We start from the raw sequence: 144,179 nt of genomic DNA on the forward strand, positions 1-144,179 counted from the left end.
TACAGGGGCAAAATAATTTTTGACAAAGGAACGAAAAACATACACTGGAGAAAAGAAAGCCTCTTCAATAAATGGTGCTGGGAAGATTGGAAAGCCACATGTCAAAGAATACAACTAGACTACCATTTGTCCCCATACACAAAAATTAACTCAAAATAGGTATGATTTTTTTTTTAGTTTAGAATTTCTGTATCTTCTTGTTGATTTTGTTCCTTATCACTCTTTAGTGTGCTTTTTCTAATGCAGTCATATCTCAGTACTTGTCAGCTTCAGAACCCGTCAAACGCTGTGCTCATCCCATTTGACAAGAAAAAAAAATGCTTCAGCACTGGACATTTGCTCTGGACTCGTCACACCTGCTAGGACTTGTATGAATCACGACGCCGACCTGCAAGAGAAAATGCTTCATCGCTCATTGCTTGTTGGTACTTGTCGTTTCAGCACTCATTACAAGTTCTGGAATGAATTAACAACAAGTACTGAAGTACCACTGTATATACATTTTAAATTTTACTTAAAGACGATTTTGTCAGATATGTTACAGCTATACCAGCTTTCTTTTAGTTAGCATTTTTCTGGAATGATTTTTCCATCCTCTTAGTTTCAGCTTTTTGTGTGTCATGTTTTAAATGTGTCTCTTATAAGCAGTAGAGCTGATTTTTTAAAAAATCCACTCTAATTCTCTTTAAATTTTAACTAGTGAATTTAGTTTATTTACATTTATTGCTATTATTTAAATATATGAATTGATTTCTGCCACTTTATGCGTTCTATCTGGCATTGTTTGTCTTTCTTCCTCTTTTAAAGGATTTTACTTAATTGATAGTTCTCTTTTTTTAATTAAAATATTTTATTTATTTATTTTTAGAGAGAGGGAAAGGGAGAGAAAAAGAGAGGGGGAGAAACATCAATGTGTAGTTGTCTCCTGCAGGCCCCCAACTGGGGACCTGGCCCATAACCCAGGCATATGTCCTGACTAGGAATTGAACTGGTGACCCTTCGGTCCACAGGTTGGCACTCAATCTACTGAGCCACACCAGCCAGGGCTAATTGATAGTTTTCTTTATCCATTTTTGTCCCTTTCTTTAATGCTCTCTTTAAACTTTTAACATGAATTCTTGATGTAACAGTGTCTAAACTCAATCAAGATTTTATTTTCTCCTGAAAATTGAAAGGATCTTAGAATTCTTTAATTCTAAACTTGATTTTTCTTTATATCCTATAGTTTTCTAGTATTTTATCTTATTTTCAAATCCTCAAATTTGTCACTCTTGTCATTGCTAATGCTTAGCTATATCCATACATTTATGAATATAACTGCTCATCACTGTTTCTTTTATCCACTCCTTCATCAATTCAATTTCCTTCTGTATGAATAACATACACCATTTACTAATTCTTTTCAGTAATGATCTTTGAGTGATTAAAGTTTCTAGTTCTTTGCTTGAAACAGATTCTTTTTTTAAGTATATTTATTGATTATGCTATTGCAGTTATCCCAATTTTTTTCCCTTTGCCCCCCTCTGCTCTGGTACCTCTCTTCCCTCCAGCAATCACCCCCTCCCTTAGTTCATGTCCATGGGTCATGCATATAGGTTCTTTGGCATCCCTATCTATTTTGTACCTAACAGTTACGCTTTTTGATCTCTGAACCTTTTCCCCCACTTTCCCCCTCCCCACCGCTGATAACCCTTCATATGCTCTCTGTATTATGGTTCTGTTCCTTTTATAGTTGTTTACTTAGTTTGTTTTGTGTTTTTAGATTCATTTGTTGATAGTTGTGAGTTTGTTGTCATTTTACAGTTCATAGTTTTGATCTTCTTTTTCTTAAATAAGTCCTTTTGACATTTTCTTAAATAACAATTTGGCCAAGTATACAAATCTAGGTTGATAATTATTTTCCCTCAGCACTTGGAATATATTATTCTACACTTTTCTGGTCTTTTTTTTTTGTGTGTGTGTTATTGACAAGTGTTGTTTTTTAAACCTAATTGTTGGACTTTGTTGAGTGTCTTTTATTTGTGTTGTTTCTATTATTTTAGGTTCCATAGCTTCACTGTGATGTACTTCTATGTAGATTTCTTTTTATTTATCATCCTTGGAAATCATGTGGTTCTTGATTCTATGGATTTATGTATTTCATCATCTCTGGAAACTTTCACAGCCTTTCAAGAGAGCTTCTCCCCATTTTTTTTTCCTATTCTATCCACCTGTACTCTTATCAGGGGTATGGTGACCTTCTAATTCTACGTTCCATTTTACTTAAATCTTAATATGCTTTCATTTCTTAATTTTCCAGTGTTGCATTATACCTAATATCCTCAGGTAGATTTTCTAGTTCACCAGTCTTTAAACATCTAATCTATTGTTCATTCATCAATTAAAAATTATTATTTTCTTTGTCTTTTTTTTTTTCTAATATGCCTTGTTTTTAAATAAATGTTCTCATTCCTTCTTAAGGGTTCAATTCTTTCATGTCTTATTTTAAACATAATTTGTATTCTGCTTCAGACATTCATTCTATTATCTCAACTTTTGAGGTAATAATTCTGCTGTTTTTGCTCATTCTCACTCATAGTGAATATGTTCTTTGTGTGGAATGTAATTTTTTTTTTTCATCGTGAGCTCTCTTCTTGAGCGTAACCTTTTTTTCCTATGAGAACCTCATATGACCTGCATTGTGAGAATGTCCCTGTAGACTGCTTCATGTTTGGCAGGCATGCACAGTATTTTTGGCTTAGGGCCAATTTTTGTGTTAATTCTTCAACCTGGGGTTGAGGGTTTAACCCATTTGGTAAGCTAAGTTCAAACCCTAAGTCTATTTGAAACACAGTTCTCTGGTTTTAACTTATCAGAAATAACTGTTTTGTTCTGATTTGTCTGCCCAGAACCCAGGCAGAAACATATATAAATGTATGAGTTGTCTCTCTTTGGCAGGAAACAAATTTACTCTGGGTTTGTCCTTTCACCGAAGGTGCAATCCTTTTAGGGCATCAGCTTTATGTGGGGAAATAGTTACAAGTTTCTTCCTTATTTGGGGCTGTGTATTAGCCTGCCTGAGCTGCTATAACAAAATACCATAAACTCTGTGGCTTAAACAACAGAAATGCATTTTCTCACAAATGGGGAGACTGGAAGTATGATATCAGAGTGTCAGTATGGTCAGGTTCTGGTGTGGGCTCCCTTCTTGGTTTTCAGGTGGCCACTTTCTCACTATGTCCTCATATGGCTGAAAGAGAGGTTTGGCGGGGGCAGGAGTGGGAGTGCTCTAGTATCTCTTTTTATAAGGGCACTAATCCCATTAAATCAAGGCCCTTCCCTCATGATGTCATCTAACCATATGTAACTCCAAATGACCAGGCCCTGTATACCATCATAGTGGAGATTAAGGTTTTAACATATAAATTTGGGCAGGGGGTGGGGAGGACACATTCAGTCCATAATTGGCCCAAACCTTTGTCTACTGCCCCCTTGTGGATAACAAAGCCAGACTTCTAGTCTACCAAGAACAAGGCCCTCACTCACCTGATACCCTGTTTTTAAATCCACTCACACTCTTATTGTTCTGGTCTCCTGTTTCAACTACTTCTGGAATAGAGGAACTTTATTTGCTTTCTTTGAATCAATTGTTCATCACGTCTAGGGTCTTTCAGGTCTTCTAGTGTTACTTTACTGGCAGAACAAGAAGACCCCCACACTCAGATTCTGTCTTTCCTTTGTGTGACCTGAACAGGTCTGCTGAATTTCCCTTCCTTTCCTATTAAAAAGAATGATGTACACAACTACAATTCTCATTCATTTCATACGTAATTCTGAGAATGAGTGATTAGAGATAGCAATGTGTTGCAAATTAAAAAATGTTAAATATAGAAAAAGCAAATAGAGTTTCTCTAATAATGCATTTTAATTATAATGCATTGATATAACACTTTTTATCTGAGGATACCAAAGTGTATAAGAACTATATCATAATTTCTTGAAGAGATCATGAATGTTTCCAACCTAGCAACTGTAGAACAATAAAAGGCCATTTGAGATTTGATTGTAAATTAAGTATTACTGACTCTCTTTTTAAAGATTATAAGTACAATTTCTAGAATGTTATACTATTGGTGCAGTGAAGGGCATTTTGCTCAGGACATGAGTTGAATAATTACAGTGGGATTATTTCAAAGATGAATCCTACAGGGTGAACAGTTCTGTGAAAAGTCAGAAGTTACATACACAAATAATCTTGGTTAGAGACAGTATAAATATTGAGGTTGGGGGGCTCATGAGTCTCCTTATTGCCTTGTTATATCCCAATGGCTCTGGGACAGATTATGTTCTCTTTGTGCTTTCCTTTTTACTCCAGAAATAAAGAAAAACAAGATTGATTGAAAAGATTATTTGATATTAACCATGAGGTCAAATCTAGTGTGGTTAGTACTTGAAGAAGAAGGTGCGTGCGGAAACTGAGCTGGACTTCATAATTTACAAAGACACAGTCTGTTTGGAAATTTATATTTACAGTAAGAATAATTCTTCAAAGAATAGGGCTAATAGTCATGGACTCAAACTGACTTCCTATGGTGTCCTCCAGAACCAGAGTTAGTTCCCATTCAAGCCAGACCTCCCTTTAGAAGTAAGGCTCAACATTAAGGATTAATTCACAAAAGTCAGTCCAGGGAAGAAGTTGATACCAAATATTAGAGCCAGCTTATACAATCTCTTAGACATTCATTTGCTGGAACTTAAGACATTTGCCCCCATTCCAAATACCTAAGGATGCTATTCAGCCAACTATACAGCCCTATCAGTTGCTAAAATATGGAAAGACTTCTATACCAGTTGGTAAAAAGCAACTGCCCAGTGTATCTAAGCTGCCCTGGCTATTGACTCCCTCTATAATTTCTCTGCACCCTTTGAACCACATTTCTCCACAAGGAAGATGAACTAGGGTAGCAACTGGAGAAGCTTCTCTCAGCACTGGAGCCAGAGTCTGTTCTAATAGGACAGTGCTGTGGCATTGATTAAGTACTGTGCATGTTGTCCTAGTCTGTGCCATCAGGCCTGCCTTGAACCAAAGCCTCCAGGTTCCACCCTTCAGTGTTTTTCTTGTGTCATAATAATCTGATTTTATGGAGGGTTCCAGACTTTGACTAAAAGTACTTACTATGACTTTCTGTCTTCCTGACTACCATTGCTTGTTCTCAATACCAGTAGATCCTAGCATTTTAGTTTGTAGATTAAATAAACAAATAGGAATTCTGGCCAGGATGGAGACCTAGACAAACACACTGCATCTCCCTCCACAACTAAGAAGGAATACAACTACCTCAAAACTAGAGATAATCAGAATTTCCAGAAGATTGAGCTGCGTGGAAGTCCAACAAAAAAAAGATATAAAGAAGAAATACTCATCCAGACAGGTAGGAGGGGCAGAGCCGGGGTAGAGAGGACCCAGTGTGGTGGCATCAGTAGCAGTGGCAGCGGCAGGCCAGCGGAGCGCAGTCATACATTTTAAAAATAGGGAGGGACACATGGGGAGCACTCTCAGCACCAGACCAGATCTCACAACTCACAGTTCCAGCACCAGGGAAAATAAAGCCTCATTGCTTCTGACTGTGAAAACCAGTGGGGGTTGGAGCAGAAGAGGAGATTGCCACTCTCCCAGCAGAGTCTGCTTGTTTAAAGGGCCCCCATGGTCCTAGAACGTCCACAGATCCACCCACTCTGGGAGCAATGGCCAGGGCAATGGCTAGAGAGGCACCAGTGTCATATGGAAGTGGGAGAAGTGCCTGGAAAAGTGGTGAGTGCTGAGCAAGTGGCATTGTTTTCTCTCAGACCCCTCCCCCACACACAGCGCCATAATGTAGTAAAATGGGTTGCCTGTACTGACAAATACCTAAGTCTCCACCCTTACAATGTCACAGGTGCGACAGCTCTACCTAAGACACAGAGGCAAACAAACACAGGAGCCCATCAAGATGAGGAGACAGAGAAGTATGGCCCACAGAGGGAACAGATCAAGGTTTCAGTGGGAGAACTAAGCAACAAGGAAATAGCCAACCTAACAGATGAAGATTTCCAAACAGTGGTCATAAAGATGCTCAGAGGCTTGACAGATATGCTTAAGTATGGCAAGTGCGTAAGGGAAAAAGTGAAGGCTGTGCTAAATAAAATGAGGGAAAATCCACACAAAACCAATGGTAAAGGGAAGTAAATCGGGGTTCAAATCAATGATTTGGAACTCAAGGAAGAAAAAAATAGTCAACCAGTACAGAATGAGGAAACAAGAATTGTAAAAAATGAGGAGAGGCTTAGGAACCTCTGGGATAACTTTAAACATGCCAACATCTGAATAATAGGGGTGCCAGGAGGAGAAGAGAAAGAGCAAGAAACAGAAAGCTTATGTGAAAAAATAATGAAGGGAAACTTCCCTAATTTGGTGAAGGAAATAGACATACAAGTCCAGGAAGCACAGAGAGTCCCAAACAAGCTAGACCCAAAAAAGGACCACATGAAGACACATCATAATTAAAATACCAAAGGTTCAAGATAAAGAGAGAATCTTAAAAGCAGCCAGAGAAAAGCAGAGCGTTACCTACAAAGGGGTGCCTATAAGACTATCAGCTGATTTCTCAAAAGAAACTTTGCAGGCAAGAATGGACTGGCAAGAAGTATTCAATGTGATGAAAAGCAAGGACCTACAACCAAGATTACTCTATTCAGCAAAACTATCATTTAGAATGGAAGGACACATAAAGTGTTTCCCAGACAAGGTAAAGCTAAAGGAGTTCATCATCACCAAGTCATTATTATATGAAATGTTAAAGGGACTTATTTAAGAGGAAGAAGATAAAAACTATGAATATTAAAATCACAACAAACTCACAACTATCAACAACTAAATCTGAAAAATAAAAATGAAATTCAACTAAGCAAACCAGAATAGGAACAGAATCATAGGAATGAGGATCATTTGGAGGATTATCAGCTGGGAGGGGGAAGAGGGAGAAATGAGGAAATGGTGCAGGGATTAAGAAGCATAACTGGTTGGTACAAAATAGAGAGGGGGAAGTTAAGAATAATATATGAAAGGGTGAAGCCAAAGAACTTATATGGATGATGCATGAACATGAACTAAGGCGGGGTGGGATTGCTGGAGGGAAAGGGAGTATTGGGTGGAAGGGAGCAAAGGAAAAGAAAATTGGGACTACTGCAACAGCATAATCAAAAAATATACTTTTAAATAGATAGCTAAACAAATAAATCACTGTTTAAACATTTTTCAAGTTGACATAATCTTACCAACTTTTTATCCTGCCAAGTAAAGAACATTATTTTTTAAAAAATAAATTTCTGCCACTTTTATGCTACATAAGAAAGAAAAGAAGGACACAGATTCAGGATAAAACTCCCTAAAGAATTTATCCTATGAAAAACTAATCATACTGTCTTTTTCTTTTTATTTCACCAAAGACTAGTGAGAAATTAACCCTGGACTGGTAGTGACTGAGGATATTTGCAAGCCTGCACTGTACTCCCTACATTCATCAGTTTCCAAGTTGAGCCCTAGTGAAGCGCAGTTGCTTCTTTTGCTTTGTACTTTGGTTTGATGTTCCAGACCCTGGGCACACCCAGACTCTAACATATACAATGAAGACAGTCTCAGTATTGGTTCTGTCCTTTTACTTCCTCCCACACTACTGGCGATACATAGGAGCCCTGAAAGTCTGACATTTACATCTGGTTCTCTGTCCTGAGGCTGACATATTATGGCCAGGCCTTTTCTCTTTTCCATACAACACGTTGGCATTGTACATTTATTTATATGCTTATTATCCAATAATATCAGAATTTTCCTGGTAACACGAATTGCTCCGCTAACAAGATGCAAATATGTAGCCAGGCCTTGATACTAGGCACAATAGACCATACCTTTCTTATAGAAAATAGTTCTCTGGGTTTGAATAAAAAGCACCTACCCTTGAGGACCTTTCATCTCTATCCTCAACTACATCAAAGAATAAGTGCTCCTAATGCATATTATAAAAGTGCAGGAAAAGGATTTTATCTGACATTTGATAATTTGCCAAACTATGTGTGGAGAAGAGAAAAGGCTTCAGTAAGCGAAACAGAAAGGCATAATTGATTACGCTATTAGGAAGCCATTATAACACAAAACAAATATCACAAGATTGTAAGAAGACTCAGCTAATAATGTTTTTCTGACATCGATAAAATTAGTTGTTTTTCATCTGTGTTGTGAAATTTCTGATTTGTTTTAGCCTCGCATATTATTCTATTATGACATGGTGATTTTCATTATGCTTCCCTAAACCCTATCAAAAGATAAAGTCTAGACTGTAATTATCTTTATATTTAGTCAAATAGTCAGGCTTCATCTATTTCCAGAACAGTTAATGTATTTGGCTCATTAGTCTGAAAACACTGAGTATAATTTAGCTCACTAAAAATGCATCCGGCATTAGCTTGTGTAAGGAGCACAATGGTCTACCGTGTGATGATTTTATTCTTTTCCTATGTCAGGGAGTCAGGAAGTAATAACTATTATTTTTGATCACATACTAGGTAGCAGACAGCATATTCAACTTTTACATGCATTATTCATTTAGTTCTCACAACAACAAATTCTTATTCACATTGCACATATTTCGAAGCTTACCTAGAGTCATTTACCTAGCCGCAGACTCAGGATGGCCTGATTTCAAAGCTTGAGGTCTTAACCACTATGTTATAAGAAATGCTTGATTCCATATACTCAAACTTTATTATGTCTGATGTTTGTACAGACCACATGCAGTTATGTCTTCAAAGAAACGGAACCTAGTGCTTCCACCTTGACAAGAGGCCAGTTTGAATGTAAAGAGAACATTAATTTTGTTTCTCCAAAAGGGTTATTCTGCTGGTTCACATCCTTAAATATATTTCCATTGCTCTTGGATAAAAACTCCTGAAAGTCTGTGAGTTCCTGAGCACTGGGATTGCCCTTCATTTTATGCTTCTTCACTTACTTGATTCAGCCACTCATGCCTTCTACCGTTTCCCCATCATTCCACACCACTTCCTTCCTCAGGGCATTCTCCCCACTCTTTCCTCTGACTGGAACATTCTCTCTGCTCCTTATTCACATTACCCATCTGGTTAAACATCATTTCCAAAGAGGCCTTTTTTTGACTCTCTAGCCCAAACCAAGTCCCCCTGAACTCTTTATAGCCCTTATCACAGGTTATAAGTACATATTTAATTTTGTGATTATTTCTTAAATGTCTCCCTCTCTCACTAAAATGTAAAATTTGATAATAGCAGGGATTGTGCTGGTCTTGCTCACCATTGAACATTCCTGAATCCCCACCCCCCATACTTGTTGATGGAGATTATGCTAGGGATTACTGAATGAATGAACGAATAAACAAATGACTGAGTAGTAATAGATTTGTGTATTTCCATTGTCTTTACAAGCAGATGCCAGCTAAGGTTAGGCTGTATCCATGGAAGTGAGCAAAGCTGTATGATCACATAGGTTTGAGTCTATGCTCTTGGCTCTGACACTAGACTGAATGTTTTAGTTTGTTCCTGAGCTGTTTCCCCTGAAACCGCTATTGAAGAAAACAAAATTAAGCATAGGACTAACTATTCTCAGGGAGTTGCTATAGTGCTTAGAACATGATGGAAGAAGAGAGAGGGGAGACTTGCCTTATATTTTTGGAGCTGTAAACTGGAAATGTCACATTCATTCACAATTGTTAAAGAAAGTATATAAAAAGTCTGTTAAGATGGCGGTGAAGAAGATAGTTTTTAAAAAATTCTTAGACTAATATCTTTATCATTGCAAATAGCCAAAATAAAAGATGTTTACATAGGATTTAATAAATATATAGAATTATAGAATCAACAGCATTTTTGTAAAATCTGACAGGAACAAAAAGGTATTGGTGGCTTTGAGATCATTAATTCTTTTTTATTTATTTATTTATTTTTTTTTTTGAGAGAAGGGAAGGGAGGGAGAGAGGGAAAGAAACATCAGTGTGTGGTTGCCTCTTGTGTGCCCCCAACTGGGGACCTGGTCTACAACCCAGGCATGCACCCTGACTGGGAATCGAAGCAGCAGCCCTTTGGTTCACAGGCCGGTGCTCAATCCACATCAGCCAAGGTGAGATCATTAATTCTTAATGCTGACGTCTACAGAATAGTTTTACAGTCCTAACCCTAACCTCCTGTACTACACCTATTCCTCCCTCCTCGTCTCCTCACCACCCCTCAGCTCTGGCAATAGCTGATAATTTATTGTTGCTATATTTTGCCTTTTTCTAGATAATATTTCAGACTTGCTTCTTTCATTTTAATGGTATGCATTTAAGGTTCTTTTGTGTCTTTTCATAGCTTAATAACTTATTTGCTCTTAACACTGAATAATATCCCATTGCATGGAAGTAGCAGTTTACATCTGTTCACCTACTGAAGAACATCTTGGTTGCTTCCAATTTGGGGATGCTCCACACCCTCACCAGCATTAGTGTTGTTAGTGCTTCGGGTTTTTGCCATTTTAATAGGTGTGTAGTGGTATCTCTAATGGCATTTCCCTAATGACATATGATGTAGAGCATCTTTTCACATGCTTATTACTTGCCATCTGTATATCTTCTTTGGTAAGGTTTCTGCAGATCTTTTGCCCATTTTTTAATTGTATTTTTTGTTTTCTTATGGTTGAGTTTTAAGTTTGTCCATTTAGTTGTTAATAATTATTATAATTTCTAGTTCTAAAAGTTATATTTCATTTTTTTAAAAATCTGCTATGCTAATTTTTATAGTTACCTATCCCCTGCAGGTATTTGTAAGCTTTTCCTTTATTTATTTAAAGTTATCAAGCATAATATTATAAAATATTTGCTGGTAGTGCTCATCCATTGTCTTATGACTCTGTCTCTGTTATTGTTCTGCTTGTTCTCACACCTAATGCCTTGTTTTCTTATATGCTTTATGATTTTAGACTGCAGGCTGCATATTGTCCTTGAAGCATTATATGTGAAGAATTTTTGAGGCCTTGAATAAACGTACTTTCAGAAAACAGCTTTATTTATATTTTTGTCAGGAACCTGGAGGCATTACTAGTCTAAGACCAATTTGGATTAAAATTAAACTGAAATCATGGGGATATTTTTTGAATTACTTAGATGATGTGAATGCTGACTGTGAATCTACACAAGCACTGTGTAAACAGCTTCTAGGGGAAAGGTTTTATTTCCCCTCTGCTCTGCTCAGCATCAGCACAGACACCAGGGGTTCTTTCGGCTGGTGCCAGGGAATGAATGAGTTTACCTCTTGTCATCTCTAACACAGTGCTGCAGCCCTCTGGAATCTCAGTTTAGTGTGGACAGGGATCCTATTAGGCTCTCTCTATTGAGCGGACATTGAAGATGTGACGTCAAAATCAAAGTTCAGCTTTGCAGAAATTGGCAGAGTCCCTGAGGGCAACAGCTCTGAGACTCTGGGCTCCCATTTTCTTCCTAGGCCTTATAATCCTTAATCTCTTATCAGCTCTTTGATGCTTGTATTGCCCATCTGTGTATCTTCTGTACCATTTTATATCTTTAAGATTTTATTACTTGATCCAGAATTTTTAGTTGGGGGGGGGGGTTATATTTGATACAGAATACACAGGTTAGTGAAGGCTTGGTCCCAACAAACTGGTCTGACTTAGTCCCAGAAATGGGTATCCTCCTCATGTCTTCTGTATCCTCTATGTTCTAGAATTGTCTTCTTACTATATTTGCCTTGAAGTCTGATCATGCTAGGCCAAATTCTAAATGTCACTACCTCCAAAAAAAATCTTTTCTCTTCACCCTAGCCTTTTTTTTCCCTAATATTCAAAGCATCTCATATGTCAGACTGAACCCTATGAGACTGAAAATTTTATAGGTCAAAGTCGTTATATATTGGCAATTTTATGAGTCAGCCTAAAACCTAGTTCAGTGCTTTGCAAAAAATTAACATGTACCTAATATTCACCTAAATGAGGGAACAAACATTTTAACAAAAATAAGCAACACAGCATTGTCCTGGTACACCAAGGTTATGGGTTTGATCCCTGGTCAGGGCACATACAAGAAGCAACCAATGAATGCATAAATAAGTGGAACAACAAATCGATATTTCTCTCCCCCCCAAAAATCATTACATCATCATCATCATCATCATCATCATCATCATCATCATAATAGTAATGAGCAATACATCCCAACAATGAAAGAAGATAAGTCATGTTTAATAGTTTCAGAGTAAGGAGAATTAAAATTTCATCCTTCTAAATGTATGAATTGTTGGTGTATATATAAATATAGATATACACACAGTAAATGAAGTTGCCCAAGGAAATTAGAAATCACCTTGGCTAGAATTCAGAAAAGAATAGGGACAGTGAAAGTAGCAGAGTTATCAAAATTTGCAGCTCACAGTCATTTCATAGGGCTGGATGGAAACAGATAACCTGCATGTACCCCAATCTACTTTGAACTAACAGAACGCAAGGGATCCTTTAAGAACAAAGTATTGTTATTGCAAAAATACTATTGAAAACATCATGTGGTAATTGAGAAATAAAGTCAGGAATTGCAATTTAAAATAAGTTAATTTAAGAGCTCTGTTAGCAAAAAGAGCTCTTGTTTCTAAAAACCTACTTTTAAAAAACCAAATTAACCAAATTGTCCATTAACATTGATCGCATTTGCTAAGTAATTGCTCAATCTCCATCCTACGCTTTGTAAATGCAGCATAACATGAAAGGAAGGACAAGATATCTTGAGGTGTAACATACCCTTTCCATATACATTTCTTTTAAAATTCTTTAAAACAATCTTCTTTGCTATGTGCCTACTGTTGGTTAGAACTGCTTTATATTATTATATAAGCATGGAACAGAGCCATTAGGGGGGACTTTTTGGATGTCATAAAACCAGTGCCTTTTGCTTTGCCTTCTCATGTAACAAAGGACAGAGTTCACTGATAAATGTTACTGGGACTCTGCCAAGATGGCCTTTGCAGCACCTGTAATAAAGACTCTGAACTGGAAGGCACAATCCCTCTCACTTTGCTGAACTGGCTACGTCAATTGACAGGCTAAGGCTTTTTATCACCAGGGAAACAAAGAATGTACTTTGAGTTCAGTGCAAATCTTCTGCAATGCTCCCTCTTAAAATGAGTACATTTTGTACCACCTGCAGAACAAGAATTATTAAACAGTAACTGAAAAACATGATTACACCTATGAACTTTATTCAATGAACTGATATACATCTAACTTGACAATGAGGAACCTTGCTTTCTTAACAAAATAATTATGGTGATGTTTTTATTTTTTGTGTGATATGTTCTTTTAATTTGATCAGGATGGTACCATTGTTGGAGAAACTCTAGAATCTCTTCTATTTCAAATTGAAGAACTTTCGAATGTATTGTTCATGGCCATCGAGGATATTTGCAGTGATGTGTAAGCTTTTAGAGCACGTTTCCTGGAGAAAAAGAAAACCAAAATCACTGAATCAAGGCCTAAGTTTGATTCATTACTAATGAGATATATAATACTGAGCAAGCTTTTAACCTATTGTTAACCTTATCTCCTTCTATAAAATTAAAATGAGACTATGCCCTTTCCATTTTATTAAAATATTTAGGGATTAAAGTATATTTTATACAACTTTTTAGAAGATGCAATATGGTGTTCATAGATAAGGTATTGCTGTTATTAATTTGTCGTATAGAATGTTAAAACTGTAAGGAGAACAAGGAAGACTTTGGGAACAATCAGTGTTATGCATCACTTAATAACAGGTTGGTTTTATTTTCCAAATTACTTTCTTTTGCTGTTCTGCTACTACATTATTCAGACCATTAAGGGAAGATGGAGCATCCTGTGAACAGAATTACACATGGCTTATTTTGTAATGCAAGAGAGAGTTCTGTCCTCTGATTGAGGCATTATAATCTCCCATTATAGCATGCCCTCTAAATCATCCTGCAGACTGAAGACAGGGCTGGACTCTCAGGTAATCTGTGAACAGTGACACTCTTTATAACCAGGTTACACCACTCTGTCCTCAGTGTAATGGGGAGGGGGTGTCACCAGCCTACATGGTACTACATTTCCATTACACAGATAGAATAATCAATAAAAGAAGTCTATTTCTATTCTGTGGGGCAGCTTCTATTATAAATGGGGCACAATGAGGAAGACACAGCTAACAAAATAGCAGTCTGAGAGACACAGATGACACCAATCAAACTAATAATTTTTAAAAATGATCTCTTTCATTACTTGAGGAAAACTTAGAGTTTTTTTATTTTTGTTTTTTTTTAATAGAGAAGGATCTCTTCAATTAGAGGCCTGACCACTTTGGGAAACAATGTTTTGAGAGTGTTAAATAGGAGAAAAATCAGTGAATGAAAATAATATAATCCATAACTCTGGGACTCCTAAACTAAACTAGGATGGGTGCGACAGGTTTTTGTCATTGTTGTTTTTAAATTCATCTCTGCTCTTTCCACACCTGGCATGGGATAAGTGCTTGGTAATTGCTTGCTGATGCTTGGTCAGGTGAATGGATAAATTAAAGATGACACATTCTAGGTGTAAACTTCCTTTAGAAACTGCATGTTAAATTTCTTTTGCACCTTTCAGCCCCAAAATTGGCCCTGTAGGCCAACCTTGGGCAAAATTGTTAAAAATTAGCATTCTTTTTCACTATAGCTTTAGTTCACCTTCCCGACTCTTTGACTCACACAAAAGCACTAAGGAAGATGGTAGCATTTATTAATTACAGTACAATTTTATCTAACATCCTTATGACATATGCAGGGCAGACATTACAATCAATACTCACTCAAACATTGCAAAACTAATGCTCAAGAGAAAATAGTGCAGCCAAGAATGTGGTCTAAGACATCTGAATACAATCCTGTATCTTTCCTATGAGAAACTTTGCGATTGCATGGTCTTAGAATCCAGCTGTCAGCGACCTATCAATCTGCTGGTAATTATACGATAACTAATGATCAAAGTTTAGATTCAATGTTTTGAAGACACACCTTAAAATATGGAAAGTGATAAAGGTAAAAAAAAAATCAATATATGAAAGAATGAAATTACAAAGGTCAAAGGACAAATGAGAGGGGTTAACCTGTTTTGGCCAGGGAACCCTGCCCAATGCCCTCTTAGTCACACTTTCAAAAGTAATTTAGTGGTTAGTTTCTGTATTCATACATTAGAAAGATGAAAGACAAAACAAAAACAAAAACATAATTTTATTTATCTGTTACTGTCACATGGAATTTCTAATCCTGCCCTTTCAGAGATATCCTTCACATTGTTTTCAATAATAAACTTCATTTTCAGAAGATCTTAATACACCAAAATTAAATTTCTTCAGTCAATTTGCTTGCTTGTTTGTAAGTGTATTCTAATTTGAATTAAGTTTTTGCCTCAAAAACATGATCTATTCCAAATTTCAGCATTTTCTGTGTTTTTTGGATACTGTCCATAAAGGTGACTGGGAAAACGTTTGAACTTATTTTCTTTTTAATTTTGTTTCTTGCCTACTAGCCTTACCATTGTTCTTTTCCTCAAGGCAAGGCCACCCTGACTTTAAACCTGAATTTGGATTATAAAATCTTCAGGCAACACTAGGTATTATACTAGTTAATAAATAATATTTACTCAGTGCAGAAGTTGCACAAAAATAAAGGGGTAAGAAATTAGAAGTGATTTGAAAAGTGTATTTTGACCAGTAATATGACATGTTTACAGATAATTTTCTAGATTTACATTAATATATTATACCACTATAAATAATGTTTTTAATATTTTAATAGTTGTATTTTAACACAAGTTGTGTGTTTTTGTACTCCAATGTATTTTGCTTTATGCATTTGAATATATTTTTTCTAATTAGGTGTCTGCCTAATACTGCTAAAGACACCATGGCACAAAATAGATTAATAACTCTTGTTCCATGTGCTGGGGTACTATAGGTCAAACAGAAGAAAATAGACCTAAGGGAAAATACTTATCCATGAAATAAGAACAAGTTGCTTTAAGAAGTATTCAAGGTGATGAAAAGCAAGGACTTACAACCGAGATTACTCTATCCCGCAAAGCTATCATTGAGAATGGAAGGGCAGATGAAGTGTTTCCCAGACAAGGTAAAGCTAAAGGAGTTCATTACCACCAAGCTATTATTATATGAAATGTCAAGGGGACTTACTAAGAAAAAAAAGATCAAAACTATGAACACTAAAATGACAACAAACTCACAACTATCAACAACTGAATCTAAAAAAAAAAAAAAAAAAAATCCAACTAAGCAAACTGGAATAGGAACAGAATCATAAGTATAGGGATCATTTGGAGGGTTATCAGCTGGGAGGGGGAAGGGGGAGAAATGGGGAAATGATGCAGGGATTAAGGACCATAATTGTTTGGTACAAAATAGACAGGGGGGAGTTAAGAATAATATAGGAAAGGGTGAAGCCAAAGAACTTACATGCATGACCCATGGGCATGAACTGAGGGGGGTGGGATTGCTGGATGGAAGGGGGTTACAGGCAGAGGGGAGAAGGGGGTTACAGGCAGAGGGGAGCAAAGGAAAGAAAAAATTGGGACTACCGTAACACCATAATCAATAAAATATACTTAAAAAATAAAAAATACATCAAAATTTAAAAAAATAGAACAAGTTGCTTTAAAAAGGAATACTCAACAAACGAAGAATCCATGAAGATTCCAAAGAGATGGAGAGACAGAAAGTTTTAAAAAATGCAATTGAAGTTTTGGAGGTTAAAGATGAGGATGTCTACTACAAAACTGATTTGAAAAGATGAAAGGGTGAAAATAGAGAGAAAAGGAAACTAGAGAATCAGTTCACAAGGTCCAAACTTCAGTTACCAGGAATTTTATGACAGAAAAAGAAAAAAAAGGAAAAGAAAACACTATGAAAACAATAATGGAAAAAAAATTAAAGCTAAAGGACATGATTTGGCGTATTGGAAGGACTCATCTTGCACAATGGATCAAAGAAGTTCCATATTCAGACACAGTTTCCTGAAATTTTAAAACACTGGTTAAACAGAATATTCTCCAAACCAACAGAGAGGAAACCAAGGATGAAAAAAACTTAAGACCCAAGAAAGAGCGGAACTGCACACTGGAGAAAGATGAAGGAAAATTTCAGGACAGTTGTAAAGGTGGCAATTGATCCACATTGGAAAAAGACGGTGAGAGGCTTCATGGGGACATCTCAAAAAGATAATAAATAAAAATAAAAAAGAACTTGCAGAGCAGCTGATATGTTTGTCATATTTAGGAGAGTTTTAAAGTTCTGTCATAGAAAATTTGTGACTGAATTAATAATAAGTTCATATAAAATGAAGCAAAGTTTTAAAAAGACAATTATTAACCCCAGGGAAACAAAACAGAGAAAGGAAAAGTAAAAACACTATAGCATGTGGTTCAGTTGTCACAATATTTATATATGTGTTAAAATGTAAATATTGAACAACGATCTAACCAAAATTAAAACACAAACAAAGTAGGAAGAGGGGGAAATGAAGAGGGAGGACACATCACAGCACTATTCACAATAGCCAAGATGTGGAAACAACCTAAGGGTCTGTTGACAGATTAATGGATAAAGCAAATGTGGTTTATATGTACAATGGCACAATATTCAGCCTTAAAAAAAAAAAGAAGAAGGAAATACTGCCACACGCAACAACATGGATGGACCTGGAGACCATTATGCTAAGTGAAATAAGCCAGTCACAAAAAGACAAATATTAGATGCCTCCAATTATCAGAGGATCTCATAGAAGCAGAGACTAGAATGGTGATTGATAGACTTTCGGGGTGGGGGACACAGGAAGTTGCTGTTCAACAGGTGTAAGGGTTCAGTCACTCAAGATGAGTAAGTTCTAGAGATCTGATGTATAGCCACGTGCCTAGAGTTACTATAGTGCATGCTTAAACATTTGTTTAATATGTAGATCTTAGGTCTTCTATTCTCACAACGATTACAATAACAACAACAATAATAACAGCCTTTGAAAATAAGTTGATTATTAAGAATGGACCAAATGCCTTATCTTGTACTTGTCCTGTGTAAACCAGTAATTTAGGTGACTGGCCTATATGCCTCTGGTAAATGAGGAAGTCTGAGCTTGCTTCTGTTTGTGCATTTGCCTTGAAGTTACCTCAAAGATGGGCTGAGGAGACTTTGGGCAGATCAGCAGCCCCTGAAGAGAAATCCCAGAAGATAAAAGCTGCAGAGAGAAAGGAAAGAGTTTGATTAGAATGATTTTAACAAATGTGAAAATGTCATATCTGGCTATGAATCAACATATAAATTAAAGTGAAAAAAGAAAGAAAAAGAAGAGAGGAGTAACAAAGGCAATTTCTCATTTTCATTATCTGGAAGTCAGTAGAAACCTGAAATTGAACAATAAAAAGTGGCAATATAGGAGTGCTTTTTAATAAATATGATATATTATAAATGGATAAAGGAATAAAATTGGGTAAACATTATATAGAAAGATTTTTCTTTCAATAAAAAGCATAGAGAATGGCCTCATGGAGATGTCTTTGTTAAATTTCTTTTGGTTGTAAGAAACAGAACCTCACCTGAATTTGAAAACAAAAAAAAGTGGGGGAGGACTTTTACCATAGGATACAAGGGTGTTCTGAAACTTAAATGTGGGGAGCAGAGCAGAGCCTCATAAAAAAGTGGAACCAGGAAACTGGTGCCAAATGAAAGAAAGGTGACTGTCTTTCCCTTCAGAGTCATGAGGCCTATGTTCCTTGTTTTTCTCTGGGCCTCTGCCTTTACTTCTATTTATGGAATGGCTTTCTCTGCTTCTGAGCATGGCTAATGAAGAATGATATCCTCAGTCCCAAAGCCTACATCATCTAGGTCCAAGAGGGATCCTTTGAGACTGACTAAAACTCTGAATCCCAGTTCCAGGTTATCAGAAGAGAGGATCCGAGTGTCTCAGCTTTGGTCAGGTGTCAACTCTGGTCAAAGTAACTATGATAAGGGTAGAGGGGTCATGTGTAACAAACCAAGCAACAGAAACCACTACTGTGGACAGAGAATAAAAGGAGTGGCATAGGCTAGGCAGAAACCCTAACAAGTGTCCCTCACATATTTTTAGGATAGATATGTTTTGCGCGAAAAAGATACAAGAAAAAAATTCCAGGCAGAGGAAAGAACTGGAACAAAGCGAGCAAGTGTGTGTCCTGTCTGGATACCAGTATGTATATGATTCCATTTAGCTTGCAGGACAAAGGAGAGGAAGTGCAATGCAAAATAAGGTTGGACATGGAGATTCAATGACCTTCAGATCAGATCCCAGTTTTCATCTTTGCCACCTGGTGGAGGCAGCCAGGGTTCTGTTTGTCCTTTTCTGATGTGTTCTGTACTGGGAAGTTGCTTAGAGGATTTGAGAATCAACCTGTTCAGACCTGTTTGCAAAAGATTAAGGAAGTGAATTAGTGAAAGGTTTGTATGAGCATCCAAGCTCTCTCCTACGTAAGACTGTACAAGGGAACATTTCATATCTTAAATCCTCAGTTAAACTAGTTTCATAATTATTTTTCCAAATTTATACTTAGAAGCATGTAAAGTACTTGTGAGAGAAAAGGTGATTTTTCAAGTGACCAGTTTAATATCAAATCCTGAATGCCATTGCCTGAGAGAGGAAATGATTTTATAAGAGGGTAGAAAAATTTCCTGGAAAAATATCAGAGTAAAAATAATCAAGATTCTCTGACAAAACAAAAACAAACAAACATCTCTGAAGATAATTACTTGAAAAAACTAATAAACAATATTAGGAATAAAAAAGATGATTGAAAAATTAAAAAGGCAGTGAGTAGGAATTATAAATAACTTTATGGGATGCATTGAAAATTCAGATGAAATAGATAAAACTCTAGGAAAAAATATGACTAAAATATGCCTGAAAGTTAGGAATAAGTGGGAAATATAAACAGTTGTATAACTATAAGAGAAATTAAATCATAAGTTTAAAATCTTCCTACAAAAAAAACTGGGTCCTAAAGAGTCTTTCCAAAAAATAGTCAAGGAAGAAGTCTGCATACATAGAAGGAAAAATAATTTCAGTTTTATACAACCTATCTCAGTGTGTAAAAGAATGAGACTATCCCTATCTCACTTTGTGAGGTGAATATAACTTTGATACAAAATCCAATGTAGCATGAGAACAAAACTACATATCAATCTTGCTCATGAACAGAGATGCAAAAATTAGAATATTAACAACTACAATCCAGAAGTGTGTGTGTGTGTGTGTGTGTGTGTGTGTGTGTGTTATGGTACTACATCATTTGGTTGATCCCAGGAGTGCAAGTTTCATTTTACATAACCTAAAAAATAAAAATTTGTTTCAAAAAATAAATTTCAGCAAATGTTTCACAGATATTTATAACATCAAAATTATAAAATATATAGAAATAACTACAAAAATTATTCAAGAAATTTATGAAAAATATTATAAAACTTTTTTGAAAGAGAAAGAAAACCTACATATATATCATATACATGGATAAAAAGGCTTACTACCATAGGAATGCCAATTCTTCCCAAACTGATTGGTAATTTTAATGATATTCTTACCTAAATCCCAGCAGGAGTTTGTGGTACTTAACAAGCTGATTTAAAAATTTACATGGAAGAGCAAAGACCAAGAAGAAGAAGAAAAGGGGTTACTTACTGTATCATATACTTAAAATTACTATAAAAGCATAATGAAGATGGGGGGTCTTGTCAAATGAAACAGAATAGAAAGTTCAAAAACAGACCTACTCATATGTGCATCTTTGCTATATGACAGCAGGTGTACAGCAAGTCATTAAAGAAAAAATATACTTTTCAATAAATTACAATGGGACACTTGGATATCCACAAGGGAAAAAAAAAATCTCTATCACACATGACATTTAAAAACCACGAAAGTCTTAGATGAGAAAGACAAAGCTAATGGCATGTGACTTCTCATAAAGAAAAAGTTAAATTCTGTAATTTCATTCAAAAGATTTAAAAATAATCAGAAGAAAACACATAAAATGAGAAAAGACATTTTAACACAAAAAACTAAAAAAGATTAATACACAATATATCTTTAAATCAAAACAATTAAAAAGAAAAAATAAAGCAATTCAATAATAAAGGGCAAAATCCTGAAAATAAACTTCACAGATGAATGATCATTAGTGGAAATATATATAAGAAAAGATACTCAACTTCACTACAAATGTTGAAGTGTAAATTCCAAGTACATGAAGTAATATCACACCCACAATGGAAATTAAAGTTTAGCAACATTTCATGTTGGTAAGGATGTGGGAAAGGATGGATTTTATACTGCTAACGGGAATATCAAATAGCTGTTACAACCATTTAAAAAACAATTTGTCTTTTTCTACTAAAATTGAAAAGGTGTATACACCATGACCCAGAAGTTCACTCCTGGAAATCCATGCACATGTGCAACAAGAAATATACCCAAGAATGTGCAAAGCAGCATTATTTATTATCTCAACAAATTCTGAACAACCCAGATGCCCATCGGCAATAGGATAGATAGATAACTTGTGTGTTACTGCAGTGGATTACTATTTACTAGTAAAAATTCGATGAATTTCAACCATACAGAACAACATGAACTTTTCAAATTTTCCATAAAATATATCTTTGACATGATCTCATTTATATAAAGCTAATATGTTTAGAGGTTCAAGAAAAAGGTAATGTTATGATAAGAAAATGAAATTATAAACACAAAATGCTGATTCATAGTTATTTGAGAAAGGAAATAGGGTATGGTGAGAAAGGGACTCACAAGAAACTTTAATATTCTTGGCAATGTTCTGTTTCTGGTCTTAAGAGTGGGTATTCACTGTATTTATCCTTTATAACTTATACATATTCCATACATATTTTCATATTTACTGAGCTTCTCATTTTAAGAACTCTTAAAAATTGTTTAAGTATATCGAACACAATAACAACTTTTCCACACTCTATAGTAACACCGTTTGAGAGAGTCTGTGCCTTGTCCAAGGACTCAACCAGCCAAGGCCCCTGGCAGCAAAACCCCAAATGCAAAAATCAATGCACCAAACTAGTGTAGCCTGTCATACTCAGTCACCTTATCCAATTTCCCTGGTTTCAAATCTTCTTTTGCCAACCCATCTCCCAATTATAAATTTAACATCCCACGTAGATTTGCCCATAGGGAGAGAAAGTACCGATCAAAAACATGAGTCACCGGAGAGCTTGATAATTCCATTCCTCACTGTAATTTAAAGGTGACATTCTGGCTGATATTTCAAGTTCCACAAGCACCCTCAGGGGACAATCTATGCCAGCTGATGGAAAGATGAATCATTCCAAGAACAAGAGGAGGGGGAAGCTGAGAAGCAGGCAGAGAAGCAGAAGGGAAGAAGTGTCATCCAAAGCCAAAATTCAGATGTCATAACATAAAACTTTATTATTAAAGGGCACTTAAACTGATTGCAGGCTGAAATTTGAGTGTTTACAAAGCAAGTATTCAATTTATGAAGTATAAACTAGCAATCATACTTTGTATTTTACAATGCAAATATTCAACTTATAAAGTAGTAAGTATCATCATGGAAGGCAGCATCTTGTAGTGGAAAAAGCAAGTATTTTCAGAGTCAAATCTGACTCAAATTTTGGCTTCCTCACTGACAAGGAAGTCTAAGTCTCAGTATATATACATGTAATAATACTGGTGATTAAAAATAATATACTGGACCTCTTCTCAAAGGGAAGCAATTTGGTAAAATGGAGGAGCTTGGGTTTTGATGCCAGACCCCACCTTGATACCAACTCCACCACCCTGGGTATATGGTCTCCAAGACTCATTTTTCTTATATATAAAATGTGGTAATGAGACCTATCTTGGGGATGTTGTGAGACTTAGAGGTAATAAGTCCAACAGTGATACCTAGGAAACATTCAACAAAAGTTACATAATATTGTATTATTGTTACTGGATGTTGATTCTCTATTAAAAAAACAAGATCAGAGATGGCTAAGACATGAAGCTAGAGAGACTCTAGGGACAAGAAGGTATAGTTATAGCAAAAGGCCATTGGCTTGAGCTGAGGCAGATGGGCAGAGAGAAGGAACAGCACTCAATAGCCACATGGGACTGGCTGTGGTGAAGTAATGAAGAAGTGCCAAGCAGGAAGAACACTGCCTTAGGATTAGCCAGGTCAAAGGTATCAGTGAATCAGACATGGGGACTTCCACTCAAGGGCAGACCTCTATTCACTGGAAAGGAGGGCAGGAAGAAGCAGTACAGCCAGTCCATTCCAGAGAAACTTAGGTAGAAATGGGTAATCAGAATAAGGACTCTGACTCAGATGTAGCTGAGGGACTGGCAAGATGGGGATTTAGATGGTGGAACTGGGGCATAAGTCATAGTATAATATTTATCACAATTTAAAGCAAGAGGCCACCAGATCACAGCAAGACTGACAATGAAAAGCTGTGTTTCAGTATGATGTTACAATTGCTATGTCGTCAATAGGTGATAAGAATTTGCCAGCTCCATTATAATCTTATGGGACCCCTGTCGTATATGCAGTCTGTTGCCCTTACATGTTATTATGCAGTGCATGATTGTAATTGTTCTCTCCTCTGACAAAGGAATGTTCAGGAGCTCTGTTTTGACCTGGGGCACAGTATCTGGGGAACTCATGCTGGCAAGGGGATGAATCTGCTCAACCTGGGGCTACAGTATATAGAGCAGAGGAAAAAGTCCCCTGAGGCAGCATGTTGGACAAAAGCTAAACAATGACCAGCCACACCGTCCAGAACAGGGCCAGGCAGAATCCTAGGCATTAGGATTAAAAGAAGGTTTGAAACTCAGGGTAATTAATACCTGTGCTGGCAAAGATTTCTACAGATAGCATTTTATAGAATTTGGAGCAGAGGGCTTGAGAAATAATAGGAGAATGGGAATAATCCAAGTTACAGAATTTGTTTGACATTACAATGTAGGTGCCCACAAGTCTGTCGCAAATTGAGGGAGCTTTATCTGCAAGGAGCCAAACACGTCCCACTTCAGAATGGCAGAGATAAGCAATAAAGGCTCACAGTGGAGTTGATGCCTGTAGCGTGCTCCAATCCCAAACCTAGACTCCTTAGCATGAGCCCATTCTCTACTAGCTCTTAGGAATGACAGTGCAAAATTCTATTGATGAAGATGTCTGCCAATGAGTTCCTGGCTATGCTGGATGGAAGTGTGCTGTTTGAAGAATAAAAATCAATTTCCTGAAAGAACTCTGTACAAAAGAGCATGTCATTTCAAAGTATTATTAAGACTTCTAAGAGTATTATTGACTTGGAAAATCATTTTGAAGGAAATACAATTGTATTTCTTGAATAGGAAACTAATCCAATTTCAGAATAACTCTTTCAAGAACATTTTCTTCCTAGCTTACCTCTCACTGAGGACCTCAGAAATGTCCTAACATGGTAAATATTTGCTTTCAGCTGCTTAGGTTTACTTCTTAACTTTAATTAATTTCAACACATGCATTATAGTTTGGAATATACTTTGTTGCTTGGCTTAAACATGACTCCCTACTCAAGACACCAAAGAGTGATTTAATGTTACATTTGATAAGGACAGATAGTTATTTCCTATTTCACTCATAGCCTCTTTTATTAATCATAAGCATTGTTCAGAAAATCATCTTGATGCTTTTGAGCAAATAACAAGGCTCTGTTTTTTCCAATTGCCCTCTAATTTAAAAAAAACCTAAATCCCTTTAAATTACCTCCCGCATAAGGGGTGTGGGGCTTATTCCATCTCAAGTTAGAGTGGAGAGCAAACTCTTGGGCAAATAACAGAACTTTCTAATCCCAGTGTAAAAGGTTAGATCTCTGAGTTCACAACTCGAGACTTTAACAGTACTGTTTGTGGTTCTTCGATTCACTCACTCTTTTACCTGGTCAAATATTCAATTAAGTCTAAAATGTGTACTTACTTCACTGCACATAACATCTCTATGTCATAAAACTAATCAGTAAAGTCATCATATTTGTACTTTCTGGTACTTGATTCTCTTCAGTAATCTTGGGGGATAGGGAGATAGAAGTCCTTATGTCCTTCTGTTCTAGCTCAGAGCTGAGTTTAAATATTCTTCCACCAGCCTCAGCCTCTGTGGCCATCCAAAATCCTGATATTTCTGTGGAATATTCCTTAGGCTTCAAACTAGCTCTTAGCCTATTTTGAAGGATTGGACTTTTGTTTATATATAAGAAAAATAAAATTGCCCCCCCCCTTTTTAAGTAGATACATCAGAGCTCTGCTCTGAATGAGTAGCAGGAATTATCAGGTTTTTTTGGAAGATTTGTTTTGGGGTCTTATTGTTATTCTGCTAAGGAATTGCCTGTGGACTGGTCTGGAAGAAAGAGATGGAGGAAAAAGCAGGAGCTAAACTGTTGCATAATGAAGTTACAAGAATTTTTGAATTGTCTTAGAAATGTGAGGAGCCCCACATTTAGAGACCCAAGGAAATGTGAGGAAGTGGGACGGTGGGAAATTGCAGAGCTCAGCAATAGAGCCATTTGCGACTGAAGAAAAAATGGCCCCTAATGGAATCCCCTGTGTAAGGATGAAGTCAGCCATCCAGCTAGTGTTTTCATCTGTGTTAGATCCTTTTATCATCCCTGGAATTTTATTAAAATCCTATGGCAAATAGCAACTTTGTGGAGGGAAAGGTGGTTTAGGTACATTCGGGGCGAAGATGAAGAAAGAGAGATCAGGTAGCAAGAGTGGTGGCAAAACATGCACGGTGACAGAGGCAGGGCCAGGAGCAGGAATCCTGAGGGACAGATGTCACACAGCAACCAGAAGACTGTACACTGCCCCCAACCCAGGAGCCTCACGAGTATTAGAAAAGGAACTACATGGCATGGGGTGTAGTGGTTATAGGACATGTACTCAGAGTACGAGAAGACTGAGAGATCTATGAATTCTGCATAATGTACAAATGTCTTTTTTCTTCTTTAAAAAGTCAGTATCCTTTCACCTTCTGATGCCATTTGTGTGGAAAATACTCATTTACTCTCTTCGATCCAAACAAACCCATCCAAAGGAATTAGTCATCCTCTGCCAATCCGACTCATGGGAGACACCAACAGAAGAACTTTGTTCAGTTCTGCTTCTTATAGTAGTAGCTAAACTTCCCTTTGACGGAGAGCATTTAGAGCTAAGTCAAGCTGATTTCTGGACATTTCATTAGCCATAATCCTCCTTAACTCGATTCCTTTCAAAGACGGAAGCCAGGACAAAGTTATGACCTCCTATATCCAGATGACATAAAACGAGGATAAAGTTTTTAAAATGCCACAGCTCCCTCCTCACACATATTGGGTTCTTTGCTGATAAGCCCAGAATCAGCTTCTGGATTCTTCTCAATGCCAGACTCCCAGCAGCCATTAGGAGCCAGTTAGAATGCACATGAGACATAGTGGACCCTCCTGTGCCCTGTGCCTTCCTCTCGGTTCACTTTTTACTGCAGACATTGCCACAGTCAGCGCCCCTGTCCACAGGTGCGTCTTGACAGCACCTCACATGAGCTTCACCACCTAGCTCGTACTTGCTGGCCACGCCTTGGAAGACTCTGAGAATCTGTCACATTGCTTCACATGTGCAGCCTGGAAGCACAAGGGAGTTAATACCCATAGGGCAATTCTTGACCAGTGGGAGATGGGAGCCAGTGGATAATTGCCAAGTGCCCCTCCTTTTCCATGCCCTGGGTGGTTCACTCTGCGGCACAGGCTACTCTGCTTGTTCGAGAATCCCAGTTGCCCACAGCAGTGACCAACTCAAGAATGCACCTTGCACTGGTTTTCCCTGCTTCCCTCCTTCCGTCTCCACTGCCCTCTGCTCCAGTTTCCTGGGTGGGACCACGTCCCCAAATGAACTACCTGCATCCACGCCCTCACTTTTTGAGAGGAAAATCAGGCTAAGCAAACTATACTTTACCTAGTGAAACAACAGTCAGCTTTATAAATAAAATAATTTGATTTTTATTTTGTTAAGCTGCTTTTAGAGTATTTCCCTTGAGAAATCCAGAAAGGATTTAAACATATGGTATGACAAATTGTCCTTTACACCTCTTCATTGCCTAACATATAACACTATCATGTAGATTAATTTAATCTCTAATTAATTTGATTCATGTTTGCATTTTCAAAAATAAGTGCAATATTTGCACTTGGTTTTGTTGCTGACAATTTAAAGTAAATAGAACTTTCCACTTATCTTTTAATTTTACTTTAGATCTGGCTTTACATTTATTTTTATTTAGTATGTTCACTCATTTTTACACTTGACACTGGTTTTTACGGGTTATCTGAGACGGTTTCAATAGAAACTGATGTTTAGTTTTCTGGCATTGCTCCCACCCTCTTAGACATTCTGGCTGTTAATCCATGTCTGGTTCTTGTTATGCTTTAAATCAAAAAGAAAGATCTGAGATGCCTCAGAACAGTAAGACTTGGTTTGTTCTCTGCTTGCTGCCTAGTTTCTGGGAGTCCCTATAAATGGGAGTTAGAGAATCAAAGGTAAATAATTATGATACAACCTCAGTAGCTAATTGTGATGAGGACAATGTAACTTGCCCTCCTGTAAAATGTAATTGTATAGGATGTAAAATTACATGTAAAATTGTCATGTAAATGTGAAATTTAATATCAGTGTAAAACTAATATCTATAACACTCCAGTTACAAGTCTTAATATTAAAATATTGCCCCTTCCTGTCTGGCCAGTGAAGGAAAGAATTCCAATGACTTCAAGTATATATTGGGATTTTATACATACACTGAAGGTCCAGGGATCCTCAAGAGTCCGAAGCACAGCACTCTGCCGGTTCCCTAAGTCCCTTCCCTCCTACTCTTTCCTTTCTTTCTCCTCTTGAGGTTTTCTTTGCCCACGTTCCTTCTTGAACCACACCATGCCCTCAGCAGCAATGCCAATTCTTCCTCTCAGTTCATATATAGCATGGATTGAAGTGTATGAGATATTTCCACAAGTAAACACAATGCTTTCCCAATGAACTTGTTTCTATTCCATTATACATTAACCATGAGTAACTTATCCTCTCTAAAGGAATACAGTGAAAATCTCCCTCTAAGGTGAATTTTAATATAAATAACATGGTTGGAAATGGCTTCCATCCTCTGACAAGACCCTTCTCAATCAGAAGAAGTAGAGCTTAGTTGGATAAAAGGTGAATAAGGAAATAGCAGACAATCTCAAACCATTTGGGGAGAGAAGAGAGAGAAAAAAGGACCCCTGAGTCCTGGATGTTCTTCTGGCCTAAAAGGGACAATTAACTTGGAAATTTCAATATTTCAAAGTTCAGTAGGTCCTGGGCAGATATGAATGGCAAACTCAGACCCTGGAACTTCCTGCATTTCATTTAATAAAAGAGATTTTGTTTATTTATTTTTAGAGAGAGGGGAAAGGAGGAAGAAAGAGAGGAAGAGAAAGAAACATAGATGTGCCATTGACTCTCACATGTCCTCAACAGGGGACCTGGCCTACAACGCAGGCATGTGACCTGACTGGGAATTGAACCAGTGACCTTTCAGTTTGCAGGACTACGCTCAACCCACTGATCCACAGCAGAGCAGCATTTCATTAATCATTCAATAAAATGACTCTATAGTTTACACAACTAAATTTTCAGGCCTTACGTACCTTATGGTGGGGGTTTATATGAATACGGAATTAGTTTTAACATCCTTTAATACATCATCTGTTGGGACTCTCAAAATAACCACCCCATTTACCAGTGAAAAAGAAACACAGACACTTCTGGAGAAAGTAAGGGACTTAACAAATTATTAACGAGAGTTGGAACTCCTACCAGTTCTTCTGATGGCAACTATACTGATTTTTCCTGGACAGCGTGCTTCCTTCCCCAGGATACATCATCAAGACTAGATAAAAGAAACTTGTTTTTCCTCCAAAACACTTACTTGGACTGACACTCTGTTAATTATCTCATTTCACCTGGCTTGTGTTCACATGTTTCAGAAACTATGTGGGCCTACGCCTTCCTATTGGTGGCCTCCAACTGCAAACTGGGTCTAAAGAAAACTTGGCAGTTTGGTAAATTCAAGCAAGCAGTCATTTCAGTTAAATATATAGAATTTGCAATGACATTAACATTGAAAGTGGATAAAAAATGGTTCTGTAGGAATTTATTGGCTAAGATATGTAATAATAGTAATAACAGTAGCAGGGCTTCCATTTATTGAGTGCTTACTGTGTTCCAGGTATGGGGATAAACATATTGTATAATTTAATCTCAATTAGAAAAAGTTTTATGAATTTATTTTTGTCTTTTTCACTATAAATGAATAATTTTGCATTGATGATAAAATAGCTAACTTAAAAAAACTCTAGGCTTTGAGGCTTACTACCTGTTATAATGAGTACATATGAACCATTATGACTAAAACTTTGTATTACTGTCAGGTAGAAAACAAGAACCACAGAAATGATTGTGATATTTGATTTATTATTAGCTTCTTAAACAAACATTACAACATTTGTTTTCTCCATCTGTCTACCCCAGTGATTTTCAACCAGTGTGCTACAAGAATTTTTAAAACATTCAATACCTGACTATTTAGCCAGGGGCACGGACCTCTTTTCCCTTAGATTGTCAAATAAAAAAATGATGACAGCCAACACAGTAACCAGCCAGTGTGAATGTCCTGTCTTGAACCATAAATATATAGGACATATGATAGAGTTGCATCTTATTGGTCACATTGCATAATATGCTTGTGTCTGATTGGTTAATTATTGGTACCAGAAATCCTTATATGAAAGTATAGACTCCCGATTTTTAAAAAAAATTATCACCTGAGAAAATGTTTTTATTGAGAGAGAGGAAGGGGGTGAGGGAAGTGGAAAGAGACATCAACTGGTTGCCTCCAGTGCACACTTGGACCAGGGATCGAACCTACAACCTTAGGTATGTGCGTGGACAGAGATTGAAACTTCAACCTGCTGGTGTGCTGAACAGCACTCCAACCAACTGAGCCACTGGTCAGGGTGGCACCTGACTTTTTATTTTTAAATCACTTGGAGTGTCCCTGGCTAGGTAGCTCTGTTGGTTACAGCATTGTCCCAATGCACCAAGGTTGTGAATTTGATCCCAGGTCAGACACATACAGGAATCAACCAATGAATGAATAAATAAGTGGAATAACAAATCGATATTTCTCACTGTCTCTCCAAATTCAGTAAGCTTTTTAAAAAAGTCAGTTTGGAGCAAAAAGAATAGGTAATTTCCATTACTATTTTTAAATCAGATTGGCAAAAAATATAATGTGTTTTTTGGTATGCCACAGAATTCTAGCAGCTTATGTGCCATAAGATGATAAAGGTAGAAAATTGCTAGTCCGTTTGTTACTTGTTACTTCCATGCCTTACAGGAAGCACCCGTTCATAGCTAGAGCAAGTTTCACTATGATAATCCAGTGTGATTTGCCTATCTGTACATTGCTTTCTCTGTCCTCCCGAGTAACTTTAATCTGTCTTCTAGATAAGTAAGAATATTGGAGAGGTTTGGGTCTTAACATAGCATTATTCTTTGATGAGGACTTTTATATTCAATCCTATTTAGTCAATTGGTATGATCAAAAGGGGGCTTTGAGGCACAGAGCAAAAAAAGTGGCCATCAAATGATAGATTGCATGTTGGCATTTTAACAATAGGCAGCCTGGGTTTGAATCTCCCTTCTCACATTTATTAACTGTGTGACCTTAAATGTTTTACCTGTCTTCTCTAACCTTTAATTTTCTCATCTTTAAAATGAAGATAAGAACAGTGTCTATCTCATAGGGTTAGTGTTACGGTTTGGGGAGATAAAGCACATGGGTGTGTTAGCATAGTGCCTGGCATGTAATAGGAGCATGATAAATACTGGTTATTAAGATAGAAATGCCTCCTTCTGCCACTTCTTGGATGTGTAACTTTGGCCAAGTCATTTAGCCTCTCTAACTCTGTGTCTATAAGGAAATAGACTAGACTAGATGTTCTCCAAAATCTTGTGTCAGTTCTAATTCTCTATGAATCAAAATTATTCTTTATGTTTAAGGCAGAGGTAGTTAGTACTCACCAAATACTCTACATGCTCTTGTACATTTCTAAGGATTTTAGTTAAGTGGAGACATCACAACTAGTGCTGGCCAAAGGAAATGTGACGTAAATGATGAGCTTCTCCGGGGTTTCAGGCAGTTAGTTATGAGCCACTATGAATTCTCCACATTCTCCTCTCTCTGTCTCTCTCTGTCACTCTCCTGTGGAACTAGAAACCAAAAATTCAAAGCACTGTTGCAATATGGAAGCTGCCTGTATCTCTGCCGTAGCATTGGAGAAAATCTGCCTGTCCTGCATTTAACTGTAACAAGAGTAAGAAATAATTATTTGTTGTATTAAGCGAACAATATTTTGAAGTTTGGCTGGTAAAGCAGCTAGAAGTTACCCTGACATATAAGTAATACGCAAACTTTTCCACATCCTATATCTCACAATTTTTATGTAGGTAAATTTCTTGAAAATAAAGCACACTGTTTGTTGGGGTGGGAGGTGGAAGGGGGGAAAGAGATGTAATTAAAGATCAACATGTGGCCCAAGAGGCATGCATGAAAACATGGAAGAAGTCAAGAAGCCACATATGGCATTGTTTTCTGCATGACCCCAGGCATTTTTTGGGGGGGTGGGAGTGGCATTTACTAGATGCCACTCTCTTTCCCATTAGCCTGGTTTGGGTCTTATTTCATTGTACTCACGGGATGGCTCTGCCTCTTAAGTCAGAAATGCCTCAATTTGTTTTTACAACACCTTACCATTTTTTCTGCTATTGCACTGGGTGTTGTAAAATTCTTGAAGCATAATTAATTTTATTCTAATTACAGTAATTATAAGAAGGAGAAGGTTTCACATCAGAGGTAAAATGGAAAGGCACACAATATCTGACTGCTCTATCTCACCAGACTGCTGTGGAGACCAGATACCAGAAGTTGAAAATTGTGGAGTGCTATGCAGTAAGGTGAGGGGGATTCTGGGGTGACAAAATGAGAAGTAGATAGCAAAGGCTCTCCGACTCATGAAAAAGTCTCAATATCTGATATAGGAAGCCTGTATATTTAAAGTCTAAATACAAAGCATGGTTAGAGATCCACACAGGAACTTAAATAAGTGGAGTTTAGCCTCATTATACAGAGTAGACATAATTTCCCTAACTATTCTTTTCTTTTCCATGTATTGATAGATTTTAGAGACAGAGAGAGAAAGTGAAAGGAAGGGAAAGAGAAACATTGATTTGTTTTTCCACTTATTGATGCATTCATTAGTTGCTTCTTGTTTGTGCCTTGACCAGGACGAAGCTGCAACCTTGGAGCATCAGGATGATGCTCTAGCCAACAGAGCTAGTCTTGGCCAGGACCTATTCTCTTTCTTTTAGAAAAAAAGTTACTAAACTTAGGCCCCAGACTGCCTATCTCCCACCAATGCCTAGAGGTCACCATGCGTCACTCCACTCCTACATGGCAAACACGTCCAGCTCTACAGAGACTGAGCAGTGCGGTGAGTCTCTGAATGCTGCTTTCCAGAGGTATGCTGGAAGGGACAGTGACAGCTATACACTCTTCAAAACTAAGTTTCTGACACTCGTGAATACAAAACTGGCTGCCTTCTCAAAGAACCAGAAGGAACCCAGTCTCCTTGACCACATGATGAACAAATTGGACATCAACTGTGATGGGCAGCTAGATTTCCAAGAATTTCTTAATTTTTTGGCAGCATGGCATTCACTTGCCACGAACCCTTTAGCAGTTTCCCAAAGTATATCTGGACCCACCCCTTTCCTGCCAGCTTCCCTGTCTTCATCGTCTCCTCACAGACCACACACACCCTGAGCTGAGCTACCTACCACCCCATGCAGGCCCCTCCTGCTGGGAGTAAAAAAACATATATTTTTTTAAAACACAGACACAAAATTAAAATTAAAATTAAAAAGTTACTAAATAATATATCAAAAATGAAACAATAATACCTTTTTTAGAAACTCTAAGAACAGTGAGAATGGTCTTTCTAAGCAACCACATCTCTGGATTATTTAGGAAAACTGAAATTCTTTAAGAGTTTGCATCCATATTTTCTTTTTTAAAAAAATTATAATTGATATACAACATTTTATGAGTTTCAGGTATACAACATAGTTATTCAACATTTATATATTGCATCCATATTTTCTTAACTAAGAAAATAATGTTGGTAGGCATTATGTCAATGCCATTTTATTAATAATGATTGACTTAAGTGTGAATTTCAAAGCAAATAAATACCAGTGATTCAGCTTTCCACGTCATTTATCAAGATGGACTGTTCCAAGACATTTATGATTCAGATGGAATGTTGGAACAGAGACCACTGTACCGTAACAAAAAAGATGAAAATATCAGAGGATGACTGTCGACCTAATCCAAACAAAATATCTTCTGGTTCCACAGGCTGTTGCTAAGTCACAGTAGAGGGCTAAGGGTAAATATAGCACAGAAGTAGAAAGGAGTCTGCTTGTCTTTCTGTTTGTGACTGTTCAAGCGGATGAATGATAAAACTCTCCTCTGATCTCCGCCAACTACACGGAAGCCATCAAATCACTGACGTCAATGCTCAGAATAGGGTATGCCATGGAAGCAGTCGTCCCCCGCAAGATAGAAGGAAAAAGTAAACAGTGTGACCCCAGGAAGAGAATTAGGCTTGATTGAGGCAATGAGTCAGGCCATTGAGGCAGAAATAACACTTAACTATATCAACAATCACCCTCCAGAAAGGCTTTCCTTGGACGCCTGTGAAGTAAGTTTTCATGAAATGAAATTGCATGGAAACTTGGTGGTCGAAGTGAAAAGGCACTAAGTAGTCTCATATTCCTATAAGAAGAGCAATGACCCATGTATTCTCTGACCTTTTGAGGGAGGTACATTGTGTAGTTTATAAGAGACCTGTTCCTCCAAAGTCTGGTCAACAATTGGCCATTCTATCTAATATTCAAGCTATAAATTGAACATATATGATTTTTTAAGGCAAAAATCCATGTTTAATAGTTGTCAGTGACTCTAGATTAGATGTAACCAACTGCCACAGGTTCCACAACATTAATATATCTAATGGCTTTTTTGCTCTTCAGTCAGGTTCTACTAATCTAGAAATAGAGAACAGGGAATGGGGATGAGAAGAGTGAAGTGTAAGACCTGGAGAATGCAGGGAGGAGGCAAAGTAATTTTAAGATGATTCATTGCTAGTGTACAGAAATACAAGTGCTTCTTGTGTATTGATTTTGTATCCTGCAATCTTGTTGAACTTATTAATTCTAACAGTTTTTTAGCAGATTTCTTAAGATTTTCTAGGAACATTGATTAATTTTGATATTGACATAAATGGAATCATAGAATACGTACACCTGGGGGCTTAACGTTTTTTCAAAATGCCTCTTTTTGTCAATTAGATATAGTTTAGGGGGAGATTCCTGGCTGGTTTGGCTCAGTGGATTGAGCGTCGGCCTGCGAGCTAAGTGTCGCTGGTTCGATCTTCCAGTCAGGGCACATCAGAGAAGGAAAACTCTGACTCCAAAAATCCTCCGCTGCCTTGCGGCATACCTCTTCAGGGGAAAGGCTAAGGGAGTAAACCCCGACAGAAAATCCGGAGCCGGAGTCCCTAAGGCGGTTTGACGTTGTAGTCATCACCGGCAACTCCTGCGGTGCACCTGAAGCCAAGCTGTATTGACTCCGTCTTTCCCTTGGACCCTTCAGCTGCGAAGAGAGGGGGGGTCTGCTGCATGGGCAACAGCGGGCCCTCCATATCACCCTGCCCAGGCTCTGTAGCTTCAGCTTCTCTGGAGAGGACACTCCAGCGTCATCGCAAGATGTCGATTCAACACGGGAGGAGACAGATACCGTGTCGCTCCCGAGTCGGACTGCACAACCATTCTCGGCGGTGCAGATAGACTCTTAAGAAGCTACACCATCGTCTCTCGAGACGGACGGCTGCCGACGACGAGGGGGAGATTGAAGAAGCAGAATTGTCCCAGTTTTTATCTATACTATAAGCACAAATTACTTTCATATAACATTATTTTTTGCCACATGCATTTACACAGATGCACATTTTAGTCTCACAAAACTCAGTGAAGTAAGTATTCCTGTGTCATCGTTACCCTCAGTCTTTGAGGTGAGAAAACAGAGGTACAGGGAGATTAGGCAAGTTGCCCATAGTCTTTCAATTAATTGTGGGTGGAGGCAGAATAGGGTTCTAGGCTCCCACCTCTGAGTTTAGATCTTTTACCACCATGCACAGCTCCTGTCCTCTCACATATAAGAATACAGCCTGACCCACTATGGCATAGTGTAGTACACTAAAAATTCCCCTTTTGATTTAAAAATCCCAATCTGCCTATATTGCTAAGGGGGAGAACAACTTGTGGAATTTCTCTTGACCTGTATTGAACAAAGAAAAGAAAAGTTTGGCTAAACTTAGCTTCTGGGTATGTGTGTTCCTGGCCTGTTCTTGCCCAGGGAGTACAGAGCACAAAACATATCAAAATCTCTGCCCTTATCTTCCCTCTTTTTCTTCCTTCCTTCTTTCTTTCCTTCCTTCCTTCCTTCCACCAAATGCTTATTCAAAGTGTACCATGCACCATCCACTATTCTGGTACTTACTCTACCGCAGTAAATAAAACAGACATGGTCCCAGTCTACTTGAAACTTACGTACTAGCAAACTATGGTCATTTATCAACAAAAAATCCCAAGAATAATAAACATTAAACTCTTATGCAGTGAACCTGACTGAAATTAAGATGTAAATGTTTGATCAATAAATCAATGTTTGAACGAATAAACAAATGAAGAGATGGATTGACTGACCTTCACAATTTTATAACTCTGAAATTCTTACCATAGCAGGATAATTAAAATTTTTTTCTAATTCCCATTTTCTACTACTATCTTGCTGTGAGTGAAAAATGCTCAGGAAGAAATAAGCTAAATCTGTCAGTCAAAAAACTTCATAAGAAAATCAATTAAGTAGCTAAAATCATTTCTGTACTTTGAGAAAAAAAAGAAAGCAACTGCCTGATGATAATTTTAATTGAATTCAGAAGCCATTACCTATGAGAACCTTTAATTTATTCTTACCCAGTCAATCGAAAACAATTCAAGTAAAGCAAAATCTGTTTTCTTCTAAGTTGCAACTGAGCTGAGAGCTGTCATGCCAAGTTTCACCCAGTGTGAATTTCAGCAGCTGAATGATAAACACCAGGAGAAGAAACTCTTTCCTAGAATCCCAGCACTACTAGGCAACAATCTAACGAAACCAATATTCTGCTGCTAATTGCCTATCTAAAAGGCTAGAGAGGAAATTACAGAAAGATTCAATCTTTTTAATAACTCCCCCTATTTCCCCACCCTGAATTATCTTTTACCTATGAAACGGTAAACAGACAGACGTTTCAGAGAATCTCACTTCTCATTAAAGTGGGGAAAGAAAGATTGCCTCCCTAAAGCACAGATCTTAGGGATGTTATGCAAATGACTTACCTCCCACCCCTGCCCCATATAGTAATTTACAAATGCAAAGGGTGAACATGACAGAGAGGGAAGGTGCTGAAGAAGTTGTGGGAGCCTCAAACCCCAAATTGATGTTATTACCTGTCAGCCGCATTGCAGCCTCACCTCCAACGGGCTCATCCATGCATCCATCATAAGTAAACAAGACAGAAAAGCTTAGTCTAATGTGGGTCCTAGGAGAAACAGGTACACAAGTAAGCAAGATCATCAAAGATAATTGTGCTTTGAAGAACATGTCAAACATGGTGGTAGAGAGTAACTTGAGAAGCCTTATTTAATAAGGGGGTTAAGAAAGGCCTTTCAGAGTATTTTTCTGGCATAGGTTTTACATGTTACAAATGTTCTCTGTGTTCTTTTTAAATCCGGCCTAACCATGCTCCTGTCACATCAGCTGATGTAGACTCCCAACAATTGGAAGCTTACTCTTTTCCAGCCAACTCATGACGAGTCTGTGGAAAGGAAGGGGATGAGCCAACACAAGAATACAAAAAGAAAGCTCACGGCTTCCTTTATGACTATGGGGTGGCAAAAATTCCTTAGGCTAGAAAAGCAGGAATATTAAAGAAAAAAATTGAAAACTATAATTTCATCAGAAATTATATATATATCTAAAATATTATGTGTGCATATCCAAAGATGTGTATATGTAGGCACACATATAATATATAGAATATATGTGTTTATTGTGTCATATATATCTGAAAAAGACTCAAATAGAACATAGAACTCATAGATATCAATAATAAGACAAACAAGCCAATTTTAAAATAGACAAAGATTTGAATAAGAATGTTATAAAAAATGATAACTAAAATGGCCAATAGAAAATGAAACCATGTTCAATACCATTAGTCATCAGAGAAGTACAAATTAAAACCACAGTGAGAGAGCCCTTCATATGCACTAAAATCGCTAAGATGAAAACGAGTAACCATACTAAGTGTTGGTGAGAATGTAGAAAAACTGGAACTCTCATACACTGCTAGTGTGCACACAAAGTTGTATGTAATGTTCATAAAGGTTTTATTTATAATAGCTGAAAACTTAGAAAGAGTCCTACAGCCCATCACAAATGAGTAAACAAGTTGTGTTGTATCCATAAAGTGGAATACTACTAATCAATAAAATAAATGTACTACTACGTAAAACAACATGTAGATGAATCTCAAAAACATGCCGAGTGATCTAAGCCAGGCACAAAAATATATGCTGTGTGATAACCTCTATATGAGGTTTTAGGGGGGAAAATAGGAAATCTAATATATAGAGATAAAAAGCAGATCAGTGATTGACTGCAAAAGGGCATGAGGACAGTTTTGGGTGATGGAAATGTTCTATAACTTAACTGTGGTGGTGATTGCACAGATATATGCATTTGTGAAAACTAAATATGCACACTTAAAAGGATTGCATTTTGTTGCATGCAAATAATAATAAAGTTGATTTTAATTCAACATTGATTTTTAAAAACTGGCTTCTTTCAAATAGTGCTCTTAATGTTTGGTAAGAGCACTAGTGTAGGTTTATCATTTATCAAATCAATTCAAAAATTTTGAGATTGGAAAGCTAGGCAGACATGGAGCCAATATCAGAACCATAGTCCCAAAATATTCACTGACATGGTTTTACTAAATTTATTATACCTGTCTTGAAAGATGCTCTGTGAAACTCTGTGGTTCAGGAAATTGTAGAAAGACTGAATAGTCTATCTATTGACATTATACATTACCATAAATATGGTCCTGATAGACCTATGGTAATTAAATATTTATTTATGCCACCCTTTCTTAAGTTATTTGATCAAGGAATACCTAGCAGAACACAGTTTGGGAAATGCTTAATTAGTTTATCAATATCACTATGAAGGGAGGTTTCTTAGAGATTTTAATCATCGATATTTATTTTAAGTCTCAAAAAGCATAATTTAGTATGTAGCATTTTCCACAGGTTTTAGAGCCTGGTACTATTTTTTTTCAACTGCTTGCAAAATTGGTATTATATTTCATTCCCCAAAATAGTTTTTTAGGGTTCTTCCAAAGAGCTGGGTCCTTGATTCTATTCCAACAAACAACTTGGCCAAGTGGCAAAAAAAAAAAAAAAAAAAGGATTGTCAATTTTTCAGATGACACAAACCAGTTTTTTTTTTTTTTTTTTAAATAGATAGACAATGCTATTGAATTTGAACTCACAAAGATCTGGATACAAAAGTTTAATGAGATTGAAAGGATTCCATTTTGAAACAAACACAGGAGCCTGTCAAGATGAGGAGACTGAGAAATATGGCCCAAAAGGGGGAATGGATCAAGGTTCCAGTGGAAGAACTAAGTGACGAGGAGACAGCCAACCTAACAGATGCAGATTTCCAAATAGTGGTCATAAAGATGCTCACAGGCTTGACAGATATGCTTAAGTATGGCAAATGCATAAGGGAAAAAGTGAAGGTTATGCTAAGTGCAATGAAGGAAAATCTACACAAAACCAATGGTGAAAGGAAGGAAACCAGGGTTCAAATCAATGATTTGGAACATAAGTAAGAAAAAAACAGTCAACCAGTACAGAATGAGGAAACGGGAACTGAAGAAAACCAAGGCGGCTTAGGAACATCTGGAACTTTAAGCCTGCCAACACCCAAACCATAGGGGTGCCAGAAGGAGACGAGGAAGAGCAAGAAATTGAAAGCTTATGTGAAAAAATAATGAAGGAAAACACCCCAAGTTTGGTGAAGAAAATAGACATACAAGTTCAGGAAGCACAGAGAGTCCCAAACAAGCTAGACTCAAAGAGGACCACATGAAGACACATCATAATTAAAATACCAAAGGTTCAAGATAAAGAGCAAGAGAAAAGCAGAGAGTTACCTACAAAGGGGTGCCTATAAGATTGTCAGCTGATTTCTCAAAAGAAACTTTGCAGGCAAGAATGGACTGGCAAGAAGTATTCAAGGTGATGAAAAGCAAGGACTTACAACCAAGATTACTCTACCCAACAAAACTACCATTTAGAATGGAAAGGCAAATGAAGTGCTTCCCAGACAAGGCAAAGCTAAAAGAGTTTGTTATCACCAAGCCATTATTATATGAAATGTTAAAGGGACTTATTTAAGAAGATCAAAACTATGAACACTAAAATGACAACAAACTCACAACTATCAACAACTGAATCTAAAAAATAAAAACAAAATCCAACTAAGCAAACCAGAATAGGAACAGAATCAGAGGTATGGGGATCATTTGGAGGGTTATCAGCTGGGAGGGGGAAGGGGGAGAAATGGGGAAATGGTGCAGGGACTAAGGAGCATAACTGGTTGGTACAAAATAGACAGGGGGAAGTTAAGAATAGTATAGGAAAGGGTGAAGCCAAAGAACTTATATGCATGACCCATGGACATGAACTAAGGGGGGGTGGGATTGCTGGAAGGAAGTGGTGTACTGGGCAGAGGGGAGCAAAGGGGAAAAAAGGGGACAACTGTAACAACATAACCAATAAAATATACTTTAAAAAAAGGATCCCATTTTGTTTGAAAATTCAATTAGGTAAGTGTATATGTTTTGTGGGGGACAGAGGAGAGCAGGATTAGGAGTTTTAGTTGACAATAAATGCAACCAAAGATAAAAGGTTGCAGCATCAAAAGGCAATTCAACTCTAGTCTACACTATTAATAAAATGGTGTCAAGAACAGTGAGAAGTAAGAGAAACTTTAAGTACCACTGTAAATTTACAAGATGGTGAGAAGTCTGGGAATGGCAAAGGAAGAACATTGGAAATCTGGGGAAAAGCATACACAGGCATAATGGCATATGTCTCCGAATATGTGGGGAAATTTCATGGTATGTCATTCACGCACCTTGATTGCCAGCTTCTAGGTCTGTTTTAAAAAGCTCTGATGGTGCTAAAGCAGAATCTTAATCTGAATAAAAATTTGATCACAAAAACCCACAGGACATGGGAGGATCAAGGTTCAGAAAGGATGGAGGGAGCTCTCTGAGACAGAACAGCCAGAAGCCCAGCAGGGGTCGCACACAGGAAACATCTGCCACTGTCAGTCATGATAAGTGACCAGCACCTGCTCCTATGTTCTCGTTATTAAAGTACTTACTCAAAATTCAAAACCCCATTTGAGAACATTCAATGAGTTGGACCAAAATCTTGTGCCTAGCCTAGGCTGGATTTATTTTGAGTTCTTCCAGAGATCAGAACTAGTAGCAATGAGATGACTGTTGGTCCAAGACGTTATAAGGATGTCCTTGCTTGGAGAAGCTTATACTAAATGAACTCTTCCAAAGATTCTTTCTCAATGTGGGAAAGGCAATAATTACTCACACTCATTCAGTGAGAACCTTAAAATCAATAATGGGCAAACAAGGAGATGTTAGAAGTGGAATGAACCTTTCAGGTCATCTACAACAGCAATTAATCTGTATTGACATAGAAATGGACCCAGAAAGAGCAAGTGATTTTTTTTTTTCAGGACCTGTCAATGAGTGAGTATCAGAAGAAGCAACCCAAGGTCTCCATACCTTCCACCCAACCTTCTCTTACAAAATACTGGGTTCCTTTTTCAACCAAGCAATCTCACTTAGTGGTAGAAATATAAAATTTACTGAGATCCCCAAATCACATTAATGTGAACACAGAACAGTTTGATCATGTGTAGGAGGGGAGGAAGTTGAGGGGGGAGGTAGAGACAAGATGAAAAATCCATGTAAACCAAAATGAATTTATTTTTCTGATGTGATGTCTAATTTACCAACCTGAACTTGGTTTTGATGCTAACCTTTTCTGGTAATTAAAATTGGAGTGTTTAAGGAAAAACAATGCCTTTGACTACTCAATACCTTAGGAAAATGTCACTGGGAAGGCAAATTATTTTTCATCTGCTTAGTAAACTTTTTGACTGATGAAAAATCAATACTCCACCAATTCTTTCTGCAGGTGTTGTTTGTTTGGTATGTCTCCTATGTCATCTGGAAACAACAGTTTAAACACTACTTTAATGAGAAAAATTGCCTGTGGCTGTTCTGGTACTCCCTTCAATGGATTTGTAGCTGACACATGACTGATAAGATCTTTGCTTGAAACATTTTTTGAAGGACGAATTCATTATTTGTTGCCACTTTTTCTGAGGTCCATAGAGAAATTAGCTTTAATTATTCCTGTGGTTGCCGAAACAAAGCAAGTCCTCCTTTCTTGAGAAATAAGGATAAACACTAGCAGTCACTGAAAGCAATTCTTTCATAAATCAAAATATTAAAATGAGTACATTAAACCATTAAGTGTCTTTCTCTAAAGGAAAGAGTATATTATCTTAATCTTTCTTCCTCATTGTAGGGGCAGAAGAAAAATAAGAATTTCCTTAAATATTGTGTCAAGATGTCAAGATAAAACGAGAAAACCCCAGTCATTCTGAGACTCATACACAGGGGTGGGCAAAAGTCAGTTAATAATAATAAATACAATAATTAATTAATAAATAATAACACAAAAATAAACTGCGTTTTTGCATACTCACAACTGTAAAACTCCTTTTGCCCTCCTCTGTATGTCTAATAATTCAGTGACCTCCCACTTCCTTTCAAATTGATATAGGGTATGGATTCTCTAAATGAGTTCATCCAGTTTTCAAGTGGAGCTCACACTGGGCAAGATTCTGTCTAAGCTTGTAACATCCAACTTCTTTCTCATCTGAATTTTACCATTAATTCACCTTGGGATGTTTGTTGGTCGTGACCACCCTTTACAGCCCTGATGTTTCAAGAGGAAATGCTCCTACTGAACTGATTCTGGGAGGAATGTGCACAGCATATTATTTTGAAATAATATGGCAGGCTTCCCAGTTCACAGCCACAACAACATCCTGTGGAATCGGCAAAACTGCTTACAATGCCAACAACTGTTTTGAATTAGAACAATTTTGTGGGGGTTCAGGAAAGCAAAACTTTTATTCCTAGAATCTAGAATAGTGCTCCTCTTATATCGTAATTCAGATAGACCTGAAGCAAAAGTCTGACCCATTCAAAAAAATCTCACTCGTCACTAGCATGCTTTTTTCCCCTATTCTATTTCACTTTAATGGTGTCTGTGACCTATTAAACTGATTTCATGACCAACTAATTGTCCAGGACCCACAATCTACATAAAGGACACTATGTTTCAGAATGAGAGCTACCAATAAGAAAACTGGCAAGTTCCTTTATTGCAATATACTTTAAAAAATAATCTCCTTGTAAAGTTTTATATCATACAAATTTGCCAGTAAATAGCTTGTTTATCATTTTGCCACATTCAGTACAGGATGATCTTTAAAGTACTTTATAATATCTTGTTTTTCCACTTGAGCAGCAGAACTACTAAAGGCCCAGAAGCCCTCAGGCTTGGCCTCTTGTCTTAAACACAACCTCAGTTATTGTAGAGCTGGATTATTATAGTGTCGCCTCTGGTCTGTGTGACCTTTCCCCTAGTAAGCTTTGTTTCCATGAACAGAAACTAGATGTCTGAGAGGTGACGTGAGGAAAAGTGGCATAGCAGTGATCCTTCACCTACTAAACTTCCCTGCGTTGACTCCACCTCCAGGCGGTACAGCCCAGGCTGTGGGTGTGGGACTGACCTTTCACCCACTTTTCCCGGCCAGGCCCAGCGTCTCTTTAGTTTCTACAACACAGGCTAAGTTTCTTCCCTCCAACACAAGGTTGATGAAAACTGTGTGCAGGATTTAATTGTTATTCTTAAACAAGAAGGGAACCTGTGAATGTGTGCCATAGCAAAGGAAAACAACTTTTTGTTTCTATACACAGTGTATTTTGAGGTGCCTGTTTGTGGAAAATAGAGGTGGGAGAACCCACTGTGAAAGAGGTGAGGAAAGAACACAAAAGGGAGCCCCACACCTTTCCTCTCTGGACTCAGCACCACCTTCTGCAGATAGGCAGCCGGGCCCTTTTCTTCAGCGGAGAACAGAAACATGTCACCCACCAAGCACTGTCAGATCTTTGAGTTTACTTTCAACATGGAAGGACTACATGGGGAAAGGATTGTGTGTTTGCGTTATCCCTGTTCAAGCCAAAGACAGTCTAGTTTTCTCTCTAACTGTTGTCCTACATATGAGGGGAACCCCCAAAAATCAGCATCCTCGAAAAAAGAAGCTGTTGAATTTGAAACATCTTTTTGGTTTGTTTTCAAACTCAGATTCACATAGTTGCCTGGTTTGGCCAAGAGGACAAACAGGTATTCTTAGTTCTAAAGTATCAAAAAGGCTAAGGCAAAAAAGAAAAAAAAAGAAGAAAAAAGAAAAAAAAACAAACAAACCAGGATTCCCAAGCCTCAGAAGAGTGTGCTTTCTGTTTAATCTGAAAAAGTAGCTATGTGATTTAGGTGACTTAATGTTCTGCCTCAGTTTTCCCTCTGCAAGTGCAAGCGTTGGATTAAATGAATGACTTTCAAATTTGCTGTTAAGAATCTAAGGGCAGGTTTTTCCAATGGAAACGGGGGAGAGGTAGAGACAGGCGGTGACAGGGGCCTGGAGCCTGTGCAGGCCAGAATGTGGCAGCTGATTGACACTCAGGCCAAGAAAAACAAAAGGCTGCATCTCCCAAACCTGACTCACTGACTCACTGATCTCCAAAGTGCTATGGTGAGAAGAATCATGTGGTGAAACCAGACCAAACAGGAAAGGACATTATCATCTCTTGTTGGTGGTGCCAGCCACAGTTAAAGAGAAACTAGCCATTTGCACAACATGGACTTGCTGAAATTAGTGTTTTCAAACAAACAGAATACTTCAGTGTACACCTGGTTATCTGTCCTTTTATTGCTAAGCATATAGACATATTGTGCTTTGCACATATTAATAAGCCAGTATACGTGCAAGATTGAATTCACCGGATACTAAGAAATGTTTGCATAACTGACTAAATCTTCCCATTTTTAAGCAGGTGTTCAGTGGGATGGTGATACAGTTTTGACCAGCTCCTGCACTGGGTAAGCAAAGAAATCACAAAAGGAAGTGACCTCTAAAATTGTCTTCCGGATGACCTGGTGCTTGACTGTGTTTATTATCTGGAACACCAACAAAAGTTGTCTAAGGCCATCAGTCAGTGCTATAGGAATCCAGGTTGGACTTCAGCAAAACTCAGAGTTTTCAAAGTAAAAGATTTCTATTTGGAGTGTGTGTATGCACACATGCGGCACGGTGCAGCCAGGAGAAGAAATGTCTTGTTTGGTGATACTCTCAGGAAATTTAGGCAGTGATCAGCAATCAGAGACAAGGTACAAGCCGCAAACTGGAGGCAAAGTTTCAGCTGACAGTAGTCCAATGTCATTCTACAGAAGACAAAGGCAGGAGTGATAAGGGAGAGAAAAACTTGATTGCGGGCTCCTCCGGTTTGGAGTCTCCAAGATTCTTGGTATGCCCGGGGGCTTAGAAATAGAAGGCAGGAGAGCAACTGACCCAATTCCCTGTCCTGATTCTGCCTTCCAATTCGGTCAAAAGCCTGTTTTGAACAGACATCTGCCAAATTCTTCTGCCTGTTCTTTTGCTACATCTATTTTCATTTCAACTCTTGAAATAACATTTATTTTCCTTATAATTAAGAAGTAACACATGTTTCATTCTTTAACATTTGGAAAAGCACGCAAAAAAGCAAATGTAAATGCTGATAAATTCTACCACCCAAAAATCACCACTATGGACATTCTGAGTGTTTTCTTTATACATATGTTATGCATATGTTTGTGTACATAATATTCAAAGTATTACCCATATATGTTTTCTGCCAACATTTATTATAAACTCATGACTCCCTCTCTTCCTGGGCAGCTGGATTAGGACTCACAGAAGAAGTCAAAAATATTTCTTCAAGTTTGGGAAATCTAAGGAATTGAGATATAGGTTGTCTTTTTCCTCAGATCCATGAAATCTGTGTACAGTTTCTATGATCCATACACTAACCCCCTCTGAGGGTTCATTTCAGCTGATGTCAATTCTCCTTCAACTCTTATTCTCTCCCACACCCCTTGAGCCAGAAAAATCTCTTCTAGTTTGAGAGGTAATAGCAGCAAACTTGATGTGATTTATTGCATATTTACTGTGCTTCAAATCCCTTCCAGACCTGGGCCTTTGAAACTCACTTTCTGCACCAAAACCATAGGAACATAGCAAGAGTAGAAGTGGCTACATGGAGGATGGGGCAGACAGGTCAGAATAGTGTTTCAGAGTTTCCTGTAGCCCAATGTGGTACAGGTACAATAGAGGAGCACTGAAGTGGATGGAAACGAGACTATGGTCCAGTATATTTCAGGAACAGCAGAATGAAATGCTGTCCATGTCCCCAAGGGCAGGAAGCAGCCACAGAGAGAGAGAGGGAACCAGGCCCAAACAGGTCTTTTGGATAGGACTAAGGGGTACTAGAGGAGCAATTTGTATTAACAAACAATCTAGGACCAGATTTCATGAGAAACAGCTCAATGGGCGCTAGCATGGCTAGACCACACCAAGCACTGGATGTCCACCTGCCCTGATACTTTGGACCTGTATGAGTTCCTGGGAACATGGATGAAGAAAGAATGGTAAAACCTCACATTAACTTTAGAATAGACATTAAATGAATTTATAGGAAAGCAAAAGAAAAGAAAATGTCAACACTTGCCCATTTGGCATATATGGACTGAATTTTGTACCCACTCTATCTACTTTGAATGGCTCAACTAGGATTGGTTGGCCAGGTAAGTAGAACAGAGAGAGAGTGTGTGAAGAGTTTTTCCAAGTGCATAATTATGGTGTTGGGCCATGAAGTCCACACAGGATAAGAGGAGAAGAGAAGAAGGTATCAGAGGGCTGATGGAAGGCAAATGGGAGTTGAGTCAAAAACTCTAGGAACAGGCAGTGCGCCCTAGCGGGGAGGCGGCGGCGACGCGCGGGAGGAAAGATGGAAGACTACCAGGCAGCGGAAGAGGCTGCTTTTGTCGTCGAGGAAGTGAGCAACATTGTGAAAGAGGCGATAGAAAGTGCCATCGGCGGCAACGCCTACCAGCACAGCAAAGTGAACCAGTGGACCACCAACGTCGTGGAGCAGACTTTAAGCCAACTCACCAAGCTGGGGAAACCATTTAAATACATTGTGACCTGTGTAATTATGCAGAAGAACGGAGCAGGATTACACACAGCAAGTTCTTGCTTCTGGGACAGCTCTAGTGACGGGAGCTGCACCGTGCGGTGGGAGAACAAGACCATGTACTGCATCGTCAGCGCCTTCGGGCTGTCCATCTGACCTCCTCGCCCGCTCCTCCTCCTCCTCCTGTCCCGGCGTCTCTCGTCCTCCTCTGTTCACCATCAGCGTGGATTCCACGGCCACCTTTCCTGTCCTTCGATTTTTTGGCGGCACTCTCAGAACGTAGACAAAGAACCAGATGGCTGCCCTGCTCCACGACCAGCACACCCTCACCCAGAGGCCTTGCGCTCAGGCGGCCGCTGTCGGCTCTGCCTCTCTCTGTTCCAAGGTGCTAAAACCGCAAGTCTGCTGGCCGGTAACTTTCTCTACTCCGAAGTCATTCAAACACACTGATTTCCCACACTTTGTACTTCTGTTGGAATAAATTAATCCAACTTAAAAAAAAAAAAAAACTCTAGGAACAGGGTAAGAGTTACCAGGGAATGGGATGCTTATATTTGATATTTTGGATGTGCTGGTATTATTTTTGGAGACAAGTTCTAGGGTATGATCATGGGGATGAGTAGTTAAGGTGGATTGTAGATAGATACTGATAAGGTGAAGAGAGTGATAAATTGAGGGGTGAAAGTGGAAATGGATCATTCACAGTAGTGCTGGAATCAGTGAGAATGATGACAGACATCATAATAGCAAGGAAGTAGCCAGGTACTCCATAAAGTGCAGTGATAAAAATGTAGTTGATGGTATTGTATCATGCCTGTCTTCAAGGTCCTGAATTTTAAAGGAGAATGAAAGAGTGATGTTTTGAATGCAGAGCAGTCACAAATAGGGTGAAAAGTGAAGGATAACCCTGGCACTTTCAGCCCATGAAATACTTTGAGTTGAGAAGAAAAGCCCCCTACACTTAAGAGGTTGACTGGGACATGGTATCCACAAGTTGTGGCAAGAATATAAAGTGGATATACACAGAGAAGAAATTGGGGATGCAGGAAGTATGAAGACAAATGTTGGGTTCCAGAAAGCAAAATGGAAGTGTTTGGAAAAAAGGCAAAGAGAATGAGAGACTATGTACAATTGAGGGAATCCATCAAACAAGTTGGAGAAGACACTAGCCAAGGATGGATGAACTGAGGGAAATAAATGTCAGGTGGTACCAGAGTTAAATCAGAACTTGAGGCATGATAGGAGTGGTCCAGGCAGACAATGAGGACTAATAGTACAACACAGAGTCCACAGAGCCATCTAGCTGAACTATGTGAAAACAAATGGCCACTGTTCACTGATGCCCCTAGATGTGTTATGACGGCCTGGGGGTGAGGGATCCTACCAGGAACACAAAGCTTAGGAAAAAGCCTGGATGCTTGTTATCTCCTGCAGTGCTATGATGTGATAAACAGGGGGATGAAATCTTACAGGGAAAATAAAGCTGCCTGTTCATTTATTAGTAAAACAGAAGCGGCAGAAGAACAAGATGCAGATAAAATCGAGAATGAAAGAAGTAATGAATCAGGAGATCTCAGGTGGGTAGGGAATAAATGGGAAGCAGAGGAGTGACATATCATTAGCAAAGGGGACGGTAAGGGTAGAAGATTTTCATGAATGTCACAACAGGACTAGAGAGAGTGCGGGAATAGGCCAAATGGAAAAAGGGGACAGTGTGTCAGGCTCAAGAAGAAGGGAATCACTGGCCTTCATATTTTCAGAGGTGAAGTGGTCCTGACTGATAATCAGACATGTGAAGAGGTTAAGGAAATGGGTAACAGAAATGTAGTAGGTGTTAAAGTCCCTGAGAGTAAAGAATTCAAGGAACTATAAGGACAGAAAGTTAAATAATTCATCCACCTGACCTTTGAAATTGCCTAGGATTATACTGCTTTCCAGGACCCCAAATCTACCTTTCTAATTAATGACAGTAGCTGGACCATCATCATTCACTGATTGTATGGCATTTCTTTCTAGAAACACTCTCTCTCCCTTACACTCCTAAATCTTTGCACGCAGACAAGACATAGTCATACAAGACCACCAGACTAGAGTAACATAGTTAGCCAGGCCAGTGGTCTGGTTCCTGGATGCCTCCTCCCACTGTTGCTTCATCCCATAATTACATGGGAGAAATTAAACATAAGGGGAGGGTCAACAGTTTGAATTCCAACAGGGCACATGCCTGGGTTGTGGGCCAGGTTCCCAATTTGGGGCGTGTAAGAGGCAACCACACATTAATGTTTCTTTCCTTCTCTTTCTCCCTCTCTTACCCTCTCTCTGAAATTAAATAAATAAAATATATTTTTAAAAAATCCAGAATGGTAAGTAAGTGCTGGAGAACAACCTTTCCAAGAGCAGTGTATTTTATACACTTTTATTGGTCAAGAATTATTCCTGGTTTTGGTATGTAAAGCACTGAGACCTGCACCGTGGAGAATGTGATATGTAGGTATAAAGTAAGAAGTGAGAGTTTCTTGTCCAACACACCTCCAATATCATGATCGAGAGTGTGGCAAGGTTTCTTCCCAGACTCTTCACATGCATACATCAACCCATACTCACATATACAGTTCTTTTCCCTTTCTTTTCCTTCTCTTCCCTTTCCTTTCCTTTCTTCTCTCTTCATTCAATAAAAATTATACCATAGTACATACATGGTGATATGTGACATGCTTTTTAGGATGATCTTCTAATATAGAGGAAGTCAGTCTAGATTCTCTGGTAAGCAGATGCTGAGCTTGGAGTACAAGGGGGTTTAGGGTTTTTTCTTGTTTGTTCGTTTGGTAGAAACAAAAGCATACATTCGCCCAGTCTATGGCTGTATACCATGTCTCTGGGACCATATTAATCTGCTCTAGCAAAAATACCATGTCCAACACAGCAGTTACCATCAGGGCTACTAGTCCATTGGTTGATAGTAGTTTACAGTCATTGTCAAGGAACAACCAAGTCTCCACAAATAAATTCAGTGGAGACACGATGAACCACCATTCTTGAGATACTTTTAAGAATGGAACTAATCTCTATCATTACTACTAGGGTACCATATTGTTTTTGTATTTGCCATCTTAGTCCGGGGAAGTTTCAGAGGCTTATAGTTGGTCTTTGCCACCATAACAGCTAATGTGGGATTATTTCAAATGCCAATTGCCAGGCATATAAATCCCAGGTACCATAGAAATGACTTCTGTCTCTGACCAATGTAGGACTAATGGGAAATGTTTGCTCCAGAGTTCCCAGCTGGTTTGGCTGAGGGATGGCCCATGAAAGGCTTAATAGCCTCTGCATTCTCATCTTCCCTTCACTAGTAATGACAGCCATTACTGTTTGCCCAGTGGTTTCTCACTAACCCAAAGTGTCCCCAAACAAACTCATCATTTGTGTTCTCCCCTTCTTAGTCAAACTGTCTGTTCCTCCTGATCCTTTGACTTCCATGCTTCTATAATGAAATCACCTCTTCCCAGTAGTATAGACTTTGAATATCAAACATCAGAGAACATTTTTTTTTTTAGGTTTTTCCTTCTCAGATTTGACAAAGGCTAGAGATCCTACAACAAAGTGATTCTTTTCATTCTCTCTTCCCATTGCCCCAACATCTTTCCTCTTCATCTGCTTTTGAACTTCTATAACTCAAGATGACATGTCACCTCCCCCATAGAAGTCTTCCCTGACTGCTTGACCTTCCCCACCCCTCAACACATACTTTATATACATTACACTGTTTTGTTTGTTTGTTTCTTTCTTTTTAAGATCCTTTCCATGTCTGTCTGGACATGGCAATGTGCTCCTTGCCTTAACAAGCTTCATTAGTTCCATGTTGCCTACTCCAGGATTCTCAAAGTCCTCATACCAGCATTTAAGACTTTCATGATATAACCCTAATTTCCCATTTTCTCCTGCCTACAGTTACTCTAGATAGCAGCAAGACTAAACTAGTCATCTTTTTTCTCCTGTATTCCCTAGCTCCCACATCATTGCTTTTGTTCAGGCTTAGACATCCTTCTCCACTGTCTACCAATAATTTGCCAAATCTTGCTCATCCTTCTAAGATCATCACAAAAACCAGTTCTCAGAGGATGCATTCCTTGATTCCCAACAAAGCTCCTCCTCCAAACACCTGAGTGCCTAACATCACCACCATCCAGTACCATTGCTATTGCCATTGACATGACACATTGATCAAATCTCTTTTATGAACTGTTTTTTTAATGCATTTAATTGTGAGTTTTTTGCCCTGAGAATTCAATGAAAGTCCCATAAATGAAAAAAAAAAAAAAAGTTGGCCATTGCTTTCCATCACCTACTAGTATTAGCCTGTGACACTTGAGAGAAGATGTTTTGCACTCACCAAGGCATCTAGTCCAGTTCCTGGCACCTAGCACCCTCTAAAACAACAATGATAAGAAACATTGGAGACCAAATAGTGATTTAGGACTGGCTATCCCCAATCTCTTCACCAATATGCTTCCACCAATATTCCCTTCTCATTCCCCAATAGAAGGATGCACCATCTCCCATAATTGTCACTTTCTCAGAGAGACTATCCTTGCCCTCCAAATTGTAGTTGGTTCCATCCAGCCCCTTGTAGTCTTCCTATGCTTATTCTTCACAATCCTTATCCTAATTTAATGTGTGTGCTTATCACCCATTGCTTTTGTAACATCTCTTTCCCCTATAAGTCTAAAACTCCATGAGGAAACAGACCATGACAATTTTGTACCCTGCTGAAATAATAATTTCTTAAATAATCATTGTCTGTTGCATACACATTTTATAAATATTTTCTCAAAGTTTGCTGATCATTTTTAAATTTAAAATAGTTTATAGACAAATCTGTTTATCTTTCCATCATGGCTCTTGGAGTTTCTGTTAATGTAATTTTTTTTAAAAAATTGGCTTTATGCATATTTTTATTTTTAACTTTTATTAGTTTTCTTTCATTTAATTTTTTGTATATTTTATTGATTACTCTATTACAGTTTTCCCATTTTTTCCCTTTGCCCCCCTCTGCCTGGTATTCTCCTTCTTTCCAGCAATTGCTCTCCCCTTAGTTCATGTCCATGGATTATGCACGTAAGTTCTTCAGCTTCTCCATTTCCTTTACTATTCTTAACATCCCAATTGTCTATATTGTACCTAACAATTATGCTTCTTAATCCCTGTGTCTTTTCCCCCATTTTCCCCTTCCCCCTCCCTGCTGATAACCCTCCACCTGTTCTCCATATCCATGATTCTGTTCCTGTTCTAGCTGTTTGCTTAGTTTGTTTTTGCTTATGTTTTTTAATTCCATTGTTGATCATTGTGAATTTGTTGACATTTTTCTGTTCATAGTTTTGATCTTCTTTTTCTTAAATAAGCCCCTTTAACATTTCATATATTAAGGGCTTAGAGATGATGAATTCCTTTAGCTTTAACTTGTCTGGGAAGCACTTTATCTGCCCTTCCATTCTAAATGATAGCTTTGCTGGATAGAGTAATCTTGGTTGTAGGTCCTTGCTTTTCATCACTTTGAATACTTCTTGTCAGTCCCTTCTTGCCTACAAAGTTTCTTTTGAGAAATCAGCTGGTAGTCTTATGGGAATTCCTTTGTAGGTAACTCTCTCCTTTTCTCTTGCTTCTTTTAAGATTCTCTCTTTATTTTAATAATGATGTGTCTTGGTGTAGTCCTCTTTGGGTCTTAATGTAATTTTAATTGCTTCCCTGGAATATATTCCTACAGGTGGGAAAGTTGAATAGGTATCTCCTTAAGGGTCTTAATGCATTTTATCTAATTGAATATGCCCAGACCCCTGGCAAAAATGTGACTTGCATTCTTGAGGCTCTACAACTGGCCCTATGTTACTAGTTCTTGTGAGGCAAGTTGGAAAGAATTCATTTAATGGTGGGTAAACGTGCCCTGAAAATTTCAGGAGTTGAGTGCCTCAAGCAGAGATGCTGAGCTCAGCACTCTGACCATTACCTCCAAATTACTTAGAGTCCTCTCATGGTTTACTTTTACTCGATGAATGCACAGATTTGTCCATACCCATTGTCCACAAATAATTCCCTTGTGCTTTATTTCTGTAGCAACTGTATCACCTCAAAACCTGTGGTCAGCCTAAAAGTATGTCACTCTCTTTCCATGGTACAGGTTTTCCCTGCTACCCAAAAGTAGAGTGTTTCTATAATACCTTCGTAAGCTGAAGTGGCATTAAGCAAAGAAGCAATTACCATTAATTTATATGAAAAAATCTTTGAGTGTTCCCATACTCCAAAGTAACCTACCAAATCATGCCAAAACTGCTTAATTACATACAGTTTTATGCTAAGTGTAGTACCCTTGTAAGTTCTTTTAGGCTTTTCTGATACCTTAGGATACATCTTGCTAACAGATGCACAAAATAAACTGAGATGAAGCACAGATGCTCACAGGCACAGTTCAAAGCCATGAGGGCTTGAGGCTGAGATGCTGAGTGTATTTTCTGAGGAAGAAGCTTGGTGGTGCTATCAAGTTGTTCTGGGTACATGCTGCCTCTGTAGAGCTTGCTGGGAAACAAACACCAAATGCTATTTTTGTTTTTCCTCTTTTTACCTTTTTGGATTTCTTTCAGTTAGAGAAGACAGGTACAGGTATTCCATAAAAACAAAGTGGTATAACACAAACTTTCAGAAAGCAAGGGTCACATATAATACATAGTCTTAGCCAACTGGGTAAACAACTTGACCTAGCTATTCCAGTCCAGCTACCATAAATGTTGCCAATTATAACAACAGTTCCCGTCAGAGAAGTGACATTAAAGAATGTAAATCACTGTGACAGTAACCTGATAAATATTATTGGCTGGGATGGCATGCAGACAAAAGTTTGGTGACCTCAGTTTACATTTAGCCCTTAGCCATCTCTGTGACCATCATAAGACTTCACCTGACCTTTAATTATCAGACAACACAAGGGATACTGGGTAAGGCCAAGCACTCAGTGGGATTTTCCTAAATTAGAACTGCCTGTAATGTATCCTTTCCACTGCCTTTCCTCTGCAGTTTAAAGGGTATAATTCTTTTCAATATATATTTTTGCCTATCCCAGATCCCACATATATGGGAAGAAAGTAAATGCATACTTTTCTATTATGTTCTTAGGATGTAATCCAGGAAAAAGAAGAGATCTTTATCGTAAATTTACTTGCTCCATCAGAGAGAGTTTATTTAATATTTTGGTTTCTGAAACACTTTCATTTTTATTTTATTTTATTTTGCTTTATGAAGCTACGCAAAGTTGTAACGAAGGATTCGAAGTACAAAAAAATAAATCACAATAGTATCAAGAACCATCTCCAAAGGGAGATGCAATTTGGAATTTCCCCCATGTTTCCTCAGCTTTAGTAGCAACTAAACAGTGTAGAAATCACAAAGGCGCATCTGGCATAGACCCAACCCTGATGTCTTTCAAGGCACGGAGGGGGACCAAGGAGGGACAATATAAGATCATAAGTAGCTACAATATAATGTCCTAAGTGACAAAGGCCATATTTGGAAGGGCAGAGAGAGAAGCAATCAGAAAAGATCTCTTGTAGCACCTAGTTTGTGCTGGGCATTTAAAGCTAAAAGAGAATGTCTTAGGCAAAGATTTGGATTAAGGGAATTTTATACAGGGGAACAGTGCCAGCAAATTCTTGACAGAAGAAAAAAAAGGTGGGTCAAACTGACAAACTGATCCTTTTCTAATTTTGTTTTTAATTAACAGTTAAATCTAATGGAGAGAAGCAAATTGGTGGCCTTTTATTGTCACAAGAAAAAATTAATATATTTTGGGCACCTCTTCAAGTCTCAGCAAAAAGTACTTCCAGTTCCTGATGCGTGCTGTTTTCTTGCCGGAAGAACTCTTCAGGCTGCTTATTCCTTTCCCTGTCCAATGGCAGAGAAAGCCATACTTTTGAATGCAGACGATTGGCTACTGTAAAAGCCCGCTCTGAGCAAGGACCAATGAGTTCCCAGAGCCCAGATTCTTGAAAATAGTTTCTGACCAGGAACGTGTGACATTGAGACAGCCTCGAACTTGAACTTGTAAACAAGGACAAGTCTGGGCTGGCCCCCTGCCCACGCGACCCCGCTCCCAGTCCCAGGTGACTGATCTCGAGCCCACCTACTTCCAGATGCCGACTTCGCTTCTTCCTGCATTCTTAGCCCTCACAGCCTCGGGCACCTGCACCGGGCCACTCTGCACTGACTGCCACCGGGGGAGCTGGCCCAACGTTCATTCTCTGAGTGGATTGGCCTGGTCCCAAGCTCGGCTCAGGAAGCGTCTCCAACTCCCAGTGACTCCTCCCCGTTGAAGTTGGGGTGGGGGGGTGGGGCGTGCGGTGAAACAAATATAACTGCAGGAGACGGCCGGTGGTGGCAAGAAGAGCACTGGAGTCGCAAGATACTTACTGCTCCTCTGACTCACTGTTCCTCTGAGTCGCTGCCGGACCCCTCTGCTCCGAAACACCCCTGAACCTTAGCCCAGATCTAGGTGCACCAGCCCACCAGCACAGCTGCGCTGCTCGCCCGGACGCGTCCCGCCCCTCCTCGGTCCGGTCCCAGGCTCTGCTCCTTTCAGCCTTCGCCCGCAAGCCAGCCCCAGCCTCTGCCAAGTCCGGTGGGCACCAAGATGAAGGCGGCCCGTTTCGTGATGCGCAGCGCGCGCTCGCTGAGCGGCGCTAGCCTGGTCCCACGCGAGGTCGAGCATTTCTCGCGCTACAGCCCATCCCCACTGTCCATGAAGCAGCTGCTGGACTTCGGTGAGCCAGGACGTAGGGTCCGGGCGGGGGCATTGGGGTTGGGGAGCTGCCTTAACTTTAAGTCCCGGTACAGGGAGGGGTGGCCTCATTGTTTAAAAAGACTGGGGTCCCCCTTCCTGCGGAACCCTGGAGCCTCGACCACCAGACAGACACCTTGCCTTCTCCTATATCCGCTTTCTTTGGCAGTTTGTGTCTAGTAGAGACCACTTGCAGTTCCGCTGATGCTGGATGGTTTGAGCTCATCTTTCCGTCCAAAGCTTCCGTCAAAATACTTCTTGTTTTCAATCAGCATTTAACTATGGATGAGAAACTTGATCCCCTCGCGGCACAGTATTTCTTGGAAAAGATTAGCCTCAAATTGAGATTTTTATCCCTTAGCCGCCTTCCATAGGGTACATTTCTGCGTTCCTAACAAATTTCTTTCCTTCTTTACCATTAAAGGTTTTCATATATTTGCGTTACTGCTGAAAATATTTATAGGCTTTCCATGGCAATCTTACAAGGAAAATTTCAAGGATTTAAATGTGATATTATTTATTTATTAGTAATCTGGAAACACCACGACTTCCACCCTGCCCCCTTATCTCCCACTCCAATTTCATAACCAAAACTCTGAATATTGTGGTGTTGACTGAGCCCTGCAATCTCTTATGAATCTTAAGAGCTGTAGGGTAGTCTGACTTATTGGGAGTGAATCCTCTTAAAAATAAACTACAACAATAATTCTTATATTGGTAACTTTTAAAAAAGAAAAAGACAAGAGGATACTTCTGAATTGGCTATAAACCGTAAACCAACTGAGGGTGAAAAATAATTTTATAATATATGTGTGCATTTAATATTGGATAGTTAACATTATTCAAATATACCATTTAGACATACTTGTTTCCAAATATTAAATAAAATGTTATTTGTTACAGGTTCGGAAAACGCATGTGAAAGAACTTCTTTTGCATTTTTAAGACAAGAACTTCCTGTGAGGCTCGCCAATATCCTGAAGGAAATCGATATCCTCCCTGACCGATTAATAAATACCTCTTCAGTGCAGTTAGTTAAAAGCTGGTAAGTAGAAAACTATTCTGAAACAGCCTCTAGTTTTAAGACAGTTACCTGAGTATGAATTCTTATATTAATATCATAGTTGGAAAACAGGTGATCTGTGGGGCGGGGGAAGTAGGATAAGGGGAGAAAGAAGGGGAAGGGGCTAGTCAAGGAACTAGTATAAATGACCCATGGACATGGACAACGGGGTGGGGATTGACTGTGGGAAAGGAGGAAGGTAGGTGGGGCAGGGAATAGCAATGGGGAAAAAATGGGACAAGTGTAATAGAAAACAATTAAAAAAGGAAAAAAACAGGTGATCTGAATAGTAAACACTTCTGAAACATGTAAAGAATTTTTTATTAATTTAAAGTAAGTTATTATAAGGGCAATTATAAAACTAGAAACAGACATTTCATCCTTAAAAAGTAGGTTCCTTCACAATATAATTTTTATTTCTAGGAGAAATATGAAAACTAATTGACAGTTACAATTTGTTTTGTATTTTTAAGTAACAAAAGACAAAGCTTGATACTGTAAAAGGAGCCTTATTTTAGAAATAGACATGAATGACTATTGTTCAGAGAGGGCCTCATCTTTTTTATTTACAAACCAATTAACAGGACAGGCTCTGGGTTCACACCCTGCTTTTGCCTCTTCCCATTTGTGGAATTCTGGGAGAGTGTCTTAAAGTCTCTATGCTTCAATTCCCCTGTTACTGAGGAGGATAAAGTATATGGTTCAAAGGGATATTTGAGTGTAATTAAATGAGGTGTGCCATTAAAAAGCACTTAGAAAAGCACGGAGCACAGAGCCAGCACTCAGTGTCAGTTATAATCATCTCATTTTATAAATAAGGATACTGAGGCTTAGAGAGGATGGATAATCCAAAGGAGCAGATTTTCAGCGAATACAGCCAAGATATGCACTGAGGCAGATGTGCACCTTAATCCACTGACTACACAACTTTTTGTTTATTGATTCAATAAATATATGTATTATATACCCATTAAACAATTATAATCTGAAATACATATTCTATCCATAGTATGTACTGCTTTCAAGACTTCTATTCTCCTATGAATAGAATAGTAAAAAATATGAAAGCTTTCTTAAAGTGTTGTGTTTAAATGCTTTTGCTATTAAAAAATACTTTTGCCAAACTAAACAGAAAAATAAATACTGATTTGGAATAGTTACCAAAATATAACTTTTAATTTAGAAAGTTAAGGATAAAAGTTTTACCTCTTCTTTTGAGATACTGTTTTCCAAATGTCTTGGAGTTTTGATTTTAAACATAATACCTTCTCTTTTCAAATCATTTGGAAAAGATACTATTTTTAGCCACTTGTATCTGACTATTCAATTTCAAAACTTAAAGCACACCTGTCACTTTACAGGTACATTCAGAGCCTGATGGATTTGGTGGAATTCCATGAGAAAAACCCAGAAGACCAGAAAGTATTATCAGAGTAAGTTCTATGCATTAGATTAAGCGTCTAAAATTTTGACTATTTCCAGACATACTTCTATAATAAATGATATGTACATGTAATATCTAAGAAATATAAGTGAATGAATCTTACTTGAAACTTCACTAAATGTAAATGTGTTTTGGCTCAGTTTTGTAGATACTCTCATCAAAGTTCGAAATAGAAACCATAATGTAGTTCCTACAATGGCACAAGGAGTCATAGAATATAAAGATGGTTGTACAGTTGACCCAGTCACCAATCAAAATCTTCAGTATTTCTTGGATCGATTTTACATGAACCGTATTTCTACCCGGATGCTAATGAACCAGCACAGTAAGTCGGTATATTATAATCATGATATACAGAGCTGGGTGCAGACTATAAGCCATACCCTAACTAGACGTTTCACTATTTGGTGGGTTACATTTTTTTTTTTTTTTTTTGGTCAGTGGTAGCTCTAATCATTATTATCCTGATTTTTATATAATTTATATAATGTTTATATTTATTTTTCAACAGTTCTTTTATTTAGTGACTCAGAGACAAGAAACCCAAGCCACATTGGAAGCATTGATCCAAACTGCAACGTAGTAGCAGTGATCCAAGGTAATTTCTAGATTTCTTCATTTCCCTTATTGAAAATGTATACTATATGTTTGACCTATAGTTGAGATGACTCTGTAAGTGAATTTATATTCAGAGTTTTACTTCTATATTTTTATAAATACTGTCATGAAGGTCTTTTGCTTTTGAAGATCAAAGGTTTAAACATGCATTTATAATATTATAAAAAACCTAAACATTAGGTTCATGTGTCATATTCTTATATATTATATTTGATCTCTGAAGTGTGCATCTTCCTATTGCTATAGCTATAACTTAAATACTGTTATAATTCTTCTATAAAATATTAAAAAGGTACTCTTTTGTATACATAAACTTGGACTCTAATGCATATTTTAGCTTAAGGGTAGTGTACACACTGAGGATCACTTGAAAATTTTACTTGGCACTAATTCATTTCATCATTATGAAAAAAACCTTTCTATTCCAGATGCCTTTGACTGTTCAAGGATGCTTTGTGATCAATATTATTTAACATCTCCAGAATTAAAGCTCATGCAAGTGAATGGTAAGCTATGTATAAAATATATTTTAATCTGTAGAAAATTCAGTGTTTTCCCACTATGATTAATACTGTAAATAGCAACTTCTGTGTTCCAATTTTCCTTTCTGAATGTGCCTAGAGTTTGTACGCTATTTTACTTTGAAGCCAAGGTTCTCTTTATCCCAACTGGAAAGTTCCAGCTGAGCATATTCAGTTGCTAGTGATGACTCATAAAGAAGAAGAGTTTAAACAAATAGTTTAGGACATAGAGTAGCAACTTAGTTCCAATATCTTAGATCAAAGAAAGATTGCTTACTACAGAATAGAGGGGAGAGAAGCCAGAAGTAGGAGGAACCACTTGATAGTCAAGATATCCTCCTAAAGAGCTGACTCATAAGATCTGGGAACAAAAGTACTTTAAGTTGCACTATAAGAAATAAGCCAGTCACAGAAGGACAAATACTGCATGATCCTACTTACATGGGGTATTTAAAATAAGTCAGACTCAAAGAAGCAGAGAGCAGAATGGTGGTTGCTAGAGGCTGGGAGGAGGGGGAAGTGGGGAGTCACTATTCAATGGGTATAAGATTTTACTTATGCAAGATGAATAACTTCTAGAAACCTGCTGTACAACATTGTGCTTAACAATACTATATTGTACACTTAAATATTTAAGAAGGTAGCTTTCATATTAAATGTTATCACCAAAATTTTTTTAATTGCACTATAAGTATATACCAGTTTTGGAAACAGAGCATATTTTATTTAGTAGCTGCAACTGAAGGGTACCTGAAAAGATAGTCTTCCCGCATTACTGAAGTGATTCCAGGATGAATACAAGGCACTATTTTTATACTATCCCATAGTTGCTTCTCAAAGCAGGCAGCATACTTAAATTGGAATAACATTCTCCTTTCAATTCAATGTACACATCTTTTCCAAGTAATAGTTATACATGAACAATGTTTGTTGTTGGTGGGAGTGAAAATTAAGTTGCTCAAATTATGAGTAGCCTAACTTATGGGTTGGGGATATGCGAATGTAATTGTTGCTAAACTAAAAATAGAAGTACAAATAAAGATTGAAAACTATCTCTACACGTTAACAGCATTGTTGCATAACTTTAGATAAATTGCTTGAACTGTTTGATAAAATAAAGAGGAATTGAGCCAGACCTTGTGTTTTCTGATTCAAACTTTGCCAAGGCCTGGCACACCAAAGAATAATGCTTTTATTTTTCTTTTCAAACAGTATTATGAGGCTTTAACTTCTTGGTGAGATTTGAGCATAGTTAATCTATAAGGTTTAATGTTTGATTGACAAAAATAAAGACTAATCAGATGTGTTATTTTCCTATGTATTATAGTGTAGTTTTCTATGTGTTGCTTCAATTTCAAAATATCAATTATAGCTAGCTTTATTTTTGATGTTATGCTATAGGCACATTCATTATTTCTTCTTTCTTACAATGCATAATATTTAACTTGAGATTGTCCAGTACAAAAGTTTTGAAAATAGAAACAAATAATCCATGTAATCTAATTTATAGCATTCTTGTTGCACACTTCATCTGCTTTATACATTTGCAGAGAAATGCAAAAATTAATCATAGAGCACTAGGTGCTACTGTAAGAGCATTTTGAAAAGAAGCCAGTTGTGTTCTCTGTTTAAGAGGGAAGGCTCTAGGGTAGGATTTTGGAGTGAGTAGGGTGGGGAATATTCCAATCCTCTTTAAGTCTAAAATATTAGTCAAATAGATTTGGATGTTTGTTTAATGAAGAATTTGTTTACTAATTCTAATGAGTTTAATTTTTTTTTTCTAGGAAAATCTCCAGAACAACCGATTCACATTGTGTATGTTCCTTCTCACCTTCACCATATGCTCTTTGAACTCTTTAAGGTATGATACTTCACAATGATTGCAGGTCTTTTTTATTAAAAATTCACTGGTTACATTTTAATGTCCTTCATCATTTCTGACTAAACAAGAGCCTCACTATCTTCTCCCAAGTGAACTTCTGCTCACCTTAAAGGAGGATACGGTCAATGTTTGAAAGGTTACATAGAGTTCATTGTAGCATCAACATGTATTTGAGAATGCACAATATGATTCATGACTCAGAGTTCCCTATTCTCATTATTTGTCCAGGTGTGCAACAAAGCACTATTCATTCATGTATTCATTAAGAAAGTTCATGGGGTGAATGCTTCAGGGAATGAGGCCTTGTTTCTTCCACCCCCACAGGCTGGTCTAATTCCAAATCCAGAGGTTCAGGTCCAGAATTACTGTAAGCGGCAGAGTCTGAACCTGAGTTTAGGGTATACTCAGAGGACAGTCCATTCCTTCAATGACCTACTTTAATGTGCATATGAATCAGCTGGTGGTTTTATTAAAAAGCAAATACTGATTCAGTGGGTCTGGGGCAGTGCCCGAGATTCTGAATTTCTAATGAGCTAACAGGTGTTGCTCCTTGTCCACAGTCCCTGTTGTGTGGCAGGACTGGAGGGCAGTGCTTTTCAGACTTCCATGTGCCTTAGAGTCACCTGGAGGGCTTGTGAAAACGCAGATCCTTAGGCTCTGCCCCAGACAGTGATTTTGATTCTCCAGGTCTTAAGAATATGCATTTCCAACAAGCTCTCAGAGGATGTAGACATTATAAGGTCTTGGGTAGCCAGGTGCTCAAATCAGATCCTGTCCTAGGTTCTAGGACAAAACCACAACTCTACTTACACCAAAAGATGGAAAAACACCCAAAGCTTTGTGATGCTTCCATGATTTGTTCGGACTAAGGATGAGGAAGCCTAAAAAAGCAAAATTTACTTCTAATTCTGATATAACTCTTCTCAGAATTTACTGTTTCCTAAGTTATTCTAATGTTAGTACAATGAGGGATTGATTATACTACAAACATCCAATTTATTTTACTTCACTTTAGCTAATGATTAGAACTTAATATCAGATAGAACCCAGAAAACAGATAATTTGCTAGAAGGTTAGAGAGGAAAATGGGTCAAATAAACAAAAACTGTATCTGTATAAGATTTATCCAGTGGTCTGAAAACTTGAGTTTCTTCTCCATGAAAGGACAGAAGATACTTTTTTGCTGATTTGATTTACTTTTAAATTGAATGGTCCAACTCTTAGATTTATATTGCCATCATAGGTAAAAGTCAAGATGATAATCATAGGCAAATTGAAATTTAATTTAGAATTATTTACCATCCTTTTAAATGGTAACAACTTTTTCCCAGCAAATTTTATAATAGCCAATAAATTGGTTCAATGATTCGCTGTTCCTTTGTTATGTAATAGTCTTTGGTGGTTGGATGTGAAATGTAATGGAAAGACCGAAAAGAGAGAGCCAGGAAATGGACCATAAAAATCCATTTCTATGTTTAAATTAAGCTTACCAATAAGAACTTGACAACTAGCTGAATTATTTTTCTATTAGACATTACTTCCAGGCACTATATTACATGGTAAATGAATATTTTTCATTATACATTCTATATGACATATTCATAAATGGCTGTTTACAGAGCTGTTTTAACTACTAACTTAAAAGAAATAGGAACTTCTAATAATTCTCTGTACTGTTTTTATTTTTTTATATAAAAAACAGAGTTATTGTCCCTCATTCTTCCGCCATTGAATTTCTTATGTTTTTGTTTTCTTTAGAATGCAATGAGGGCAACAGTTGAACACCAGGAAAACTGTCCTTCCCTCACACCAATTGAAGTGACTGTTGTTTTGGGAAAGGAAGATCTTACAATTAAGGTAACCATTCTCTATTTTTCTTTTGAGTCTCTCTTGAGAGAATTAAAAAGTCACTAATAATCTCTCTGCTCTGAGGAATACATCAAAGGCATATATGAAGTGACTTTTTAATGAATGAAAGACATATTTGTAGAGACAAATGCACACTGTTTTAATGTGTAGCTCTGATGACCTGTTTGTTGGTTTAAGATTTCAGACAGAGGAGGTGGTGTTCCCCTGAGGATCATTGACCGCCTCTTTAGCTATACCTACTCCACTGCACCAACGCCTGTGATGGACAACGCCCGGAATGCTCCTTTGGTAAGACCAGTTATATGGCAAAGTTCATCCCAGCTGCCTAGTTCTAAAGGGAAAGCTCGGATTCTAAGGAAGTATTTAGGCAAATTAATACATTTAAATTGGGCATGCGGGATATGAGAAAGAATAATAAAGCAAGTTAAAAATGTGAAAAAATTCAAGGGATCTCTGATTGGACATCTAGGTTCTAGGACATCAATATCAGGCAGGATGATAACTCCTTCCTACATTTTATATTCCAATGATCATGGCCACCTCTTTACCAATCACTGATATTTTCTCTCTAGGCTGGTTTTGGTTATGGCTTGCCGATTTCCCGTCTCTATGCCAAGTACTTTCAAGGAGATCTGCATCTCTACTCTTTATCAGGATATGGAACAGATGCTATTATCTACTTAAAGGTATACTTTAAACTCAGTAGAAAAAAAAATCAGATTTCTGAAAAGATTGCTTCTTTTACAGCCCTGAGCTCTATGGTCCACAGTGAAAACCCCAAAATGAGTTAATGCAAATAATGGCTACAGTGATTCTATTTTCTGTTTGCTATGTGTGTATATACTCTTTAATATTTAATGTGGTAACTTACAAACAAGGAGGTGGAGCCAGGCTACCTGCCTCAAGTGAGCAAAATTCTTGCCCAAGAAGCACTTCAGTTCAGAATGAGGACATGCTCATATGACTTTTTAAGGCAGCTCCTCTGGCATCTGTGCAAATAGCTGTACTTTTGTTTTACTTCAGTTGTGAGAAGAAAGATGCTAATAATGCTCCAGCCTAAAAAATAAATGATATCAAGTTATTCAAGACCTTAAGCTGATGTTAGAAATTCAGGGAAAAGAAAGTTGACTGCTCACAAGTTGTTAACAGGATACCTGGCATTTTCTGTTTAAACTTTAAAAATTGCTACATATTTTTTCTATTTCTGATAAAGCTTCAATTTATTTGTTAAGGTCACTGTACTGATTCTGCTTTGCCTTTGCCAGCTATTTCAAATGAAAATATATTTACAGATATTAGCAACTAAATATTAAGCTTCTAGGCTCCCATTCTGTGCCAGGGGAGTTATTTGCCAAGTAGTCTTTGACCATCTGAAATAATTAATGCATTCATTTTTAAACAAGCCAAAGTCTTCCAAGTATTGGAGAAGATTCATAGATTATAGATTTATAGTATCAGATTTAACAGAGTAATAATATCAGATTAGGACTCTATCATAAACACAAAGGTTTTGCTTAGAAGGAATAACTTTGCTTTTCAACTCTATCATATCAGTAATGTCCAAACAAGGTACATATGTAAATACTGAACACAATTCTATTCCCTAATTTAAATTGTATACATATTATTTTATCCCTTATAGGGTAGAGATAATATTTACTTTTTAGTTTTCTTTTATACTGTGCCTAACATACTATCAGTTCTGGTGTGCTCTTATTACTAAATTAAAAGAATGTATTTGAGTAGTTGACTACTTACCTCTGAATTTATTTTAAATAATCACTTAAAGTACAAATTACACCATGCATAACTTCTTTGGTTTGACATTTTTCCTCACTCTCTTTTCAGGCTTTGTCTTCTGAGTCTATAGAAAAACTCCCGGTCTTTAACAAATCAGCCTTTAAACATTATCAGATGATGACGGAAGCTGACGACTGGTGTATTCCAAGCAAGGAACCAAAGAACCTGGGGAAGGAGAAAGTGGCTATGTGAAGACAGATGCTCAGGACACTTGAAATGATCACAGTGGGTGTATGCCAGTGCTGCTTTCTGGATGTTTGCATGTGAACTCTTCTTCCCTCAAAAAGACACAACAGGAACAAAAACTCCTTCACCAGATCACCGAAGGAAAGAAGAACAAAGCTCGTTTCTGTGACCCAGCAGAGCACAGAGCAGGATGGCAGGCGTTAACAGATGGCCAGCTCTTTATTCTTTCAATGTAGAATAATGCTTGGGTTTATACAAAACCTGGAAGAAGATATAAGCCTCAAATTTTCATCTCTTTATCAGCAGAAATGGGAAAGGGAGCCAAGTGAAGATACAAGCTTATCAGTTTCAATAGACTGACATTTTAGACCTCTGGTTGACATCATATTAGTATTTATTGAACATCATGTCAAGTATACCAGTATTTTCCTGCCATTCAAAAGAGTGGGGCTTACTTTACACTATATGACTAGAAATATATGTAAATGTGCATTTCGTATATGTCTATGTGCTCTAGGGAGGAAAAGCTGGTGACTAAAATAACATTCACTTTGAATGATGAATGAGTCAACACATTTTACTCAAATTTTTGGCCAAGGCATTGAGGCTATGTAAAAACTTAGAGGAAAGCTTTTTCTGATGAATACAGGGCCTTTATTATGCTGCTTTCCCTGTTCACACGTCACATAGTAAGTGAACACTTACTACAAGGTGCCTAGTCTTGGGTGAATTTTAAAATATGCACTGAATTCAGAATGTTGACAGTTGGAGGGAGAGAAGAATTGCCAAAGTGAAAACAAAAATATCTCTCCTCTTTGTTTATAAATGAAACAGGAGGCCGCAAAAACTGATGTTAGGAAAAGAAATCATGCATTCAGAACCTAACTTAGAAAGAAGGACTATTCTCTACCCTGCAGTGGTGGTAATCCAAAGACATCCCTTTTCTAGGTTTAAAAAGATGTGTTTTTGATATATTTAATTGTACTCTCTACACTCCAGCATTAACTTATCTGTAAAAAAAAAAAAAATCCTAATTATCAAATGACTCAAGGACATCAGAATTTAAATAGGTCTTGGAGTATTTTTAACAAGTAGCCTGGAAGTAAGAGGATTTCATGTGAGGATGTTTTCATTTGTGAATCGTGGAGATTGAGAGTTAATGAATAAAAGCTGTACTCCTTATGGAACTTTTGGGGAGTTCAGGTATAATGTGCGGGTTGACAGGGCAGTCTAGTAGATTACTCTCAGAGAAGGAATGAAAGGACAAAAGAGGAAAGAAGGAGGGAAAGAAGGAAGGAAGGGAGTAAAGAAGGAAGGAAGGAAAAAAGGAAGGAAAGAAAGAAGGGCATTTTGTTTTATTTCCCACAAATTATTTCAAGAAATGATTCATATTTTCATGGACAAATTATTGGCAAGAAGATGAATTGGTGTCTTTCAAAACAGTATGACTTCTTTAAATGGCTTTCTCACTCTTGTAAGATAACAGGCTTTAATGAGACAATAAACTCATGTCAAATTATTGTTTAAATTGGGATATAGAAAAAAACTAGACTTCTCTGCATTGGAAAATAATCAGTACTGTCTATGTGTTGAACTTAACATTTGTGTTTAATATTGTTGTGGCCTAGTGTTGTGGTACTTCTGAGAAGCCTCAAACTATTTGTTGTGAATTTCATATTTTATCATCAGAAGTCCTAGATAGTGACTTTGATTGATGATACAATTCTGGTGTATGCATTTATTGATTACACAAAACTGATAAATTATTTGAATTTTTGTTTTTTACTGAAATTTAAACATTTTTGTATGTAAATACTTGTATTTACCAAAGATTTAAAGAAGTTGATTAATTAACCCACTGTGAACTATCATCAAAACACTAGAAAAAAGAAATGTTGGTATCTCAATAACTTTAGCTGTGTAAATGGAGTTCCGTAAAATAGAAATAGACTCATTGGTGTTTGTAAAACTTATGGAAGAGCTTTAGGATTCTACTGAATTGATACTAAATGTTCAGACCCACTTAAATTATTGTATAAATTGTATTTTTGACTTCAAGCTATGTACATAAAAAATGTGACAATTTTGATAATAAATATTTTTATTATAATACTAGGCATAGTCTTTTAAAGTTATTTTCTCAAATTAATGGCAAAGCACTAAGAATCTGAGGTAAAGGTTTTCCTCACCTTACATTCAAGTCTAATTTATCTACATATTGGGTATAGCTTTTTAGAAGTATTGAAATCAACTTAAAACCTTAATTTTTAAACAAAAGGTAAGTATTTTATAGCAGACTAGAAATTTTTATTCGTTCTTTGCTTTCTTGCCACAATAAGACATAGTACAAAATGTGTTTATCTACCTATTTTCAATAATTATTTTTGTGATGTATATATTCTCTGTTTTGATAAATTTACTTTAAAGTTTCACTTAATGACTGTATTTACATAAGAAATATAGTGGTGCTCCAAAATAATCACTCAGATAATTTAGCTTCCAAAACAACTTCTGGATTAAATATCTGAATAATAATAAGGTAGAATTAGGGTACAAATTATTAAATTAAGTCATGGTATGTTTTATCTTTTCTATCTTCACACTAGACAACATCTTTTGTCCACCTCCATAATGCCCTTAATGGCAAAATTTTGCAAAGAAAAACAAAAAAGGAAGGAGAAAAGATGAAAGAGGAGGATGGAAAGGAGGGACAGAGGATAGAAGGGGAAATTAGAAAAAAATAAAATTAGTGGAATAAATTTGCCATAACTAAATCAAAATCTTGTCAGAATAATCATATCTGAATAAAAAGAATGCCATCAACTGAGACATTAGACCCTAAAGAAATGATGCTAAGGTGCTTCATCAAGGACACTCACTTAATGCGCTCTGTAAGAAGCACGTGTGCATATGCATACACACAAACAAGCACCTACACACATAGCAGATTTAGTTGTAAATTTCCTTGATTTAAGCTACTTGGGAGGTAGGGAATTTGCACATCCACATTCCCATTAAAACTAAGACGTCCTCTCACCATCCTCCATTTATACACACAAGTATCTTTCTGACACAGTCAATGTGTATATCCACCCCCAAAGATACTAATGTTCAAGTCTGACAAAGTGGGCTGAATAGTCATCAAAACTATCTTTGTACCATTTCTCCTATCGCTACCAAGCTCAAAATTCTCTGGCTTCCCAGTGCCTAAGAATCTGATATTTATAGTTTTCTATAATCCAACCTATATAACCAGCCTCACAACTTGTTTTTTTGTTTTTGAACTGTTCAGTATATTGTCTTCTAAATATGGGACAAACATATTTCCCTTTGCTCATTGTAAATGTGCCTGCCCAAAATGCCCTTTCTCTCCTTTCTGGTTTTTCTTTTTTCCAAAGTGCTGCTCAGCCTTCTAGGCCCAACTCAGATTCCACCTCCATAGACAAAGCATCCAAGTTCAAATTGCCCTCTCTTCCAGCTTCCTCCTTTAAACTCTCACATGGTCAGGACATTTTAGTATTTGCCACACAATTCCTAAGGTTGCTAGTTAAATGTTATAAAGATGTAAAATCCAGACCCAACTAGATTGTATGTTCCCTACAACCCAGGACCACGACTTACACATTCTTATATAAAACCGTGACACTAAGACCGTTTCATGTAGAGTAGACCGTGAGCAATATTTCTTGACTTATATATTTTTGATGAGTTGAAAAGTCAGAGGGTAACAATGGAACAGTTCCTAAGTGAGAAGATTATTCTATTGATCTAAAACCAAAACAACTCAATAGTATTTTTAATGACCCTCATCATTGCTTCTCAATCTGGGAAAGGTCCATGTTTATTTCCAGATGGATCATACCTGTAATATATACATACAAACTAAATTAAACATTTTAGTTTAGGCCTAAAGCTAGGTCTGGGCCCTCACAGAGCTCAGAGTTCTATCAAAGAGTTAAAGAACAACAACATGTGAGAAGTTGGGCAAAGATTTTTTTTTTTTTCAGATTTAATGTGTTTTATTGATTAAAATATTACATTTGTGCCAATTTCCCTTCCCTCTGCTCCCCTCCACCCGGTGGCCCCCCTCCCTCCAGTTGTCCCCCCCTTTTAGATTATGTCCATTAGTTGTGCATACAGTTCCTCCCAATCTCTCTCCGTCTGTTCCATTCCCTCCTACCATGATCCCCAATTCCTATATCATCTCCCTCCCTCTCCCCACTCCCCCTCCCTGTTGACCTCCCCCCACTATGCTTCCCGTACCCACAGTTCCTTTTCCACTCTCGTTGCCTGTTTCGTTTGCCTTTGTTTCATCTCCCTAGCTTCTGTTTTTTAAACCAGTCCCTTTAACCTCTCATATAACAGTGGTTTGGATCTAATGAACTCTTTCAGTTTTATTTTGTCCTGGAAACACTTTCTCTGTCCTTCTATTCTGAATGACAGTTTCGCTGGATAGAGTATTCGTGGTTGTAGGTTTTGGATTTTCATTACTTTGAATATTTCTTGCCAGTCCCTTCTTGCCTGTAGTGTTTCCCTTGAGAAGTCAGCTGATAGTCTAATTGGGACCCCTTTGTACATAATTCTTTTCTTCTCTCTTGCTGCTTTTAAGATTCTCTCTTTATCTTTAATTTTTGACATTTTGATTATAATGTATCTTGGAGTGGTTCTCCCTGGGTCCAGTCTCTTGGGAACTCTCCTTGCTTCCTGGACCTGCATGTCTATTCCCTTCCCCAAGTCTGGGAAGTTCTCCTTTATTATATTTTCACTCAATTTTTCAAGTTCTAGTTCATCTTCCTCATTCTCTGGCAAACCAATGATTCTTATGTTGGGCCTTTTATAGCTGTCCCAGAGGTTTCTGATCCTCTCATTGTTGCTTCCTATTTCCTCTCGCTGCATTGGTTGACTGCTTGTTCCTTCTCCATATTCCAGTTTGTTGAAATGAACTCTGGATTCCTCACCATCTATCTCGTATGTGGTTTTGTTCCTTTCGTTATGAAAGTTTTTCGCTTCTTTCATATCTTTTTCCTGCTCTTTTGTGAATTCTGTAAGCCACCTGATAACAATGGCCCAGAACTGAGCCTCTGACAGGTTTCTTATCTGTTCATCTGTCAGGTTCTCTATCTGCTGTCTGGTGAGTTGTGCCACCGGGATCTCTATATTTGTCTGCCACATTTTGACAGATGCGTTTTGTTTTCCTGGGCTGGCTGTCGGGGGCAGTGCCTGTGTACGCGTCACAAATCAGCGACCGGCCGGCGCCTGCCTGTCCGCGACCTATTTCGCAGCCCTGTGGTGCTTTCTGTGGGGGCGGAGGTCCAAGATGGATTCACACAGTTATTCGGCTAGGAGACCGGGATCCGTCCTCCCGCCCCCCTGGGCCTCACTGTTCAAGGCGATGCTGCGGCTGCTCTCCCCAGCGCCCGGAGTCGCGCACGCCAGGGGCTTGATTGGAGTCGCGCACGCCAGGGGCTTGATTGCCTCCGGGATTTTTCGCCGCCCCGCCCGCCGCTCCGCAAACAGCTTTGCCTTCTTTAACTCTTACCTGCCCAAATGGCACCGCTGGTTTATAACTTCATATGTTGGGCTTCCGTGTAGTTTTATTTTCTGGAATTTCTAGTTATCCTTTGTTTTGGAGTAGTTGTATTCCTCTATAGTTGTAGAGGAAGACCTAGCGTGTCCGTCTAAGCCTCCATCTTGGCCGGAAGTCTCCAAAGATTTTATTAATATGATAGTTCAGATTAACAGTAGAGTAGGTGCCATAATTTCTAATATACATACTCCAGCAAATGCATTATCATTGATTGCTGTAGAAATTTAAAGAAGAAAAGGTGATGTGAGGCTAAAGTGAATACGTGGAAAAAGGACAATTTATGTAGGAAAATGGGAAGACCATGAAGAAAGTATCTGGGGAGAGGGTGGAAAGATTAAGTTGGAGCTCAATTGACGATAGTTTCAGTGTCTGGATGTAGTAACTGGGCATTAAGGAGCCATTTACTAGGATAGTAAAAAGGTCAAAACACTTATATTTGCTAAAATCTTAAGATCACGGTTTTAAAACTCAAATAACTAAAGAGAACATCTGTGGTATGTTAACTGATGTGTGAAAACAGTGAGTTTTCAGTTGAGTGTGGTAATGGTCAGGCATGTAGACTCTGCAGTCAGAATTGCTTAGATTTCCATCCCAGCTCTGCCACTTAATAGCCATGGGAAGTTATAGAGCTTCTCTCTGTCTTAGTTTTATGATCTGCGAAATAGGAGTAATATAGCATCTTTCTTATAAGGGTGCTGCAAAATTAAAAATGTGTCGATATATGTAAAGCATGTGTAATAGTCCTTCACACATAAAATTTATATAGATATAAGCTATTTTATCAATCATGTTATTTAAGTATTAAATACTGGATCCTAAGCTCCTATACAAAGTTAATAGAAACAAAAATTAAGTACCATCCTACACATGAATTCATATAGTATAAGCATCCAATATCACTGATAATAACACATTTGATCGAATATACCCTATCGCCCGATTATGATTCTGGGGTTACTTTTAGGTCAAAGTATGATCTGTGACCTGAAACCGCTGAACAAGGCTGAAACCTGTTCAGGCAAGGGTCAAACCCAGACCTTGACCTCTTTCGTAATGCTGTCTAATCAAAAGCTGGGTGAATGGCGGTGCCATGTGTTACATAACTCTTCTAGGTCCCTTTCAGGACACTGCACAAGGCTGCCTCCCTGAACACTGAGGAGAAGCTGATTCACTACACATTACAAATCAGCACATAGACAGAGGAACACAGCACTTTGTTCAAATAATTGTTTGTCGAATGGATGAAAAGCGACTTAAGCCATTAAAGTAACAATTAAGCTTCAGTTGTCCCTAGGCAGCCTCTTTGCCCTTCTAAATATCACATTTCATCTTGTGAACACAGACCTCCAAATGATAACAAAACAAGCACACAACATGAATTTTTAAAAGCCTTTGAAAACAATTCCCTAGCTTGTTGAAAAGTAGAGAGTGTTTTCTTACTTTTTTTTTTATTAGAATGTCTGACAATAGTTCTTTGTTTGTAACTAAAAATATAGCTGTATTTTTAGTGGTGTAGAATCAGATGTGACTCGTTTTTTTACTTTCACCTGAGGATATTTTTTCATTGCTTTTAGAGAGAGAGGAAGGGAGAGAGAGAAACATCAACGTGAGAGAGAAACATCTATTGGTTGCCTCCCCTATGCGCTCAGACAGGGGATCATATGCCTGGACTGGGGATGGAACCCGCAACCTAGGCATATGACCTGACCAGGAATTGAACCCACAACCCTTTGGCTATGAGACGATGCTCCAACCAACTGAGCCGCACCAGCCAGGGCTAAATGTGATTCTTATTTTTATATAATCCAGATAGTTCCAGGCAAGATTTTGCTTACCATACACTAATTTGGGAAGAATTATTTTAGAGATAAAACTTACCACTGAACTTGATGAAATGATTTCTTAAACAAAGAATCTATAGATTATAATGTTGACTTGATTTTTAAATTATGGTTTCATTGGACATAAACATTGATTTCATGCATTAGATTAGAAATTGGTTTTCCTAGACTTCTTTCTCTGAACTATTTTAAAATTGAATACTAAGTAGGCAAAACATTCTATAAAACTTATTTTCCTAAGGAATTTACACTAATTAACTCAGTTTTTTCCTTTCAACACATTATATTAACTCCTTTACATAAATGTACTTCTTTTATCTTCACGACACCTATTATATTGTTATTTAACCCATTTTTCAGATGGGAAACTGAGCCACAAAGAACCTAGTAAATTAACTCTATCAAGGGATAGAGTTGGGATTCGATTAAAGGTACCATGTATTCCAGAGCTTTGCTGTATACTTTGTTCTGAAGAAACAGTGCTTCTTTGAGGAATGTACTTAACACAGCAATAAATCAGAGTGAGGTCATGCAAATTAGTAACCCATAACTAATCTACGGAGGACAGGGAACACTGCCACTGACCTCGTTAGCACTGAGCCTACCCAACCAGTTGCTGTCCCCAGATTTTTTCAGACAGTATAATCAGAATGCCTTATCTACTTGCAGAGCCATCGAAGCTTTGCATTGTTAGTCCAGCCCTCACTTTCTACTGACTGACACTGAACTGTCCTTCAGGTACTGAGGCAGTGGACAAAGAAAGGGTTCTATGGATGATAAAAAGGGGTTCTATGGAACGTAACCTCACAGGATAATCTGATCATAAGTTCCTAACTGGATAGTTATACATACCCCAGGCATGTAACTTTTAGTAAAAGGCTTATCTTTGCCTAAGCAAGTCCTGTTCATTATTTCTGTGCATCCAGTTAAATGCTTATTTGAAATGCCTCTTCTTAGAGCCCTGCTACGAAAAGTGACCACCCTCAAGGGAACACATAATCTCATTAATTACCGTGAAATCCAATCCAAGTTTTGCTTCTTCTCACCTTTGTGTAATCGTTCTTATACCCCCTCCCTAATTTCAAATGCATAAAAAAATTTTTTTAAATCCTGAAAAACCATTATTCTTTGGAGTATTTGAGATCTTGCACCTCAGAAAATATCATCATTTTGGCTCAAATAAACATTTGTAAAAATTCTCTAGAGCTTTGGATATTCTTACATCGACAAAGCAATTCATTTACTTATTCAGCAAGCAATCAACAAAGATCTCTTAAACACCACATGCTTCTAGGCACTAGAAATGCCATCATGAATCACAAAGATTCCTATGCTCAAGGACATTGTAGTAAATTTGTGAACACAGAAAATAAATTTGTAAATATTGATATGTTTCAATATCAATATTTATTCATATTATCTTGAGAGTTAGATATAGGATTTCTGGGGCAGGGACAAACACTTTGTACTTACTGGTAAAAACCGCATCAGTTCTGTTGATCCCAATTTTTCCCCCTTCAGGGGTGATGCAGTGAGAGCCAGATGTCGCCTTATACTTACTGGGATCTGTACTATAGGGGAAGAACCCCTCAAAAACCTGAGAGTTAATCTAGAAGAGGAATAGCTGTTCTTATTTTTTCCTTTATGTGACAGTGAGAAAAAACTTTGCTCCTCTTCTGAGAAAGATTAAGAATTCTAGGATCTTACCCTTCGGATTATAACAAGTTTTTCTTAGTTTACAGTTCTCGGAATGTCTTCATACCTCAAAGTCTTATCATCCCTTGAAACAAGCACGCATCTCCAAAGAAGCAAGTCTCTTACTATCTATTTAGTTATGGTTAAGTTTCGAGATCTGTCCTTCAATGGTAAGTCCTGGCAAAAATTTTCCCAGAAAGCCCTAACTATGCAGACACATAAACATATTCACTTCTTGACAATTAGGAAGAAGATAGTGGACTTTCACACAGGAAACATTCACAATGCCACGGAAAAGTAAAATAGGATGTAATCTACTCTATGGTGGGGAAGAGGTGAGAGTCATGGCAGATATCCCCGATGAGTAATATTTAGCCTGAGGCATGGGGAAGAAGGGAATAATTAGCAAAAAGCAAAGCTAGTGGAGGTGGGGTAAGAGGGGTAACACACAGAGGGTATAACATGTGGGTGATTCTGGCAAGTAACTGAATGATGGTTTCAGTAAAATGAAAAAAGTGTTATGCAGCTGATACTTGGAATAGAAATGAAGCTAGTAGGTAATGACATTGGAGATGTAAGTAGAAACAAAACCATGGAAGGCTTAGTAAACCTTGAACATTTCTTGTACAATCTGACAATTTCATGGAAGACATGAAAAGTGTTTAGATGGGGATAGTAGCATGGTTTCTGGTTGTTATTTTAAAAAGTCAGTTGGAGCTACAGTATGTAGAATGTATCTGATTGAAAACAGAATGAAAAATTGGGGTGGGGGCAGTTCAGAACTATACATTTGTGGCGATGAGAATAAAGAAATACAGCCAGGTCTGAGAAATGCGTGGGAGCTGGAATAAACAGAGTTTAGTAATTGATTGGATGAGACAGAAAAGTTGGAGTGTTGCAATAATCGGAAATTGGAATATGTGGGTGAATGGCTGTCCCCTTCATTCACTGAGAAGTAGATATTTTGAGGAGAGGCAGATTTCAGGATGGAGGTTATGCAATTGGTTATTTTCATGTCTGCTTGAAGTGCTCATGAAGCATTCAGGTGGGCATGTCAAAGAGGTAATTAGGTATGTGGAAGCTAAAACTCAGAAGAGGCATCTGGCTCAAGACCCAAGTTTGGGAATGGTCAGAATCAAGACGGTCACAGAAGCCCCGGGGCTGTGGGTCTAAGGCAAACTGGGGTGAAAGGAGAAAGAGGGATAGGAACCAGAAAGGGTCTGTATGTAGCAGCTGAGTAGAGGAGTGGGAGGCTGTGAGAGAGGTAAGAGAACAACCAGAAGCATCCCAGAGCAGAGAGCATTTCAAAAAGGAGAGTGGGGTTAATGATGTATGTTAGGACCAGAGACCCCATGTTGCCTGCCCCAAAACCTGCCACCCCTGTGTCAGGACTTGCAAAACAGCTGTGGGCAGTGGTCACTGTGCTCCTGGGAACTGTGGCCTGCAGTCTCACAGGACCTGAGCCAACACCTGTGCTGAAACAAAGAGGGTACATGTGCCGCTGGCCCCGTACCCGATCATGAAGTTCCTTATTGTCAGAGGCAACTGAAGCACAGCCACCAGCATCCTGCTGAGAATCGGCTTCTCTCTCCCTTGAGCATTTCCCAGAAACAAGGGCCATGAACATCCTGGACTTTCTGTTCCCACAGCAAGCAACCTTAACCAGAGTACATGGTTGTTTTGCCTACATCCTGGACTCCGGAGCTGACCAATAGGGTGACTCCCCCACAACCCCCAGGGGTCTGCTACATGTCCTTAAAACCTCCCTACCCCTTCCCTTGCTGCTGCAGTCCACTCGGACTCAGCCCATCTGCTTGAACATCCTTCAATAAAGGCTTTGAACTGGTCCACCCAGCTCTTCCCTTCTTCAAGGAACAAACCTAACAATGTAAATCAGATCACATTTCTTCCCAAGAAAAACTCTGCAATATTTTCCCATTTTTCTTGGAATCAAATCAAAACTGCTATGTTTTCAAGATCTTTCTTAACTTTGTTTTCAGACTGATCTCCTACCATTCTGTCCGTGACTCTTTCCCCTCCGGCCACACAGGCTTTCTTGCTGCTCCTGGAGTGGGCCAAGTTTGTTCCCAACTGTGCATGTTTCTTTTATCTTTGCTCTTCAGACAGGCCCTTCAAGAGGAAAAGATAGTGTCACCTTCCCCATGACAGTGACGAGGCTCCACTTTGGTCAGATGCCTTTGTAAACACAGGAGTGGAATGTTCCGATTTTCTGAGGCTGGGTCATGTGCCTCTCCATGGGGCTAGAGGAATGGGAGTGTGGTGACAGATGTCCCAACTTGAATCATATAGGCTGAGCAGAATAACATGAAATGGGTATAGATATTTCCCCTAAGGCAAGGATGGTGACAAACCAAAATATCATTACAGCAGGTAAGGTTGAGGTCAAAGTGGAGGTGGGAGGTGGGAGGGAATTCCAGTAGCTCTGGGGAGAAGCATGTCCTCCATTGCAGCAAAAGGAAACAATGAAAGTTGTAGGTGGATCATATTTTTGGCTGTGAAGTTTATCTGTAGAGAAGGGGGAAGATAAGAGGATCAGAGGTTTGAGAATAGACAGATTTACTCCAGGTATGCAAAGCTGGCACAACATTTGAAAATCAATCTATGTAATCTACCATACCAGCAAGCTAAAGAAGAAAAACCAGGTAATCATAGCAATTAAAAAAGAGCAAAGTTGAAGGACTCACATTACTCGACTTCAGGACTCTAAAGACTCTAAAGCGATAGTAAGCAAGACAGCATGGTATTGGTGAAAGTATAAAACACATAGATCAATGGAGTAAAATAGAGAGCATTGGAGCTAGGCCTAAACAAATATAGTTAACTGATTTTTGACAAATGTACAAAAGCAATCCCATGGAGAAAGGATTATCTTTTCAACAATCAATGCTGAAACAATTAGACATCCATACGCAAAAAAAAAAAAAAATCGTAAAACAAAAATCTTACAACTTGTGCAAAATTTAATTCACAGTGGATCATAGACATAAATGTAAAACACAAAACTGTAAAAATTCTAAAGGAAAACAGAAGAAAAAGTAGGTGGCTTTGGTTTTGGTAATGAGTTTTTAAACTATAATATCGAATGTCTGATCCATGAAGAAAAAAAATTGATAAGTGAGTTTTTATTCACATTAAAACTGCTCTGTGCAAGACACTAAGGAGAACCTAATGAGCATGCTCTAGTGTGACAGTAACAGAGAGGGGTTTCCCAGAGATTGATAGAAGAGAGAAAAAAGGGGGGAAGGTTGGCATGAGCTGCAAAGTTATAGGTTTTTTTCACAAAAGAGTGGAGGGGCTATGACATGCAGAAATAAGGAAGAGATGGACCTTGGAACCATACATTCAGGAGAAGTGATTTGGAAATGTAGAGTTTATATAAATGTAATGAAGTAAAGGCAAGTTCTCTTAGCTGTGTTGGGCCCAGTTTCAGCAGACACAGGAAAGAGCTTGGAAAAGAAGAAAAAAGAGTGGTATTGTCAAAACAGATGAGTGTCACAAAAATCAGGACACAGGAGATGATAAATTGAGGGTCTAGCAACAAAAGATTATAGAGGAAAATTGGGTTTATGAAGAATGGTTATTTTAATCTTGGTCAGTGCCTGGAGAACAGCTCTCACAGAATTTGGACTTGGAGAGAGGTGGAGGGGATCTGGTGGTGGGGAGAGCCCTTTCTGTTCTTGGTCCATCAGGATGGTGAAAGCTATGGAGGCTGCCAGTGACCCTGATTGCCCTTGTCCACCCAGACGAAGGGGGTGGATGGGCATTTCTGGTAGGTTGGGTTTCTCATGTAAGGATGCTTTGCTGATGAATCAGACATGAAATCTGTGAAATCACGTGACAGAACCAGTGTCCTGGGACAGCAAGACTTGACTGCACCCTGACGGATGAGATTAGTACATCTAAAAACAAATGAATCTGTGACAAGGAGAGTTTAGCTCAGTTACAAACAAGGCAATTACATTCAATAAAAATTTGCGGAGTACCTACTATGTGCCAGCAGTATGTTCACATTCTACTTGAGGAGATAGAAAGTAAGCAAATGCACATGCTCATATAACCAAATGTCAGGAGCCTGTTCCGGGGGAAGGGCCCACAGAGCAAACAGCATCTGGGGTTCAATGGCAACATGCTCATTCAAGTTCTGTGCCAGGTTCAGGCAGTGTGCTCAGACCTACGGCCCGAAACCTGAATCTCCAGTATTTACTGGTAATATTTTGACTGATCAATAGCCCTTCTTCTGATTTCTTTCTGTGTGACTTTCATGAAGACATACATAGAGAAAGCAGTACACCTCAAAATTGTACAGCTCAATAAATTTTTCAGACAGAGCACACTGTGTAACCAGGGCCCTGAATCACTCCGCATGTCCCTTGTAGCCCTTTGACCACCAAAAATTAACAACCATCCTAACGTTAACACCATATATTTGTTTTGTCATTTTCTGAATTATATATAAATGGAGATACACAGTACATACTCAGTATATAATGTCTGGCTTCTTTTACTCAATATTATATCTGTGAAATACATTTATATTGTAATATATATTGATAATTTGTTCTTTTACATTGTAGTATATTTCATTGTACAACGTATATCACAATTTGTTTATCCAGTCTATCTCAGCGGACAGCAGGGTAATTCCCACTATTCTTTTAATAAATTATTTTCCTGCTAAAAACAGATACTTTGCATTGAGTCTTTGCTGCAGCGCTCTACAGAGAGGTGGAAAGGGGGTTGTTGAACTTGAATGCTTGTCTATTATGCGCCCAGGACCATGAGAGATATAAAGGAAGTTAAAAAATTATAAGACAGTCTATATGTTCATAAAAAAGTAGAAGGTGATATAAAAAATGATTATTAACCAAGCACTAGGTAGTCCCATGCTTAATAAGTAGCAGACATAATTGGGATAAATATCATCAGGGAAGCTTACTAGAGGGATATATAACTTTCTAGAAGAAAATTGAAGTTATAAAGAAGTTTAGAATCCAGCTAGGAGAAAAAAAAACATATAAGTAGATTGTAGAAAAAGCTGAAAGTGTAATAATCCCAGGGCTAGAATATGAAATATGGAGTGTGTGTGTGTGAGTATTCTGCATGCAAATCCATATTAGAATTGACAAGGAAAGAAAAAGGCAGTAAAATAAAGAAAATAAATTTTATGATGGGGAAATGTGAAATAAAAACTTGGGATAGCCCTTGGCTGGGTAGTTCAGTTGGTTAGAGCATCATCTTGTACACCAAAAAGTTGCAGATTTGATTCCTGGTCAGGGCACATATCTAGCTTGTGGGTTCGATTCCCAGGAATCAAACAATCAAAGTTTCTCACATAGATATTCTTCTCTCTCTGTGTTTCTCTCTCTCTTCCTCTCTCTCTCAATTCAATAAAAATATATGCTTGTGTGACCATTTAAAAAGATTCGGATAGGTAGAGATTATCAAGGATCTTGAACAGCATAGACATGATCTGACACCCAGTAAAAAACCATAATTGATTTTGACTAAGGAGCTGAATGAACAAGGTAACAGTTTATAAAAATTAGAAATGCATTTGTATACAGGATAGTCTGGAGAGAAAATAGACAGTTTTACAGCTCAGTAAAAGTGTCTTTGCAAGTCAAAATATTTTTAAGTCTTCGTAGAGCTAAACTGAAGAACTCCCAACAACATATCATTTCTTTTCTTCCTCTTAAAGGAATGTTGACATAGTGAGCAAAATAGTTTCACCATGTCTTTCAATTTTTTAAGGGAATATTAAAGAACTGTATATTTTATTTTTATCTGAGGAGCTTGGAGTACAAGAATTTTAACTTCTATCTAGAAATTTTATTGTGGGAAATTTTCCTCTCAATGTACATACTAGTTATTTTTACTTGATTCATTAAAAATTCATCTCCATTTGCTTGGTTTATATCTTAACATGAAGAAATTGATAAGGGATCCTTCTCTAAGAATTCAAATGACTGAAAGTTGAAAACCAAAACATTTAAGATGAAAAAAAAAATAGAATTATTTAGTGAAGATTGAGGAACAACATAACTTTTTCCCCAGTGATCATAGACTTATCACAATTTTCATCTCTACTAAAGATCATGCAAGAAAAAACACTTGTTTTGAATTATGGTTTCAAGAGGAACCCCAAAAGAATTTTCTTTTCCTAATAAAGATTTTATGTGTTTATTTTTTAAGAGAGAGGAAGGGAGAGAGAAAGAGAAATAGAGAAATATCGATGGGAGAGAGAAACATCGATCAGTTGCCTCTTGCTCATGCCCCAGTCAGGTACCAAACCCAAAACACAGGCATGTGCCCTGACCAGGAATCTAACCAGCCAACTTTAGTTGTGGGACAACACCCAACCAACTGAGCCACAAGTTCAGGGGCCAAAAGAATTTTCTTAACATAAGTGATTGACAAGGAGAAAATTCTGAGACGTCCTAAATTAAATTACAGCAGGCCTCAGAGAGGAAGGAAGAGACAAGAGAGGTTGATCAGTTAACAACTGCCAGGCAAAACCAACAAAAGACTGTTTACTTTCCTGAGTGTATGTCGGAATTAATTTCCAGGTTGTTCTTTTTGCGGTTATCTAAATAAAATAGCCAGACACCAGGGAACGTTAGGTAACTCTTCTTGCTTACGCAGAAACTTTCTGGACTGTTGTCCCCAACCAACCCTACGAAACAAACGCTTGTCCCTTATGTACTCTGCACCTGTCCTAGAACTAGCCCTGCTTCACCTTCTCCCACTACTTTTATCTATAACTGAGGTAAATTCTTTCTAAACAACTTACACCTTTCTTCCCCCTACTTGATGTGTAAAAATGTCAGTCAGCTCCAGGATAACAGACATGTTGTCTTCTCCATCTAGGTCTGCTGGTGGTTCAGACTTCATGCCCATGACCTGGTGCATTCCTGGCTAGCATATGGCTCAATAAAGCCTTTCTTAGAGAAAAGCTTTCAGCCGTGAAAGTGTTTGTATAACATGATATGCTGGAGCAGATTATTAAAGAATGTAATAGGTCTCCCCAGAGAGCTTTGCTAAGGGTGTGGAAGTCCAATTAGAATTTAAGCAAGACTCAAACATGTTACATACAGAGGTGACAGAGGTCTAGGAAAATTAGAGGTAAATTAGATACCTATTTTAATATTTAAAATAAAATACCTTTAGATTTTTACATGTAAGAGAGACTCAAATTTACCAGGGGCAGACATCAGAAAGAAATTCTGCAGGATGAAGACAGAGGTAAAGTCAGTTTAGGAGTAAGGACCCACAGAGAGGAAGACGCAATTTTGAAATTTTAACTATAGGATGTTTTCTGTCACTTGTGTTTGTTTTCTAGCTCTGTTATCATTGGATATATATTTTATAGTTTTTGTATGTTTTAGTGAACATATATTTTAAAGATTAATTTTTAAAAATACTAAAAGTGCTTTGACTTGAACTTTTAAGCACTGAATTCTATTCACATCGTTCTGGAATGCCTCTGTCAAAGTGTAACTGTGAAGGTCCTCCCCCACTGTGTGAGTTTACAGGGGTTGCGGTGAGAAGGTACCACAAACTGGGTGCCTTTCACAACAGAAAATTTTTTATTTTATTTTTTTTTTATTTCATTTTATTTAGTTTTTATTTTAGAGACAGAGAGGAAGGGAGGGAGAAAGAGAGGGGGAGAAACATCAATGTGAGAGAGAGATGTCAATTGTTTGCCTTCCAAGGGTGCCCTGACCAGGGACTGAACCTGCAACCCAGGCAGGTGCCCTGACTGAGAATGGAACTGACAACCTTTCATTTATGGGAGGATGTCCAGTCCCCTGAGCCACATGGGATAGGGCAGCAACAGAAACTTCTTGTCTAACAATCATGAAAGCTAGGAATCTGAAAGTCAGTTGAAAGTTGATTCCTTCTGAGGGATGTGAGAGAGAATCTGTTCCATGCCTCTCTCTTACTCTCTGGTAGCATCCCAAAGTTACCAGTTATGTTAAAATTTTGTTCTTCACTGGTAGATGGATGGCATTCTTCCTGTGTCTTCACGTTCTCCCCTCTGTGTTCACAGTTTCCCTTTTAATATGGACACAGTCATATCGCATGAGGGCCTCCCCTAAGGACCTCATCTTCACTCAATCCTCTGCAAAGACCTAATTTCTAGACAAGATGACAGTCACAGGTACCGAGGGTTGGGATTTCAACACCTTTGTGCAGACACAGTCCGCTCATAACATACATCAGCATCTTCCTCACCACTCACTGTCATGCGCCTTAGGCACCAAGAGAGTTCCAGTGCTTCTGATGTGGAGCAGAGACAAGTGTGGGGAAAGCATCAGGTGGAACAGGAACAGAAAATTGCTGGTAACCAATTCAAATTCTTAAAAACATGGGGACACCAGAGTAAAGCTGACAAAAGCTGAAAGTAGTACACATTTTGTTAGCCACTATAGAATCTTGAATGTTATGTTAAAAAGTTAATCTGATCATTATTTTACTTACTGAATCATAACTATTCTATACAAATTTAAATAAGAGATTTCGAAAAGTGGGTAGATTAAAACGATCTGATGGATATCTACAGATTATTGAAGCCCAACAGTTTGAAAACCCTGCACCAAATTTGACTTAAGTCTGCCAGACCTAAAATACTATGACTGTTAATTTGATATGCCTCTTGTAATGTTCTTATTTTCTTCATAGGACTTAGATGTGACTTTTTTTATCCTTTATTTTAAATATAAAATGAGGCAACTGGTCTTAATTCAACTTCAGGTATTGTTTACCTTGAAAAAGAAGGTTGTTGCTTTAAAGGAAATCTTGTTAAAGCTTTAGCTTTCTTTTCCATCCCCAGCAGAGAAGGAAAATCATTATGTTTATCAAAACTATGCTCCCAGGAAGATACTGTAATTAAACCTAATTTATAGGAAACAACCAACAACAAAGAAAACTTGGATCCTCTGGAAAGTTTTATGAAACCTTATATACTAACATAACATAAAGAAAAATCTCCAGACTTAGCCCATTTTCCTATTTTTGCCAGAAAAGACGGCACTCAGAATCAACACTACCTTGTAAAAAGAGGAATCAAAGACATTTCCCCTTTATCAACCCATATCCAACTACTCAAAATCTGGCTCAAAATATCCCATACTTCACTATTTCAGTCTTCCTTATCCAGCCTTATTAATTCTTTATTTATTCTTGAATGCTTTCTCTGACTAATTTGTGCTTTTCTCCACTTATTTTGCACATACTACATGTGATTTCCCCTCTTCCTCTGGTTGTTAAGAAACTATCTCTGTTTTAAGATATACTTTCTCAGTTGCCCTTAATACAAGGGCTCTGGTGGAGACAAGGTGTCCATCCACCCTCTAGCCCTTTCCCATGTTAAAGAGAAAAACCACAGGCCCAAAATGGCATCACTCATGCTAAAATCTACGACACCAAACCTAAATTTAATATCTGACCTAATTGCAGCTTTAACTCCTCCCAGAAATGTAATCTGAATCAACCAGTCTAGAATTTTCAGGTCAACACCAATGAGGTCATCTGTCCTAGGTCCTCTCCATCTTGCAGAGGAAAAAGAGGCATGATAAGGATTCCCTTCCCCCCACATAAGATCACCTGGCCTAAAATAATCTTTTCATTTCATTTGTTAATAGCTCCCTTGTCCCACCCTTCTTCCTATAAAAACCTTTCATTTTGTACAGCTCCTTAGAGTATCTCTCTACTTGCTAAATGGGATGTTTCTTGATCCATGAATCATTTAATAAAGACAATTAGATCTCCAAATTGCTTGGTTAAATTTTTTTTAAAACACCTGATTTCATCAGCACTTCTTCCAAGTCCACTTTGCCTCCAAGAGGCAGCCCAAGTTTTCCCAGGTCAATCTGCTGCACCTCCTTCCTTGGATTTTACCCTGAAATTGTAATTAAGCTCCTACTTACATGTTCTCCTTCCCCTGTTCAGCCTCTGAAAACAATGGACTTGGTCTGGGTCCCATTCTTTTTTTCTTTTTTTTTTAAAGATTTTATTTATTTATTTTTAGAGAGAGGAGATGGGAGGGAGAAAGAGAGGGAGAGAAATATCAATGTGTGGTTGCTTCTTGTGTGCCCCCAACTGGGGACCTGGCCCACAACCCAGGCATGTGCCCTGACTGGGAATTGAACCAGCGCCAGTTTGGTTCGTAGGCTGGCGCTCAATCCACTGAGCCATACCCGCCATGGCTTGGGACCCATTTTTGACTACTTGGCTGGTAAAAAATGTATGCCAAGTTATTAAACAGTTCTCTTAAGTAAATGTGGACTTACTCTAAAATGGAACTTTGACACTACTATAGTCACTTAATGGAGAAAAACTATCTAAGCAAAATGATTTTCATTAGTAATTCTGTGTCAATTTTCCATATTCTATATCTTCAATATAGCCTATTGGTGTTAAGGGAAGCAGTTCGCTTCCCCAAATATGGTTGTTTGGAACATTGATTATTTTAAGCTGGTTATTTTTTAAGAAAGAGAAGACTCAGAACTTTTCTTCCCCTTAACTGCTTTAAGAATTTAGATCGAGGACATGCTCCATTCATTGCCCTGAATGATGTTGACATAAGAAATGGCCAGACCAGTAGAGAACTTTTAAAGAGTTTATCTGAGCCAAACTGATGACATATTCCACAGAACAAGATCACAAATGCTCCAGAGAATAGTAGCTTTGCAGTTTCTTTTAGGCATTTGAAATTAAGGTGGAAATGTAAGGAAGATGACGTGAAGGTGGGAGAAGCCAAGGTTGGGATCAGATTAGTTAAGACTCATGCTTTAGAGGGAAGGGTCTGACAAGAGACATTTCAGCAGTGTGTTAACCTAGAAGCTCAGAAACAGAGGACTGGACTTGCTTAAGACAAAGGTAAACCTTTTACTACAGAAGTTATATGCCTGGGGCATTGCTACCCACCATGACCTGCACAGCTAGGAATTTATGATCAGATCACTTAGTGAGGTTATTTTTTATAGAACTCCATTTTCTTACAAAATAACTATAGTAAAATATGAACTAACTAGGTAGACAGGGAGGAACCTAGCAAGTCTGTTTATCAGATTCCCGTCTGTGTCTTGGTGTTTCTGATTGATCTAGCAAGAATTTGTTCACCAAATGTTTGCTGCTTCTCATCTACCTGTAAATTGCCTGTGTTGCCTTTGAAACTCAAACCACTATCCCCTTTCTCCTTAGCTCAAGATGGCATATAAGCCTTATCTGCTCCATTTGTCCCAGTCCCTGTATTGTTATGAAACCCCCATATGTACATATATTATGAATCTGGTTATTTTCTTAAGTCAATCTGTTTCGTCAGTTTAATTATTAGACCAGCCAGAAAAGCTATGAGGAAAAAGAAGAGAAACTTCTACCCCATAGTATGCTACCGTTATTTCAGTATTTAAAAAATCTGAAATCTGAAATGTTTATTCTTTAAGAAGTACCTGGACAGTTAAACCCAGAATTTAAAGGGAGGCTTTATAATCTCTCAAGGTATTTGAGCAAGTAAGTGAAAAAGACTGGAACACTAACCCAGATTTTCCCAGATCAAATTCGCTCTAGTTCTACGTCTTAAAAGCAGTTTTACTTTTTTTTCCTTTTTAGTGTTTCCTGAATATGTGAAGAAAGAGTGCCTTCCTAAAAGTGGATTATAAAGAACAATGACTCAATCTTACCCTTGAGATGTCTGTACTTCCAATGGGGTCAGGTTGATAGGGAGCACAATCAGTGTCTAATGCTGGAAACTTCTTATCTGTCAGGTTGATTCATTTTGTATGTTTGAACAAAGCCTGTTTCATAGCAGAAGCCAAGAACCAGGCATCTTGCAAACTGACTGCTGGGCATTAGTAACGAAAACAATGACCAATAAAAATATTGAAGTCTTTAATACAAATAAAAATTTCTAAAAGATCGCCTTCGTATTATCACATGAGACTATTTGTACATAAAATTCAGAGAAAGATATTTGAATTTAGTTCATATTTATCTCCTCACTATTCCTCCAACTAGTATAAAATATGCAAAAACTTTTCTAGTGGCTGAAAAAATTTGTCCAAGATAACACCATTGATACAAATTGTCCTTAAGATTATACCTGCCAAAAAAAAAAATAATAATCAAATAATTTAATTCATTTTCAAGACTAATTTTCTTCATTTTATGTAATGTTTAGCTTATTTTGTATACCTATTTGTATTTCTTTTTCCCTATCATTAATTCAAATTAGAATTGTAATAAATATTTAATATTTATATTTTTGAAATTTAACTTTTTTTCAATGTTATGTAATATGTATTTATACATTTTTTTCTGTCTAGTTATTGGCATATACTATTAGCCAAAAGCCCTAGGATTTTATGACATTTTACTCTTTCTTTTCCTTCCACCTCATTGCTATTCACTAAGGGTTTCACTTCTTTTTTTAATTTGTTTTTCAGGCTCATTTTTAAAGCTATCACTATCAAATTATTGATGAGCCCTACCTACACTACACTGAAGCCATTTAACCCATCTTCAAGCTGCCTTTCCACCTCTAGACATGGTTTTCCCATGATGTATCTGGCTACCTCTGTTCAGGTACCACTTCCTCCAGGAAGTCCTCCCTGACCATCTCCTTCTCAGCCACACATTTCCCCCAAAATCCAGATCCATTATGGAACATGAGTGTCAGAATAATATCCATGCAGTCTGAGAACAGGATTTACCCACTGTCAGAGACAGATCTGGAATTCATATGAAATATTAGAGGAAAGGCAACTGAAAGTAGCCAGTCCCTGAATGTAAGTGAAACATTGTCCTGATCCCCCTGCCAGCCCCAGTGCACAGCTAAATGTGCTGGCCAAGTGACTAGTCACCATCAGATAGCTCTGACTCTGTAGAACATGATAGCGTGTGTGGGCAAGGGTTGGCTGGCTGGCTCTGGCTCCTTCTCGCTGACCTGTTCTCAACTGGGTGCTTAAGATTAGGCAGTTTATACTGGCGCTGTCAGACAGGCCACAGGAAGAGGGCACCAACACTTTCTGCGACAGTGCAGCTCAGTGTGCAAGCACCTAACCTGAGCACCTAACCCCCCTATTCAAATACTGATGAGCAAGAGCTTTGTGACAGCCTGGTGCATCTTTGCTCCACCCCTTCAGTGAAGGGGTTGGGGGGGCTTCCTCTGAAAGGGGGGTTGCTCAGGTGAGAGCAGTGTTTCTTTTTGTTCTTTTTCATTTTTTATTGTTGTTCTATATATTTATACATTTTATATGCAAAATATATCAAATGTTTAGTTTCAATAATTTTTTTTCTGAATTCTGAACACTTTTAAAATATACTAAATATTAATACCAGGATAGCAATACGTTATGAAATAAATATTAAAATACCACTATGTCATTCTGCTCCAATCATCCTGATTTCCTGTGGCTCCTCTTAATAATGCCACGGGAATGATGGCTGAATGAGCAAATGGATGGTCAGTGTATTTTCTTCTGATACTCCCCTCTCAACCTGGGGGTGTCCTCTGAGGCTGCAACATTGGGAAAAGGAAAAGAGTTATTTCTTGAACATCGCCTGTGGGTTTAGCCCTGTGCTACATGCTTTTCACAATCATCTCATTAACCTTCACAATTATTCAGGGTGGCCCTTGTCAAAACTCCCATTTTACAGTTGAGGAAATGGACCCTAAGCAGGTTGAATAGTTCATAAAATGTTTCATTTGTTGTTCGATATTTAAATGTAGGTAGATATTTTCTGAATATTTATTCTCTTTAGGTATCTAGGAATAATAATATCTTTGATTTGTGTAGCACCATGTATTTATTTGCTAAGTATTTTTCATTTGTCAGCAGTTTATTAAACACTGTGAATCCAGCAGCGTTCAAGACACAGGCTTTTATCTTTTTCCAGCCACTGCTTTAAAACATGCTCCATCAAATCTCCCCTTCCCAAGGCTTTATGGCATCTCTAGCAGATGCAAGTTTTCTGACCTTTTCAGGTTGTAAGATATATACTCCTGCGCCATCCACTTCATTTTTCACCCAATTTAAATGTCCCTCTCCGCCCCTGGATACAGGGACAGGCATGAGGCATGGATGTGGACAAAGAGAAGGGACTTCTATTGATGCTTCCCCCTGATCCCTGCATCTTCTGGGTCCCTTTCTATGTCAAGACAGAGAGACAGCATTGACCAAGAAAGCAGAATACTTTTACTTGCCAGATCCCTGACCTCTCCCAAGGCAGCCATCCAAATGCCACTCCTCTTGGGAGACAACTGATGACCCTCTGGAAGGCCCTTAGGGGGACCTCCCCATGCCACGTTTCATAGGAAATGGGCTTCAGTGGACCTTTTCCAGCTCCTTCAGCTCCCATCCTGGTATAATCTGCTTACAGACTTACTGCTGGGGTGTCTCTTCCCTTAGTGAGTCAGAGTCTAGGGTAGGGTTTTATCACAGTAATTCAAGAATTCTATGGTGTTCACTTGACCTACAAGAAGATCTGTGCCTTTTTTTCCTGCCAGATAATGGACTATGCCCTATTCCCTGACTGCTCAATTTCCCTACCCTGAGTTCTCTCCCTAAAGCTCTTTCCATTGCTTAAATCAGGCAGTTCAGCAAGTCCATTACATAAGTTGGTAGCCAACTGAAAAACAAAACTCCAGGTTTAACTTCTCGCCAGCACCCTCTACCCCCATCTCTACAAATCATTTTCTTGGAACACCCCAAGGGCTTAATTTAGTAGAAGCACCCCCCCCCCGCCCCCACCACAAGGAGTGAAAGGAAAAGACACAAACATTTTCAGAGGCTGAAGATTTACAGTACAATCATTCCCTCAAGATTACATTAGTGGGTACTGGGGCAGCCAAAGAAATTCGCCTCTTAATAAATCCCAAACTTCTATTTATCTCCCACTTTACAATCAAGTTGGCAATTCTGAGACAATAAGAAAAGCCCACTCAGAACCTTATCACATGAACAGTGCATATGAACTCCACACCACTCTACATGATAGATATCGTTATACCTTAAGAAAGTGAAGCACAGATAATAATTAATGTTATGCTATGAGGGCAGGGGAATTTTCATCACCTCACATCATGCTTGGCACCTAACAAGGCTCAATAAATACTACTGAATAAATAAATAATATGAATGACTAGCCCAAGGTCATGCTTTGGAAATGTGAAGAGGCATTCAAACTGAGTTCTTTTTGACCATCAATATCTCCCTAAATGATGTATCATCCTCACACTAACACTGATTACAGCCTCAGCTCGGTGTCATAATGGCTCCTTCAGTCTGACTCAGACATATCTTTCAGTGAAACATCTCCTTTCTCTCCCCATATTAGAATCTAGCCCTTGGGAGTTCCAGCCATATACATGTAAAACCAATAAGCAGGTCCCGAGCCCAGAATGAGCTTCATCCTGCCTGGGCTGGAATTTCTATATTTTGCAGTTGTGTATGGTTGGTGAAATCTCTCCATGGCAGAATCCTTAACATTTACTACATAGATCAGTCAGCCGAGCTTTTCTATTTTCAGTTGCTTAATAAGCAAGAAGGATCTACGTGGGATTTATCATCTCTTAATTACTGTAGGTTTTCAACTTCAAGGCTATAAAAACTAGTTACTTATACGAACTTTAAACTCAAAAGTACTGGATGGATGGATGGATTGATGGAGTGAACACCTACATTTCAGGTTGTTGACAAAATGTGAACGCATCTTGATTCACTGTAATTTCATAAACCAAACAAGTAGTTGAATCTTAGAAACCTAAAAACTATGCAGTTTCAAACAAAAAGCTATACCTTACACAAACACAGGGAATGTGAAAAACTTAAAAATAGTTATTAAAAAACTGACACTTGATTCTTCCTATTATTAAACAGCAGGAAACATTTCTAAATATTTGCTTTTAGAGCTGGGCCAAGATGGAGACATTGAGGAGTTAGAAAGAGCCTAGGAAAGAGAGGGGAGAAGCACTATTACCTCTGAGAGAAGATAAAAGTTTTCTCTCTGCTTTGCCTGAGCTGGTAGAATTTCGATTAACCTTTGTGTTCCTCGCTGAAAGTAACTTGGGATGGAAAAGATGCTTGTTACTTTCCTTGGATGCTGCTGCCTCCAAGGTCCACACCCTGAGGCTTTGAGGTGCAAAAAATAAATAAATAAATAAATAAACATAGAAGGGACATATTTGCATTTGGCTTTAGGTAGCATGATTACAGTTGCCTGTAAATGTATAGCCATCTCTAGGACACATTTAAAAAATAATCAAGTGCGTGAGAAGTGTAGGGAAACATTCTGTACTCTTGGTTTGGGAGGTTAGAGAAGCAAGGAGGGGCAAGGGCAGGGGCAACCCAGCACCACAGTGTCCCCTTCTGAGGCAGGAGAGAGGCCTTGGTGTCTATTCTTGGCGTTGATCTCACTTGCTCATAAGTTTCTGGCAACCTCCCCAAGAGAACAGCATGTTCCCTGCTGAGTGTATAAAGGGCTTTGAAAACATGTTTGTGTGTGCAGTCCAGTAGGCAGGGCCTGGCTTAGTTCCTCCCTGTCACCTACTCTCCGACTCTCTGGAGTGTCAGGAGGAAGTCTTTGGCTCAGCCCTATTGTGTAAGTCCTCACAAGTTGGGCTGGTCCCCAGGCCCAGGTTGGGCCATTGCTGGTGTTTCAGTGACACCCCTGTAATTGGTGCAGAGATCAATTCTGAGGGAACCTAAATGTTCCTGCAGACCATGGTCCAGAAAAATATTGTGTTGCAGTGAATAAATATAGATTGAGTTTCAGTTAACCTCCTGTTATAGTCACAAAGGCCTCCTTTGGAAACTTGCACCTGTTTGCCAGGGTTAGATCTCACCAGGCATGATTACCCTGTGGGAGCTAAGATAACGCAGATTAACACCAGCTCTGGGTACTGCCAGTTTGAAGGCACTGACTCACTCCCTGCTCCTTGTACTGCCTTTTCAGGAGAGGAAGGAGGGATTAGTCAGCTTGGCTGGAGAGGTCCCTGAGGGGGCTGCTGAGGTTTCCAATAAACAGGAAGGTGTTCATCAGAATGACGGTGAGCTCCTGGGCCCCATGGGCAGGCAACCTAGATCCACTTGCCTTGAATTCTAACTTTGTAAGGTAGTTTATAGACAGGTTTAGAGATCATAAGATTGCATCATTACAGACCTAGTCCTGTGGACAAAGTAGGTGCATGAAAAAAAAAACGGGGTTATCATAGAACTTTCTGAAAGCAAACTAGTGGAATTTCTCTACCTTCTAATATAATCAGCACTTTCTCTAATCACTCCTAACACACCTTTCCTGTATGGGCTTGCACTGTAGTTTACTGAATGCACAGTCTTATACATACCCCAACTCCCCAGTAACTCTCTCCTAAGTATCTCAGCTTTCCTGTACTTCTCCGTCCTGTTTCCCCATAAGCCTCTCAAATTCAACATGATTAAAATTAATCTTGTCATAAGAGACACTATGGTGGTTTCAAAACCCAATAAAACAAAATACATTGGCCTTGGTAAGGGAGTAATTAAGCTTGAATTCTGTCTACTTCTCTTAATCAGCTGTGTGATCTTTGACAATTGCATAACCTCTCTGTACTGCAGCTCAATTATCAATAAAGATAACAATATGTTCCTCATAGGGCTGTAGTGAGAATTAAAGGAGTTATAATGAGTAAAATAATTAGCATCATTATATTTGCCATATAATATTTGACATAAATAATAATTAAAATAATGAGTGAAGTTAACACATTTAATGGTGAGTTCAATATTTAATTGGTCACCTTAGTACTAATGAAAAAAGTCAAAACATGAAATATAGAACTTGATAAGCCCAGAATTGAGCAGCAATTTTGACAGTTAGTAATTAGGTGACCTTGGTCAAGTTACATAACTTTTCTGATTCTCATTTCTTCACATATAAAATAAGGATGGTACTAGTAGCTGCCAACTGTTGGCTGCTATGTGTCAGGCATTATGCTCAGCACTTTATAAGCATTATAAATAGACAGAGATTTGGTAATCATATTAGATTACTCATTACTGATTGATAATGTTAACATTAATTCATTCATTCCATAATTATGCATTTATGACTACTAAATGTTAGAAGTTGAGATTTAAAATGTAACAAATTACAAAATATTTGAACAGGCAGTTCACCAAAGAAAATATACAAATATCCTATAAGCACATCTTTAGTCCTCAGAGAAATGCAAAATAAAATTATAAAGACATATCAACACCCATCAAAATAACTAAAATTAAAAAGACTGGCACCACTAAATGTGGACAAGAATGCGCAGCAACCAGAGCTCTCACACACTACTGATGGAAGTGAAAAAAATGTTCAGTACTTTGGAAAACTGTTTGGTGCTTCCTTAGACAGTTAAAATTATGCCTACTGACTCACTTTTCAATTCCATTCCTAGATACTTCCTCAGGTGAAATGGAGACATGTCCACAAGAAGACTTAAGCAAGAATGTTTATAGCAAGTTTGTTGTATTAGGGTTCTCTAACAAGACAGGAAAAGGCTTATGAGATTGCAGGGGCTGCAATTGTAAAATCTTCAGGGCAGGCCAGCAAGCTGGAGACCCAGAGAAGGGTTAATGTTTCAGGTGTGAGTCTGAAGGCTGTCTGGACTCATGACTCTTTCTTCCTTTGGGAACCTCAGTCTCTTCCTCATAAGGCCTTCAGAGGATTACACTTCCGTAACATAGAGTATTACTAGTTTGAGTCTACTATTTAAATGTCAATAACTTCTAAAAAATACTTTCACAGTACCATCTTGATTGGTGTTTGACCAAATATCTGGGTACCACAGCAAAATTAACATATAAAACGAACCATCACACCCATTGTTACCTCAAACTGGAAATACTATAACTCAAATGTCTATCAATGGGAGAATGTGTAAACATAATGTGGCACATTGATACACTGGAACCATATGAAGCAATGAAAAGGTGCAAACTACTGAGACTTGCAAAAACATGGATAAATCTCCAAAATATTATGTCAAGAGAAAAAAATCCAAACACAAAAGTGTATATACTGTATAATTCCATTCCTGCGAAGTTCAAGAACAAGTAAATGTAACCTCTGGTGTTAGAAATAGTACAGTGTTGTCTATGGGAGGTGAGGATTTCCTGGGAAGAGGCAGAAAGAAACATTCTGGGGTAATACATGTGTTCTTTATCTTAGTGTTGATTATACAGGTATATACATTTGTAAAAATTTATCTAAATATATATTTAAAGGTTGTGTGTTTTGCTGAAGGTAAATTTTGCCTTTTTAAAAATATAAAACTGAAGAAATTAGTTTTTTCCTTCAAGTAGGTTCCAGGCTAGTAGGGGAGACAGCTAGGCAGACAGACATTTACAACATGATATGATGAGTGAGACACTTAACCTAATTAGCTTATTAAGGCTTTTAAAAGAGTAGGTAGTGGATGGGTACTAGTATATGTAAGCTATCTATACAGAAGCAGCACATGTTAAATGAGTCAGTCAGCCCTGTCCCAAGGCAAAAAGAAAATATGTTTAGGAACTATTCAAAAGCAATTCGACTATCAACACATTATGAGAGGGCTTATCTTGATTTATTTAGATGTGGCCAGTGTCTACAAATAGGCAGATTTCCTCCTGTGAGCGGCAACATGGATGGCCTATCACTGAAGAGATATATCATACATTCTACTCACATCTATTTGCCATGCATGTGTCTTAATTTTTCCGGAATGTGTGGCTCTACCAGCCATTTATAGACATCTAGAATTTGGTTGGAAAAATCAAGCAAGGTAAGACTATAATAGTAATTTATTAAATGTTAGCCATATGCCTGGCATTGTATTCAACATGCTCAAGATGTTTTATTTACTGTCCCATCAGCTCTACCATGAGGCAATTTTTGTCTCTAGTCGCAAAGGGGAAACTGTCTCAGAGGGAGTAAGGGGCAGAGAGGGACTGGAACTCTGGCGCGGCTGACCTTTTTTATGTGTCCATGCGATCAGCTATTCTGCTAGATGGTCTTGGAAGGGAATTATTTTGTACCTTTCCCAAAGGGAGTGCCTCTGAGACTTTACTGATAGTTTTCTGACTGTGTAGCAATGTATGGAGCACCAGGAACCCGAATCGGATACAGGCATTGCCCAGGTGGACCAAAGCCTGCAAGCCTCGTTTTAGGTTTCCTCCTTGTTACCTCTTTGGTAGTTTTTGCTTCTAGGCTGGCCCCAATCTCTCACCTGAAACCTATTGCTAAATAGAAAGCAAACTTTCGTAACTGTAGCGTTCAGACTAGGAACAAAGAATTAAAGAATTAGAGACGAAGAAAGAAGCACACAATTTCCCAGTTTCTGGGTGGTTTCCAGCATCACCTTTGTTTATCCAAAGCAAAGTTTCACGGAAGGCACTGATCCCATCAGTAGCTGACAAGCCCCAGGAATACACCAACATTAGCTGTGCATTGCTGCTGCTGAGGTCCGAGGGAAAAGACAGGAAGGGAAGGGAGAAGAAGAGAGGAAGGAAGGAAAGTAGTAAAAATAGAAGGGAAGTTAAAGGAATGAAATTACTAATGAAGTTGTCTATTTCAGTGCTACACAGAAAGAAACTATATGCATTTATTTTTCCAGGTTATGTAACCATAAGATAGAAGCCTGTGGTTATAAGATCTCTTCCTGATTCCCAGATCTCTTTCCAATGAAGGTCAGAGCAGATTTGTTTGAAACTGAAACCAGGACATAAATGAAAGTAGCCCACAGAGTACCTTCTTTGCCTTCCTTGCTCTTTCTGGTTTAATTTTCTTCCGGGCTACGTTTTAGCATTGAGAGCTGCCAGGAGCCCCACAGCTCTGATTCACAGCAGGCAGAAAGTTCTCCACTGCCTCCTTCAGGCCATACTGCCCAGAGCAGAGAGCCGTCGACCAGTCAGCTTGAAACAGTTTGCCTCAGAGAGTTTGTGCCATAGGAAAATCATTATAGTTCAAATGCAATGAAAGAAAAGTCACTTCTCTGTCCCATGCACATGAATGCCTTAGAAACTCTATATGTTTACATAATCTCCCCACACGCTAGACACATTTACCAATTGAGCATTTATTGAGGTTCAACTACATATAAGAAACTGCTTTAGATGCCTTACACATGTCATTCATTTAGTTCCCAAAAGACCCTAAACCAGCTAGTTAAACATTACTATTCAAATAAAGGAATGGACACCTGGGTTAAGAAAGTAGCCCAAATTCACATCAATATTAAGTGGCACGATCAGGATTAAAATCCAAACTAATCCCCAAGTCCACCACTCCCCCTGTGCCACACTGCAGAGCTTTGCAGCCTCTCTGTACATACCTTTACCTGAGAACTAGCCAAAGGTGACTTAGAAACGATTTGCTTCTGCCTAAGTTTTCCCTAATGGAACAGCCTGAGAAGAGGCCTGTCATTGTCCTTCTGACTTGAGCAGGACTGGGGATTCCCGGGCCCCTGTAGGATGCAATAATGTCACTGTTTCTGTACGCAATTTATCACTTGAACACTATCCTGGAGAGACTTAGAAGCAGCCCTAGAACTCCCAATTTTGTCTCTGTTCCTTCATCCTCCAATGCAGCAAGTTTCAACTGCTGTGTTGCAAGAATTTTTAAAACATGCGATACATGCCTATTTTGTCAGGGGCACTGGCTTATTTTCCCTTGATCGTTGAATTTTTAAAAATGACAACAGCCAACACAAATATAGCTGTCCAGTGTGAATGAATCAAAATTATACTTATTTTTTGGTCAGATTGGCAAAAAATAATATACTTACTGGTGTGCCAAAATTTTTTAGTAATTATTTTATGGTGTCATGAGATGAAAAAGGTTGAAATTTGCTGCTCTAGTGTGCTGGAAAAGAAATTTCCTTTTTTCTCTTTTTTCATGCAATTAAAAAAATTATTTAGCTTTTGCTATTTTAAAAAAAATGCAAGATTCTAATCCTTTTTTTCCTTTAATCTTCATCTGAGGATATGTTTTATTGATTTTAGAGAGAGGTGAAGAGAGAGAGAGAGAAAGAGAGAAACATTGATGTGAGAGAGAAACATCAATCGGTTTCCTCTAGTACACACCCTGACCAGGGATCGAACCTGCAACATTTTGGTGTGTGCGATGATGCTCCAACCAACTAAACCCCTTGGCCAGTAGCTTGAGTAAATCAGTCCATGTGATTGAAGTGTTTTATATGATAAGAAAAGGGTTAATTATTGTCATGTTTAGATAACTTTTTCATATATAAATCTTTATAATTGTATTTTTATTTTTTTGCATGGAAGAGAGTGAAGGGTAATGATAAAGGTCATTATCTATATTAAGCATCATGAAGATGCTCTGAAAATTATAAAATCCTATATGAATGTTATGTAGTTTTATCATAATTATTATTACTATAAAAGTTATAGGGTGGGAAAGAGAGTAACTAATAATAATAATAATATTCTATTGGTTTCCCATTGTGCTTCCCTATGGTTCAAGACATTTCATTTGATCCCACTCAGTCCTGTTAATCTCATCCTCTACTCTACAACAAATGGTTATCTTCTACTCAATTGGTGATGATGAATATTCGCTGTATATTCTAGCTCTAACCCTTCAGTTAGGCTACTCACTTACCTTAAAAGCCACCCCTCCAGTGCCCTACTGTTACTCAAGTTATTACTCAAACCCTACCCTTCACAGCTCAAGTCCACCTGCCTGACACCTGGTCCACAGTGACCTCTATCATCCCTCAAAGCCAACAGCACTTACCAACACCGAGGCTCTCATTGTCTTCTCACAGTCTTATGAGTGTTTGTGCATCTGTGAAGATCCCTAGAGAAAATGACTTGCACCTCAGTAGGGGTGATGAAGAGCATCTGATCAAGAAGTATTCACAAAAATGTAGGTAGCAAGGAATGTTGAAGCACCTAGGACAAAGGCAGCAGGAGGAAGTCTTGACTACCCCTCAGTCTCGGGGAACAAGTAGAGGAAGCAGTTACTATAACCCAGGGAGAACAGCAATAGCTTAGGAGGAGGGCTCCTAATAGGAGCCGTGGTCTTGGGAAAAGAATTCAGCCACTATCAGAAGGTAAGTAGCCAGAAAGTGTCCTCATCTCCATTTCCTCCTGTCCTTCAATCTCAGCTGGTGTTCCCATAGACCAAATCCCCCAAAAAGCCAAGGGTCAAGATTTCAGCCGATGAGGCCAATGAAAGTCATCCTGCCAAGACCCAGAAATCAAATTGATTGTAATCTCCATTGGTTTCCACCTCTTGTCAATCAAACACTGACTTCCAGGTTTCCCCCAATGTGAAATGGGGCAGTGAGTAAATGTTTTCTCTTGTGACTCTCGGTACTATCTGAGCTCCTGGATTTTGAGAAGGCCCTTGGTACCAATGTTCTACTTCTAAGATCTTCTGAAAAGCCCCATGATGATAGTTCTGTTTTGTCAATTCTTCTGTGCTTCATGAGCATTTAAATTTAATCCACTGTTGTATTTAATTTAGGAAGTACCAGGTGGCATTATTATTTTATTTCCTTGGCTGGATTAGCATATATTGGCATAGTGGTTATCCATTATCATTGAGGCATACTTGTATCTGAGAAAACCAATTACTAAGAAGAAATTTAAGCCCACCTAATCCACTTAGTGTTGTGAAGGAAGGAAAGAAGGAAGGAAGGAAGGAAGGAAGGAAGGAAGGAAGGAAGGAAGGAAGGAAAACGACTGCTTCTTGGAGGATGTTTTTGCATATCTCATGCATTGCTTCTCAATGGTGACAGCTGTGACCAAAAATATGAAGATGGCAATTTATCGTTGAAATATAGATCTCGAAAGTCATTTCTAATCAACCATTTTATAGTAGCTGATTGAAAAATAGCTCAGTTAGGTTGTGTCTTATTTAAAAGTAAAAACCCTATGCTTCCTTTCTTACTTCTTAGTAAAACCAATTTAAAAAGACCTTTCAGCTATTGAAAGTGACTCTTCCAATTACTTGGTATTAACATTTCTCTCTTCCTTCTGCATTTTGCACAGAACCACAATGTATTGAATACATTTTTGAAAGTGAAAAAATAATTGAATGAAATTCTCCAGCCCTCCCTGTTCATTCATTCTAATGTGCAGTTACCCTCACTGCTAGGAATCACATAGCTATCACTCCTAGGAATCTCATCGCTGGTCTATAATCCTGCTACAAAGTTAAAGTCCTCCTACTTTTCCCTCGTTGAAGTTAGAAACAGCTGATCAACTCTCTCTGTCCACATGATAAATTCAAGTGACTCCACAGCCTCCAAGAAATAGTAAAAAGGAGTCATTGTATTCTTGATAAACCCACTTACAAAAGGGCAAGTTTGCAAAAATTAAACCTTTTGCCTGTTTGCCATTTCATCCACATCCATGTTATTTCCACCCCCATTGCCAATTCAAAAAAACCCCAGAAGATCAGGACCTGGTCTGTTTTATTCCCCCATCGATTCCCAGCTGCCAGCAAGGTGCCCAGCACATGGTAGGGATTCAAAAAGTGCTTCCCAAAGTGAACAACAATCAAACATGTATCACCTTCTTTACCACTATATTACCACACTGATCATAAAACCTTCCTGCGAAAGGTGCCCTTTCTGTACCTGGAGAAAAGGAACATCCTTATCTCCTAAGACAAATAGAGACTATGGTAGGCATTTATACAGACATAAGCAGAACAAGGACAATGGGACAGATACGGAAGGCCACCAGGGTGGGTGGAAAGCCCTGAGTGCCTGGCAACTGGGAAAACAAGGATCTCGCCCCTCAGGGTAACCTTTCCTCCCCTAGCATATCTCTGGTCATGTGGTTTAAACCCTCTGACCTTTCATTTTGCTAGTCTTGCAGTTCAGACCTTCAGCAACATATGGCTAGTCATATGCTTTTAGACCCCCTTAGAGGAGGAACAAGGGGCAGGAGAATAGCCTCATAGGATACTCACGTAAGCCTTTGAATGACCACTCTTGAACACTAAGCCCTAGATCTAACAACTAGGCCTCAGTTTTGTTTCAGTTCCAGACTCAAAAGAGCAGCAAAACCAGACAAGGGACACCATGGCTGACATCAGGACCATGCTACCTGCCCTGGCACCCACCAATCAGGGGATAGCACAACCCTGAAAGGACACACCTGCAAAGCTGAAGAATATTCTATTGAAATCCTTCCCTGGGACCTCCCCTAAAATCTCCACCCTTAAAGGCCCTTAAGGATGAAAGACCCATTGAGGTGCTTCATCCATTTCCTTCCATTAAATGATTATTTACAGAAACTAACAGAAGTGTCATAAAAATATAATTTCTTCTGTTGCTACTGACCAGGATTGTGTGAATGGTGAGAATAGAGGAAAATGAAAACTCCAGGAGCTGTCAGGTGGTGATAGACAGGAGAGACTGACTACAGTTTCTTTATTGTTATTAAAACAGTCTTGTTATTATCACAATTACCTGCATTTTGTGTTTACCCTTTTCTTTCTTTTGAAAATATTATTTCTTTCCAGGAACATCTCCTCGTTTGTCTTTTTCTTTCTAAATGTTGAGGAAAGTCTTGAAACCTGTAGAGTTCTTCAGCCTCACTGCTGAAAAGTCAGGAGAACATCTCAGTAAATAAACGACTCACAAAGATGAAAAGAAACAGAAGAGCTTTATTTAAGTCCTCTAAATAAAAGTCTGAAGATGAGGAAAAATAACTTTAAATCCATGGATAAACAACTCAAAACAAGTAGTCATGTGTTATATCCTAGGTTAACACAAAATGTTTAAGTGCAAGCGAGCAGACCGAGAACCATTATTTCCCTTGGAAGGAACATCGTCTGTTTTTGTCCACAGCATCAGTTTTATTGTTTAAGCCGGTGCATCACAAATTTCCCTGCCAGAATATTTCTGAAGGTGGAGGACGACACGAACTCCTGCTCATCACTCGACAATGTGTTCTAACAACTTGATGCAAGCAAACTGTTTTTTGAATGATCGTGTTTACATAAGCGGTTCATACAAGTTCAGCATTCTATTCCATAATATAGGTCTTGTTTTAGTACAACATATTTCTCCCCAAATATTTGAGTAAAACTGATGTTTCAGCAAGATTATTGTATCCATTTATAATTTTTTCCTACATGGCACCTGGAATATGAGAATCCCAGTTTAGAAGCACATTCTGAGTTGAGTATTTAACATCATCTTTACTCAAAACTCAAGCACCTCAAGTTAAATAAGATGGACGACCACACAAATAAAAGAAACCTGTTCACAACTGACAAACTGATTTGTTTGTGCTGAATTATGTCTGCTCTGACATCTAAAATGCAATACTTAGTGATCGGCAAGAACAAAAAGTGAAGCAAGTTGGCCTCATAACCCATGAGATCCAGACGTTCGTAATCTGTACTTTTCTTTCTGCAAACCACTAACTAACAAGCCTGTCTAACATACTTATCTTTCCAATTTTTTCTCTTACTATTTTCCAAAAGGTCTTCTTATTTGCCTTCTGTAACTAGTCATTGCTACCAAAGTGCTCCTTAACTTCCAGCTAAAATGCTCTGAAGTGTCAGTTATACAAAAAGACCAATGTCATCAAATAAAGCCTTTCCCTTCACACTACACAGGAAAACATACTAAAATAAAACAATACAGATCTAGGTGGTCAGAGAAACTCAGAGTGATTTTATTTCCACTTACAATAGCAGGAGACCCTCCCACTTCACACAATCCTTTCACTCTTTGTCTTCGTGCTTAAAAGAAAACCACTCTTCATGTCAGAAACATGACTTTGAAAGGCAAGCACTAAGAATGAGTCACCACCTGTACTCTTGCCCCTGACATTTGAGGTGGCAGTTCTGTGCTTGTATGTCGGATCCTCTGCTAAATGGTAAGATCCTGGAGGGCAGGAGTCCTTGCTTCAGACTCATCTTTGCGTCTCCAGTTTCTGGCTCAGAGAGGGTGTGTTGAAATGTCCATTTCTCACTATTAAGTGGCCTGGTCTTTGTTTTTCATTTCTAAGTTGACTCAAAGATCTCCTGGTTTGACTATGCACATGTGTTTCTTCACTAAGAAAAAGTTGAGGAGCTTGGTGTGGGAATAGGAATCGGCAAAATGAGCAGCTGTAATTTCTAAGTGGGAATGGAGGGAAGGCACCAAGACTAAGAGGCCGATCACATAGGCTGCTATTTTGCAAACTCAATGGTAATGTAAACTTATCAATGATAAGGGAGGTTGGTTGTAAGAAACTGGGTCCCCTTTCAAATGAGATAATATAGGAAAATTTTTTACAAAAATGTATCAGGCATCTAGTAAGAGCACCTATCCATGTTAGTTATTACTGTTCTGTCTGTACCTTCTGGATACCTTCTTGTCTTTGAAAATGCCTCAACTTTACTTCCTGCTTATTTCCCCTCATCACAGAACCCTAAAATTAATGACAGAGTGTTTGTAAAATGTTTTGAAATCCCTGAAGTGTTACAATCAACCCATGTACCATCTTATTTACATAAACTGTGTCTCCCTGGTGAGTCCACTTAAATATATGGGACTGGGAACCTCTGTCTCATAAGACTTAATAAATGATTCCCTCTGGCTCTAACAGCAAGTACTTTTTCAGTGACAATGGGAGGGGAAGCAAAGGAATTACTCTGTGACATCTGCTGTGTAATGCTCTTCGAATAGCACATCTCGATAAATGCATGAGAGTCCTTGGAGAGTTACTGCACACAGTGAAGAGAGAGTGATAAAAATCCCAGTATCTCTGAAAAAGAAGGGAAGACAGGTCATAGTCAGAAATGCCCCACAGTTTTCACCAATAGAAATCAGTAATGATGAATTTAGGCCCAACTTTATACACAATGGTAGCTTTCTAGGGTCTCAAAATTGAGGTGTCTAGGAACTGAGGGGGTTGTATGTAAGGAGGTAAATGAGAGGAGGGAGTGTAATACTCTACACTTCAGAACCCAGGGAATGAGATAAAATACACTTATGTGAACTGCCTGGAGCAATGTAAACCAAAATAGCAGTTATAAATTAGTCTAAATATTATCCTCAACTCTTTCTGTGCCTAGTATGACCCATACATTTAGCTATTTTATCAATGGATAAGGCTAAAGCAGGTTAAGTAATACTTAAAAGGTAAGATAGTTAATAAATAGCAGAATAAGATTGAACCTGTCATTGGCCTCCAAATCCAATGAGCTTTGCACTCTGTCCCTGATAGCTCTCCACACGTTGAGGACAGCCCGTGTCTGCTAAAATTCAGAACAGGAGGCTCGAGGGAAGACCTGGCAGCAAAGTCTGTACCTAGAGTGAGGACTCAGCTTTGTCAATAACTTTCTTTATGACTCATCACAGGATTTTTGATTCAGATGACCCTTGAACAACACAGACATCAGAGGTGCCAACTCCCCATGCGGATTCGGAAATCCACATGTAACTTTTGTTTTCCCCCACATTTAATTACTTATAGCTTACTATTGACCTGAAGTCTTACCAATAACATAGTTGATTAACACATATTTGGTATGTTATATGTAATACATACTGTATTCTTACAATAAAGCATTCTAGGGAAAAGACATTGTTATTAAGAAAACCTTAAGGAAGAGAAAATACATTTACAGTACTGTACATATTTATCAATACCATAAGTTTATATCATCTGTTTACAAGATGAAAAAAATCCATGTATAAATAAATGGACCCATGCGGTTCAAACCCATGTTGTTGAAGGGTCAGCTGTACTCAGTTTCCTGCCTACTAATAGCTTCAAGATATTTTAAAGTGAATAAAACAATCTACATGAAACAATTCAATCTTCTGGTAAAAATACTATATGAGAAATCTCAAATATTATTACTTAATTAACCTAAATTGATGGAAGAAAGTAGAGCTGGAAGCTTTATATAATTGTTCAACTTACCCTTAAATGGACAAATCTCCCAAGACATTCCCAAGTGCTACATACTTGATGCATCTGTACAGTTTCATGCCTTGTTTTTATAATACTTTGTCTCACATTCGGGGAGACCTTAAAAGCGTTCTCTAAGCCAGTTTTTTAAATTAGAATTTTCTGCTCTTCCATTGCAGTCTGGAAGAACTTTATAATGAAAACCAGGGAAGTGAGTGGATTCTTTACCTCCAAGTCATCCTCAGGGATAGCCCTTTTCCACTTCACATTCCACCTGATGTGTTCATAGGCATTGACTACAACTTCGATTGCTTTGGGACAAGAATGGCAAGCCTGTATCACCTGCAGATGAAGCATAAAATTTCACTTGTTTACTGCACATATATGATTCATTTATTCCACTTACAGAGACATCATGAACTTATGAGCCTATTAGATTCCTTGGAGCCCTGAAATGCTTTTGAGAAGTCTCATGCCTTTGAGCATTCACACTCACTGCCAGCCCCCCCATGGCAGAGCATCAGGTGTCCCTTGAACACTGTGAGCAAAAGCACAAAGGAATAAACAAGGGTATCAGGGCAGAGAGCAGGGAGGAGACTGAATGGGATGCATCCAATGACTTCCCACCTGGCATTACCGTTAATCATGAGAATGAAGGGGAACTGGAGCTTTGAGAAAGAATAAGTGGGGCCTAATGACTAATCAGATACAGGGAATAAAGAATGCAACTTTGAAGTCTGAGATCAAGGACAGACAAAGGGGCCACTGATTGAAATGAGAAATTTGGGAGGGCAGACTAATTTGGAAATGAGCAGATAATGAGCAGGAGGGTATTTCATATGCAATGCTTTAGTTGCAGTCAAAAATGTGCATGATAAATGCTCCAAGAGCAGGCCAAGGTGAAGGTCATCTGTGCACTATCAAAGGATGTGCTGGCTAAAGCTATGGGGCTCAGTAATCCTCCAAGTGGGTATAAATGGAAGAGACAGAGGACCATGATCTCAGGAATTTGAAGCTACCAACATAAGGTCACTGAGTGTATGGTTGGGAAGAAATGTGCAATAATATTATACAGTGTTTCCACCATACAGACACAACAGGTGCAAATAACATCAATGGCAGAGACATGTAGAGTAAACTAATTAGGAGATAAAGTGTTTTGAATATTTGTTATCTTTGCTTTTAGTATACTTGGATGGTTTACATGATATAATTTTGACAATGGTTGTGTTTAACAATGAGCACACAAAATTTAACAATCAGCTCTCATGAGCTGCTGGGAGCCAATGCCAGCACACAGCTGCTTCCAGCTGTCCCATCTTTAAGAAGCACACTCATAAGCCATTGCAGACTGAACATATTGAAGCACCAAACTAGTGAAGGCATCAGAATCATCCTGTCCAGTGGCTGGGTCCAAATAAGCACAACATAAATACTTGTTTAATGAGAGGATCCATTCACATACGTAGTCTGGGCACAGTGCACAAAGCTAAACTGCTGACTGTGGCTTTTTCAGCCAGGTCTGAACAAAGAGAGTAATCTGATATCATCAATCCATAAGAGGGGAAGCAGGTGGGCTGGAGCGAGAGTCCTATTGCTATGGGACCTCTGAAGAGTCAGCATTTCCGAGTCTACAGAAAGTGTAACTCAAAGGATTTCTGTCTGAGTATATGGCTGTCAGGGTTGGCAGGTAATTTTCCAGGACCTTGGTCTTGGAAAATTGAGACAAATGGGGCTGCTCTTTTCTCTGTAGCTGAGATGAGGGCAGCATATATGTAGCAAAAAGACAGAGAAAACCTGAGGCTGACTAATTGCTGTGAATATTAGTTATAAACTATGATCAGAGTACCACAGAATGTTACAGTTGCAAGGGGTCGTAGAGATTATCCAACCCACCTAATTTCAAATTAAGGAAATTGAAACCCAGAGAGGCACAGTAGGAGGAAGCATGGTCTTGCGTTTTCTTCATCTGAATTTAGTGCTCTTCCAAATATATTCTCATTATCTTATTTTAATGCGTAGGTAATGACCTGTGAAATGTTTTAAGGACACAAATCCCATTGCACAGATATTTTAAAACAAGAAACACTTTCTTCCATAATGATTTTAGGTTGCATCTTGTTGAAATTTCAAAAGAATTCCCTTGTGAATGTAAAGATGTTGCTAATCATATGAAAATAGCATCCATTCAGACCTCCATATGCATTCTTCTCTAACGACCCCCACATACATCCTTTCCAGACACAGATGAGCCATGGTGAGAAGTATGCTGGTAATCACCTAAGCGACCCAAAGATAAAGATTTACATTTAAGAATTACCAGTACAGGGATGATAGCTGAAATTAATCCAAGGATTGAATCAAGAATATACTTACGCTAGAATTGTAAAAAAAAAAAGCATGAAGAAGTCAAAAAGTTTGTAATGAGGTTCCGCACATGGTTTAGTTGTCTGCTCAGAAAACTGATTACTATGCTCTGCATAAATTCCCAGGCCACACTCATTCTTCATGAAAGTTACCTACAGTGGATACATGTAAAGATGCAGTGCCCTCACACCCAACACAGGTACTTTGTCCCCAGGTGTTCCTTACCTCTACCTTCTTGCCAACACTGAGGACACAGAAAAGATGTGAATACTTTCCTCCTACAACATATCACCTACTTCCCAACTAAGGTTTCCAGATTTAGCAAATAATAATAGGAAAGGTTGTCCAATTAAATTTGAAATTCAGATAGACAACAGTAATTTTTTAGTGTAAGTATATCCCCAATATTACATGGTACATATTTATATAAAAAATTACTTGTAATTTATCTGAAACTCAGACTTATCTGAGCATCCTGTATTTTATCAGGCAATCTTATTCCCAGTCCCTAGTTGAAAGTATTCGACTACATTATGGATACAGGAATGTACTTTATTCAGAGGTTAGAAGCCTACCTTCACATATTTGGTGCTTCAACTTGCACCTGGCCTAATCCCATATATCACAGGGAGATAACTTCTCGCTTTCATTAAGGTAAAAAAAAAAAATCAAGTAGTTCTTAACTGGCAGTCTTTAGATGCCCAAGTCCAAAGCTCCCACTGCTCTCATTAAGTTTTGCTGACACCAATTACTAAATTTTCTGCTGACACAAGACAGGTCTCACAGCATGAAGGGCTCCTTCAGCCTGACAACCTGCCAGCTATCTTCACTGACACGTCAGGCTTCTTCCAGAACTAAGACAGCTAGACACACCTTCTTTAGGCCTCCATAATTATCTCACAAAACAATGACAATAACAGCAAAGAAAGACCCTTAAGAGATAGCAAACTCTAAATCAACCCTAGATGCTGACTACCGAGAACCTTGAGAAAGGACTGGTGTGGACCCAGATGGGAGAAGCTTCTGCTTCCTTTTTCCAGTCTAAGAAACAGAAGATGCCCAAAGACCTTCGCTTTCTGTGTGACTCTGGTATCTCTTCCTTCATGGAAGAACAATCGATCAAAGAAACCTCTTTCTACAGTGGTGGCAACTGGAGAGACTTTTAGATATCTTGCCTCATCTGACACCTAAAAACATAGATTGCCAAGTAGATTCAAGATAAATTTCCTTACCACCTTTCCAATACAAGTAGCAACTCTAAGCTACATCAACAGAAAAATTCTAAAGCTACTTCTGCCCTTTTATATTAATTTATTCATGTGCAGAAAAGGTACTTGATAATCAAAGTGACTTCTTGTACCATGGGCTTCACATACAGCATTGTTCAACAGCAAAAATCATCCTCACCTCCCCCAAAACCCTCACATACCTCGCCATTGCCTAGAAAAATGTCTTTCTTGCCCTACCAGAAAACCCAATCTTGGCTCCCTGGGGTGTCGCTTCTTTTTGAATTATGCTGAGAGAAAGAAAGAAAAAAAAATCAAATGTCCTTTTGTACCCTGGAAAGCAATTGCAGACCATATAATTCTCTTTCCCCTGTTATGTAATTTATACATGGGCTTTCAGTGAAATAGACCCTCTACAGATGTGCTTTGTATTTGACAGACAGCATCTTCAGCTTTGACCTTATTCCTTGTAAATAAGGCAACCAAATTCCCTGTCCACAAAAGAACAAAACACCTTATCTTCTGGATAAATGAGTCAGTCATTTACTTGTCATACAGATGACTTTGTCTTTGGAAAGTCGGGCTACAGAGTGGTTGTTCTAAATCACCATGAAGCATCTGCACAATAAATTGAATAAGTTTCCTTCCGTTTTCCTTTGGAAAGGGACCAATCCCCTTATGCTGTTGGTAGCAACAAAATGTTTATGATACCAGCCATCCACCAGTGGCCACTATCACTATTCTAAACCTCTTTAGCATATGGACAGACTAGAGGAACTCGGGAACAAAAAAGAACTCATAAGAACATGCTAATGGTACACAGAGCATTCCTTGGAATACATAATTGTAGGCCTACTTTACGAGTTAATGGAGATGCCCAGGACTACAGGAGAGACTCTTGCAGTGGACCAATTGTTCATTCTGGGTGGAGGAGGAAAGGAAGCAATCTTGTTGAGCAGCATTACTGGGCTCAATAATTTCCATGCCTTACTCACCTATTCCTTAGACAATCCTGAAAAGTTGACATCTTTACCTTCATTTTTCAGATGAGAAAATTGGGATCTGAGAGACTGAGGAACTTGTTCAAAAACCATACAGCAAGTGTCCAAACCAGAGCTGCACTGCTGACCACGCCGTTGCTCCCAGCCCTGCTCGTTGCTCCCTCTCAGGGAACTGCTTTTGTGAAAAGGACCTGGGGACCTTCCTCACATTTACAAGACTTCTTACTAGAGAACAGAAACTGTTTGAAGGCTCATTCTCCTTTATCTGGCTCTTCCAAGAGAATGACAAGAGAGAGGGTCTTTTAGTTACTTCTGCAGAGACCTGTTTCATTCACAGTCCACCAGCAGTGAGTTTCAGAATAAAGTTCAACATTCGGTCTCTAAACAGCCTCAGATATTGTCTCTCCTGGTTGGAAAGGCCCCTGTGGGTAAACCAAACCCAGGAGCACTGATTCCACTATTCAGCTGCATGTAGTAATAACAATAGTTACAGCCATCAATTGTTTAATGCATGTGGCTTTCCATACCATATTCATGATGAAGACTTTCTAATTTGTACCTCCGACCAGGACCTTTTCCTGAACACCAGATTCGTACATCAGACTGCCTACTTCATATTCACTTGGATGAATAGTAGGCATCTCAGTCACAACAGAACCCCTGATCTTCTCAAAATCAGCTCCACTGCCTTGTTTCTGTCTCAGGAAATGTCCCCTTGATTCTTTACATTTCTAGGGTGAAAATCCTTGAAGTTATCCTCGACTCCTCTCTTTTTTTCTCACAGCCCACAAATAATCAATCAGCAGAACTCACTGACTCCCTCTTTAAAACACGCTATGAATCTGACCACGTTCACCATTTCCACTGTAGGTGTAAGCCACCATCCTCTCTTACCTAGATTTTTGCAATACCTTTGCTCCCACCTAGTTATTGTCCAAAAGGCCATCAAAAAGATCACTGTGGACTATAAATAAGACTATATACATCCCAACTCAAAATCCTTCAGTGACTTCCTCTCTCATTCAGTGTAAAGAACCAAGGACGTAACCACGGACTACAGGGCCATGTATGTGCTCTGTACAACCACCCACATGCTCTGTACAACCACCCACATATACACCTCTGACCTCTTCCTAGTTACTCACTCTACTCCTGCCACTCTGGCTTCCTGCTCTTACTCAGACATGCTTAGCTCTCTCTGATCTCAGGTTCCTTGTACCTGTTTTTTCTTATACCTGAATGCTCTCCCCTCCATTCTGGTATTCATATGACTTGCTCCTCCATGTTCTTATTTTCTCTAATCACCTTTGTAAAAGAGCACATATACAAACTAAAAAAAAAAAAAAAAAAAAAAAAAAAAGAGGCATTCTCTTATTTTCTTTACCTTTTTTACTTTTCTCCATTGCACCGAACAGGTCAGAGAATATTTATTTGTTTGTTATTTTGTTTTTTTTCCTGTCTCCCACTAGAGAGTGTATTTCATGAAGGCCTTTTTTATTATTGTTGTTCATTGTTCTATCTTCAGCTCCTAGAACAGTGCCTGGCACATAGTAGATGTTCAGTAAATATTTGTCAAAATAAATAAGTGAATGAACTTAACCACTTACTCTCTGTGACTTTTGGAAAGTATCTCAATGCTATTACCTTTTAAATGAAGATAATGCCAATAGTTATCCCAGAAGTTACTATAAAAGTAAAATGAAATCCGTATAAAGCCTATTTAGAACTCAACAAAGGACATGTTGTAACATCATTATTTATTTTTGTATTCCTCATTGTCATAATCACTTGGAACCCTCTATTAAAAATTTTATAAAGTTCCAGAACATTTTGAGTATTACATATAATTCTAAGGGGGAAATGACTTAATCATCCATTAAAAAACTGACAACCAAGAAAAAATCCCTTACAAGATGACAAAATTCATTGATGCCATATCTACACCTGAACATTCCAGGGGTTGCCTGTCTGGAACTTCCTCTGACTGAGAACCCGCCCCTTAAATTCTTTATTGAAAATTTTCTCCCAACTAACCCTCACAGTGCAGAACCTCAGACTAGTCTGATATTTTACCAAGGGAGAAGGTAGAATGTAGCTGTGAATTTAGTAAAACTCTGTCAATTAGCTTCCTGTGGCCCTACATTACTTAGCTGGTTTATACCTGAAACTCCTATGCTTCTTGTTAATTAATTTTTTAGAATGAGTGATAACCTAGGTATGGTGTCATTTGGTTTATTTTAAGGTGAAATATATTTTGGTTTCCAAATTAATTACTGTCATCAACCTAATTCCTCTACCTGTCACTTACTGTGGCATATTAAAGTGATCTCTTTATGTGTTTGTCTCTCCCACTAGATTCTAAGCTACTTGAAAATAGGTACCATGTCTTAGTCATATCAGCCTTGTTAGCATCTGGTCCCTGTTACCTATTAGAGATTATTAATAAATATGATTAAAAATAAAGACTATGCTGTGTGATATTACAAGAATAGGCACTAGCACCAAAGGATGTAAGGTTGAATCCTGGCACTGTCACTGGGTGAGGTTAGGCAAGGTCCTTAACTATTCTGTGCCCCGATTTCTTCCTTTATAGAATAGGGTAATAATATTGTTTATCTCATAGGGTGGCTTTAAGAATTAAATTTAAAAATGGAAAATTAAAAAATAAATAAAAATGTAAAGTGCTTATAACAGTGTGCTTAATATGTAGAATTCATTATATATAATAAGTTTAATTATTAATACTCAATAAACATTAGCTTTCACTAAATTGGAAAATTGACCCTTTCACGTCAACTTTAGATCAGACATCTTTAGATGAGACATTTTGCTCAAGAGATAGCAAGTGTACGCCTGTCTGACACCACCCACCTGCCCTGCAGGCTTAGAGTGACCTGATTGTTCTCAACTCAGTCCTTCAAGAAGCCACTGCCAGTTCATTGGTGTTCACACGAGACATGGAAGATTATCTGCCACTCTTGTTCTCACTCCGTACTCTCAGCCCCAGATTTCCCACAGACTTGGACTAGGACAAGATAGCTAGGGTTGTATGTGTAAATGAAAAGTCAGGAAGAGGGTCAGAAGTGGTTAGCTCAAAGATTCAAGTCTCAAACAAGCTTGAGTCCTTTGGAGGGACGCGGCCTCACCTTATGGAACTGTGGAGGGTATATCCGAGCAGCCCCGTGGTTCAGCAGCAGCTGGTAGCAGAGCTCAGGCTGGGCGGCGGGGCGCACGGAGGTGACCTTCAGCACGTACTGGATGGCAGCACAGCCGTTGATATCCATGAGATTGGCTTCAGCACCAGCCTCCAGCATCATGTGCATGAGCACGTGGTCACAGTTCCAGGCTGCCTTGTGGAGCGGAGATTTAAAGTCATCGTCCCTGGCGTTGACCTCGGCGTGGTAGTCAAGCAGCATGCGGCAGATGAGGTGGTGCTCCCTGCTGTACTCCTGCTCTTTAAAGCAGAGGGCCCAGTAGGTTGCGATAGCCAGGGGGGTCTCCATGTGGGCATTCACACTGTCCACTATGGCCCCGTGTTCCACATAGAAGGCCACTAGCTCTGAGAGGCCGAAGTGGGCAGCTGTGTGCAAGGGTGTCTCCTCATCCTGGTTGTTGGTCTTCACGTTCACGTTTGCCCCTAGAAAGGGAGATTGAGGAAGCCAATTATTTAAACTTATTTTGCTTTTATACCCAGGATTCATTAAACAGGACTTGAATGGCTGCTTCCTTGTTAACCACTGGCTGTCATCCATTATCTGTTTTCCCAAGTTCTATTTCTGGGCCCCATTGAAACCACTCCTTTGAAACAATAATGTCATCTCCTGGTCTACCAGCAAATGCACCCAGGTTGGGGTTGGGTGTGGCCCCAGGTGGGTGCGGGGAACAAAGGAGTTCAGGCCATTTGATGGGTTTTAGTTTTTACTCTTAGGTGGATTGGGAAATACAAAGTGATTCTTACGACTAATAGCTTTTATCAATAAAAATAGCCGATACCATTGAAAATAAAGGTTATATAGCACCCTTTGATGCTCTTACAAGTAGGTTTAAAAGTCATGAATTTCTTTGAATGTTTCACAAAATCATGTTTTTCTTCTTTTTCAAAGTAGAAAAACCTGAAATCTGGTCCAGGCAAATTTCAGTGACACAAACGTTGCCTAGCCCTCTCACTGATGACAGACAGCACTAGAGCTGCAGGAGCCTGTGAGGCTCCTGTGGAACACACCTGGGGAAAACACCAAAGCCACCAACACTTGGACCTCCAAACTAGCCTAAAGGTAATGTTTTTCTTTGAAAGGCTGGAAGCCAGTATTATAGAAATACCCATTGAAAGAAAGACAACGATGATTTAGAGACTAACATATTTGACTTATTGTTGACAACAGCTGTTAGAAATACAAAATTTTAGTACTTAGAAAGCTCCTTAGAAATTATTTAACCCAACCCACTAATCTAACATTATTTTTCTGATAGGAAGTGTTAAGTACTAGAATAGTCAACTTCAGGAGCTGAAATTTTCCTCCTCTGCCTAATTTAATGGTGTGAAACAAATAATTTCTAGGGGGCCTACTTAATTATCGACTCTACTGGAAATTCATATAGCTACTTCAAGTATAAATCTGGAGATACTTTATTATTATTATTATTATTATTATGTCAGCAACAAATATTTATTAAGTACTTATCATGTGCTACATTCTAAGCTAAATGCTTTTCATATACTGCCTTATCGAATTCCTAGTTAGCATTCTTTTACAATAGACATAATTTTTTCCCTGATTTTACAGATTAAGAAATTTGTACCTAGGCTAAATAACCACACCAAGCTAAGAAGTGAGAGGCTGGAAAGCAGGCAGCCCAGTTTCAAAATCTCTTACCACTGGGCTATTCTTTCCACTTCATTATTTTTCTAGAAAAAAAATTTCTCTGCTTTGCTCTCTTTTGGTATTCAAAACCTTGGAAGTAGTATAAAAATTATGTTGCATTTTGTTGATTAAAAAATATCATTCTCCATGTATTGCTCCTTTACACCCTTTTTAAATGGTGTCCTTTGATCACATAGATCATTTTTGAGAAAGGCAATGCTCCTACACACATGCTCAGTATCCTATATAAAATCAACCCCAGTGAGGTTTTCCAGAGCACATTGCTCTGTAAACTCTGAGACTGTCAGTACCCTAACTTGTAGAAAGCAGAATTATAGCCAAAGATTGTCATTCATAAAGCCATCTGTGTTCATCAGTATTCTGCCCCAGGGAAGTCCTGGGTCATGTCTCCTTTCAGGTCAGCCCTTCTTTTCTCTGGGGTGAAATGCAATGAATAAGAATGTCTTCCCAGAAGCCATATTCAGGGTCACTTCAAACACTGGAGAATTTCCAGGAAGGAAAGGAATCAAAGGGTCAGGATGAAAATTTTATAGGCTGAATCAGAACAAACCACATTCTTTATTTTTAAATGTACTTGGACATGTACAATTGATCCTTGACCTTTTGGTACAACTAGGTAGTCTGCAGTTTTCCTTTCTGAATAGGAGATCCTTATTTTTATAGTATTTCTATTGCATCTTTGAGTGACTTTATATTTCCAGGGGATTTATATAAAGTAGGATGATTCAACTATTTGTTAATTATAGATTTTGTGATTTATTCAAGAAATTAGAGACCATAAACATAAATTCTAGGGAAATTTTAAAAATATGTTTTTAGTGCAAAAATACAATGTATTAGTTTCCTAGAGTTGTTCTAACAAAGTACCACCAACTAGGTGGCATAAAACAACACAAATTTATTCATAGTTCTGGAGACTAGAAATTCAAAATTAAGGTGTGGGCAGGTTTGGCTCCTTCTTAGGGCTTTAAGAGAGAATCTGTCTCATGCTTTTCCCCTAGCTTGTGGTGATGGCAGGCAATCCTTGGTGTTGGTGGCCTATAAATATCACTCCAAGGTCTACCTGCATCTTCATATGGCATTCTGTCTCTATCTTCACATGACTGTCTTCTTATAAGGACACAAGTCATAGTGCAGTAGAGACCCATCCTGCTCCTACTCATCTTCACTAACAATATCTGCAACAGCCCTATTTCTGAACAAAGTCACATACAGAAGTGTTGGGGACTAGGACTTCAATATACCTTCCTTTTGAGGAGGTCAGGGGGAGGGGATACAATTCAACCCATAACATATAATATACATTACATACTATATAAAAATACACATGTGCAGTTTTTAAAAAGCCATCACTCATGTAATCATATCTCAGGTCAATAAATCAAACACACACAAAAAAGACAAGGAAATAAAAGAAGAGAAAAGGAAAGAAAAGAAATCAAACACTTTCTGACCCAGAGAATCCCTCCACTTTCCTATGTGTCTTTTTCTATTACAACTCCTCCATCTTGTCACAGGTAGTTATTATCCTGACTCTTATGATACTCATGTCCTTGCATTTTTTATAGTTGTATCACCTTTGTTTATATCTCTAAACAAAATAGTTTGGATTCATTCACTTTTGAATTTTATATAAATGGATTAATAAACACATTGTTTTATGAGTTGCTTCTTTCACTCAACCTTTTGTTTGCGAAAATAATTTATGTTGTGATGTTTAAGTCTCATTTGTTCATTTTATTGTGTTCTACCTCATAGCACAAGTAACCCACAATTCATCCATCCACCTGGTGATGGGCATTCCCAGTCTCTGGTTATTCCAAACACAGCTGCCATGAGCATTCCTGTAGATTTTGTACCCTGGGGCTCACGTGCAGGGGTTTCTCTGGGTTCCTTACCTGTGAGTGGAATTGTTGGGCTGTTGGGCATGCATATCTTCAGCTTCCGTAGATGGTATCAAACAGGTGTTGTACCAGTTTCCACTCCAATAAACCATGTGTGAGGGTTTGCATTGTGCCACATTCTTGTAAACATTTGGTATTTTCAGTCTATTTAATTCTAGTCAGTCTGGTGGGTATATAGTGACATACTGTGTTTAAATGTTTGCTTTCCTAGTTAACAATTCGGTTAGCCATATTTTCATATTTTTTGACCTACATTGCCTTTTACTTACTATTATAAGGATTTCCATGTTTTATTTAATTATTTTAAATATCATTAAAAAATACATAATATTCCATAGAGTGAGTTTGCCTTACAGTTGGGTATAAAGATTTTTTTTTAAGTTTTGATCTTGTGATTAATGCTACAATTAATAAATTTATGTGTAAACTTTAGGATTATTTCCTTGGTATAAATTCCTCCCAAAGTAGAGTCATTAAACTGAAACAACTGGACTATCATAAGAATAGTAATTATAAATAATTACCAAAAGTTATATAATCTCTCATTGATTTGGAAGAGCACTATTTTGTTCACCAGTGTGTTGTTATGCATTTTAAAAATTTTGCTGGTTTGGAAGTAAGAAAATTTGAATTCATTTAATTAATAGAGTTAATTACAGAGTTTCTCTGTAAGTATTAACTAGTGCTATTTCTTCTTTGACTAAATGTTCGAATTTTTGTCCTTTTGTACATTGAAGCCATTCTGTTTTGTTTACATTTATATGAGGTCTTTGTTAAATTAAGATGTAAGCTTGTGCTTTAATAATTGTTATAAAATTTTAAACTAGTTTATTTAGATTTTCTTAAATACAATGATGTTAACTTTAGATAGTTAAAATAAAAAAAACAAGTATTTTTAATAAACACTAGAATGTCCTACTCCTCTCAAAGGTAGCAAAACTATCCAAATTAATTATAATTTATTTTATTATAGATTTTAAAAATGTTTAATATTAGATTCATCTGTAACTTATTTTTGATGTGAATACCAATTTAGGAACAAGTGATATTCTCACAATAAAGAGTCTTTCTAGCCAAAAACATGGTCTCTTTTTCTAAAAGATTTTTTTGTTTTTCACATTCTGTAAAGTATGCTGCTCCCCTCAACCCCAAGTTGCAGTAATTTTCATTCTACAGGAGCAGAGTAAATTACTTCTGAGATAAAGTCACTTTCAGAGAGAAGGCCTTTCATGAATTTTTTAATTTATGCAAGATGGTCTCCAGAAGTAGTCTGGAATGGTAGCAAATGAGGCAGATAACAACTTTAATTTGCATATGTTGATAAAGAACAAGGACTTTTCAGAATTGACTTACACGCAAAGGGAACATAGGTTTGTGTGCACCAAGAATGGGATGAAAAGAGGAGATAGTATAAGAATTTGAACAGAAAGTGGGAGCTGGCTACAAAGAATGGTACCTGGCCAGCCAGGCCAGTCCAAGGGAGAGGCTAGTCCTGAAGCCAGGATTACTGAAGGACATAGCACCAGTCAGTATTCCATTTTTTTCTCTCTCCTGTACTGTGTGATTGTCTCCTTTCATTATCCCCCAAAAGAGAGGATCAATTTCATAAATCCTGGTTATGAGACCTCACATTCCCTATTATATTCCAAGTAAAATTAAATGGTCTCCAAATGTCCAATGTTAGGTTGGCTGATCATGGGCATTTAGTCGCGTTGTGGCTCCACCTACTGGGCTTTGCTACTCCCTGCAGCCATAGTAATTGGCCCTGAGAAGCATCCACATCCCCCCACAAGTTTCGTTACCTCAAAAGTTACATGATGGACTTCTGGTCAAAATGGTGGTGTAGGTAAATATGGTTCACCCCCTTGCACAACCACATCAAAATTACAACTAAAATACAGAGCAACCATCACTCAGAATCATCAGAAATCGAGTAGAAGTCTGACAACTACACAATTGAAGGAAGCACCTCCATTCAGATTAGTAAGAGGGGCAGAAATGTGGAATGGGCTGGTCCCACATCAGTGTATGGTGGATTAAAATTTGAGAGGGATATCTTGGGAGCAAGGAGTCCCAGCCCCACACCAGCCCTCCCAGCCCAGGGTGCCAGTGCTAGGAGGATAAGTCCTCATAAATTCTGGTTGCAAAACCCAGTGAGGATTGAGTCAGTGAAAGAAACTTCTGGAGCCCCCAAAATTCCCCTTAAAGAATCCACACATGGATTTACTCAGACTCACTCCTGTGAGCTCCAACACTGGGATAGTAGCTTAAAGGCACCAGTGGCATACAGGGAGGAACTGAAGTGTCTGGTATCAAAGAGGGAGCTAGGGCACAGCTTTCTCCCAGACAGAAGGGCAGGCAGAGACCATTGTCCCTTTTCTGAACCACAAAGCCAGCAGGTAAATGCCATATCTCCAACTCCATCAATCTGACTAACACCATTTGCCCTACCTGGGAGATCCCCTGAGACTTCATCCCACCCAACTTATGGGCTCACCCAAACTGTTAACTGTGAGTTTTCCATATGAATGGCTGGTATTGGCTCATGCTTCACAACTCTCTAAATCCTATCAAACAAGCAACAGTTGGCCTCAGCGAGGCTATACTTCTTGCTAAGTGGCCCCAGGCCTGGCACTAGCAGCAGCCAGCCTAGATTCACAGCTTGGCTTCACCTGGGAATCTCCAAGCTCAGTATAAGTAGCAGCCATCGCAGATTGCTCTATAGCTCATGTAGGGTGGCCTCAGGCAGAACACAGGGGGAGCTTACCTTAACCTGAGCACCCAGTGGACAGCTACTGACCACATCAGAGCACTACCACCCTGTCCCTGTACAGCTGACCCTCCACAAAGGGAAGAAGTTGGTGGTCAGTGGTCACAACCAGTCCTTTCAGCTGACTGGTCTGGGTAAATCCCTCCCATTGATCTGCCAACAGCAACCAAATCTCAACTACAAGTGGAGAGTGTACTCAGCCCATATGAAGGGCACACCTTGAGTATCAAGCTTGGATGATAGGGAAGGCTGTGCCACTGGACTCTAAAGGACACCTACTACATAAGGCCACACTACCAAGACAGGGAGTCAGAGCAGGTCTACCTAATACATAGAAACAAACACAGGGAGGCTGCCAAAATGAGAAGACAAAGAAACATGGCCCAAATGAAAGAACAGATCAAAACTCCAAAAAAGACTTAAACAAAATTGAGATAAGCAATCTATCAGATGCAGAGTTCAAAGCACTGGCTATAAGGATGCTCAAGGAACTTAGTGAGGACTTCAACAGCATAAAAAAAGACCTAACCTAATCAGAAATAAAGGATACACCTATTGAAATAAAGAACTATTTACAGGGAAACAATAGTAGAGTGGATGAAGCTGAGAATTAAATCAATGATTTGGAAAATAAGGAAACAAAAAACAACCAATCAAAACAATAAGAAGAAATAATACAAAAAAAAAGTGGGGAGAGAATACAATATACGAGGTTTGTCCAGAAGGCATCTTGCCATGTAGTATGAAAAAATAGAGACGTTTATTGAAGAAGATACAAGATACAAGAAACATTGTACACAGGACAATGATGCCTCAGTCCCCTTCAAAGTAGGCACCTTGGGACCTCACACAGTTCTCCCAGTCACCATCAGCTGCTCTGTCATATTTTCCTGAATCTCATTGAAGGTCTGAAATCTCTTCCCTTTCAAAGGTGATTTTAGTTTGGGAAAAGCCAAAAGTCACAGCGTGCCAAATCTGGGTTTAGGGAAGTTGATTCACCTGGGTGATTTGATGTTTCACCAAAAAACTCTGCAGGAGATGTGAGGCATTAGGGGACACATTGTCTGATGAAGCTACCAATCATCAGTTTTTCATAGTTGTGGACTCCTGAGTCATCTGAATAGTTTCTGAAGAAGAATGTTCAAGCTTAACACAAAATTTGATGCAGATTCATTGTTCTACTCACTCAGTTATTGAGTATGCAGTACACATACCACCCCCACTAACTCATACAGTGAGATCGTCATTGTTTACATGTGCATTCCAATCCACTCTCCTTAGCTGCCAGTTTACATCAATGTTGCTCAAACCACTCTTGTTATATTAATAATGGCTGGACTTTTTCTGGACAAACCTCATCATATACACATGACCCATTGACATAAACAATGGTGTGGGGTTTGCCTCAGAGAGTGGGGGGAGCTGGGTGGAGGGGGTAAAAGGGGGAAAAATTGGGATAACTAATAGCATAATCAATAAAATACAATTAAGAAAAGAAAAATAACTATGTATGAGTGGGGCCAAGAGGAGGTCTCTGTCACTACAGAAATTGTCACCATACTTGCTTTAGTTTTCTTTTTTCTGAGATAAAATTTTACAGTAAAACCTAGCCACTTCTCTTTTCTTCCCATTTTCTCTTTCTTCACAGAGATAATTACTAAAGTTGATCTGCCATTCCCTTGTAAACTTTTGTTATTTTATTACTCATATATTTATCTGTAAACAACATATGTGCTATTATTGCGTGTTCTTAAAAACTGTGTAAGTGATATCTCACCTCTGCAATCTGTTTTGATCATTCACATTATGTTTTTGAATGGAGAGCTGATTTTTTTTTTTTCTACTTCAACTGCTGAATAGAAAACCACACTGCAGAATGAAACAACAGGTTAAGCATTCCTCTAGTAAAGACAGTTAAGTTATTTTAGCTTTTCATAATAACAAATGCCTTACATATTGTGCAGGAGTTTTGTTTGTTTGTTTTGTTTTGTTTTGTTTTTGAGAGAGAGAGATAGACTTACCGGGTAGTAGTATACGAACATTTTCAACTATATTAAATTATACTCATCGGTAGTTATATCAATTTATATGTACATCAGTACAGTTTAAATATTTCCAACACTTGATACTGTCAAACAGATTAATGTTTGTCAATTAGATAGTATGAAATAGTATTTTAATTTAGTTTGCATTCCCTTGGTTACACGTAAAGTTGAGTGTCTTCTCATATGTTTGTAAGCAATAAGATTTCCTCTTGTATAAATCATCTCTTCATAGCATCTGCCCATGTTTCATTGGGTTGTTTGTGTTTTTCTTATTTATTTTTCAGGATATAAATAAGATCACTATTGAGAAAATATAAAAACTTCAATGAAATCACAGGACTTACATTTAAATAAATGGCAAGCTTTGCTATGTTCATGGATAGAAAGATTCAATATTGTCAGGATGGCAATTCTTCCTGAATTGATATATGAATTTAATGCCATCAAAATGCTATTTTCACAAAATTCGCGTAGAATAAAGAGCAAGTCAATTCTGGCAAAAATGAAAAGAATGAGAAGGAAAGAAAAGATGGTGAAGAAGGGTTACTTACCCTACCAGATATCCAACCAAAATATAGTTAAAGCACTGTGGTGTTGATTCATGGAGACACAATTAGACCCATGAAATGTAATGTAGAGTCTAGAGAGAAACCTACTTAAAAAAGCATCTGTAATGACAGATGCGGCAGTACCAATCAGCAGAGAAATAATGGACTATTTAATAAAAATATCGGGACCAAAGACTAACAATGTTGTAAAAGCACAAATTAGAGCTCATGAGTGAACATTTGTTTGTGTGTTCAATTCCAGATAAATCAAGGGAGACTGCAAAGCTAAATAATAAACTTCCAAAGTACAGAGTTATCTGGGGGATCACTTCACAAGTGATATAAATGTCTAACTGCTATGCTATACAACTGAAACTAATGTAATACTGAATGTCAACTGTAATTGAAATATAAAAATAAATAATAAAATAAACATGTCGGGTTGGAGCTGGAGGGGAATGGGCAGCCCTCCATATTCAATCACTATGTTTACAGAATATCCTACAGAAAAGTTCTGATTGAGGCTGCTTTATCCAAGTCTTCTATTAGAACTACTAGTTCCAGCCCTTTACTACATCTAAAACATTAGGGTGCTATCTCTTGAATCCTCCACTTCTTTGACTTTCCCTCCATCAGTGTACCTTGTTAGCAGCTCTCCAATACACCTGTGTGTAGACAGTGTTGATGGTTTTCACCTCTTTGTTAAGCCTTTTAGCTCTAATGTTGTTTTTGGTTTCTTCTTTGTGCATAGCTTCCCTAAACATCCTGCATTGCAGAGCCCACCACCTCTGCTGGGGACACTCTCCAGATTAAAATTATTCCTTGACTCAGGAACGCACCTTCTTCTCTGACGTAATGCCCCAGCATAAATGTCACTGGGAATTGACTTTTCCATGGTTCTGCATTTAAAAGTGTTCCCCTTCCCCTTATCTTTAGTCCTGTCCCCTTCACCTCTCTATAGGTCAGAAGAGGAAGAAATGAGAAATCTTACCACATGTTCTGGATTCTATAAGGATTTTACATTTCTTTTAAGCGACCTAAAACTTTGGTCTCAACTTGCCCGACATTGAACAGTTCATCCATTTTTTGAAGTGCTCTCAAGACTGATGTGTTTATTTTGCAAACATTTATTGTTTCTATTGTGTTAGGTACAGAGAGACACCTGTGTATAAAATGATCAAGAGCCTTGCTATCAAGTAATGTACATACTTGTTGAGAGATAGAAAACAAACACACAGGTAAAGACATGACAAGATAATTTCAGATAGTGACAAATACAAGGAAGAAAATAAAACAGATTGTAATGGTCGTGACCATTAGGGCTGGCTACTGAGAAATTGATCTTTGGGAGTAGCCATGAAATATCAGAAAGAAAAACCTTCTAGGTAGAAAGAATAACAAGTACAAAGGTCCAAATGGAGGAACAAGCGTGGTGTGTTCAAGGAACAGAAAGAAAATGAGGGAAGAAAGAAAGAATATAAAATTGAAGCTACAAACTCCATTGTAGACCCTTTATGCCATATAAAAAGATTAGGTTTTACTCTTTCACCTAAAATATTCTATTTTAATATGACACTTCTTAAAGTTTGTGATAAGAAGTTAAAATATCTCCTTGGTTTTAGCATCGTTGGCATATTCAAAAATATATATACATAAACACAAAAATTCTTTCTGTAGTTTTAATTTCATTTCTTTTGTATTGGGTGAGGCAATGTCATTGCCTTCCTTAAAGACTTGCCTAAGTCTCTTCCCCTTCTGCTTTTAGTTCTAAGCTTCATCATTTTACATTAAACATACTTTTAATCAGGTACAAATTACTAGATTTTATTTTTTAATGCAGTGATAGAGTATGGCTTTTAATAAGAAACTTCAATCAACTTTTGCAATTGAGCAGCTCTATAGAATTTAAACAACACCGCCCACAGAAGTGGTTGGCACTGGGAACCAAAAGAAGGAAATTTGCATTACCTATTTTTTGAACAACCAGTTTTATACCATATTTCCCTCTTGGATTAACTTACCTTGATTCTTCAAAACTTTTTATTAAGTAATAAGACAAATGTTTTTGTAAAAACCAAAACTACAGAAGAACTTGATCAATAATTTTCTAGAGTCAGTGCATTTACAAAGACACTTCTGTTAACGTGGTTTGTTTTAGATCTTTTGGCAATTCTCTCCCTAACTCCAGCTAATATAAGTATGTATCTATTTATTATCAAATTTAGATAGTTCTTTTTAGTGTCTGATATGAAAGGTAGGTTTTTATTTCTTCTTACCTTCCCTCTTAATATTTTTTTAAATAATTTATTTTGTTTGTTTGCTTATTTATTTATTTACTTTTAGAGAGAGAGGAAAGGAGAGAGGAAGAGAAACATCACTGTGTGGTTGTCTCTCACTTGCGCCCCCAACTGGGGACCTGATGTGCAACCTAGTCATGTGCCCTGACTGGGAATTGAACCAGCGACACTTGGTTTGCAGGCCGATGCTCAATCCACTGAGCCACACCATCCAGGGTTCCCCTCTTAATATTTATTTGATAGCTTCATTATGCTTTAAATCTTCTGTTAAAGTATTAAAACTTTCTTACATTAAATCTCTATCGATGAGTTTATTACATCTTCTCTTGCCACCTTTCTTATGAAATGAGGATAGGTCCAAGCTATTTCCCTCCTATACTTGTACCTCTCTTTTCTGACAGCTACAATTTACATGGTCAGAGTTGTTAAAATTGTTATACTCAGTCCTGTAACCTCAATTTGCCCATGGTTAATTACAAAAGTTTTTTCAGATATAAACAACAGTATTTAAATTATTATGACTTGGAAGTGGAGATCATTACGCCCTCTAATCAGAAATGGAGAAATACAGGCCATCCCGCAAGGCAGCCAATAATCCCCAAACAGGCTGGCTTCTCACCAGGACCCTCACACCTAGAAAGAAGGGCCCTACACTTGGCTAAATGCTTTTCTATTACCACCCTGAAATTCTTAAAAATGATTTTTTAATAAGAAGCCACACATTTTCATTGTGCACTGGCCCCCGCAAAGTATGCAGCCTGTTTTTCTCCCAACCCACACCAGAGAAACTAAACCGCGTGCTTGTAGCAGCTGCATCATATGTTATGAATGTCCTGAACCAACTGACTACCCACTCTCTAAGAAGGGAAAAAGAGTAAATTGCAGCTACACTTAACACTTCACCTGCTGCCCGACAGGTTCTACCGCAGCCAGAGCATGCTGGAGTCCTGCAGCAGTGAGCTGACCCCCTCCCTGTAGGACAGCACACAGCGCTTAGGGGAAAAGCAGGAGCTCATCTCATGTTTTCTCCGATGTACCATTTGTCTCTCCCCTCCGCCAAATTTATTAATTTGCTGTAGGGTTGTTAATCTTTATGTATTTTCAAAAATAATAAAAGGGTCCTTCAAAAACAATATGACTACTGCATTTTCTTTTGTAATCACTAAACTACAGTTATTTTCATATATTTCTGTGTGCCTATTGCGTTTCACTGCTTTGAATATCTGGCAACTCCAAAAGATGGCCAAGCTAGATCCCTAGAAGAAGGAACCTCCTGCTCTGCTTGTCTCCCCTTCCTTCCCTGCAGCAGCTCTGCGGGGGTGGGGAACCACTAGTAATAAGGCGGATGAAAAGGAACAGATGTGCTGAATGCAGAAAGAGAGTGTGCACCCCTTCCCCAGTATGTGCTTCCAGTCTGTGGCAGACTCGAGCAAAGGGGGTGGGCAGAGTCCTCAGTTTTAATCTAGCTTGAATTATTAGTCTTGGATGTCCAACTTTTAAACTGACACTGAACTTTGAGACGTAAAGTGACTAAATAACTTTTTCTTACCTAAGAGTTAGCAGAGAAGATATAGACTCATCTGAGGTTCCCTCCCATAGTGGGGGAGAAACTAGATCCTCTGAACAATATAAGGAGACACTGGAAAACAAAAATTAATTTTTTAATGAATATATCCCTTGTATTTTGCATGATCCAGTTTATAGTTGTATATTTAGTAAATTTTTAAGGCAGGGCACCTATTGGCAAATATTCTAAGAACACAAATACCTGAGACTATTTTTCTATTGTCATCCTTCATTGAAAAATAATATTTAAGAGATGTAGAATTATTGGGTAATTTTCTCCAGTCTCCTAATACTGAACATTAAGAAGAAATAGAAGTCCACCAAGTGTTTTGTTCCTTTACAAGCAATCTACTTTTTTTAAATTAAATTAATTTTATTATTTCAAACTTTAAACATTTTTAACCATCCTATATGAAAAAGTTCTCATTCATCTATTTAGATTTATGTGCTGTTTAATATTCATTGCCCAATATTTGTTATTTTTGTCATATGCAATGATACTTCATCATACTATTGTTAGCTCTTTTTATATATGCTTTATTGATTATGCTGTTATAGTTGTCCCTGCAATCTACTTTTTATTCATTCACCTATTCATATACTTTTACTATTTTTATTGTTGAAATTTGATATTTTATTAAACTTATCTAGGCTTTTTAAAAAATTTACTTTGCCATGAACCAAACCTACTTATGCCATCTCCACATGAATATGTTTTTCTACACACAAAAAATTTTTTTTACTTTGCTTTAAAATATTGGTCATATATATATATATACAAAACCTCTTTTTGCTTAACATGTTCATCACCCACAAATCACTGAATTACGATCATTGAAAGGAAATCTCCTTTCACAATTTTTTAAATCCCAATTCTCAAAGGTATGTGTGAAAATGTGGTCCATTACTCATGACATTTTTTTTTTAATACCACCTTAAAAATTTACACTTTTCTTAGAAAAAGCACTAAGATGGGCTGAAAAGTATTTACTCTCTTTGGTTATAATGGCCCCAGTATGTGTGAGAATGTAAGGAAACATGGATTATTATCATATGTTATAACAGTAAGGTTACAAGAAAGAATTTGGTTCAATTTATTAACTTGAGGTAGAAGTTTAGAATCTTTATTAGCTTTAAATACTTGTTTTTGTCAGAGACGTCTTCATTCTCATCAGCTTAACTTCATCTGCCACCATTCAAAACCATGCCAGTGGAGCTTCTGTGCAGGCAAAAGACAACACGTTTGTTCAGTGTTCCCTTACGAAAACATTAATAATGTCTGCTATTTTTCAAGTGCTCACTAGGCATTTTACATATATTGTCTTGCTCGTTATTAACAGTAAGAATTCTTCAGAAACATCTATTATTCAAATATTAGATGTTTTTCATATCCAGGGCTTTTCATTTTCTGCATGTTCTGGGATTGTTTCTCAAGTCTGCTTCTTTGTCAAGGATGCAATTTTGCGCAGTGTCAAGTTTGTTATTAACTGTCACCAAGGAGTATTTTCAGTTGGCTGCTTTGTTCTAGTTTCAATTTTGCCCTTTCAATCTATAATCTATGACAAATATATTTTCCTGTATCTTTCATAGTCTTGTCTTAAATGAAATCTTAAATGAAGTATAATTCCCTCTGGGTCTCCATTTCTCTAACTCTCACATTCTCCTGGGTCCGGAGTTGAGAACTGCCCTCTTCTAGATCAACGGTGGTGCTTCTGAACTGTTCCTCTTCCACCCTTGTGTGTGTACAACCCCTCATCCATTATGGTTTGTGTCACCCATTGAGGTGACTCTTAATCCCTTCTTATCTACGACCTCACAAACTCTTGGTCACTCTCCCCTTTTCACTGAAGACATGGGTATCTGGCTCAATCTCTCTTCTATCTCTGTCGTCATCCTGCAATATCTCTGCAGATGACCCATCCAGCACATTTGTACCAACTCCAAAATCTTCTGGGGCAGCTTGTTTTACCAGTTGTTCAATATCTTGATCCTGTTATCGAGCAAGGGCCCACTGCCCAATGCACACAGAAGAGAATACTATGGCACCAGCTTTTGAGAAAATGAAAAAGAAAGAAAAAAAGCTTTTATTGCCAGGTTGATTGGCAAGGAGACGGGGGAGGCAAGACTCAAACCTGCCTCCCTGATCCGGGGTTCCTGGTGGGATCTTTAAGGGGTTCCATCACCGAATCTTCCTGGACAGCGGACCCTTTGCTCTAGTTCTGTGCCGACACCTACATTCCCTGGCTTATGTTATTTCCTTGACCTGCGAAACCTTAATGTTTTTCTTTGACTGATTAACTTTACTCACCCCTTAAGGTTCATGTCTTCCAGAAAACATTCCCATACCCCTGGGCTATACTGCTTGTCTCTCCACTGTGACAATGTTATTTTCACTCTAAGGAATAACAGCTTTAGGTGTCTTCTGTTTGTCTTTGTGTCCCTTGTGCTTGGTACATTGATGCGTTCAACCAATATCTGTTGAGCCTCTGTTGTGGACCCCTATTGTTCTAGGATCTGGGAATACCAGGGTAGATAAGGCAGACAGTGTCCCTCGCTCCAGGGAATTTACATGCTAGTGAAGAAGATACACAAAATAGATAACTCATATAAATATATATATATAGGTGCATATATATGTATATTATAGATTGCGATGTATTATGAAGAGAAATAAGGCTGAGTAAAGTGACAGGGAGAATGATGAGAAAGGAAGATGACACTTCTAATGTAAGGGCTTTCTGAGAATGTGACCTTGGTGTAGCAAGGAAGTAAACCATCTGAAGATAATGAGGAAATAGCAGGAGAAAAGACTGTGAGGTAGATAACAGGAACAAGCTAGATAGGTTCAGAGAACACAATGAAGGCAAGCATCATGCAAGGTGACAGAGGGAGTGGTAGGCACTAGCGTTGATGAAGCAGGCAGGGGTCAGGCAACGTCAGGCTCAGATGGTCATGGAAAGACTTCAGACCATATTCTAAATGTGAGGGAAGCATGGGGGAGAAAAGTGACCCGGTTTACCTTCTGTAAAGATCACTGCCTGGCTCTGTGGAGGGTGGACTGTAAAAAACAAGCACATGGCAAGGGCTAAGGTGGTCTCAGTGTGTTTTGAAGCTGTCTGACTAGAGATATACTTGGATGGTACCCACAGGTCTTGTGGGGTGGGAGGTGTGAGAGAACGTGAGGAAACACAGATACTTTCTAGGCTGTAGGCTTGAGCACCTGAAAAAATAGAGCCGTCATTCATTAAGATGGAGAGCATGAATGCAGGGGCAGGAAACGCAGGTTCAGTCTATTAACACGGCAAGTCTGAATGGAGATGGGTTTTTATGTAGTTGGATAGGTGAGCTGCGAGTTCAGAGGAGAGGGTCGGGCTGGAACGTGCCAGTAGGGGGGGGTGAGCACCATTGGGTGATATTTGAATGGATGGCACTAGATAAGATCACCAGGGTGAGTTTAGGTGAGAAAAGTATATCTCCACCTAAGCCTGGGGGCCCGCCAGGAAATAAGACTGAAGAAAGGCCAGTGAAGAAGAAAACAGCCTGGCTCTATAAATACTTATGAAACCAAGCCTTTTTTTCTACATAGTCTGTTCTGATAGCAAGTTTCTTCTCTAACAGCTCCCTGTATTTTTTAAAACATATTGAAATCATGAAGCTAATATGACAGACTATTTCCTTCTGTCAGCTGAAGCAAATCTTTTTCATATCAAAGCTTATCTCTCAACTCCACAGAATATTGCTTCTCATCCCTTGGGATACAGCCTTTTTCTCATAGAGGCCATGTTTATGCATTCTTATGTTTGTTTTTAATTTACTCAACCTAAAGGGAAAGCTATCTTTCTTGACATGAACAATGCAGGGGTAGGCACTGAGTTCAGTCACCTTCTACCTATGTTATTTTTTATCTTTTTTATTCCAAAAGCACATTGATTAAAATTTAGTGAAGTAACCATAGATAAAACCGAATAACTCAGACTTTGGAAAATGTACTATTATACTAGTCTGTGCTAATCTCGGGCTCATATAGTGAGACCATATCTTATCATTGGGATAGTGGTTGTGCTGAAGAAAATTAATGTTGCTATTGTCATTCAACTGGAAAAAAAAAAGATTAATCCTGGGAAGTATCTTGTTATTTATCTACTTTTTTTTTCTTTTTTAAGGCCATGAATTTAGAGAAAGTGAATAATGACTCCTTTTTCTACCCAGGGACAAAATTCTGTCTGTTCCAGACTCAGAACGATGAGTGGCCAAGATCGCCTAGGGGTGGTGGTGAAGGGGCCTGGCTGCCCAGAGGCATGACTGGAATGAGTCAGGGAGCTCATGAGTTATGAATGGGAGGGATACTCCCACTGTGAGGCAGAATGAGAGGAGCAGTGGGAGCAGCAGGTGGGGTACTAGTTAGCAGAAACCATATGCATGATCAGGAATTAGTCAAGCGACAGTGGGCCTTCCCTTTTCAACAGCAGCAGCGGCACAGCAAAGCAATGGTGATGAAGCCCAGCTCTGGAGCAGCCAGCATTCTGGACCATCAGGGAGGATTCCTTCAGTCCAGAGGGAGCATCTGGGTTCCTTTCAGATCCAGGGGCTTAAAGTAAGAACTATTGCTTGAACAGAGGTAAGTCACTGGTAGGGATTCCAGTCATGAAATGGGATTTGGGAAAAAGAGCTCCTGCTAATACAAGGGTATATATGAGTGATACGGTCTATGTCCAAGCTGATGAAACTGGAGGCATGACTACATAAAGGTTCAGGGCAGCCCCTGAGGTGGGTGGAAGAGGAAAATTCTTTCCCTCCGCTCCCTTCGCATTTCTGCCTGTATCTCAGCCTATGATCTGTTTAGGTTTCAAAGATGCCAAGTCTCCTTCAAACTTTGGATGGAATTAGTCAAAGGGCTTTGATTTTTCTTTTTTTTTTTTTTGTCTGTTTCTTGCAGAAAGGTAGCTTCAGAATTATCTTCTCCTGAGTTGTTAGGGTAAGAGTCCTTCCCTGTGGGCCAGTGTATTTTTCATAGACTCCTAGTTGGATTTCTTTTACCATCTTCATCCTTGAGAGCTCTCTAAGATAGGTAGTAGCTAATCATCTGAGAATATAGGATTTTCTCTAATTCCTGATGTACTGAATGCTGTGAGTTTTATTCTCAATGGATATAGACTGGTAAAGAAGTTAAGAAGAAGGAGAATTTGTGCACCCTGAAGCCAGACACTGAACACTGGAGTCAACCTCCTTTGCTAACTCTTGGAAGGTCATCTGTTCTCTTTTCTTTAAGAGGGTATAGCACGTAGCAACTTAGCAAAAACGTACGTCCCAGTTCTTTCCTATTCAAGATGTAATAAATAGAAATTTCACTCATTCTTTGATTTACAGTTTGTTCATATATTTAGTTTACATAGCTATTGCAAAAGGGTATTTTTGGGGGTGGGTGTAAGTTTTAATGTATTCTTATAGATACTTAATAGTAAGTAGAAGATTATATTAGCCTGGTCTGTGTTAGTACAGAAGAACCCAGTGATGGCAAAGAAGTCATAATGTTGGTGACAGAATCATTCAAGTCATCAACCAGGAAGCCCACATGGAAGAGGGAAAGAGATAAAACTAGGAGAAATGGGAAGACCAGGATAAAAAGTGGTACAAGAAACTAGAGTCACTACGACATTGAAGAGCTGATCAGTTGTCACTAAGGGAATGATGGCTGAAAGGTAGAAAGTGAAAATATCCAAGCAATATAAGGGGCCAAGATGTGATCATGTGGATGGATGGCCTGCCTAGAGTAAGATAAGGTTGCTAGAGTTGAGAAGGCCCAAGAGCTGTGCGGGTGAACTTTGGATTGATGATCTGTCAAAACTGAAATCTGTCCTGGTTGATGGAACTAGGAAAATAGACCAAATCTGAAACCCAGGGGACCCAGTCCTCAGTAGAAAATGACTAGCATTACAGTAGATGACAACACTTATAATAGGAACAAGGTGAGTGTATCAGTTTCTTATTGCTGTTGTAACAAATTATCATAAATTTAGTGGCCTGAAACAATATATTGTCTTACAGTTCTATAGATCAGAAGCCCAACACAGGTCTTGGTGGGTATGATAGCTAACTTTATGTGATAATTTGGTTGGGTCACAGTGGGCAGATATTTGGTCAAACATTATTCTGGATGTTTCTGTGTTTTTATAAGAGAGATTAACATTTAAATCAGCGGAATTAGGTAAAGCAGGTCACTCTCCATAGCACAGGTAGGCCTCACCCAATCAGTTAAAGACCTGGGTCTGACAAAGACGGACCTCCACTGAGCAGGAAAGAATTCTGCCAGCATATTTATTGTCTTTGACTTGAATTGCAACTCTTCCTTTGGAAGCCTGCTGGCCTGCTCTGCAGATTTTGGACTTGCACTGCCACTATCTTATGAGCCATTTCTTAAAACCTCTCTCTCTCTCTCTCTCTCTCTCTCTCTCTCTCTCTCTCTCTCTCTCTCTCTCTCTCTCTCTCTCTGTTTCTCTGTTAGTCCAGTGTCTTTGGAAAACTGACTAATATAGTGCGCTAAGATCAAAAGTCAGTGAGACTGTTCCTCCTAGAGTCTCTTTAGAAGACTTGTTTCCTTGCAGTTTCCAGCTTGTAGAAGTCACCCACATTCTTAGGCTCATGGCCTCCTTCCTCCATCTTCAAAGCAAGCAATGGTGGGTAGATTCTTTTTGACAAAAAATCTTCCTGACCTTCCTGCCAGTCATGTTTCCTCTGACCTCAGTCAAGAAAAGTTTCTCCAATTTTAAGATGAGACGATTCAGGTAATCCAAGGCCATCACCCCCATCTCAAGGTCCCTAATCTAATTACATTTGCAAAATGCCTTTTGCCATATCAAGTAACATATTCACAGATTCCAGGAATTAGACTGTGGAGATCTTTGAAGGGTCATTATTCTGCCTTCTGCAGTGAGATAAACTTTGCCCTCAGTTGGGGAGCTGGTGTAATGATTGATGTACACAGACCTAAATGAGGTTCTTGCTGCACCAAATGTGAATTCCATTTCTAACTCCATGCTCCAATTTTATTCTTTTAAGCCAATATTTCCCAGAGTCTGTTTTGTCATATATTACTACTGTAATGTAAGACTCATGCTACAGATACCGTGTCACTCCCGAGTTGGACTGCACAGCCATTCTTGGCGGTGCAGATAGACTCTTAAGAAGCTACACCATCGTCTCTCGAGACGGATGGCTGCCGACTGAAAGACTCATCAAAAATAAAGGCTCTGTGGCTAACCAAATTTGTGGATTCTGAGTACCTTTGTATATTTACAATTTACATTAGCATATGAAAGATTCTGAGAAGTCCTATGGTGAGGAAATCTATCTAACTTAATATGATTTTTCCCAAACTTAATTGGCCAAGGAACCCTCTTTTTGTAACACCTGTCAACAGTCCCAGAATCAGGGTTTAATATGATGGACGTTGGGAAATACATTTTTAGGCAAGGCAAAGGTAAAGGGGCAGGGAGAGCCACTTGAAGATCTATGAACTCCTGTTTGAGTTCCCTAGAATCAGTCTGGATTATTATCAATATTCCCATTTAGTAAAGGAGGGCTGATATTTAAAGAGGCTAAGTCTTGTGCTCATTCATATAATAATGAATGTGGAGGGAGGTAGTAAGAATTTAAACCCAGGCAGTCTTACTCAAGTACCTATCTTCTTAAGCACTATATTTTAATTCATCTTTTATATCAAGCCATATTTGTGCCCCTAGGATCGAATACCAACCACTCCTGGTCTAATCGGTTGTGGTGGGGAAGGACCCAGTGTTAGAGAACATAACAACCTAAACTTTCCCTTCATCGGAGACTGTGAACAAGGCAGTTCTAGAAAGAACTGAGCGAGTAGCAGTTTGATTGACTGATATGTCCAGTCTACAATGGAGAAGAGACGCACAGGAGGCAATAGGACACTTCTGTGGGGATTCTAAGGAGCAAAGGAGAGGCAGCGCCACCTAGTGGGAAAATTGAGGCTCTGCATCGAGGTCAATGTGCATTCAAAACCTTGCCTTACCATTAAGCAATTTGTCTACAGTTCAGAGTTTTGTTTGTTTACACTGTTATAGATGTCCTCATCCCCGCCTTTGCCCTCTGACCTTCCTTTTTTCTGGCCAACACCACACTGTTGTCTGTGTCCATGGGTTATACATCTATGTTCTTTGGCTAATCCCTTCACTTTTTTTCATTCAGTCCCCCCTCCCCCCTTCTCCTTCCCCTCTGACCTCTCAGTGTTTTAATCTGCAAGTGGGAATAACAGTATTAACCCCATAACATAGTTGGGAGGCTTAAAACAGAATATGGATTAAATGCCAAGCTTGCAGTAGAAATGCCCTATCTAGTTTTTATTACTTTTAATTATTAAGTCCAAGCAGACCTTTTCTGGAGCTTTTATTCAATCTTTTCCTCCTGCCCCAATCCAGGTTAATTCAATTTTGCCCGAAGGAGTGGATTTCCTTCCTGCCTTTACTACTTACTCAGTTCTTTGGTCGGCGCTGCCTTCTTCATTAGTGAGCCTGACCACTGGCTGCGGAGACTTCTAAGGCTGCGAGCCACAAAGGCAAAGGACGCTCTGGGGCCTCCCCAGCAGTACTTGGCCCTCTGTGGCTCTCAAGGGAGGGGGCTAATTCCTGTTCTGACTGCTAGTGAGATGTTTTATCTCAGAAAAGAGAGGGCCTTTCTGCTTCTGTTCCCACTAGTTTTCTAATTAGTAGAAACTTCAAGAAGCTGGGTTATGCTTCCATTTCAGCCTCCAGTTCTGGTGCTTTGGCTTTTACCCCGATCTGTGTGTTTTCCTGATTAGCTGAATGGAAAACTGAGGTGGGGGTCTCAGGCTGTTTGATTTAACCATTTTTCCTCCATATCTGGGCCCTGAGTCTCCTAAAATTGTTTATTTCTTATGAAGATGACAGAGAAAACACTCGCATTTCTGTTTATAAATCTGATTATCTTTTGCCAAGTGGTGTTTAAAATGCTCAGGGGAAAATAAGATCCAGACTCCTCTAAGTGAGAAACAAATTAGAGAGAGGTGCTGATGGGGGGGGCGGGGGGGGGAGGTAGTGCAGGCTGGAAGAAATCTCTGGTTTCAGAGGCTTCTAGTTATAAAACAAAGATAACAGTCCCAGACTGAAAACTCACAACACATGTCACATATGGCCTTTGATCAGAGAATTGAAAACAGAGGCAGCCAGCGGAAGAAGGAAACCTGTAATACTGACAGGGGACAAGAAGGCTGTGATCAGCACTCCCTCTGACAGAGCACTTCAGAATCCTCTGGGAGGCAGTAAGCAACCCACATTTAACATCATAGACCTGGGATAGTCCTATAGGTGAAACCAAAACAATTAGTATTTGGAATTTAAAAAATTGTTAGCAGCTAAGTTTAGTGTCAGGGATATTTAACTTGCATTTCTTGCTTCTATTTATTTTAACCATTGCTATATCACATTGTTAGAGGTGGAAATTAGAAATCGATCAAAGTGTCGCTTTTAATTGAAGAGTTAATTTAAGGAAAATGAATTAATAGATTTTTAATATGTATTTTCCAATCACTTCACTATACTTTTGTTGGAGCAACTCCAAAAAACCCAAACGGAGGCATTATACTTAGAAGTAAAAGATCAGCTTCTGTGTTGAGAGTCTGCTTTGCAATGCCAAACCTTCTTATGTACTAGGAAATGGAAAGTGTGGATACATGGTTGCTTTGAGGGGACCCATTTTGGGAAAAGTATTAACAGTTATTCACATCTCTTAATTAAACACACCTCTGATATACCCAGAAGTCTTTTCATAATTTTTTTCAAGAAAAACCTTGAAAATCTTATGGTAATGAATTGTTTTAAGCTAATGAAATTCTAATACGTTTAAATTTATCTTTTCTATAGGCACTGTCAACTTAGCACAAACTTTTCTCCTAATTTTTTAAGTCGTAAAATGTCCCAAAAGAATAAGCAGTATACAATATTCAGCAAGGCACAGTAGGACCACCGTGGACTCAAACCACATAGAATAGGGCCTGCTTGAATCCCACCAACTGTGTGAAATGGGGCCTTCGTTGACTTCTCTGTGTTTCTGATTCCTCATCAACGAAATGAGAATAATATGCACCTCCCATGGTTGTTGCAAAGGATTAAATGAGACATTTTATTTTAAAGTACCTGACATCCCACATCCTAGATGCTTAGTATACATTATTTTCCTTTCTATTTTCCTCTTCATATGCATATATACCAACAACATCAATTTCCTTTGTATGGAAAGCTGAAGCTGTTAACTTTATTATGCTAGATATTCCATTAAGCATTTATCCTTATTCATTAGGAGGACTGACGCACAAAGATATTAAATTATTTACTCAAGTTTAATGAATGAAATTGAAAACCTTTTTCCCTGCTTAACATGAATATGCCCTTTTCAGTATGCAGAGCTTTGTTGCATTTATTCAAAAGCTATCGCTAAGTGCTTAGTTTGGAACACAGGATTAATGAGCTCAGAGACAGGGCGTTCGTCACCATGACAACCAAACTAGCTTTGCCCTATTCCAAGCTCAAAGAATGGATGCAGGATGCTTAACTCTGGCCTGAGCTATATAGCTGGGTGTTCTTTTTCATATATTTGACTCCCCTTTGCTGCCTTCAATTATGTACTCCTTAATTATTTTGAAAAATAAAAAAATAAAAATAACACCCTTGTTTCTTCAGGGTTCAGCTTTCTCATCTTCACCACCTGCCCTCCTTCCTGAAAACACTTATCTCCCCATAAGTTTCTGAAGATTTTGTCACTTTATGCCTATCTACACAAATTATAGGTGACTTTAACAATCACACAGATGCCTATAATGCCCTGGCCTCTCAATGTCTGGATCTCATTTTCTCCAGTGACTCTCGCCTTCTCTTTGACCCGGTGACTCCCACCCATAGTCATACCTGGACTGAGTCATTACCTTAAATTGATCAGTCTCCAGAAATTACAAATTCCTGCATTTGATTCTCTGACCATAACTGCCCATCTTCTCAACTTGATTTCATTAGAATCCCTCTCTGTGTCCTTTGTCCATTAGATGTAACTTACTTTCCTTCCCTTCCTTCCCAACTTAGTTCCATATTCCATTATTTCAATAACTCTTTTGCCAAAACCTTAAACTTCCAATTCTTCATAGCACCAACTTGGTTCTATGCAGCTGAGGGATGTATGGCAAAATTACATCACAAGTGAGGTGCCATCTGTACCAGACTGGTACCAGCACAAAGGCAAATATCCAAACTCAACTAGGGCCTCAAGACTGCTCAGCAATCCACCCTTTCTCCATTTAACTTATCCCCCCACTCTCCACAGTCATTATCTAAAACCCATTTCACTCCTCAGTCCTCCAACCACTTTCCTCTCTCTTCACCCTTACTTAGATCTCCTCACCCCTTATTTTACGTAGACAGTACCTTTCAGCTGGAGACTTTCTTAAAGCCTTACTGTTACAGAGCAAAAGGGGGTTCTTTCACATAGCACCTTGGTGTAAAGTCCAACAACTAGTGTTGAGGAAAACAGGTCTTTATTTACAATATTCCAACCTGAGGAGGGCAGTGAGCACTTCAGTTCAGAGCCTTGTTCTCCCACGGGACCCAGGACTTCCCTTGCTCCCCGAAAAGCCAGAAGCCAAAAACATGCCCAGAAGTTCCCCATCCCTTATCTGACAGCTGTATCCTTCAGGATCTGGGTACGATGTCATCAGCCTCCATATAACAGTCCAGGAAAACATGTGCCGTGTTGCACTGGATCACCCATGGTTCTCTCTTTCTGTCTTTTCAAAGCCACATGGTATCATCCCTTTCAAAGCAGCATGGAGTTCTCTTTTTCAAAGCTGCACAGTATCCTTCCTTCCTGCAAACCATGTGGATCTCCTCTCCTCTCTAAAATGGCTGCCGTCTTATTTTTAAATCCCTGACTGTGTCCTGTGACGCAGTGTGCATGGTAACTGGTTCTGACCATTCACAGAACCTTGCACAGGCCCTGTATGCTCTTTCTGCTCCATTCCATGGTCAAAACCCCTCCCATCTCCTTGGGGCCTTGGAAGAACCAAACATTTGCATAACTGAGACACTAGCTACTAGCCATAGTTATGCAAATATATCTTAAAAGCTGTTCCCTTCTCCCCATCTCCCAACCTGCAGGCTCTGGGGATTTGGGGGGACCACCACTCTGTAACATTACTATTGCACATATCAACTCCATGCTCTCCTTTTTGTTTGTCTCTAGCTATACCAGAACACATGCTCTCCTCTCTAGAGCCAATCCCTCCTCCTGGCTCTAGATTTCATTTCCAAAACTTCTCAGAATCCTCACACCATAAATTTTCCTTCCTCTCTGTCATCAATGTCTGTTGCACTAGTGGACTTTGCCATCACTTTTTTAAATGCACAGGTTTCTGTCATTAAAAGAAAAAACAATTCTCAATCCCATTTTCCTCTTCATCTACCCTACTGCCTCTTCTTTACTAATGCTCTTTAAAGGGCTTGTTCACCCTCACAGACAACTCCTTTTTTACTTATACATCCCCTCAATTCTAATTTCTGTATCCACCACTCAACTGACTGCTACGATCTCCAAGTCCTTGTCACTAAATACAATGGTAACTTTTTAACTCTCAACTTACTGGATTTCTCAGTAGTATTTGACACTTCTGATGTCTCCCTCCTCCCTGACATATGTCTTTTATAGGAAAAAAGAAGCAATGAGTGCAAGAAACCATAAACTGAGAGTCATTTTGCCAGTAATGGTGATGAAATGGCTCTGGTTCACTCTCCTCCCTAGCGCTAAATTTGTTCTTTATTGAACATTCAGTAAATATTCAACAATCAACAACCAATATGTACCATGTATTGGACAATGCTAAACAAACTCTATTCTCATGAAAATGGGTAGTTTAGTGAGCGAGGCAAGTAATCAAAGAGTTAAACAAATAAAATATTAAGTGCCACAAAGGAAAAGTACAACATGCTATGAGAATACAGAATAACATAGGGAACTTCCTTAGTTTAAGGAAATTCAGATAGAGTAATCCTTGAAATTGATGTCTGAACTAAAGCCTTAAGTAGGAGTAAAAACTCAGTCAAGAGGAAACAGTGGAGCATTCTAGAAGATATTTACACTACATTTGCATTCCTAGTCCCTTTCCCCAACTCAGCACCCAGAATACTGGAATCAGGCCTTGACCCTTCAGGAAGAAACCTGTATAGTTTTCTTTGGAGTATCTTACCAGTGAAAGAAAAAAAGACCTAAGGATACTATGTCAGGGATTCCTTAGATAAAAGGTCCAGCCACATCCCCCAAAGTGAAGCTAAGTCAGCTAATGCTACCCTTAAACTGGCTTTCAAATCAGCTTTTGAGTGTTAAATATCAGCAAACAGCCAAGCATTATAAAACATGTAAGGATAGTTTAGATGGTAGAAAGAGACGATGAAAAACAGAGAAAAACAACCTAGAGTAAATCTCCCAGACAGTGTAGCATAAAGATAAAGAAACATAAAACAGAAGACAACACAAGAAGATTAGAGCAGTAGTCTGGCGGTACAGTATCTAAATAACAGCAATTCAAGGAAGACAGCATACAGAAAACAGAAGAAAATAATTTATGCAATAAATACAGGGTGGGGCAAAAGTAGCTTTACAGTTGTTTGTATAGAAAATAATAAAATAATTAATAAATAATAATACAATAATAAACTCTGTTTTGCATACTCATAACTGTAAATCTACTTTGCCCCACCCTGTAATTTTAAAATATTAATTATAACTGATAGACATGCACATTTTGGGGTTGAAAGGAGCCAATACAATGGGTGCAGATAAACCCATCAAGGCAGATCATCATTATTTTAAGAACACCAAAGACAAAGTGCAAATTCTATACCCTTCTTACCACTCTCTGTCTTAGGGGAAGATAATTTGTCACTGAGAGAAAATGAGGAAATAGAAAGGCTTCTGATATTTTCAGCAACAGTACTAAAAACTGACAGGCAACGGAGCAATGCCTTCGTCATTCTAAAGGAAAATGATTAGCAATCTAGAATTCTATGCCAAATCAGGTTAGAATCAGTGCCTTCTGGGGCACATGTACTCTCCTGAACATTTTCTCAGAAAGAGGATTCATGCAACCCCAACAGGCAACAAACCATGAGACAAGCTGACCCAAGAGAGAGGAAACAGAAAATGCAACATGGGAGATAGGCAAAGGCCATCTCCGGGTTGACAGGGAAAGTTCCCAGTGTGACTGTGGGTGGAGTAGCTCTGGAAGTTCCAGAGAGATTTTTGCAAGAAAATAAACTGATCAAATAACTGTTGAATTAAAATGTTTTCAGAAAAGATTGAAACTATCAACAAAAGGTTAGGGTTTAAAATAGTGATGATACATAGGAAACCAAAGCAAAAGAAAAAAGGAAAAAAATAACTTTAGGGAAAACAAAATGTTGTACAAAGAAGGGAAAGGCATCCTAGTGTAGTACGATCCTCGTATTTATAATATAACTACATTGCGAGGAAGGAAGACTGACAAGGTACCTGTATGGGAGTGGGTGGGGGCTGGAGAAGAAGGAAGAAGAGCCCGATATTCACCTTCCATTATGATGAATCAATAGATCATCAGAAAACTGCTTATGCTGCTACTTATTCTTCTCAATTTTATGCATAAAAATGGTACTTATTTAGCAATATGGAGATAAATATCGAACTCATCAGCTAAAATAAGTGAAAGTGATTGCCTCTGAGGGAGTAATCAAGAACTGCACTTTTCATAATAAACCTTGAATATGATATCTTCTTAATGTCTTTTAATCAATTTCTATATTTCTTCCACCCTTTTGTTGAATATATTTTCTAAGCCCCTTACATTTCTGTGGTATTACAAATCTATCTTTTCTTGCATTATAATTTCTCACTGCTTGTTTCTGGTATATAGAAATGCAATTGATTTTTGCATATTGATCTCAAATGCCGTACCTCTGCTAAACTCAATTACAAATTCTAACCATCTGACCTTAGATTTCCTTGGGGTTTTTTTTATGTAGACAAACATAGTGTATGAAATGATGGCAGTTACTTCCTGCTTTCCAATCTTCATACATTTTATTTATTTTCCTTTTCTCTTTGGGTTTGCTAGGACCACCAGGACAGAGCTAAAGAGATCTGGCAAGAGCAGCAAACTAGTTTCCTTTTTCATTTTAAAGAGGATGCCTCTAAAATTTGGCCATTAAGTAGACCATCAGCTTCACAAAGCATTGGTTAAGGCAATGGTGCCTAAACTGTGCTAGGGTCTTATGTGGAACGTTCTTACTTGACTGAAGTGCCAGCTGCCCAACTGGGTGTAAGTGTTGACCTTCAAAGGAACTTCAAGTCCACTCATTCACAGCACAATGATTGCGGACAAGAAGACGAGGCCTTTTCAAGTCATTCTCTACCATCTGAGAGAGGAGGGTCTCAGGGCAGGTGGAGGTCAAGAATTTGCTTATTATTTACTGTTTCTATTATTTTCTATGCATGGCAAAGGATTTTGCCATATTTTTTATAGTGATGAATTAATTTGTATAGTGATACAAAGTTTCTTTAAAAAATAAAGTTAGTACATAATATCAATTTGAAGACAATATTAAATTCTTATTGTATAGCTGGTACTAAGCACAGAGCAGATGGGGCAAAAATCCCCAAGTTGTTTACAAATGACTAGGGTGGTCAGATATGCACTACTGTGACGTATGACATAAGGTAGGATGGGACGTGGTGGGCTGATGAGACAGGTGACTGTCAAGCAAGCACATCCGTTTCTTGACTAACATAGAAGTCCAGTGACATCTCGCCTTACTACGTTCCCACCATTGAATAGAGACTTTCCTAACATGCTGGTATCTTGTGTCACTGTCACACCAAGAAGCAGGGGACAATCTTTCAAAAGGCATGGTCTCTTTTACATGGCCCTCATGCTACATTCTGCTAGGAAACATTTGAATTTTTATGGCTTTCCTGCAGTAACAGATTTTCCTCCCACTGTCAGGATTTGCTTCATGCAGAGCAAAGCAAGCAGCTTTTATTTTCCTCTGTCGAAAGGAAATAGGTAGAAATAATATGCTGCCTTTCAGCCTGACCGGAATCTCTTTATTCATAGGGAAATGCAGGATTCATGGAGAGGACATTTTCACTGAGGTAAATAAGCCCTCTCAACTGATGCACACTATTATACTAATACCAAAGGAAACAAAGGCTGGGAGATGGGGGGCATTAAGTAGAAAAGCCAACAGAAAATTAGCAGACAAAAATCCAGCATGGGGACAAAGCAGGCTCTGCAACATTGAAAAAAATAGAGAAAAATCCTTTAAGAGAAAATTGCATGCAATTTTTTGGCCTCAATTAGCCTTTTTCACAAAGAGCACTTTTCCACAAAGAGCCCATTAAAGAGCAAATGAAATTACATTGGTTTTCAGTTGCCATGGCATTGGTTTTTCCCCTAATGGACTTCTCTCATCCCCAAGTCTAATGTTAGCTTGACTTCTTTTTCTTGTCTGTAGGCTGTCCCTAATCTCCCTGTCCAGCCATGAAGTGATGTATGTGACTTCTCCACAAAGTGCCTACCACATAATCCAAGAGGGAGAGAATTCATCTCTCAGCTCTCTCCCTAGAGACTGAGAGGGTAGAACTGACCAACAGCAGCATTTTATTAACCATGAATGTATGAGTTCCCATCTATTAGATGGCAGTCATTCCTGTACATGCACTCAGGGCTCCCAGAGCCACTCCCAGATCAGTCAGAGACCATTTATTGAGTGTTCCCAATGTGCCGAGCCCTGTCCAAGAGGCTAATGACATAAAAATGCAAAAGAAAGAATGCAAGGTGCTCACAGTCTTCTAGAGCTTCCAAACTAGCAGACTCAGCTCCAAGTGCTTACCTTCACCTTTTCTTTATGTCTCTATTCATCAAATGGGTAAAATTTTCCCCAATGATTTGATTCACAATTTTTTTGGAAATATTTGCCAGGTACCACTCTTAAAAAAATTTGTTATCATAGGAGTAAGGATCTAAAATAACATTTTCTCTTTCAAAGTGTTTTGCTAGAGCTAATGATTAGCTATGAGATTAAGTTTGTGATAATTTGCATATTGTTTTCCAATATGCATAATCATATATAATTTTTAAGTTTATGCAGTTTATATTCCCCTATGAACTTCTTCTTCTTTTTATTTAATCCTCACCAAGGACAATTTTTCATTGCTTTTAGAGAGAGAAAAAGGGAGGAAAAGAAACATCAATGTGAGAAAGAAACATCTATTGGCTGCCTCCCATATGCACCCAGACCAGAGAATCAAACCCACAACCTAGACACATGACCTAACCAGGAAATCGAACCCATGACCCTTCGGTAACAGGACAATGCTCCAACCAACTGAGCCACACTGGCCAGGGCTAAACTTCTTTTTAAAAATCTTTCCATGTCAGCGAATATTCCTGGACATTATTTTAATGTCTCTGTGGTGTGGAGATAATACAGCTCAAAAATTTTCTATTAGATACGCAAATGTTCTTTAGTTTTTCAGTATATAAATGACTTTTTAGGGCAAAAAGAAATCAGACAATTTTTAAGACTCTAAATATATTAAAAATAATAAATATCAATATACATGTTTTTAAATTGTGGTATATTTTAAATATATACTTTAACCAATCAAACCTTCTAATGCAAATATATAAAATAAAATACACTATAACTACACTATTTTGAAGACTTTTATAGAATTAGGAACTTTCTAGTGTACTATAGATCACGTGACCAGCAAATTCTGTTACATAATAAATATCTTCTTTCTTTCTCATCAGTTAGCTCTTTGACTCAATGTATAACCTTGTTTGGTGATAACATCTGAAGTTTGAATATAAGGTCCTACGTAATTGAGATCCCTGAGCCAAAGGGTCTCAAATTAGTATCTAATACCAGAGGTCAACTTTTTGAGTCAAAAAGGAGGTTTTAAGCTTTTTAAAAAAATCCTCACCCAAGGACATTTTTTAATTGCTTTTAGAGAGAGAGGAAGGGAGAGAGACAGAAACATAGATATGAGAGAGAAACATTAATTGGTTGCTTTCTTATACATACCCCAACTAGGGATCAAACCCACAACCTAGGTATATGCCCTGATTGGGAATTGAACTCTGTGACGTTTTTGGTTAACCAACTGAGCCACACCAGCCAGGGGATAAAACGGTTTTAAGCTTTTGATATTGCCCTCCCCTTCTTACCCATTTACACTTCATTAAGTGTGTGAAAGCACTTCTCAATGCGGTAGTCAACATAGGTATTATCATCTTTTGTATATTTGTTAATCTAATAAACAACAACAAAAGTATCTAATTGTTATCTTAATTGACGTTTTACTGATTAGCAATGTAGGTGATCATTGTTATCTTTATGTCTTTTTTTTTTCCCCTGAAACACCTTCTTACTTTAAGTTTTAAGATTTCTTTCTATACCAAGGTTATGAGCCTTTTGTGTTGTTGTCTCAAATACTTTTCCCATTTTACGTTGGCCTTTCAATTTCATGAACTGTTTGCCCCACAGACATTGAACATTTTTGCTTCCTCTAATTTTCTTTTCATTATGACTTTGGCCTTTGATGTCAACAGCTCTAAAGAGTATGTGTATCTTTGATGGACTTCCGCTTTTTCTCCTGGATTATCACCAGCCTGGTCCTTTCACTCCCTAGGTAATCTCCCTCTGTAGACAGGGATAAAGGAGGTGGGCAAGAACTGTGTTGTCTGGGAAAGGGGTGTGGCAATGGCTCTGAGGAGTGACAGGCTTGGCAGCCCTCTGTCAGCCTGTGGTGGATGAAAGCATCTCTATAAAAAGTCAACACTTAAACAAATGTATAATTTATTAACATTCTAAAAATAAAAAGCTCAAAAGTTTAAATTCATTAATTAAAATTTAAATAAAGACTAAATCTAAAAATAAATCTATAAGTAAAAGTGAAAGGTGGTGATGGCCACATGCAGTCAGGTAAATAAGCTCCAATGGATGATGCTGATCTCCCTCAGCTTTCTCTGCACAAGGCTCTTCCTTCCAGGGTGGGAAAGAAGCAGAATAAGCTGAGCTGATATTCTCCTTCTTAATTCTCACAGATTGAGAAGGCCATGGAAACTTTAATTTGTTCTCCCATCCTTTCTCCATGACCTTCCATATCTTCCCCTCTCGCCTCAAAAATTTTACCCTTTATGCTCTCATTGTTGGCTCATGACTTGGCCTCATACGTTATTGAGGGGAGGAAGCCATCATATATGATGTCCCTCATCATGACACAAACAAATCTATAAATGCTCTGGTATTTAAAGCCATCTTTTACTTGAGCCCATCTGTTAAAATTGAGACTTTATCTTATGGTCTCTGGATTTCATCCTGTCTCTACTTCTCTAGGACTTGGACCTGTCAGTCATCTTGTCTCAGGCATCTTCAACTGTTTTCTTTCTGTAAATCATTTCCTTCAGTATACAAACATTTTCTTTTACCACCAACTGTATACTGTCCTTTGCCTCCCCTCATCTTCAACAACCACGCTATACTTATGCTCACTCTTACAGCAAAACCTCTTTTAATGATTATCAACATATGCCATGTTTAGTTTTAAACCTCCCATTCCCACCTTATGCCTTTCTAACCTGCCTTTAACACCCACCATTTCACCAGAACTATTTTTGTCGGTGGTAACTCCATCATTTAATCTAATGAACACCTAATAGCTATCAATGCAACTGTCCTCTCTCTCCTTGAATTGCCTCTTTCTTTATCCCTGTAATGCCAAAAATATTCCCAGGTTTTCTGCAACTTCACTTATCAATCTTTTTCACTCTCATTTCTTGATTCCTCTACATTCTATGAATACTTAAATGTAAGAATTTATCAGGGTTTGGTCCTAGGTTCTCTTTACTCTCTTTGCACTATTTATCTAGGTGATTTCATTGATTTCCTTGACTTCAGATACAATCTACAGGCCAACAATTCCTAAACTTACAGCTTTAGTCCAGAGCTCTTTTCTGAAATTCATGTTTTTATGTCGTGTGTCTTTGACTTATTCACTTTGATGTCCCAAAGAGCTGAAACTTCTCATGTTTAAAATTAATCTGGGAGGATTCACTTCTAGATTAAAAGTGATTTTGAGAATTAATATAAAGCTACAGCAATCAAGACAGTGGGGCATTCGAAAAAAAAAGAAAAATATATCAATGGACCCATATATATCTGGTCAATTGATTTTTGACAAAGATAAAAGGCAATTCAATGATGAAAGAATAGTCTTTTCAACAAATCATGTCAAAACAATTGGACGTCTGTGTGCAAAAAAGATGAACCTCAGCCCTTACCTCACGCCATATACAAAACATAACTTAAAATGAATTAATCAAAGA

General features: G+C 38.3%; 3 protein-coding genes, 1 long non-coding RNA gene and 1 pseudogene across 6 annotated transcripts in view; 3 read left to right on the forward strand and 2 right to left on the reverse strand.

Annotated features, from left to right (window-relative positions):
- Window positions 1–251: 251 nt before the first annotated feature.
- LOC150001504 (uncharacterized) lies at window positions 252–55,211 on the reverse strand. 3 transcript variants are annotated; one of them, XR_016513047.1, is made up of 5 exons: window positions 36,850–36,992; window positions 19,387–19,513; window positions 18,247–18,315; window positions 13,400–13,514; window positions 252–388 (listed from the first exon to the last, which is right to left on the reverse strand). It is a non-coding gene; the product is annotated as an uncharacterized LOC150001504 (long non-coding RNA). The 3 variants fall into 3 exon arrangements; XR_016513048.1 differs by lacking the exons at window positions 252–388; window positions 36,850–36,992 and adding an exon at window positions 55,040–55,211 and having other exon boundaries at window positions 13,068–13,514; XR_016513046.1 differs by lacking the exon at window positions 252–388 and having other exon boundaries at window positions 13,068–13,514.
- On the forward strand, window positions 32,690–33,066 carry LOC150001505 (protein S100-A11 pseudogene; annotated as a pseudogene).
- LOC150001506 (dynein light chain Tctex-type 1) lies at window positions 46,647–47,358 on the forward strand. The gene has a single exon (XM_090287834.1). It carries the CDS (start codon window positions 46,686–46,688, stop codon window positions 47,025–47,027), a length of 342 nt encoding a protein of 113 aa, XP_090143960.1. The 5' UTR covers window positions 46,647–46,685; the 3' UTR covers window positions 47,028–47,358.
- A 66-nt stretch (window positions 55,212–55,277) lies between the features above and the next one.
- Window positions 55,278–65,887, forward strand: PDK4 (pyruvate dehydrogenase kinase 4). The gene is made up of 11 exons (XM_090287217.1): window positions 55,278–55,672; window positions 56,593–56,734; window positions 58,114–58,185; window positions 58,337–58,521; window positions 58,708–58,794; window positions 59,243–59,320; window positions 61,120–61,196; window positions 62,976–63,074; window positions 63,264–63,374; window positions 63,659–63,772; window positions 64,935–65,887. Exons 1-11 carry the CDS (start codon window positions 55,543–55,545, stop codon window positions 65,076–65,078), a joined length of 1,239 nt encoding a protein of 412 aa, XP_090143343.1. The 5' UTR covers window positions 55,278–55,542; the 3' UTR covers window positions 65,079–65,887.
- Window positions 65,888–101,104: 35,217 nt separating this feature from the next.
- The window catches only part of ASB4 (ankyrin repeat and SOCS box containing 4), a 53,731-nt gene continuing 10,656 nt past the window's right edge, over window positions 101,105–144,179 (reverse strand). The window contains exons 3-5 of the mRNA XM_090287835.1: window positions 110,864–111,354; window positions 103,352–103,465; window positions 101,105–101,971 (exon numbers count right to left, since the gene is read on the reverse strand). Of these exons, the coding sequence (XP_090143961.1) occupies window positions 101,783–101,971; window positions 103,352–103,465; window positions 110,864–111,354 (794 nt within the window). The 3' untranslated portion in view covers window positions 101,105–101,782. The remainder of the gene's footprint in view (window positions 101,972–103,351; window positions 103,466–110,863; window positions 111,355–144,179) is intronic.

This window comes from Furipterus horrens, unplaced genomic scaffold (genome assembly GCF_987537825.1).
Source record: "Furipterus horrens unplaced genomic scaffold, mFurHor1.1.pri manual_scaffold_9, whole genome shotgun sequence".
Classification (NCBI taxonomy): domain Eukaryota; kingdom Metazoa; phylum Chordata; class Mammalia; order Chiroptera; family Furipteridae; genus Furipterus; species Furipterus horrens.

Bases quoted from the DNA above. Each gene is read 5' to 3' on its own strand.
- PDK4 (XM_090287217.1), top strand. From the start codon at position 55,543: ATGAAGGCGGCCCGTTTCGTGATGCGCAGCGCGCGCTCGCTGAGCGGC. The intron at 55,673-56,592 runs GTGAGCCAGGAC...TATTTGTTACAG, and splicing joins GAAGCAGCTGCTGGACTTCG to GTTCGGAAAACGCATGTGAA. The intron at 56,735-58,113 runs GTAAGTAGAAAA...GTCACTTTACAG, and splicing joins GTGCAGTTAGTTAAAAGCTG to GTACATTCAGAGCCTGATGG.
- LOC150001506 (XM_090287834.1), top strand. From the start codon at position 46,686: ATGGAAGACTACCAGGCAGCGGAAGAGGCTGCTTTTGTCGTCGAGGAA.